The sequence below is a fragment of the Mytilus edulis genome, chromosome 14 (assembly GCF_963676685.1).
Source record: "Mytilus edulis chromosome 14, xbMytEdul2.2, whole genome shotgun sequence".
Lineage (NCBI taxonomy): Eukaryota > Metazoa > Mollusca > Bivalvia > Mytilida > Mytilidae > Mytilus > Mytilus edulis.
Window position 1 is genome coordinate 40,638,575 of NC_092357.1, and position 130,951 is coordinate 40,769,525.

At 32.0% G+C, this 130,951-nt stretch overlaps 6 protein-coding genes across 7 annotated transcripts; 3 read left to right on the forward strand and 3 right to left on the reverse strand.

Annotated features, from left to right (window-relative positions):
- Positions 1–4,331: 4,331 nt before the first annotated feature.
- LOC139503616 (uncharacterized) lies at positions 4,332–7,479 on the forward strand. The gene is made up of 3 exons (XM_071293435.1): positions 4,332–4,566; positions 6,409–6,522; positions 7,029–7,479. Exons 1-3 carry the CDS (start codon positions 4,402–4,404, stop codon positions 7,368–7,370), a joined length of 621 nt encoding a protein of 206 aa, XP_071149536.1. The 5' UTR covers positions 4,332–4,401; the 3' UTR covers positions 7,371–7,479.
- Positions 7,480–17,047: 9,568 nt separating this feature from the next.
- LOC139502699 (putative leucine-rich repeat-containing protein DDB_G0290503) lies at positions 17,048–58,902 on the reverse strand. 2 transcript variants are annotated; one of them, XM_071292247.1, is made up of 18 exons: positions 58,809–58,902; positions 52,868–52,978; positions 49,850–49,966; positions 48,424–48,552; positions 47,915–48,046; positions 46,567–46,627; positions 44,126–44,247; positions 37,185–37,304; positions 34,246–34,383; positions 31,354–31,485; positions 30,610–30,735; positions 29,231–29,306; positions 25,345–27,710; positions 23,783–23,860; positions 22,834–22,902; positions 22,156–22,385; positions 20,573–20,800; positions 17,048–18,033 (listed from the first exon to the last, which is right to left on the reverse strand). In XM_071292247.1, the coding sequence occupies exons 2-18, from the start codon at positions 52,905–52,907 to the stop codon at positions 17,824–17,826; spliced, it is 4,374 nt and encodes a 1,457-aa protein (XP_071148348.1). In that variant the 5' UTR covers positions 52,908–52,978; positions 58,809–58,902; the 3' UTR covers positions 17,048–17,823. The 2 variants fall into 2 exon arrangements, with proteins under 2 accessions (XP_071148348.1, XP_071148347.1); XM_071292246.1 differs by lacking the exons at positions 52,868–52,978; positions 58,809–58,902 and adding an exon at positions 52,213–52,270.
- A 14,749-nt stretch (positions 58,903–73,651) lies between these two features.
- On the reverse strand, positions 73,652–79,395 carry LOC139504200 (uncharacterized). Its single transcript, XM_071294265.1, has 5 exons — positions 79,326–79,395; positions 77,138–77,449; positions 76,078–76,199; positions 74,144–74,330; positions 73,652–73,671 (listed from the first exon to the last, which is right to left on the reverse strand). The coding sequence occupies exons 1-5, from the start codon at positions 79,393–79,395 to the stop codon at positions 73,652–73,654; spliced, it is 711 nt and encodes a 236-aa protein (XP_071150366.1).
- A 10,970-nt stretch (positions 79,396–90,365) lies between these two features.
- On the forward strand, positions 90,366–94,884 carry LOC139504201 (opioid-binding protein/cell adhesion molecule-like). Its single transcript, XM_071294266.1, has 5 exons — positions 90,366–90,381; positions 91,034–91,375; positions 93,183–93,470; positions 93,931–94,172; positions 94,810–94,884. The coding sequence occupies exons 1-5, from the start codon at positions 90,366–90,368 to the stop codon at positions 94,882–94,884; spliced, it is 963 nt and encodes a 320-aa protein (XP_071150367.1).
- An 89-nt stretch (positions 94,885–94,973) lies between these two features.
- Positions 94,974–108,772, forward strand: LOC139502396 (uncharacterized). The gene is made up of 5 exons (XM_071291839.1): positions 94,974–95,059; positions 103,450–103,492; positions 103,922–103,959; positions 104,698–104,756; positions 105,031–108,772. Exons 1-5 carry the CDS (start codon positions 94,975–94,977, stop codon positions 105,124–105,126), a joined length of 321 nt encoding a protein of 106 aa, XP_071147940.1. The 5' UTR covers position 94,974; the 3' UTR covers positions 105,127–108,772.
- An 8,516-nt stretch (positions 108,773–117,288) lies between these two features.
- Positions 117,289–123,307, reverse strand: LOC139502397 (uncharacterized). The gene is made up of 5 exons (XM_071291840.1): positions 122,910–123,307; positions 122,189–122,301; positions 119,387–119,573; positions 118,590–118,709; positions 117,289–117,370 (listed from the first exon to the last, which is right to left on the reverse strand). Exons 1-5 carry the CDS (start codon positions 123,241–123,243, stop codon positions 117,303–117,305), a joined length of 822 nt encoding a protein of 273 aa, XP_071147941.1. The 5' UTR covers positions 123,244–123,307; the 3' UTR covers positions 117,289–117,302.
- Between the last annotated feature and the right edge of the window lie 7,644 nt (positions 123,308–130,951).

Below are 130,951 nucleotides of genomic sequence, written 5' to 3' on the forward strand. Positions count from 1 at the left end.
AGGGCACCGTAGCCAGACCCGCATTAACAAACAATACATCGAAGTATATCATCCTCCTCCTTAAAATCTGGAAAATAAGAAACACATTTAAAAAATCAGACGAAAAAGTGATTGGAGATACCAAAGGGACGTCTAAATTCAGTAAAAACTCATAATAATAAATCGACTAAAAAGTTGTTCACTTTTGACCTTTGTTAAACTGATTGTCTTTGTTGTTTACAGTTGTTTTTGATACCATATCCTTAAACTACAATTATAGCAAAAATCCACAAATCCAAACGATTTCTAAATCTAAAATGTCAGGTCAATTAACTCTTTTCTAGAGACATTTTAGTCATGCTGATCTATTTGCCGATCTTGTTTTTGCTGATCATCATTGTTTGTCAAAGTTTCGTATTCAAGAAAACAGACCCCAAATATAGACAATTACTGTAACATGTAACCCTTTGGTCCTCACTAAACTAAACCTTTTCTGTATCTCGATCTTATGAAGAGAATCCGAGTTAAGGATCTTTACACCATTTTTACTGTGTAGTTTTATTGAGACAAAATTCAGTTTATAGACTATAAAGGACGATCGGAACGGGGGTCCTTCATTTCTCTATTCTTTAATTTTTTTTTTCATTTTTCAGTAGATTATCCATATTATTCTCTATTCTGTAAACCCCATCACAATCCTAATTACCATTATTTGCTTTCTCTACTTTTCACACATTTTTTTAGTTTTTTTTTTTTTTCGTTTTCAACTATATGTGAACACCAGGGTTTCACGCAACACGTGTATGAATTTTAGATTACATACTAGGTCGTTCTACATTTAAGGCATGTCGTTTAATATGCTTTCAGATCTGTACTTAGTATCTTTTGTTGTTGGGATGTACACGCGTCCACTCTGAAGAAGTTGTTCTGGATACAAGACTTCGTATGTTCATTTCGTTTAACATGCTTTTAGATATGTACTTAGTGTCTTTTGTTGTTGTGATGTACATGTACAAGTACCCGGCCGCGTCCACTCTGTAGAAGTTGTTCTACATACAAGACTTCGTAGGTCCATTTCGTTCAACATGCTTTCAGATCTGTACTTAGTATCTTTTGTTGTTGGGATATACAAGTACGTGACCATGTCTTCTCTGTTTTTGTTAGATATATTTCTATGTTGATCATTCTACTGAGTTCAACCCTTTTTAGCTGATTTTTATAGTTCGTTCCTATGTTGTACTGTTACACCACTGTTCAGGGTTAGGAGAGGGTAGGGATCCCGCTAACATGTTAATCCGCCACACTTAGTATGTATGTGCCTGAGGAGCCTGTAATTCAGTGGTTGTCGTTTCGTGTTGTGTTTTATATTTGTTTTTCGATTATTTTTTGTACATTAATTAGGCCGTTATTTTTCTCGTTTCAATTGTTTAATATTTTGTCACTTTGGGGCCTTTTATAGCTGACTAGTATGCGGTTTGGGCTTTGCTCATTGTAGACGGCCGTACGGTGACCTAAAGTTGTTAATTTCTTTGTCATTTGGCCTCTTGTGAAGAGTTGTTTCATTGGAAATCATGCCACATCTTCTTTTTTTTTTATATTTCAACTGGTTTATTGGATATTTAAAAAAACATGGAAAGCTTACGCTATGGACCTACGAAATATAATATCATAGGCTTTTTGGTTGTTGGTTGCTTAACGTCTAGTGGCAAATATTTCCTGCATATGCTTGACGGGAATATATTAAACATAAATACAATATGAACTTATTGTTATAGAGGCTGTCCGGGATGAAAGTCGGGTATATTTGATCTGCCACGGCCAAATGATGGTATATTGGATAGGGTTAGAAATTTACCATTGCAACAGGCAACCCACCTACGGAGCCCTCAACGAGATATTGTAAGAGATCTTCACATGCAATGAGCATGGACTTATCACAAAGGTTAAGAAAAGAATTCGGCATCATGGTCTTTGGAGTGTAAACCAAGGTAAAAAAATCTAACGTACCAATCATATTCAATTATTTGTGGATACAAGGTGAAACCTAGCCAAACCGAATCCTGCATAAACCTAAAACCTATTTAACCAAACATGTTCTTAAGAACCGTCATATCAAATTGTATGCGTTGTTGACATGATAAAACCGAACATCGGCCAAAATCGAACAAAATATTAAGCCGTCCCAAAGAGGTTCGGTTTAAACAGGTTTCACTGTAAATGTAGGTAAAATATGTAAGAATTGCATCACTATTTAAAATTATTCAAAAAGAATACTTTAACTTCAATGACAAAGTAAAATTTGTTTCCGAAAGGATGTCCGATTTTATTTATTTTCTTCCTTTATTGTTTCAAGATTTCATTTGATTAGAATGACGTCAAATTGATCTTCCGTCAACTTCAATTGTTGTAATAACTACATTTAAAAGGGAATTATTGACATTAGCATAGGCGGATCCAGGGGGGGGGGGGGGACACCTGGGCCCCCCTTAACTGGGAAAATATTTGGTTGATTATATAGGGAATCACTGAAGCATGACTAGAGCGGCCACCTCCCCCTTAATTCAATCAGCGCCCCCCCCCCCCCCTTCATGTAAAGTTCTGGATCTGCCACTGGTCAGTTTATCAGCAATCAAAGTCAGGCTTCTAATATAAGCTCTGGTGAAACTGTCTATTCTATAGGTGTTGTGAATCAGATGTGGATGCTAAAAAAATCCAAAGATCTTTTAGAATACATTCAATCTAAGACTCTTTCCTCTTGCAATAGAAATAAAACATTTGACCTTTCTACACTTTACACAAATATTCCAAATTCCAAAATAAATGACAAATCGAAAGAGTTGGTATTGCTTTGTTCTATTTCAAAAAGAATGATCAACTTAGATACAAGTATCTTGTCTAAGGGAGGGATAAATTCTACTTTGCAAAAAAATCACTCTGATTCAAACCAAAAAAATCTCTGAAACTGACATTATCAAGATGCTTGATTTCTTGATTCACAACACATTTATTACGTTTGGGGACGTATTTTTAAACAGCATAACTTTTAAAAACTATTGAAAAAGGATACTACTAAAGTTACTTCAATGACAAAGTGAAAATTTGTTTCCGAAAGGATGTCCGATTTTATTCAATTTCTTCCTTCATTGTTTTAAGATTTCATTTGATGAGAATGACGTCAAATTTATCTTCCGTCAACCTCTATTGTTGTTTATGACTACAATTAGAGATGATGATGTGGTATAGCAAGTTCCTAGTCACTTGTATCTTAGTAATTTCTTTTTTTTTATGGCATAAGCCCCTTTTTAATTTTTTTTCAGTGAAAGTTTTCAGGTATGTATATATATCGTAACTTTGTTATAAGTTTTTTAATTACAGTTTTAAGATATAAGTAAACAAAAAAAAGTAAACAAACAAACAATAATGTACCTTCAGTCGATCATTCTAACGGTTTTAGGTATGTATTTATTCATTTATTTTTGAAAAAGCTTATAAAATCGATTATCATGCACACGTGTTCTTTAGGAACCCGGCTGTTGGATCGAGACCAAACGATAAAAAGACAAAAAGGCGGTCATTAGCTGGGTATGGATGGGGTTTAAAGAGCGAAAAGAGCGCAAAAAATCAATCATTTTAGTGAATAATAGGTTTCTAGAAAAAAAAAGTTAAGAGAAAAATGGGCAAAATTATAAAATAGAAGAGTACAGAAAACGCATTGCAAAATCAGAGAATACAGAAATGATGGGACCAAGACCGTAACTTTTTCCTGAGGGTAGACGCAACATTAAATTACACCAAAGAAGTGCTCTGGCTAGTCTAAATAGTTGCGGATCTAGCGATTTTGAAAACGGGTCGTGTGTGTGGACGGGGGGGGGGGGGGGGGGGGGGGGGGAATGTTTGGACTGATGCGCAAAAAGTATATGCATTTTTCATATATGTAGATCCATAAGGTGGTACCGAGCCCCCCACCCCTAATTTCGCCTCTGCCATCATTTTTACCGTCATATTCTATCTTTTTCCAACATGGAAAGACGATTAAGGTTGTTATCCTGCAATCAGCCAACTATTGTATAAGTTACATGAACACAAATAATGTTACTCCGCTTATCAAATAACAATCAATGACAATTGTTTTGTATATATATATCAGTCATCAATGATGATATCGATATCAGTTTTCGATTATGGTATCTTGAAATATCAGTCATGCTAAATTATAACATAGACTGCGTATATCAAATCCCAGCAAACCTAATGTCGATACCATCATCGATGACTGATATATATATACAAAACAATTGTCATTATTCTAAGTATATATAATAAATCTTAATGATTATCATTTCTATCAAAATAGTTCAGCTATTGTTTTCTCGATGAATAACATCGATTGTTTCCCTTAATATTTCAGCGATTGTTTCCTCGATGAGTAACATCGACTGTTTCCCAGCAGGAAATGAAAGATGGCGACATCCGTGTGGATCTTCTACGTTACGCCCACCTCTACCCCCTCAGCCGGAAATAATCTCTGATCTGATCGTCAGACTCCGCGAAGCAGACGACATAGCAACAAACCTGAGAATTAAATACGTATGTACAAATATCTTTTTTAAATAAGATTCAAATGTTAGCTAAGCTGTGAAAAAAATACGTAGTCCGACTCATTATTTGTATATTACTGATCATTACTGTTTAGTAATTATATATTATACAAATTATCTGAAATCGTATATTTTATAACATGTGTCAACAGGGGAACTCAAACTTTAAACCTTGTTCAAAGAAAATAAAGATAAAAAAGTTGGGATTCAATTAAATAATAATTGTTGATTATTTATTTTTATTAATTTTCTTAATGTTATTAAGAATAATTATCCTTCTCGTATTGTAACTATTGTTTATTCTTCCTATTTTATATTTATTTTTAGTTAATCACGTGTTATATAATGATATCTTGATCGTCATATTAACATACTTAGTTTGTGACAAAAACAAAATATATTATAATAAAAACAAACATCTTCTTATTTTATATAATATAGCAAAGAAATAAAAAAAAAAAAAGAAATCAACACATGAAAAAAATTATAAAACTTCTGCCCTTATTTCTGACTAATGAACCGACCGTGCGAGGGCTCAACAGCCAGTCAAGGTCGTCAAACACTTCCAGTAGTATAGTGACTAATTACTATTTTATAAAGGAACCAATATTTTTAACATGTTCCATGATAGATCGGTTTAGCTTTTCTTTTTTTTTTTTTTTTATCTTTGGTAAGAGACATACAATTATCAGAAGGTAAACAATTTTCAAATAGATTATCCTCTAGCTAATTTTACATTCAAGGATGAAGTGTTTTTCATCCTCCAGCAAATGACACAATTTACATGCAAATGCTATAAGACCATCGTTATAGAAAACTTATTTAACTGTAATACAAATAGAAAGCAGTAGAAAGTGTTTGTATGAGGTGGCCATTTCTGTATTTTGTATTTATTTGTGATATTTCTCTATATATTTCATTTTACTTTCCCTTTATGCTCTCTTCTTTATATTTTTAAGCACGGTAACACTATTGATTTTTTTTCCGCCAGTCTTATTTTTTTACTTTATGGTATATTTTCTCCATTTTTCTGTACACTTGGTCGACAATTCTTAATTTAGTGAACCCCATCCAGACCCCCCCCCTCTACTGACAAACACACAAAAAACCAACACATAATTAAGTTGTAACAAAATGTCTTAAAATAAAATACTAGCCAAATAAAGCATACTTGCTTTTAAATGCGCTTGGAACATCTTTAGGAATAGTGTGAATGATTTAATATTTATTTACAATTCAAGACATGTAGATTCGAGCAAAGTGTTTGAAAATAAACCAAGCGCTCACTCTCACCAAAACCACAGAAAACAATAAAATATTAATGGTCGATGTATATATGAAAGAGCGCTATAGTAATGGTGACACTGTAATATGTGAGCAGAACCTAGTTGAAGGTGTTTTAAGGAGGTAGACCTAGGTTAAGGGAAATGACTCTTAAAATCATCAGTACGTTTGTGTCAGCCATTTTCATAAATATGTTCTAAGCTTCTTGGATACATAGATTATTTCCAATCTGTTTCAGGTAAATGCTTAAAATTCATTGACAAAACTTTACTTTTACAAACGCATAACTGATTTAAAGAGTTACCTCCCTGAACCAAGGTCTACCCCCTTAATTTCCCTTTTATTAAAGATAGCGATTGAAGAGTGGCTACTTCAATATAATGTCTTGGTAGAGTATATGCGCAGTAATTTCCCATGAATATATATTACCTCTTTTTACGATTCGTTTAAATTCTGAAAATAGCCAGCACGTGTGTGTTTTTCTTACTTTTTAATTGTTAACAACAAACATTAAAATTTTATTTTGTGTTATTCTTCTTTTTGTTAGGCAAATGAGAGAATCGTTGTTCAAGCAATTAGACGTAGGTTAGATCAATTACATTTGGATGGTTTCAAAGCGGAATACGTGCCAGAAAAGAACACTTCATTGGTGTTTAAAAATGTAAGTTTTATTTCATTGGCTATTGAAAATGCAAGTTTCGTTTCATTGGCTATTGAAAATGTAAGTTTTATTTCATTGGCTAATAAAAACATACGTTTTGTTTCATTGGCTATTGAAAATGTAAGTTTTATTTCATTGGCTATTGAAAATATACGTTTTGTTTCATTGGCTATTGAGAAATAATAAGTTTTATTTCATTGGCTATTAATAATATACGTTTTGTTTCATTGGGTATTGAGAAATAATAAGTTTTGCTTCATGTTGCATTGTCTATTGAGAATGAAGGTTGTGCTTCATTGTGTTCATTTGCAATTGAAACTGTGACTTCTATTTCAGTTACTAGTTGACAATAGGATGATATGGATAGTAACTATTTTTTTTGTCAAATCCTTACACTCAATTTAAAAATACTATTGTAAAGTTCATTATCCGAATACAGATTTGTACTTTCATTTTTCATTGAAAACGATGATGCATTATAATTCAACTTATATTTTTTTTTACAGGTTACTGTAACATACTTGGAATCATACGCACAGTTGTCGACAGCTGCAGTTTTCCTGGAACAGATTAAAAACAATGAAAACGTGCACGACCACGGTGCCTTTTCAGCGGATATAATTGACATTGAAAATAAACTGTACGATGTGTTGTGTCATGTTCAAATGGCCATCGTCCAATCAGATGCTGTCATAGAGAAATATCAGTCACGTGATATCATGTCAAACCAATCGCCGATTACCGACAGAAGATACAGATATTCATGTGATTACATCATAATCAAGGATGTTGTTTTAACATTCAAATCTTTACTTGTTTCTTACGAAGCCATGAAAGCCAATATGTAGTGAACAATGTATTACCTATAACAAACTCTCCGAGTTACGGAATATTTTAGTAGATTATATTAATCGAGAATAAAATAACTGTATAAAGTGTTAATAAAAACATGTATTGTAAATTACACCATATGTATATAATTCCATATTGTATTTTATACAAATAAATGGTAAATAGAAGTCACTGGTGTTTTAAGATCTGATTTGAGTATTTTCGTTGCTAGATCAGAGGTAAACGTATTATGTAAAATGTTCACAATTACGGTATATTAAATGAATGGTAAATAGAAGTCACTGCTAGATCAGTGGTGCATGTAGAATGTTCACAATTACGGTAATCTAAGTGGGTTTGGATGGGAATCCTTCATTTCTTTAGTTTTCAATATTTTGAATAAAATTGAGAATGGAAATGGGGAATGTGTCAAAGAGACAACAACCCGACCAAATAAAAAACAACAACAGCAGAGGGTCACCAACAGGTCTTCAATGTAGCGAGAAATTCCCGCACCCGGAGGCGTCCTTCAGCTGGCCCCTAAACAAATATATACTAGTCCAGTGATAATGAACGCCATACTAATTTCCAAATTGTACACAAGAAACTAAAATTAAAATAATACAAGACTAACAAAGGCCAGAGGCTCCTGACTTGGGACAGGCGCAAAAATGCGGTGGGGTTAAACATGTTTGTGAGATCTCAACCCTCCCCCTATACCTCTAACCAATGTAGTAAAGTAAACGCATAACAATACGCACATTAAAATTCAGTTCAAGAGAAATCCGAGTCTGATGTCAGAAGATGTAACCAAAGAAAATAAACAAAATGACAATAATACATAAATAACAACAGACTACTAGCAGTTAACTGACATGCCAGCTCCAGACTTCAATTAAACTGACTGAAAGATTATGATTTCATCAAAATTCATATGAACATCAGGCACAATCCTTCCCGTTAGGGGTTTAGTATCATACCATCATAACATATATGAGAAGAACATAACCCGTGTCATGCCAACAACTGTATTTCAGAATAAATGTGTTTAGTTCCGATGCAAAGACCTTATCAGTGACTCAATATTAACGCCAAAATATGCAATCTTTAATGACTTGACAACAGTATCGTAATTATATCCCTTCTTAATAAGTCTATTCAAAGGTTTTGTAAGTTTCTGAGGTGAATACTGACACCTTTGTGCTTTATAAAGAATATTACCATAAAAAATTGGATGTGAAATACCTGAACGTATTAGAAGTCTGCATGTTGAGCTATATTTACGAATGATGTCTTTATACCGATGATAAAATTTAGTAAATGTTTTGACTAGTTTGTGATATCGAAAACCCTGGTGTAATAATTTTTCAGTAATACATAAATTTCTCTCGTTAAAATCGAAAACATTGTTACATACACGAGCGAATCGTACAAGTTGAGATATATAAACACCGTAAGATGGTGACAAGGGAACGTCACCATCTAAAAACGGATAATTAACGATAGGAAATGAAAAATCATCCCTTTTATCATAAATTTTAGTATTCAGCTTTCCATTAGTGATATAGATATCAAGATCAAGAAAAGGGCAGTGGTCATTGTTAGTATTAGCTTTATTTAAAGTAAGTTAAACAGGATAAATTTCATTAATATACATACTGAAGTCGTCATTATTGAGAGCCAAAATATCATCCAAATATCTAAAAGTATTATTAAATTTGTTTATCAGATGTTGTTTCGATGGGTCTTTGCTTATTTTTGTCATAAATTGTAACTCATAACAATACAAAAACAGGTCCGCAATAAGTGGTGCACAGTTAGTCCCCATTGGAATTCCGATAATCTGACGATATGCGGAATCTCCAAAGCGAACAAAAATGTTATCTAGTAAAAATTCAAGGGCATATATAGTATCAAAGCATGTCCAATTAACATAGTTTTTTTGTTTATTGCTACTAAAAAATGACCTAAAAGAGTTTGAACATATATATTCACATTCTGATTTTTTGAATGCCCATTTAATTAGGTGTGTGAATCTTTTCTTAATGAGAATGTGAGGCAATGTGGTATACAGGGTAGAAAAATCAAAACTTTGAACAGATTCAAAATCACCAATATAAGCATGCAATTTATCAAGTACTTCCAACGAGTTCTTGACACTCCAAAAGTAATTTATTCCACTATTTTCGAAGGCCTTATTTGAACAATTTATTATCAGGTTTTTAATTGTACCAAGTGTGCTGGTAAGAAGAATAGATAATTTAGTAGTTGAACAATGGCTTGAAGACGAAATAAATCTATATTTGTAAGGGGTTTTGTGTAGCTTCGGAAGCCAATACATAGTTGGGACTTTCATTGTATTTGGCTCTGCTTGTAAAGCGGTGGCTAACAGTTTATGTTTGTTACAGATTTCGTTTTCTGAAAATGAAGTCAGTTGGAATGTTGGTGAACAACTTTTCAAGGCAGATATCCGCATCAGACGCACGAAACTTGAAAAAGTTTTTTTTTTCATTTTCAAGAATTACCGAAGTTCATAAAAATTGTAACGTCAATCAAATTTAAATACATGTATGTCTATCTAGAGTCATATTCTTTCATATTTGTTATTCTTAAAAAATGGGCCTAGGTCAAATCTTAAAGTTCTTTAGAAAAAATGCACAGGATCAGAATAAACATCCTTCGAAAAATATCTATGGTATAAATATATTGATTTAAAAAAGAAATCCCTTTCTTACAACACAGGCAGGTACATGTATCTCGTAAATTTGATTCATATTAGTAAAGGCCATGCATGGCAAGATAAACCCTAAGCCTGTCAGACAGACAAATAATATACATCGCACAATTTGGAAATCAAGAGATGAGATAAACACATATCGATATACAAGTTTCGGCTATGCATTACAATAATTTACAGATTGGTTTCCTCTTTTTGCCGCTGATAAACATTGATGAAGGTTAAAAATTCTTAAAATATCTTAAAAAACTAAACTTTTATTTCATTATTCTTTATTTGTGCACCGTGACTTTTAAAGGGTATATTTAGCAGTTTTGTGTCGGGTTTACATATTATGGTTCAAAAACTGGGAACAAAATATTAGTCCAAATTTTAGACTATGAATTTGTGTGATAAAGTGGACTCATTCTGGTTATTCCACATCATTAACAAACAAAAGTGCATAGGAGTTCAAGGTCAGATATACCATGCTGTCAGACTGACATGCACTCCTTACAGTCATTTCCTTCACCAAATATAGTGGTCCTTATGAAAAACAGACCACAGACCAAAACACAAAAAATCAACACTGACGAATAAATCATTAAAAAAGTCTATATAAACCCTGCCAAACAGTAAATGTACACCTTACAATCATTTATACACCAGAGTTTGTTGACATTTTTGTTATTGTATAGGATAATATGACAAAAACACGAAAACATTGACCAATGATCCGTTAAAATGAAGTCAAGGCCATATAAAAACTGTGAGACAGACATGTTCATCTTACATTCATTATCTATATAAAATGTTGTGGCACTATTTGTTCCAAGTAATTTAGAAATAGACCAAACCACAAAACTTGACTTGTTTAATAACCAGGGAGAGAGGTCAAGGTCAGATAAAACACTCAGCATGTAGGTACAAATGTATTACATAAGTAGAAAACAGGGCCCATGTAACTAATAATACTACAGTTGTGTATTATCAAATAGGACATTGACCACAATGACAAAGTTAAGTATATTTTCGAAAGGATGTCCGATTATGAATATTTTATCTTAATTGTTTAAGTTTTCTCTTGATGAAAATGACGTCAATTTTTCCGCCAAATACTATACCAGTATTGTTGTTTACGGCTACAAATAGAAATGATTCCAAGCTAGTTCCTAATGAATTTTATATTAGTAATTTCTTAATCATTACAAAAATTCCTTTTTATGAAATACATAGAAATAGACCAAACTATAAAAGTAGAAAGTGTCCAATAACCAGGAAATAAGGTCAAGGTAATGTGAACCTGTTTTTGGACATGTACACTTTGCAATCATATAATACACTATATAATATTGAGCCCCAACTGGTTCAATTATTTAAGAAATAGGCTAAAACCACAAAAACTAAACATTATCAACTGAAATATACCCAGTAATGAAATAAGGTCAAGGTCAGATGAAACCAGACAGTCAGACATGTCAGATTAGTACACCATATAAAAATTAAAAACCAATTGTTCAAAGAACAATTGAAGGTCTTTCCACAAGTAAAGATCTATTTTATCAAAATATTAAAAATCAATCTAAAATGTCAGTTCCTATGACTTTATAATGTATAAGTATGAATTTAAAGAAAAGGTCAAAATCTAGAACGTCCTATTTACCTTTGACCTTGACCTCAATTTCAAGGTCACCAACCAAGGACCTCAAATAAAAAGACACTAGGTCTGTAATATGTATGGTTAATAAGTTATATCACTTTAGGCATGATTTTAAATATAAGATGGGCGAAAACTCTCATGCATTCATTGTTTACACACCCTTCCAACCAAAATTTATAAGTTACAACATGTGACAACTCACAATTTAGTAAAAATAATTTGTCAATATCTTTCACGGTTGTTGAAAATAAGAGAAAATAAGCCAAAATCAAATTTAGAATATGACCTTGACCTTTGACCTTGACCTTATTTTCATTTTTTTGGACCAAGGAACTTAAACCCTAAGACCCTAGGCCTATATCACTGATGGTTTACCAATTAGAAACTCAAATCACTAATATCAAATGCATAAGGGGATATAACTCTCATATGGAGTCTCCGGATAGCTTCGGTCCAAATGAATATCCTAATCCTGAAGAAGTAACAAGCAATTTGGTAAAATAAATTTGTCGTAATCTTTTACGGTTGCGAAGGAGTAGTGGCCACAAGAAAAACAGTGTTAAGGGAGATAACTCTTACAACATAAAGTATTTTGTTACGCAGTTGTAAATTTTTAAAGCGTATAAACTATACGACATCATATTTCAAATATCTAAGCGACATCTTTTGAATCATCAATACTACGCTAGAAAAAATTTAGGCGGAAGAAAAAAAAACAAAACAAAAAAATAATTAAAAACCAATTGTTCATAGAACAATTGAAGGTCTTTCCACAAGTAAAGATCTATTTTATTATCAAAATATTAAAAATCAATCTAAAGAGCCTGTGTCGCTCACCTTGGTCTATGTGAATATTAAACAAAGGACGCAGATGGATTCATGACAAAATTTTGTTTTGGTGATGGTGATGTGTTTGTACATCTTACTTTACTGAACATTCTTGCTGCTTACAATTATCTCTATCTATAATGAACTTGGCCCAGTAGTTTCAGAGGAGAAGATTTTTGTAAAAGATTACTAAGATTTACGAAAAATGGTTAAAAATTGACTATAAAGGGCAATAACTCCTAAAGGGGTCAACTGACCATTTTGGTCATGTTGACTTACTTGTAAATCTTACTTTGCTGAACATTATTGCTGTTTACAGTTTATCTCTATCTATAATAATATTCAAGATAATAAACCAAAACAGTAAAATTTCCTTAAAATTACCAATTCAGGGGCAGCAACCCAACAACGGGTTGTCCGATTCATCTGAAAATTTCAGGGCAGATAGATCTTGACCTGATGAACAATTTAACCCAGTCAGATTTGCTCTAAATGCTTTGGTTTTTGAGTTATAAGCCAAAAACTGCATTTTACCCCTATGTTCTATTTTTAGCCATGGCGGCCATCTTGATTGGTTGACCGGGTCACCGGACAAATTTTTTAAACTAGATACCCCAATGATGATTGTGGCCAAGTTTGGTAAAATTTGGCATGGTAGTTGCAGAGGAGAAAATTTTTGTAAAAGATAACTAAGATTTACGAAAAATGGTTAAAAATTGACTATAATGGGCAATAACTCCTAAAGGGGTCAACTGACCATTTCAGTCATGCTGACTTATTTGTAAATTTTACTTTGCTGAACATTATTGCTGTTTACAGTTTATCTCTATCTATAATAATGATCAATAATATTCAAGATAATAACCCGAAACAGTAAAATTTCCATAAAATTACCAATTCAGGGGCAGCAACCCAACAACAGGTTGTCCGATATATCTGAAAATTTAAGGACAAATAGATCTTGACCTGATAAACAATTTTACTCCTTGTCAGATTTGCTCTAAATGCTTTGGTTTTTGAGTTATGAGCCAAAAGCTGCATTTTACCCCTATGTTCAATTTTTAGCCATAGAGGCCATCTTGGTTGGTTTGCCAGGTCACCGGACACATTTTTAAAACTAGATACCCCAATGATGATTGTGGCCAAGTTTGGATTAATTTGGCCCAGTAGTTTCTGAGGAGAAAATTTTTGTAAAAGACTACCAAGATTTACGAAAAATGGTTAAAAATTGACTTTAAAGGTCAATAACGCCTAAAGGGGTCAACTGACCATTTCGGTTATGTTGACTTATTTGTAGATCTTACTTTGCTGAACATTATTGCTGTTTACAGTTTATCTCTATCTATAATAATATTCAAGATAATAACCAAAAACAGCAAAATTGCCTTAAAATTACCAATTCAGGGACAGCAACCCAACAAAGGGTTGTCCAATTCATCTGAAAATTTCAGGGCAGTTAGATCTTGACCTGATAAACAATATTACCCCGGAGAGATTTGCTCTAAATGCTTTGTTTTTTGAGTTATAAGCCAAAAACTGCATTTTACCCCTATGTTCTATTTTTAGCCATGGCATCTTGGTTGGTTTGCCGGGTCACCGGACACATTTTTTAAACTAGATACCCCAATGATGATTGTGGCCAAGTTTGGATTAATTTGGCCCAGTAGTTTCAGAGGAGAAGATTTTTGTAAAAGTTAACGACGACAGACGACGGACGCAAAGTGATGGGAAAACTCACTTGGCCCTTTGGGCCAGGTGAGCTAATCAAAGTGCTGGATAGCACCTCTGGAAAGTTTGCAACTGTAGCTGTGTATTATTCTCAAAAGGTTATAGACGTGTATTATTTCAAAAATGTATTTCATCACAGCTTGGATGTTTTAAACTAAACCATTGTCTCGTCAGTAATTATCAAAAATCACTTTTTTATGTTTGTCATAAAAAGTTTTGATATTTTCTATTGCAACCTAAAACTGTAGATCTAAAATATTGAAATATACAGAAATCTGTTAAAGGCTTTTATCAAAAATAGGGAACGTTCCATTGGACACAAATGATGCCCCCGCTAGCATTAATGTTATAAAGGGTCACAACTCAAGAACTGTAAATGTGAGGCTACACAAATGTGTACTTGATCTGAGTTATGGGGTAATAAGCATTGTGTATACATTCTAATTACACAGTTTTGCGCAATAGATTTGTAAGATCCTGACATTTGTTTTGTGTCAGAAACCTATATATTATGTCAAAAATTTGATCGCAATCCAAATTCAGAGCTATATCAAGCTTGAATGTTGTGTCCATACTTGCCCCAACTGTTCAGGGTTTAGACCTCTGTGGTCGTATAAAGATGTGCCCAGCGGAGCATCTGGTTCCATTTGTAACGAGGCACAACCCTGGAGCAGTAAAAATTACTCCACCACAATTCAAACTTGATCTTTGTTTTATTGTTAAAAGTATTACAATGTATAAGTTTTATAACATTTGGTTGAGCGAACTAAAGTTAGATAACTGAAACGAAAATATTCAGCAATTTCTTACATATGTAAAGGGGCATAACTCTAAAATGGTATAACTATCGCCACCAAAATTCAAACTTGATCAATGTTTATGGTAATGAGCAGTGTGTATAAGATTCATAGCATTTGGTTAAGACAAACTAAAGTTAGAGTTCAGAAACTAAAATTTCCAGAAACTTTCCTATTTGTAAAGTAGCATAAAACGCTAGAATGGTAAAAGTGACGCAACTAAAATTCAAACCTGACTGGTGAATTGTGGTTATAAGCATTGCGTATAAGTTTCATACAATTTGGTTCAGGCAAACTAAAGTAAGAGAACAGAAACGAATTTTGGGATGTACGGAGGTACATGTACGTACAAGTAAGGGAAGGACGTACATACTTACAGCAGAACAAGGATAAAACTCAATACGGTGGGAGCATAACAACAGCAGTATGACCACAGGAATAAAAAAGTTATATACACTAGATTCATAGAGGTGCTTATAACCTGTAACACATTTTAGTTGCTGTTGTGAAATTAAGCATTGTCTTATGAGTAAATAACATTTGAGAATTTTGTTTGAAGCCATTTGATTTGATATATTACGGTAATCATTGCCTCTGTGTTTGGATGACAAAGCAATTGAAATCTATTTATACAGGGCATGGTATGCCTTAAAACTTTTCCAGATGCACAAGTTTGTATGTAATCTATCTAAAGTTTGAGGTGAAAATGCAGCCATTTGAGCCAAAAGGCACACATCATTAATCATTTCTACAGAACTTGTCTTGATACCCTGAGCTAAAATATTCGAAGAAGTAGATGCTGACTCGGTTGCTTTTAATACGGATGCTATATGATACGAATTTACAATAATACACCAGTGGTACGATGTAAATTATTGGAAGAAGACTGAAGAAGAACTGGCGTTTGGTCAATGTTTTTCTGCTGTCAGTTTGATCCACTTGAGCATGCTGAACGAGTAAAGTTCCTTATATCCACATTGGAATGTGAAACAATAAGTATTTAAATAACGGAATTAAGTTTTCAAATGATTTTTGGCATCAAAATCTTCCGATCGATGTTTAGATAAAAACAATGTATTTTTCAATTTATTTTTTTTTATCAAATCCGGTATTTACCTTTACTCGTCCTTGGCGTGAGACGTTAGACATATAATTTTATTTTAATTATCGAGTATTTTATATTCTTTCACCTATGTTTTGTTTATATCACTTATCACTTTTCAATTATCCGACGGCTTGGTCAAAATGTCAACTTGTTCTTGCATTTTAATCAGTCATTCCCGATTCTTTCGATACTCTCGGGATTTTACCACGTTTACGTACGTACATATAGTAAACAGGTAAAAGTAGAGCGGGAAAATGTTCATTCATGAAATATTCATGAATGAATGAAAATGCAATCTCGCGTAGATTTCTTGTGATTTTCTCTTCAGCGCATGGCAGATCCGCGAAGTAGTGTTTGTGATACTCATTTTTAAAATGAAGTTAAATTCATCTGAATCGTCGGTGAACATTCATTTCTTTTTTAGTCAAGCTGTAATCTTTTCAGTCAAAACAGTAGTAACTTAAAATTTTAAAAGAATCTTCCAAGTATCAGAACTCAGACACTAGTACTACACTATCTCGGAGCAGAATATATTGCGATAATCTGTCAACCGGAAGTTTGGGGCCGACGCCTAAGAAAAGTAGCAATAGCAAGCTATAGCAAACTTTCCAAAAATGAACTAAGCTGTTAGCTTTCTCTTTTAAATTGTTTTACATGTCATTTGTCATTTCAGGGCCTTTTAAAGCTGACTATGTGGTATGGGCATTGCTCAATATTGGAGGCCATACCGTGACCTACAGATGTTTATTTTTATGCCATTTGGTCTCCTGTGAAGACTTGCCTCATTGGCAATCACACCACATCATTTTTTTATATTAGCCAACAAACAGACGCGAGACAGCTCATAAATAACTTTAAAATTAAAATTCAAAATTTTAATATTGAAGAATAAATATAATCTATAATAGCATAACAATATCACAATGTGGCTTAACAAAACCTCTAAGAATGGATTCATAAATAATGTAGATGCTTGTTTACTGATTATTTTTTTCTTCTTCTAAGAAACATTAATCTTATAAATATAGTTTAATTTTTTACCAAATTTCATCTTTCCTTTTTTCTGTCACAATTTCTAATGGTCGCTAAATGTACGTAAAATAGTTATTTTTTTTCGTAATCTGTTATTTTGCTGATCAATTCACTGGAAATTCCAGGTACGAAATTAAATTAAGTTCATATAATAGAATAGTTGATACAGGATTATTATATGTTGTGACTTCCAGTATCAACTTGACACTTTGAAATAAAAGATTCTGGTTTTCTGGTCCTAAATTACCATAATCATGTCGAGAAAAGTCTGGACCATTGACTTGAATGTAAGTTTTAACTATTACAGTATTTTTGGTTACTTTGTGTAGTCTGATTTATTGAACTGGTAAAATAGTATCTGATTTGTGTCTAAACTATGGTCTAGTATGAATTTCCGAACTATTCTTAATATTTTTCTGAAAGTTAAAAAAATCATTTAAATTAATTTTTAAGTTTTTACAGTTTAAGACTATGCATGAAACCCCCATGCATAAAAGTAGTCGTTTATAACACCCTCTTTATAAAGATACAACCATATTCTCATTAACACAAAAATTCTCTATACAACTGTTTATATTGGCAGACACAACATGTGACAATATCTTTACAATTTCATATGTTTTCTGTGAAGTGTTCTCCATCTATTTCTCAAATCTTCACTTGTTCTCTCTTTAGAAAAAGTAGAGGATCCTAAAATAGTTTTCCAATTATATCCATGTTGCTTTACACCACGTAATAATCTACGATCTTCACACATTGAAAATGGTTTTCCTCTCCCTGGTTTTGGAGTAGATCTTATTATACCTGACTTTTTCTGTAAAGACATGAACAAAGTACTGATTTTTTAAAATAATGTTTGTTTTTAATGCATCAATAAAATTAATGTTTTTCTATCATTCTTAAGATTTATACAAGTGGGTGTAGATAGTGGGTCATTAATTTCTGTTTTTTCCCCATTAAGGTGGTACCTAACACTACAGGGAGATAACTCTGTAAAATCAGCTAAACGTTTTAATTACGTTGTGTTGTTAAAGGAATATTAAGCTTCTCAATGATCAAAATTAGTGTTTGTCAAATTGCTATATAACCAGTGTAATTTTTCTGATAAAACGGTTGGTTCAAATTTTTGGAAATTTTTATATTTTTGTCATAGGGTCAATGTAAATCATTTGTCAAAATTTTATGAAAATTAAACGAGCCAAACAAATTTCAGTGAATGTGTTGGGTACCACCTTAAGCTTTTCTTCTCTATTCTATTTTTTTTGGCCCACTATTCTCTATTGTTTATGTTTCACTACCCTACCATTATCTAGTGTGTATGTTTCTCTATTTTTTTTCTATTATTCTCTATAAAGGAATTTCCTTGCCAACTCTCTGTCTTTTTTTCATAACCCCTCAAAATTAGTTCCAAGATCAACAGATATTAATGAAATGTTAAAGAACATTATCAGAGAATGTGAGTGAAGGAATATATATAATCTTCATTCAACATGCTAAAGGGAGATAATAGAATTTGAACCTCATAAAATTTGAATGGTACCATCTTTAGTCAGAGAGCAGAAACTTAAAAATTTGCAATATTCTAAGTTATAATGAGGCTTAAAAATATGAAAAACTAAAGATAGAGTGTGGAAATGAAAAACTAGTTGGATAAAAAGACGGTCATGGCTATCACTTCATTTAAATAGATCAAACAAACTGTAGTGAGATTACAGAAATATTCATACCTGCCAACTTTTGAAAATGGCCATGGGGGTTTTTGTGCGCGGCACCATTTTTGAGGGTAGAATTTTTCGCGGCATTTTTTCGTGTGATGATTTGGCTCCTAAAAGTGTCTGACATACTTCTTTTTTGGGGGTGATAGTTGAAGATGCTATTATAACCTATCTTTTTTTAAATTGTTTGATTGTTGTATTCTTTTTGTTGAGATAAACACCAGTAAGATGACTTTATGATTGTCTGATACATTGTCAAGAAATAAAAAAAAAAGTAATAATTTTAATAATTTTAAAATAACAAAAAAAACAACAATATATGAGGGTCTGCAATGGGGGGGGGGGGGGGGGGGGGGGGGGTCTGTTGTTCTGTAAACATTTAATTTTCACCCCTTTTTTCTCTAATCGTCAAAAAATTAACCTCTTTTTTCTCTAATCTTCGAAAAATTTAACCCTCATTTCTCCAATTTTCATTTTTTTTGCCCGTTATTCCCTTATCTTAATTTTTTAAGGGCATTATATTCTTTAATCATTTAACCCCATCCAAACCCTCATATATTATATAGATCAATATCACAAGCAGTACTAGAATGTTTGGAGACATCATTAAGGCCACCGTGGTCAACTTTAAAGTCTCTGTTGCAAACTTTACAAAAGGCATGTGACAATCCTAACGTTGATTTAGACAACCAGCCCCTGTACTTGACATCATTCTCCCATTTCTCTAAGTATTTGCACGAAGCAACACGCTTTTTTTTCTTAGGCGGTGACAGAACTATTTTGCAAGTGATAACTCGCCCATCATGATTCCAATTTTTATAAATTTAACACCCAAGCAAAAAAAAAACAACTCAAAATTTCGATTCTTTGATTGTTTACTATGCCGACATTAATCAACTGGTGAATGCGTGACCACTAAATTTTGATTGGATGAAATTTGTCAGACACGATTTGTCTCCCTTGGGAAAACTTTCTAAAGTTCAAAATCGGGAACAAAAATATTTTTCGTGTAAATTTTACTAAAATCGTGTTTTTTGGCTATTTTCACGATCACGATCGTGTAATCGGGACAGAGGGTCAAAATCGTGTAGTACACGCCTAAATGGTGAAAGTTGGCAGGTATGAATATTTATTTTGATAACTTTTCAAGTTATAAAGGGGCATAACTCTAGAACAAAGTATAGGGCTCACAGACCAAATGCAAACTATGTTTCAAAATTTAGTACATAGCATTGTGTACAAGTTTCATAAAATTTTGGGAAAAAAACCTTAAGTTTGTGGAAACAAAAATGAGATGGACTAAAGGATGGTCAAGGGTAACGCTTAGTGCAGCCTAAAGCGAGCGCATTAAAACAGTAAATTAAAACTTTCTGAAGTTGGTAATATAAATCTTTAAAAAAAAATATTCAAGCAAAATTTGAACCCTATAAATAATTTTTATGAACAATAATTTATTTATTGCTTTGTTTTGAAGTATAAATTGTTTTTGAAATATAAAATTAAAAATATTTGTTGCTCAACTCTTTTTACTTGGAATATTATTGCTTCTCTGAAGTGATTTGCTCATTTTGACAAAGCAAGATGAAGATAACCCTATATTATAGTTAAGCTACCTATAGTAACCAACAGTAATCTTACCTCAATTCCTCTGTATTTGTCCTTTAAGTCAACCTGAGTTCTAGATTCATGAAATTCAAAATTCTGAAGAATCAATGCCCAACTCTTCCCAAAACTGTTAACTCCATTCACTAAATTTCGAATCTCCTCTTCAGTGAAAGAAACTCTTCTACGTCTCTTTCCATTAAAAACCTGTCTTATTTGACTTGGAATAGTCAGATCATCCCTCATTCTCTCAGGAGGGGTAAGCTGGAAGTGTTAAATTTAAACATGTTAGTAATATACCTTCTAATTTATATCATGGACTGTTATCGAAAATTGTTTGGGTTCTTTGGAGTTACATAAACTTAAATTTCTGTGTGGAAATGTATGCGACTGTCATACAAGTAAGAGGTTAAGCTACAATGTTTACCAGGTTTAAGGTACTATTTTCAACACGGCCTGTAACAAGTGAGTAATATGACAGTTGTTATCCATTTGTTTGGTATGTTTGATCTATCGATTTTGCCATTTGATGACATTATGTTTTGAATTTTCCTCAGAGTTCAGTATTTTTGTCATTTTACTTGATATTCACAAAATTAATGCTACATAATAATTTCAAGGAATTAGCTATCTATTAAACAAACAAAAAAATTTCTCATCTCAGGTATTAGGAACATTAAAGCTTTATAGAATTTAGAAGACTCTAGCCTGCCACTGGATAAGCATGTACTGTCTTGTCTGCACACTCAATTGTCCTGAACATGCATAAAATATTTGCTGCAGGGCAGTCAATCAATCTTCACACTCTGCTACATACTTTGTTGAATTTTCTGACATGTCACACAACTTTTGATATGAATTATATGAAATGTGGGGAAATGAAGCAGCCACAAAACCACAAATGTAACCAAATGTGTAATGTTCATTTCCGCGGAACCAGCACACAATTGTGTTTAGGGCAGCTAAACCTGTTTCATGGGTGTGGGATTTTCTCGCTGTATTTAAGACCTATTCATGTTTTCTGCTCTATTGTTGGATTGTTGTAGCCAATCAAACTCCAGCCTTCCATCTTTATAAAGGTGTTTATCATTGGCATAAAACCAGAGGAACCTGAAAGATCTTTGAAACAGAAAAGTAGTATGGTGCATTGTCAGATACTTGTTGAAACAAAGTATGAACACTTGATATGTATTTCAATCACCGATTCTGACTAAATTTGTAACAGGACTTTCACTAAACTTGTTACACAATCTCAGAAAATTTGGATGTGTCTGATATTGCCTTTATTTATAATACATTAAATTCCAAAATAATTGTGAGGTTTTTATTACTGTGAACAATTAATCACACATTTTTGCACATTCTTCAAAAAAATATATGTACAGCGAATTTGATGCGTTTGTCATACAAGTGAGAGGTTTAGCTAGCTATAAAACCAGGTTCAATCCACCATTTTCTACATTTGGAAATGCCTGTACCAAGTCAGGAATATGACAGTTCTTGTCCATCCGTTTTTGATGCGTTTTGTTATTTGATTTTGCCATGTGATTATGGACTTTCCAAATTGATTTTCCTCTGAGTTTAGTATTTTTGTGATTTTACTTTTTATATATACATACCTCTCCATCATTAGAATCACTACTGAAGTCATAAACTTCCAGTCCTCTCTTCTGGTTCCCTGTCATTGGTAATACTGGTTTCCTCTTCACTTTGCTAGAGGTGTTGGGAGGTAAACTTTTGATGTACTGTCTCTCAAGCTGTCTGATACCTCGATGACTTGGACAAGTAAAAGAACTGGTTTCTAAAACTATGTTGAATGTTCGACTGTTCAGTTTTACACCAATACACCCTAAAAATGATAAAATTAAACATATCAATTTAAGTCCATTAACATGCAATACTGTTCCTGGTTGTATCCCTCATTTTGTTCTTCATTCTTTTAAAGAGAGTTCAAAACCAATTTGGTCTTTTACTCTATTTTTCGACTAAATACAAATTAAAAAGTGATTGTTTGTGAAACTGCAAAAATTGAAGAACAGACAACCCTAAATATATATACTAGAAACCTAGCCACTATTATTTTTTTTTACAGAAAGCGTATGCACACACACAAATTGTTTATCATTAATCAGATTGCAATAAATATATCTTTTATTCTGTCTGGATATATAGCACATACATAGAGCGTCGTGAGAGCAATTCCATTAAAATTTATAATTTCCCTCCCCACACTGATACCATTTTTAATAGCATCTTGTGTGAAAAAAAAGAATGCATAAAACATGTATTATAACTACCCGGACAACTCCTCTCAGGTGAATTTGTAGGTGAACTGGAAGAAATACTGGTATCTGTGTATGATGATCCTGAAATAAAAAAAACAAAAGTGGAAACTTTAACATGTTTTAAACTTCATAAAGTTAAGAAAATATCAAGAATAGCTGAAGATAATTTACATTTCCAAGGGGTATGACTCCTATAAGAAAAGTTGTTTAGCACTTATTTTCAATCTTTTCACTATCAATGTTTTTTTTATTTATAAAAGTCTGGCAAAAATTCTACGAGTGAGAGTGCAAACAAATGCCAGATATTTGATTGTGTTTGGACAAGCAAATGAACTTTTAATATAAATAAATCTCATGGCTGAATGTATTGGAAATTTGCTGAACAAAAGTACAAAAAATATATACATTATTCAATTTGAAACATTCAAGCTTTGTTGTCAAGGAGACAAAAATTTATGACAAGAACCAAAGAATAAGGGGTGAAAGCAAATATCAGTAAGCTTTGGGTTAGTATAATGTGTGAGCTAGCATACTAAAGTTCTAACAATGAGTATCTTTGTCTTGTAAAAAGCAGAGTTTTTTTTAAATATTGAAGGCCATATAATTGCATATATATATATATATATATATATGATTGTTTACATCACATCATTTGAACATTGATGGAGATATTAAGCAGTCATCAACCAACCAATATAATGTTACTTATAACTTTCTCTATATACTCATTACTGTGGATTCACCAATTTTCATGGATTAAAGAAAACTTGCATTTTCTTGGGTATTTGAATTCGTGGTTTTTCAAAAGTCTGCATAAATTCCTATAGAAAGTATGTAATTTGTTAAGACATTTGAAATCGTGGTTTCCTGGTTACCACAAAATTGAAGAAATTGGTATCCAACAAATAATAATGAATCCACAATACTGTATATATACCATGTCTATAAAATATCACTTTACCTGGGGATGAACAAACAGATTGCTGATCTCTGCATGGTTTTATATTCAACACTCTTGTATTTTTGGTGGACAGACTCCCTGGAAAGTAAATATCAAATCAAATTATAATATTAGTATTCAAATTGTAAAATAATTTAAAAAAAAGAAGAATATACCCCCATGTTTCTTGTGTCTTCCCTAAATCATGTTGATGTTGCCTCCTTAAGGTGGCTCGGGACTATTCGACTGCGCATAATTTCACGCATGAATTACAAAAGTATTTGTCGTAAATTTGACATAATTTTTCTAAATATTTTGATTGATTAGAAATGTTAAATCATTGTTGTTATGTGACTTTTTGAATATTTTCGTTATTATCCGTATTTGTTAAAGGGTCAAAATGACATTTCAACCATTTTCACAATTTTCCGGCCAACATTTGGGTTTTAAGGCAAAATAATTTTTTTTCCTTATCGGTGACCTGTTTTTTATTGGCTCATTCTTTGAAGCTATATTCCAGCTTTCCATATTACAGTTTTGGACCAATTGTCATAGAACGTTTTTTTGATAGTCCGATAAAAATATGTCAACACCTCTATTTTCCCTATCATTTCATTGAAAAATGGCCCCTTGTACATACCTGTTTAAAAGTAAAATTTTGAGCTTAAAGTGTCCGTGACCCCCTATTTTTTTTCGATTAATTTGATTCATTTTGTTTAAAGAATAAAATAACCAAAAATACGGCACTTCTGATAGAAACTTCGAATAGGCCCGAGCCACCTTAAGATGTGTTCAAATGCTATGGTCTATTTCTGTTTCATCAACTTCAAAAGTATTTGTTCTGTCATTTTAGTAAATTGTTTTATATAAATTCTTAAAAAAAGGGTGTAGTCATTATTTTTTTTGATTAAATAAGCAATACAACATATATATGAAGTACATGTATATGATTTTGGTCATAAAAACCAATAGCCTGTTTCAAATTGAAAAAAAGTCAATTATCTGTTTTTATGGTTTTGAAGACTCATTCTTAAATATTAGACGTATCAATCTGCTGTTTTATTTATTTCATTACCAAATTTAAAAATAGTATTTTTTCCTGGATAGATGATTTCATGGTTTTACCAAAATCTTAATACAAGTCAAGACTTTAAATTTTTTTTTCCTTGTTGCCCATTTCAATATATGGTTTTGTCCTAAGTCAGGAATCTGATGTACAGTAGTTGTCGGTTGTTTATGTAATTTATACGTGTTTCTCGTTTTCTGTTTTTTTATTTTATATAGATTAGACCGTTGGTTTTCCCGTTTGAATGGTTTTACATAAGTAATTTTGGGGCCCTTTATAGCTTGTTGTTCGGTGTGAGCCAAGGCTCCGTGTTGAAGGCCGTATATTGACCTATAATGGTTTACTTTTTTTAAATTGTTATTTGGATGGAGAGTTGTCTCATTGGCACTCACACCACATCTTCCTATATCTATTTACCTAAAACACAAACTAAACTATCCAACAAATAATAAATAATCCACAATACTGTCAATTTCAACAAAAATTGTCATGCTACTCTCATACTTAAATTTCTTACCAGAACCTGGTGCAATTCTTCTATGAATGGGTGTCAACGGCAGAAAACTGTTCCTACTACCACATGGCTGTACGCTATGTCTTGCTGTTTGAACCAATTCTTTATCAAACACTGAGCCTTCATCCCCAGAACTTAAACAATCTGAATCGGAGTCATATCCATAAGAGGAACGTTTCCAGAACGGTTCTGCTTTCCTTACAGATGTTTTTGTCTTGGGCCTCAATGGTCTACCTACTGGTTTGATGAATTTGTCATCATCAAAAGCATTGCTGTTGTTCTGTTTTCTGACACTAAGAGACAAAGATGCATCATTTCCTAAATCTGTTACTTTTCTTTCCTCTGGGCATGCTGAAGAATCAATGTTTTCAGACCTCTTTAAAGGAGTTTGTCTAAGCCTTGGTGTGGTACCATTCGATTTACTTTTAAACTGAGTTTGACTTTGCCTTGGTGTGGTACCATTCGATTTACTTTTAAACTGAGTTTGACTTTGCCTTGGTGTGGTACCATTTGGTTCAGTATTCTGTAAGGGTAATCTTTCTTCTACTTTTTCAAGCATCTTACTCTTAGATGAATTGCTTCCTTGTTCTCTTTCCAGACTAGTATTATTTTGGTTATGTTCTTGGAAATTGTCTTGTCCTTGACCCTGAGAATTATCACTATGACAACTTTCTCGAATGTTTTTACCATTAGATTCCCTATCTAACAACATTTCGACTTCAACTGCCTTCTCTTTATCTTTTGGTTCTGATTCTATTATCCTTATTTCATATTTCTTTGGTTTTGTAATTGATCTACTTTTCTCTTGTTTTCCTTGAAGGAAAACAGACTCTTGCTCATTTAATTTGTTTTCTGAATGTGAACTTTGACCAAAACTAGCGTCTTTTGTCTTTTGTTTAAAGTCTTTCGTAATGTTTTTATCATCTGGGTTTGTCAAATTGTTATTGATATCAATTTTGATACCTGATTTTTCAATATGTCTTATTGATTCCACCAAGTATAGATGCCCGTCCATATTGGCTGACTGGAGTTCAAGGTCGTTTTCTTTTCTTTGTGTTTTATGTCGTATGTCATCCAATTTACCATCCTTGTCATTTGTAACATTCTGATATGCGATATGTGGATTTTCAAAATATTGCTTCGTTGATTTAGCTTTAGCAGTGTTGTCATGGCAACTGAACTGAGAAATAACACCACTTTTATGATCATAATCAAAAACTTCCTTTAAATTTCTCACGGCACAATTAGCTTCAATGTCGTAAGAGTCGTCTCCTTTCTCATTCATATGTTGATAGCTTTGACCTGTACCAAATGATTGAACATGAGAGTCTGTTGTCTGTTGTCCTCGTCCTATAACAGGAATTGGCAAGTTGTTATCTGAATCTTTTAAGATTAAATTTTTTCCTTGTTTTCTGCCTGAAAAACTTTTATCTGGTATCCTGACTACTGAACTGTTGTCAAGGACTCGGGCAACAAAACTATCATCTAGACTTCTAATTGCAAAATTATCATCAGGACGTTGGCACTGAACTGAATCGTTAAGGTATTGCTGATACTCTCTTTGTTCTAAATTTAAATCAGATTCAATAGTTGGCTTCAAACGTGACAACTCAACTTCGTTATAGTACGCATTTTTAATATTTTCATTTCCATTTCGGGATAACTGATTATTCTCAACAATATGATTCTGATTCTGTCTCAAATTGCTTGCATAATTAGGTGGATAATGGTTTGTCTGACCACCAATATTATCTAAATATATGGCTTTGGAATTAGGTATTGATTTGAAACGACTTAGCAATGTTGGATTATCCACATTATTTGGAGAATGAACCAAATCATGCATTCTGCTGTAACCATCCATGTAAATATTTCCACTACGAAAACTTTTTATTGGTGTAAAATTTTCATTAACAGCCTGGTGACAATTTTGTGGATTAATTTGCAAAGTCTGATACATATTTGATGAAACCATTTCATTCCCCGTACCTTGAATCATATACAGCTTGGACGGTGTTCTCTGAACGAAGCCATTTAGGTGGTTCCCCTGAAGATCTTGATTTTCAGACATAAGATGAATCTTATTCCTTTTAAATTCACTACAGGGAGTTGATGCTCTTGACAAACAATTTACAGACATGCCATATTTATTTGGGGTCTCGATGGAATTCTGAAACTGCAATACTCTCTTGCTTTCTAAATTTTGATGCATAGTTCTTGAGTTATTATTCAAATCATTTACATGATATTCTGAAGAACATGATACGGGAGATGTCACCTGCTGGAACTCGCGGGCACTTTCTTCCTCAAATGATTGGAGTCGATCAGACAATTCATTGATTTTATGGAGAAGCAATAGGCCACTGTTCCTGTTTAAATATAAATAATTACATTAGATGTATGTTTCATTATAATATTTTATTCTGATTAGCTAACAGCACATCACATGTTATTCCGTAAGCAATTGTATCACTCAATAAAACTTTTCATTCATGATAACACGTGGTCCCACAATAAAGTGCACAGGTGAATTAAATAAAAACAATATAAAATTCGTTTTTCTTGATCATAGCTAAAAAAATGTAATTATAAGTATTGAATGCTTCTTTTTGTAACTTCATAGGGTTGTAAAAGCGTTGACCGTGCGCACATTTTTAGAATGTTTCCGCGCTTCATACAAAATGTACTTCGGTCAACGCTTTTACACCCCAATGAATTTACAAAAAGAAGCATTCAATTCTTAAATATGATATAATAGACAGTGTTGTATAAAAGATAACAAATTTTAACTTTAAACATCAGGTGATTTTAAACAATATCATATTAATTAAACAAATTACACAAAGAATGCTATATAAAATAAATACAGTATTAAAATATAGAATCCAGAAAACATCAACATTGCTTATTTTAATCTGTTTAAACTTCCATTTACAATCAATTAAAAAAGTAAGATAACACAACATGCAGTTAGAGTTACTTCTCTTTGATAGTCTTTTTTTATCTTTCATTTGCCAATGTGGCTATAAATTTTATTCAGTATATATTTTGGCAAAAGAGAATGATCATCTATACCGTGTCAAAGTGATATTATACAAATATAGCCATTTTATGAGGTCCATACAAGGATATATTAATAATTTGTATATTTTAACAAATTTGATTCATTTAGGGATAGTCGCATGTTAAACTATATTTTCGAAGGAAGAGAGAAAACGGTGGATAGCAAAAAGCATACTGCACGGTTAATTTTAGAATATCTAAAAAACGATATATACTTTGTGACGTCATGTACTGAATTTCAGGGTATTGTTAAAAGATCTTACACGTTTTCAAACAAATGATATTTGTGATCGATTATTTGACGAAAAAAATCTTCAAATACATAAGATGACAAACAATAAAAAAAAGCAATAGAAATAACAACTAACATTTTTTATTGTCAAGGGGATAATTCATATTAACAAACAGTTCAAAAAGAGAAACAGACAGGGTGTTACTTTTGGAACAAGAATTGCACAGATACCTTTCTGAATCATCAAAGTTCATCCTAATTATTTTTTAATTGTGGGGGGGTGGGGGTGTATTGATCATTCTAAAGTTTTCTGTGTAGTGTTTTATGAAATGTTGTTTGTCTCATTTTCTCTCCAAGGTGAGGTTTGTCTTGATTAGATAGTACAGTGAAACATGGCTAAACCGAATCCTGCATAAACCGAAAACCTGTATAAACCAAACATGTTTTTCAGCACTGTCATATCAAGTTGTATGCGTTGTGAATCTGATATAACCAAACATCGGCCAAAACCGAACAAAATCTTAGTCTCGAAGAGGTTCAGTTTAAACAGGTTTTCCTGTATTTAATCTCCTCTTTTACAAAATTTTAAATTACTTATGCATGGTTTCTGTTTTCTTCAATATGTCCAGCATTTCTGCAGTTTCATTCTGTGGTTCTTCCTCAGTTTTTTCTGTCAATAAAAAAATGACAGCTTTACTTAAATTTGTATTAGATATCCAATGATTACTAACTGCATATCAATCTTCTGTGGTTCTTTTATTTTTCGCAAGTACCATTTTTGTAGATTGAGTAAAAATTGTATTTTTCATTGATATTTGATTTGGGGGTTTGTATACATGCCTATAGAAAACTTGTACTATGTTGAACTTTTATTTTCAGTTCACTGTTGCCCCTGTAACTTATTATTCCACTAATAGTAATAAATCCACAATATCAAAGATTTTATTCCATAATTATTGATAAAATTTGTACTATTTTAAGAAATTGATGCCATTACAGATGATTGATAAGAACATTGTTTTAGATAAATTGATTAGAATAGCCATGTCATGTTAAGTTTCAAACAATATCACTTTTGAAAAAACACACAGATGCAGTGATTAACAAGAATGTGTCCATAGTACAGGAATGCCCCACTCGCACTATCATTTTCTATGTTCAGTGGACCGTGAAATTGGGGTCAAAACTTTAATTTGGAATTAAAATTAGAAAGATCATATCATAGGGAACATGTGTACTAAGTTTCAAGTTGATGTAACTTTAACTTCATCAAAAACTACCTTGACCAAAAACTTTAACCTGAACTTCGCACTATCATTTTCTATGTTCAGTGGACCATGAAATTGGGGTCAAGACTATAATTTGGCATTAAAATTAGAAAGATCATATCATGGGGAACAAGTGTATTAAGTTTCAAGTTGATTGGCCTTCAACTTCTTCAAAAACTACCTTGACCAAAAACTTTAACCTGAAGCAGACGGACGAACAGAGGCACGGAGGGAAGGACAGACGAACGGAGGCAGTCCAGAAAACATAATGCCCCTCTACTATCGTAGGTGGGGCATTAAAAAAGTTCAAACTTAGCCTAAACAAAACAATGTATTAAATATTTTTTCCGTATATATATTTTCAGAATTAAAAAGATGCATAAAATGCTATAAATGGGAAATATCATAACCATACATTGTAAGATCTAGAACTTTATCTAATATTCAAATCAGCATGATGTGTTAACATTGTGATTCTTCTGTCCTTTTATAGCTTACTATAAAGTGCAGATTTTGCTTATTAAAGTACAGACTATAGTTGTTAATTTCTGTGTCATTTGGTCTCTTGTGAAGAGTTATCTTATTGACAAGTATACCACATCTTCATTTTTATATAGACAACTTTGTCCTGGTGTATAGTTGTCTCATACTACCCCATCTGATTTTCATACTGTACAATAATTTGTCATAAAACTAATACTTTACTTGTACACAATTGTAGAAGATACTTAATAGCTTTAAAGAGTTCTTCATCCCCAGATTCTATATCGTTCAAGCTCTTCATCAAAGCAAACAGTCCTGACTCTTCTAAGATATGTATTTTGTTTTGATCTACAAAATATACTTCCATTTAAATCATTTATGTGTGTATACATTAAAAATAAATAAATTATTTAATAGACTTGATAATTTAACTGAGTCTTCATATAAAATGCTGGAATACAAGCTCTGGTAATCCTGCACAGAGTATGCAGATTATTTGAATGCAGTGCACGAAGTATATCTCCCTGCATTAAGTATGTACAGTATTATAATGAGCCTCTGTAGATTTTCGTGCACTGAGTACTAGCAGACATGTTCAGGAAGCCCTGAGTAAACTTTGATAAAACGATGAAGTAACAAGAATGTGTCCCCAGTACACGGATGTCCCACTCGCACTATATTTTCTATGTTCAGTGGACCGTGAAATTGGGGTCAGAACTCTAATTTGACATTAAAATTAAAAAGATCATATCATAAGGAACATATATACTAAGTTTCAGGTTGATTGGACTTCAACTTCATCAAAAACTACCTCAACCAAAAACTTTAACCTGAAACTGGACAGACAGACGAACGAACGAACGGACGGACGGATGAACGGACAGACGGACCACAGACCAGAAAACATAATGCCCTTCTACTATCAAAGGTGGGGCATAAAAATTAAGATGATAGTAATAACAGTACCTGACATTTCCACAGCATGGACAAGTGTTACAACAATTTGTAACTTTTCATCTTGAGATATCTTGTCAGTATCCAGTAATTTGACCATTGTTTTCACCGTCTCTAATCGTCCAATTTCTTCCGCATTCTCCACTATAAAAAATATTAAGATAAAATTCATCCAGGTGTAACCTTACAAGCATTTCTGTCAAAAAGGTTAAAAATGCAAACTAGAGGCTCTAAAGAGCCTGTGTCGCTCACCTTGGTCTATGTGAATATTAAACAATGGACACAGATGGATTCATGACAAAATTGTGTTTTGATGATGGTGATGTGTTTGTAGATCTTACTTTACTAAACATTCTTGCTGCTTACAATTATCTCTATCTATAACAGTACTTTCTGTGGAAAATGTTATTGAAAATCTTCAAATTTTAAGAAAATTGTTAAAAATTGACTATGAAGGGCAATAACTCCTTAGGGGGTCAATTGACTATTTTGGTCATAGTGACTTATTTTTAGTTCTTACTTTGCTGTACATTATTGCTGTTAACAGTTTATCTCCATCTATAATAATATTCCAGATAACAAAAAAAAAACAGCAAAATTTCCTCAAAATTACCAATTCAGGGGCAGCAACCTAACAACCGATTATCCGATTCATCTGAAAATTCCAGGGCAGATAGATCGTGACCTGATCAACAATTTTACTTCCTGTCAGATTTGCTCTTTATGCTTTGATTTTTGAGTTATAAGCCAAAAACTGCATTTTACCCCCATGTTCTATTTTTAGCCATGGCGGCCATCTTGGTTTGTTGGCCGAGTTACCGGACACATTTTTTTAACTAGATACCCCAATTATGGCTAAGTTTGGTTAAATTTGGCCCAGTAGTTTCAGAGGAGAAGATTTTTCTAAAAGATTACTAAGATTTACGAAAAATGGTTAAAAATTGACTATAAAGGGCAATAACTCCTAAAGTGGTCAACTGACCATTTTGGTCATGTTGACTTATTTGTAGATCTTACTTTGCTGAACATTATTGCTGTTTACAGTTTATCTCTATCTATAATAATATTCAAGATAATAACCAAAAACAGCAAAATTTCCTTAAAATTACCATTTCAGGGGCAGTAACCCAACAACGGAACGTCTGATTCATCTGAAAATTTCAGGGCAGATAGATCTTGACCTGATAAACAAGTTTACCCGGTCAGATTTGCTCTAAATGCTTTGGTTTTTGAGTTATAAGCCAAAAACTGCATTTTACCCCTATGTTCTATTTTTAGCCATGGCGGCCATCTTGGTTGGTTGGCCGGGTCACGCCACACATTTTTTAAACTAGATACCCCAATGATGATTGTGGCCAAGTTTGGATTAATTTGTCCAGGTAGTTTCAGAGGAGAAGATTTTTGTAAAAGATAACTAAGATTTACGAAAAATGGTTAAAAATGGACAAAAAAGGGCAATAACTCCTAAAGGGGTCAACTGACCATTTCGATCATGTTGACTTATTTGTAAATCTTACTTTGCTGAACATTATTGCTGTTTACAGTTTATCTCTATCTATAATAATATTCAAGATAATAACCAAAAACAGCAAAATTTCCTTAAAATTATCAATTCAGGGGCAGCAACCCAACAACGGGTTGTCCGATTCATCTGAAAATTTCAGGGCAGATAGATTTTGACCTGATAAACAATTTTACCCCATGTCAGATTTGCTCTAATTGCTTTGGTTTTTGAGTTACAAGCCAAAAACTGCATTTTACCCCTATGTTCTATTTTTAGCCATGGCGGCCATCTTGGTTGGTTGGCCGGGTCACGCCACACATTTTAAACTAGATACCCCAATGATGATTGTGGCCAAGTTTGGTTTAATTTGGCCCAGTAGTTTCAGAGGAGAAGATTTTTGTAAAAGTTAACGACGACGGACGACGGACGCAAAGTGATGGGAAAAGCTCACTTGGCCCTTCGGGCCAGGTGAGCTAAAAAACAAGTGGGTGTCATAATGACATCCTATACAATTTATAAGTGTCACTGTTGAAACAATCAAGTGCAACAACTCTTGAACTGTATAAGTGAGAATTGTGAAAATCAAATTTGGCCCTCTTTTTTTGTCATGAGAAACAATATACTATTTGAAAAGGTTTTATTGAAAGGATCAGAAGTTAAATCATGTAAAAGCTCTTCTCTCTTAAATCAATAACATGATTTTCTGTTAGAAAACTTAAGTAGACTATGCAGTATGGGATATGCTCATTGTTGAAGGCAGTACAGTGACCTATAGTTGCTAATTTCGGTGTCATTTGGTCTCTTATGGAGTGTTGTCTCATTGTCAATCATACCACATCTTCTTATTTTATATCTAGTCACCAGAAGTATGTGTGTCTACTATTTAATGTTATGAGTCCATATACACCAATCCATCAGGCCTAAAAAAAAAAGATATGTGTTTCCGGTAACATCATTTTGAAAAATAGGGTCGGTAGGTCGGAATTCTTTTTTTTTTTTTTTTTTTTTTTTTTTTTTTGACATCGTTAATGAAATCCGGAAAATGATCATGTTTTTTCCAAGTCCGGATCCGTAATTAGTTTCAAAAACCTGAAGTGTGCCATTTGCAATGTTTTTGAAGCACCTGCTGTGCAAATTTCTTGGATTTTAACCTATTTGGAATACCTTTTGACATTAATAAAATGTTTTACTGGCTTTCTATGCAAGAGGAAGCAAGAGAGAAAAAATATTATGTCATCTATCAGAAGCCTGTGTCAAAAACAGGGTCGGTTGATAAATTTTTTTTTTTTTTTTTTTTTGGAAGATCCAATAAAAAAGTTAGGGTCGGGGCTAAAAAACAGGGTCGGTCGGGTTACCGGAAACACAGATCTTTTTTTTCTCGGCCTCACACAAAATCATACCATTGTCTGTGATACAAGCATCAATAGTATTGATAACCTGAATGGAGAGTCTGTCAATAGGTTTCCCTACACACTGGTTTAACTTATCTGATAACACATTTAGTCCTCCACATCTTTTTACTTGTTCCTGGTTTTTGTCTGAAAAAGAAACAAGAAATAATAAACTGGAATTGTTATGAATAAGTGTCAGCTACAATATATATATAACACACGGCCAGCGAAAGCTCTTTTTTTTGAGAGCCCAGGTGGTCATGTGGTATAGCGGGACGGCTGCAGTGCAGGTGATTTGGTGTCACGATATCACAGTAGCATGGGTTCGAATCCCCGCGAGGGAAGAACCAAAAATTTGGGAAAGCAAATATACAGATCTAACATTGTTGGGTTGATGTTTAGACGAGTTATATATATTATTAGTTATCTAGTGTGCTAGTGACCTAATACGGTATATATGGGGTCAGTAAATTCCATATGGGGTGAGAGCGAAGCTCGAATCCCCATATGGAATTTACTGACCCCATATATACCGTATTACGTCACTAGCACACTATGTAACGAATTTATCTTACCAACTATCTTAACGTGTGAAATTAAGACTAGTGGTTCTCAAAATGAGCAAGTCTGCAATACTGTAAGCCCTCAGAAAATACTTCCATTGATCCTACAAAAACAGTTGCCAACAATAACTTGTTGGAACTTTTAAGATTTTTTTTCTCAGTACCGTTTTGTTTTTTATAAAGGGACATAACACCATTACTAACCGTGTATGAAATAAGCCCTGCCCCCTTCTTACCTAATAAGGAATATAAAGGGACGTAACTCCACTACTAACCGTGTATGAGATAAGCCCCGCCTCCCTACTAACCTAATATCAAATAGACACGGTTTGCAAGCGGACGCTTTTAACCAATCATATTCCTGGAAATGTATAGGAGGTAAGATAAATATATACTAGAACACACCCGCGAAATCGCGGGCATTCAGAGCGTATTTGAAAGGATGTAAAGTGTTGTAGGAAGAATTTTTGTAAAAGATTTAATGACTTGATAATTTCAGGAAAAGTATCAAAAGTCATAGGTACTTGGGTACAGGAAAATGTTTTTTTAACTCTCCTCCTTTATTTCCAAAATTCCCAATTTTTGTTTTCTATTAATTTCATTATGAACATACATTTAGTGTACATGTATTATGAACATTCCAGTCAGGAGCCTGTAATTCAGTGGTTCAGTGATATTTGTTTTTCGTTCATATTTGTACATAAATAAGGCTGTTAGTTTTCTCATTTGAATTGTTTTACATTGTCATTTCGGAGCCTTTTATATCAGACTATGCAGTATCGGCTTTTGCTTATTGTTGAAGGCCGTAAGGTGACCTTTAAATGTTAAGTTCGGTGTCATTTTGGTCTCTTTGTGGAGAGCTGTCTCATTGGCATTCATACCACATCTTCTTTTTTTTTGTAAAACATTTAGTGACTTGAGAATTTCAGAAAAGGTATCAAAAGTCATAGGTAATTTGAGACAGGATAATTGTTTTTCTAGCCGGGCTCCTCCTTTTTCCTTTTTTTTTTTTGTTTGTTCTCTATTAATTTTAATGACACATGAATAATTTTAGCGCTTATCTGTATATTATGAACATTCATTAAAGGGGGGTCGGGGCAGAGGCGGATTTAGCCCCCCCCCCCTTTCTGGAAAATAATTGGTTGCTTATATAGGGATCGGAGCGGGCCCATCTTAGGCAGTCAACGGGCCCCTGCGTATGAAAATTTCTGGATCCGCCACTGCGGAGGGGCCCTGATCCCAATATCCCGTGCTTAAAAACATGAAATCCCGAGGTTCTGAATTTATTATACAAATTAAATATCTCGACATCCCGAAATTCGAAAAAAAAAATCCCGGATCCCGAAATGGTCAATCCTGAAATTTCGATCTTAAAAACACTTGTTCCAGACGTCCAGAAAGTGTATTTTCTTTTTACAGTCAATTCTCAGTTTAATAATTGATCCACAGCGGTCATTGGTATATTATTCAGACCCTCTCTATTAAATAAACCCTGTGACTGCCGTGGATAGTAAACTTGAAAATGATATCAGAAAGAAAATACACTTTATTCGTATTATATGTATTTGTTTCAAAGTAAAAAGAAAAACGCAACCCGGAGGTCTAATCTGACTTAAATTTCGTCCAATGACGGATATAAGACAGAAAACACGTGCTGTATTCGTAGTATTAATGTATGTTCAAAGTATACAGAAAAACGCAAACCGGAAGTCTAATCTGACTTAAAATTTCGCCCAATGACGGAAACATATCCGGACGTCTTTTTTCTCGTTTTTCACCCAAAATCACTCAATCTGAATAATCATATGAATGGATGACAAATGCGATTATGCACTGTTTCCATAGGACACAGAGGCATGATGATTAATTTATTGTGGAAAGAAGAGAAGCGACACCCAAAATGAGGTCTTCTCGTTTAATAGTATAGATATGCCTTTGTTCAATGTCAAAATCTTATCACAAAAACACTACTTACAAATTATTTTAAAATCTCTCTATTACTTCTAAACCCAATTTGCAGTTTTTGCCATTTCATTTCATACATTTAATATTATAATTCCTAAATCTTTTTCCTACTAAATTTCAATGCTGAAATGCTTGTAGCTCAAAAGAATTTTAGCAAGAAATATCTGTGACATGTGTAATGACCTTGACTTGTGGAATATCATTGACATCTGTAATGACCTTGACTTGTTGATTATCCTTGACATGTGTAATGACCTTGACTTGTATAATATCCTTGACTTGTGAAATGACCTTGACTTGTAGAATATCATTGACATCTGTAATGACCTTAACTTGTGGAATATCATTGACATTTGTTATGACCTTGACTTGTGGAATATCCTTGACATTTTATATGACCTTGACTTAAGCTATACTTACCATTATTGGCCACTGTAAACCTGATGAATGACAGTAATGGTCTGATGACGTCTGAATCATGTTGTTGTATTATGGTAAAAACATAGGGTAGTACAAATCCACATACTCTCTGGTTCTCTTCTGTAAGTATATAACATATTATTAAGCCATTTTCAAAAGATATAAAAACAAGAATATATGTCCATAGGACACTATATACACTGCTCACATTATAACATTTTAATTTTCAGTTAACAACAAAATCAGGGTTAAAATCCTAAGTTGGCATATATTGTATATTTATTTACTTTTGTGGGTACCATATTTTGAGGATTGAGGAGAAGTTATATATTCATATATATTTGACTTTATTCGCTATGCTAATGTCTACCTACAAGATCATTGAAAATGTACACTCTGAAATTTGAAATCCAGGAAAATTGGTATCCCACAAATAATTATAAATACTGTATGTTATTGTTGTTTTTTTATCTTATTTTTGTTGTTTTAATGCCACTTTTAAGAACCACATTTAGGCTATTTAGGGTGGCCAGTTTTTATTTGTGGAGGAAGCCGGGGTGACCAGATAAAACCACTGACCTTTGATAGGAAAACTGACAATCCTAGAAAATTAAGATTGGAGTCTAGTGCACCTGGCTGCACGAGGCTGTTCGAACTCACAACCTCAGTGTTGATTAACTAGTAACAACAGTAGTATCTACTTAGACCACTGGGCCACTAGTATGTTAATTGTTATTAAGTTTACTTTAATTCAAAATGAACATGTGAACAAGGTAAGTTTCAAGTTTGGTTGCGACCACAAACTTCTTTTAATCATCTTTCAACCAAATACTGGACAGACAGATCAGAAAACATGATCTCTGATCATATCATACATGTATCATAGGCAGGTCATTCAAAGGAGTAGGTCCGGTAAGGACCAATTTTGGCCTCAAATTTCAGGTTCATCTGACGAAAGATTTTGACCACTTTTTAAACACTTAAGTGTCTATTTCATTTGAATCAATTATTTTATGTGAAAGATTTTAACTGATTTAGTCATAAAAAACGATCCGATTCAAGCTCAAATACGAAAAATCTACCAAATATGCCAAAAAATGTCACTTTTCAGATAGTTTTTGTCAAAAATGACAGTGGCTGCATCAGTGTTCATCCTAAACCTATATATATGTTATGTATTATTATAAAATACAACTTACTAGGTCCAATAAATAACTGAAAGTTTACATTTTGACAATTTTGTAAAACTGCTATATTTTGGGGCCAAAATGGGGTCTTATTTACTGGACCTACTCCTTTGACTATGATTTATACAAGGATTTAAAATCCTCAATCTTCTTTCAGTTTTGAGATTGTTGTTTTTTTTTTCATTATGATACAGACCTTAAAACAAGAATATGTCCCAAGTACAATGATGCCCCACTCGCAATATCATTTTCTATGTTCAGTGGACCATGATTTGGGGGTAAAACTCTAATTTGGCATTAAAATTAGAAAGATCATACCATAGGGAACATGTGTATTAAGTTTCAAGAAGATGTGACTTTAACTTTATCAAAAACTACCTTCACCAAAAACTTTAACCTGAAGCACGACAAACAGATGGACGAATGGACGAACGAAAGGACAGACGAACAAATGGACCCACAGACCAGAAAACGTAATGCCCCTTTACTATTGTAGGTGGGGCATAAAAATCTAGAGCCTGGAATTTCATTGTTTGATAAAAAATTGAATTAATCAGAATCAATCCTATAGAAATTCTGATGTAATGTTGTCTAACGATGAAAAAAACTTAGAGATTTTTAGTACAACATGTTTTTTTGTTGATCATATAACTTGTTTTCTTCATAAAAGTAATTTCAGTTCACTTATTTTTAATAACATGATTTCTGTTTATTGTATAACTTGTTTTCCTCATGAAAGTAATTTTAGTTCACTTAATTTTTTAACAAAATGATTTCTGTTTATCAGATAACTTGTTTTTCTCATAAAAGTAATTTTAGTTCAAATATTTTTAACAGAATGATTTCTGTTTATCAAATAACTTGTTTTCATTATAAAAGTAATTTTAGTTCACTTATTTTTAACAGAATGATTTCTGTTTATCAAATAACTTGTTTTCCTTATAAAAGTAATATGTCCATAATGACCTTCATTGATATCATATTGTCAAGATATTTGCTGTCAGAATGTCATCATTTTTGTCAATGAAACTAAATTAAGGATGAATCTGTAATAATCGGAAGTTTTTTACATACAGAATTAAGCTTGTTGGCTTTAATTATAAAGGAAATTAAAAGATTTCACAATATGGAGAAAGGACGACAAATTTGTGGTTAAGCAATTCACTTTAATTCAATTGCTCTTGACAATACACTTCACGAGAATTCAATCAGACTTGCTATATATTTAAGCCTATCCTATTAACCAAATTTCAGAAAATATAACCTAATTTTTTTTTGAAAAAATTTGATTGGTTACACTAAGATTGCCTTGAATCTATTTGTTCATTCAAAAATAAAATTCTTGAATGAAAATTACATTGATCAAGTGTTTTGCAAATGAATTAATAAACTAAAATTATATCAATGGCTATTGATTTTAAATTCATTGTTTTTGAACAAAGGAGAAATATCCTTTCTTTTCAATTAAATGACGGGGCTAATTATTTTGTTCTGAAATAAAATTATCTGAAAATCATTAAAAAGTCAATTTAAAAAACACCTCATTCTACTTTAAAACAAGAGGCTGTCACAACGCCAGCAAACTGGATTTATTAACATTTATTTGTATCCTGCCAATATCACAAGAACCATAACTGATGAACGGTGAAAGTGAAAATCGTCAATATCAAATTTGACCTCCATTTTGTCATCAGTATCAACATATTAAAATTTGAATAGCTTAGGTTGAATGGTTCATGAGTAAATGCACGGACACGACTAGAAAAGCCATTTTTCAATCTTTCAAGAACCATAACTCCTGAACGGTAAAAGTCAAAATCGTCATTATTGAACTTGACCTCCATTTTGTCATCAGTAACAACATATTAAAATTTGGGAAGCTTTGGTTGAACAGTTCATGCGTAAATGCACGGACACAACTGGAAATGTCATTTTTCAATCTTTCAAGAACCATAACTCCTGAACGGTAAAAGTCAAAATAGTCATTATTAAACTTGACCTCCATTTTGTCATCAGTAACAACATATTAAAATTTGAAAAGCTTTGGTTGAAGAGTTCATGAGTAAATGCACGGACACGACTGGAAAAGCTATATTTCAATCTTTCAAGAACCATAACTCCTGAACGGTAAAAGTCAAAATCGTCATTATTGAACTTGACCTCCATTTTGTCATCAGTAACAACATATTAAAATTTGGGAAGCTTTGGTTGAAGAGTTCATGCGTAAATGCACGGACACGACTGGAACAGGGCTTCCAAAAAACATTTGAGCCTACCGGACATTTTATATCTGATCCCGATTTTAATCCCTTAAGACTAAGTCACAAAAGGCAATTATGGTAATCAGATGGCCATTCCAATGATAATGACATTAGATTAAAAAACGATTTTAAACTTTACTTTGTTTTGGATGTTTGGATGTAAACTGTTAAATTGGCAGTGCATCATTCAAAGTGTGCACATCAGCGTGCTCATATCTGCCATAGACTCTTTATTTGTGCAAAATGACATGTCAAAAACTTCATTTTCGTTTTGAAAATCACGTTTTTCTAAAACCGGATGTTGACTTGACAATGGTAAAACATGGACCGTAAACGGATACGTAAAATCCGTGTACATTTGCAAAAAATGACTGAGTGAAGAAGCTCTTTCCACGTTATTTATTCAACAAAATGCTTGAAATGAACGTTAAGATACAGGTATCAATGATAATTTTAGCATTTTGAAGAAATAAAGGATGCATAATTAAATTTCCCACCTTTGCACATGCCCACACATGTTCTAGTTCATTCGACGTAGTTCTGACATTTTTCATTTAAACCTTTTAATTTTTTTTATCAAATCATGTAGATAAACTAATTTCTTATAATTTTAATCTTTTGGATTAAATCAATGAGCCACAAACCGCTGAAATTACATTGTAAGAAAATAATTGTGAAAAGACCGATCAATTTACACGATGTCCGGTACTGAACATAGTTTACCTGTCAACTGAACAGGTAGATATCACCTGTCCAACAACTAAGTAGCCTTGATTAAAATTAGAAACTATTGAAGTAGGGGTTGTTTTGATAGTAATTAATCATCATGTCACTTTTATGACCGGAAATGTGTAGATGTTAAAGGCAAAAGGTTGGGTCAAAAAGATCGTGACTTATGTTAAAATGACCGAAAAAGCCTTGAAAACTAAAATGTATATGACCGTTTCATGCTTTGCCCAGCCAGACTTTTACCGGACATTAATCAAATGTCCGGAATATATGACCGTTTTGGAAGCCCTGGACTGGAAATGCCATTTTTCAATCTTTCAAGAACCATAACTCCTAAACGGTAAAAGTCAAAATCATCATTATTAAACTTGACCTTTATTTTGTTGTCTGTAACAACATATTAAAATTTGAAAAGCTTTGGTTGAACGGTTCATGAGTAAATGCACGGACAACATTTAGATACCGGCCGCACCAACCACCCGACCGCCCGACCGCCGTACATCCCCAAATCAATTTATCTGGATTAAATAGGCATATGAATGTTATCAAGCTAATTCAGTGGTTGTCGTTGTTTATCTTGTTTCATACTTATTTTTTGGTTATTTTTTTATATAAATAAGGCCGTTAGTTTTCTTGTTTGAAATGTTTTACATTGTCATTTCGGGGCCTTTTATAGCTGACTATGCAGTATGGGCTTTGCTCATTGTTGAAGGCCGTACAGTGACCTATAGTTGTTAATTTCTGTGTCATTTTGGTCTCTTGTGGAGAGTTGTCTCATTGGCAATCATACCACAACTTCTTTTTTATAGCCACTCAATGAAATTCTAATCTATGTATACATCGTTCACACAGTTGTTAAAACAAAGTGTATGTACAAAAGCAAGTACAGGAAGTCTTAGTTTGTTATTGACAGAACTTTTCAGAAATTAACAATCTTTTTGTTATTGACAGGACTTTTCAGAAATTAACAATCTTTTTGTTATTGACAGGACTTTTCAGAAATTAACATAATCTTTTTGTTATTGACAGGACTTTTCAGAAATTAACATAATCTTTTTGTTATTGACAGAACTTTTCAGAAATTAACATAATCTTTTTGTTATTGACAGAACTTTTCAGAAATTAACATAATCTTTTTGTTATTGACAGAACTTTTCAGAAATTAACAATCTTTTTGTTATTGACAGGACTTTTCAGAAATTAACATAATCTTTTTGTTATTGACAGGACTTTTCAGAAATTAACATAATCTTTTTGTTATTGACAGAACTTTTCAGAAATTAACAATCTTTTTGTTATTGACAGGACTTTTCAGAAATTAACATAATCTTTTTGTTATTGACAGGACTTTTCAGAAATTAACATAATCTTTTTGTTATTGACAGAACTTTTCAGAAATTAACATAATCTTTTTGTTATTGACAGAACTTTTCAGAAATTAACAATCTTTTTGTTATTGACAGGACTTTTCAGAAATTAACATAATCTTTTTGTTATTGACAGGACTTTTCAGAAATTAACATAATCTTTTTGTTATTGACAGAACTTTTCAGAAATTAACATAATCTTTTTGTTATTGACAGAACTTTTCAGAAATTAACAATCTTTTTGTTATTGACAGGACTTTTCAGAAATTAACATAATCTTTTTGTTATTGACAGGACTTTTCAGAAATTAACATAATCTTTTTGTTATTGACAGAACTTTTCAGAAATTAACATAATCTTTTTGTTATTGACAGGACTTTTCAGAAATTAACATAATCTTTTTGTTATTGACAGGACTTTTCAGAAATTAACATAATCTTTTTGTTATTGACAGAACTTTTCAGAAATTAACATAATCTTTTTGTTATTGACAGAACTTTTCAGAAATTAACATAATCTTTTTGTTATTGACAGGACTTTTTAGAAATTAACATAATCTTTTTGTTATTGACAGAACTTTTCAGAAATTAACATAATCTTTTTGTTATTGACAGAACTTTTCAGAAATTAACATAATCTTTTTGTTATTGACAGAACTTTTCAGAAATTAACACAACCTCCATACTGTCAGAGTTTTCAAATGACGTCACACACCTCTAACATAGGTCTGACAAACAAAATGCAAGAAATACTTGCACACACTAATATCTGTTGATTAATTAGTAATCAAATTATCTCCCCTTTATATTTGTAAAATTAAATTAATTTCCGTTAAATGAATAAGATGTATGATTTTTTAGCTTTGGGCATATATTCATAATATACAATGATTATATACGTGTATAGTGTAACCTTCTAGTGAAATTTCCTTGAACTCCATCATGATCAAATAAAAAGCAGCTAAATTATAGTGAATACAATAAATGCTATTGGATTATCTCCCCTTCATCATGATCAGCCAACAATTGTTTTTTATACTTTGTTGTCTGCATTCCACTGAAAGGTTCTAGTTCTTGCTATCCAGCAATTCATGTCTTGTATTGTACATCCAGCATGTGTACATAACATTTTAAAGAGTTTCTCCCAGATTTCATTGGACAAAGCAACTTGCAGCCAAAAGTCAAAGGGAATTTTATTCAGTTGTATTGAACATTGATCATTATTCTGTACTTTTATACTATTGTATATCATTCATATGTTAAAATTATCATTTTTCACAGGTTTTTTTAATACTTTTCTATGAGAGGCTCAGGGAAGATATAGTCATAATATATCTCTATTGAAATCAATTAAAGTATTGTTGTTGTTATACCTTAATACATTAAAATAAAACAAACCATTTTGAGGATTGTTGACACACATACAGAGAGCTGCTGCTACACTAGACCATAGTTCAAGACCAGTTGTCCCTGCATCATCAAACCAGCAATCTTGTCTACCAACACTTGGTAAAGAAGTCCTATAAAAATCTATTTTATATCAAAGATTTTATCTTTCTAGTTATTATAAGAAACAGCTGCGCAATGAGCTCAAGATACGCCCGTCGTCTTGTGTACAATAATCATAAATATTTTCTGAGATACAGCGTGACATGTGAAAAACTACCTTTTTTAACAAAAAACTCAATATTTTTAAAATAAAACTTTGAATCATCACCAAAAAGTATAGAGATCTAAAGATAAATATAACTAAGAGGTGTGTGAAGTTTTAAACAATAATCATAAATTGTTTCTGAAATACAGTGACATGTGAAAGCTCCCCCCCCCCCTATTTTTTTTGGCAAAAAAATCAATATTTCTAAAATAAAATTTTGAATCATAACCAATAAGTAGACAGATCTTTCGATTAAGGTGGTACCCAACACTTTCATTAAAATTAATTTGGCTCGTTTAATTTTCGTAAAATTTTGTCTAAGTATTCACTTTTACCCTTTAACAAAAATATTCAAATATAAAAAAATTTTGAACCAACCGTTTTGTCAGAAAAATTACACTGGTTATATAGCAATTTGACAAACACCAATTTTGATCATTGAAAAGCTTAATATTCCTTTTACAACACAACGTAATTAAAATGTTAAGCTTACTTTACAGAGTTATCTCCCTGTAGTGTTAGGTACCACCCTAACATAACTAATAAGTGTGTAAGGTTTTAAGCAATAATCATCAATCGTTTTTGAGATATGGCACGACATGTAAATACCCCATCCCCCTTTTTTACAAAATACTCAATAACTCAAAAATTAATTCTTGAATCATCACCAAAAATTATACAGATCTTAAGATTAATATAACTAAGAAGTGTGTAAAGTTTTAAGCAATTATCATAAATAGTTTTTGAGATACAGCGCGACATGTGAAAAAAAACCACACCCCTGTTTTAGTTACAAAGTCCCGTAACTAAAAAAGTTTTAATCTTATTTTCACAAAAAAAGTATACAGATCGTTTGACCATAATAAGGAACAACTGTATTAAGTTTCATTAGATTTGGACGAGTTGTTCTCAAGTTACGGTGCCACATGTTTACGCCGGACAGACGGCCGGACATTTGTATACCATAATACGTCCCGTCAAAGTTTTGACGGGCGTATAAAACCCCTAACAACTTCGGAATGTTGTTTTTAAAATTTTTCTGGTAAACAACTATGTAATTGTCCTTGCTAACTTTTATTTATTATTTATACTTGCTTGCGATAGCAATTTTCTTCAAGTTTTTCAAATTATTATTTATTCTATTGACCACATAACAACATTCATATCAGACATGTCATTTATGATGCAACTGTTTAGAGAGAATCCAGTCAAATTTAGAGTTCATTCACAGTCTGCACCAAAAACTTTTTCAACTACTAGTCTAAAGACCAATATTTTGACATTTTTCTTATTTGGCCAAACAAAGTTTTGCAAAAACTTACTAGTCCGAATGAAATTTTACTAGTCTGGGGCATCGGACTAGTGGCTAACTGTGACTGCTTTCACACTTTTTTTTCCCTTTCATTTATTTCTAAAACCAAATATGATCAACATCTTTACCAATAAAAACATTTCATTCACATCAGCATCTTTGAATAAGACATACAACTTTTACAAATGGACAATTAAATGTTAGGGATTGCATTTTTTTTGTTCAATCAATTCTCAATTTCTCAGTTCAAATACTACCAGTATTGGAATACTTGGATAACATCAGTAATAAAAGTTAGATGCTTCATAATTGTTTTATCTCTAATCTTATCCTCAGATCATCTCATTACTGAATCATGAGCAATACAAATAAGTTTTTAATTAAACAATTTATTACATGACCAAATCAAAGGCTTTTTATAATAGTACATGACATGCAAACAGAAACCAATTTTAGGGATCTACGAACAGGACAGACAAGGGTAACACTTAATGCCCCTTTGTTTTTCTGGTGGCATTATTAAGGAAATGTATTTCTGTAGTTATAACATACTAGTTATCTTGCCACTTTCATCCATTTTATGTCACATTTTGGTAATATAGCATTTTAAACGCATACAATTTATAATGTGTTGATTAATTCAGTCATGTTTAAAGGAAATTTCCAACCATACAAACTCAGGGGGAAATATTGACACTAATATCAAAATAATTTGAGTACACGTATGAGTATATAAATTACACTTGAGTATTGAAGTACTTGTTGCATCCATTCTTTTTTTCTGTTTTGTGGGCATGATTTGTTGTCATCATTTACAAAGAAATGCATGAAACATTTCTTCAAACACTTGATTTAAAATCTTAAGTCACTTACCTCAAAAGACCAAGAAGATCTGATAAACACAAACTCTTTTTTGCAAGTGACTGTCCTAAACCTTTAAAAGAATTACATGATTCATTAGTTTATTTCATAACTGTCTAATAAACATTTATCGCACTAATTTAATGCGCCGTATTTGGCACAACTTTGTGGAATTTTGGATCCTCAATGCTCTTCAAATTTGTACATGTTTGGCTTTATAAATATTTTGATATGAGCGTCACTGATGATACTTTTGTAAACAAAACGTGAGTCTGGAGTACTAAATTATAATCCTGGTACCTTTGATAACTATTAACACAGAATACATTTTCTTTTTTAAATTACAGAATTGCTTTGCCTTTCAACTTTACCTATACATGAGAGCATTATGAATAAAATAGTGTTTGAAGCATCTCTGTGGTAGCTATATAGCTACCTACCTAATATGAAATAATAGCACACAGCATGACTATTTTTTAGATTACCAACACAGTTTCAAAATAGATGTTAAGATGCGCATAATATACATGATTCATTAGTTTATTTCATAACTGTCTAATAAACATTTATCCCACTAATTTAATGCGCCGTATTTGGCACAACTTTGTGGAATTTTGGATCCTCAATGCTCTTCAAATTTGTACATGTTTGGCTTTATAAATATTTTGATATGAGCGTCACTGATGATACTTTTGTAGACAAAACGTGAGTCTGGAGTACTAAATTATAATCCTGGTACCTTTGATAACTATTAACACAGAATACATTTTCTTTTTTAAATTACAGAATTGCTTTGCCTTTCAACTTTACCTATACATGAGAGCATTATGAATATAATAAGTGTTTGAAGCATCTCTGTGGTAGCTATATAGCTACCTACCTAATATGAAATAATAGCACACAGCATGACTATTTTTTAGGTTACCAACACAGTTTCAAAATAGATGTTAAGATGCGCATAATATTAATATTGTGACAGTCACTTCTATTTTTTCCTTTCTATTCCTGAAAATATAAAATTATTTTAACCTTCTTTAGGAACTTTTTAAAAATCAAAACTCCATTTTGAGGTACCATATTCACTTTAAAATGCTGAGACAAAAGGCATTATACATGTTATAATTTACATTCAATGAGTAATAAATGTTCAGTTAAAAGGATTACATCTGAGACATGTCTATTAACAACTTCTTTTTTCTATTGTGGTAGATAAAATCAAAATATTGTCCTCAAAATTCATGATATTTTTTTTTTTTATCTAAATAGATTACATAATTCTTAAAGGAATAGAAAAAAACATAAAGAAGACTTCAAAATGTAATTAGCTTAATTTCTATTTGTAGAAATATACTTTACTGACTGTTGTTTGACACTAATGTGAGCAGCAAATATGATGACGCATGTTTAAGTCTAGTCGTTGATTTCTCATCTGAAAGGGTCTTGTGTAGATTTATAAACTGTGCTATTGTGGTCAACTCTTTCTGTGAATAAACTAAAAGAAAAATATTCTTCATGCATGGCATAATTATATATTCAGTATACATAAAAGTAAATACAATTTAGATAAATTATTACTGAATTGTATTTACTTGTTAGCTTTTAAAAAAAATATATTCGTATTCTTTCTAGTGAAAAGAATCAGTTTGCACTCAAGTACTGTAAATTCATTTACTTTTTGTGTGAACCAATATTTTTTGTGAATTTCAGATTCGTGAGGTATTTACTTTGAAGGCGGAAATGGTCAACCAAGATGTTTTTCCCCTCAAAACATTGATATTGGAGATGTTATGAGATGAAGAGCTGTAGTGGTTCACATTTTTTTTTAAATTTTATTCGTGATAAATCTTAAAATAAATATTTTTTACGTACTATTATTTTCTACAGCACATCCTAAACAAAATATAGCAGCTTCTTTAACTTCCACATTGGTCACAGTTTTGTTGAAGGTAGTTATAAAGTCTAATCCTCCCAAATCACGGAAATAATTTTTAATCTCATCTGAAAATAAAAGCATATAAATGTTTAACACACCAAAGAAAATATCACACCAATAAAGGATTGACAGAAAAAAATATCAGAAGTAAAAGAGTTAATTTAAATTCACAGTATAGTCCAGTATTTTATGACTCATTATTGACAGTGATCGGGAAAGTCGTGCGCCCTGCGCCTATAGCGCATATCGACCAGAAATAGCGCATAGAGTGATTTATGTAAGCGCCCACGTGGCGCACAATATTTTTCACTTCGCAGTGATCGGGAAAGTCGTGCGCCCTGCGCCTATAGCGCATATCGACCAGAAATAGCGCATAGAGTGATTTATGTAAGCGCCCACGTGGCGCACAATATTTTTCACTTCGTTTCGATACGTTTAGATATCGTCAAATGGATTTCCGATCGTGTTCCGTGCCGCCATGTGTGTGTACACAACTGTGTAATGTTCCTCCAATGATAGGAGCACCTATATATTTTTGGGACGTCTCGGGTGTTTTCCTATGGAAATAATAGAACCATGGGTGTAACTGATTACACAAAAAACGTAATTAACCATCATTCATGATATGATTTTTTACAACCTTAAATTTGTAAAATTTGGCTAGTACAGACGAGATTTGTCTCTAATTATTATCTTTTAACTTAGTTCAGCTTGCTAATTTTTCGTTGAAAAACCCCAAAGCCTTTTTATGAATATAGTTTTTGTCTCCATAAAAGGCGACTAACTGTCCTTGTCACTTTTTGGTCTTTGGCTTGTTTTGACATTTTGTAAACATGCCTTCAGCGAATTGTTGTTTTGTTTTATCAATTAATGATACTCTCTACTGTTATTGTTGTCATCGTGATGAAGTAATAATAATACAAGAAGTGCAGAGGAAATGCCAAATACGTCCTCTAATACGGAACGTCGGGAATAAGTATGGTATCGACGAAGACCCAAATTTAATGTAAAAAAACCCATACACATGAACAAGACAACAGAAGCAGTAGAAACATTGTAAATAAAGGATATCTTAAATATTATCTGGTTTGGAAGAAATTATTTTACATTCTTTGTTGAATTGAAATAACAAAATCACAGGCACAATATCTATAATATTATTTAAAATCATAAAGGTAAGTACCACCATCTCTTTGCCGAGATTTACACTTTTTACTTTTTTCACTGTAGTCAATTCAAATGGCCCATTCATTTGACAACATGGCCCATTATTTTTTAAAATGGCCCCTTGAATTTAATTTTGAGGGGCCCTGGGCCCATAGAGAAAAAATCCTTCCAGATCACTGTATTGATGCTACTCACCTGTTCCAATATTATTAAATATATTAGCCAGTGTTCTGAAGGCTTGTTTCATTGCAGATGGGTTGTCCACTTGACATTTCAAACACTCAAGCAACAGTCTGACATCAGTCTTCACTTCTACAAATTACAATCAAACAAGCACTAAATATTATTTAACTCATGATGAGTGTCATGAGGCCATATTTTCCATCGATTAGCATAATTTTTTTCAAATGGACAAATAGTTCAAACTTGTACCTCATTTAGAAATTTTGTCCACAATATTCTGCTTTTATGAAGTTAGTAGACATGGTAGAAACAACTAATAAAAGATAGACAATTAAACACTTGTTCAAATCAATGTACCAACAAGAGAAGAAAATATGACGCTTAATTATTAGTAAAAACATCTGAATGACCAAGCTTAAGGGTGCTTAGAGTTACTCTGCCTCAAATTCAACTAATTGTAAAAGTTAGTTCTATGCTGTATTTTTACTCCTGACTAAAATTAAGATAAAATAAGGGCCTTCATTACTACATCTACAATTTTAGTGTGATTCAAATGGAACATCTTCAAATTCTTTTCCATTCAAAATAATTTTCTCTGTCAATATTTGTACAAACAATTAATATAAAATTCATTTCATAAGTCACAAGTTTTTTCTCTGTCATACTCAGGTGTGGTGATTTATGTGTTTCTGTGTTTCAGGGATAAACATGAACAAAATTATCTAGATTTTTACACGAGACTGTCAAAAGATTGTCAAGTACTTGCAGTGGCTTGATAAATTGTTAATGTGGCATATTTTGTTATGAATAAATATACTTACATAAAATCATTTGTTCTTTATCCTCTTGTTGGTTGATGAAGTTAACAAACATAATTTCTAATGAATCCAAGTGTTACATAAGCAAAGAAAGATAACCATGTTTGTAAGAGGTACCGTACAGGATATTAAATGCATATTTACCATAATGATGTAACTGTTGTTTTAATGTGATTTTAAATAAAAGTTTGTAATGAAATAATAAAGATTGTTTTTCTTTCTAATATTACAAGTCTCTTAATATATATATACCATATGTATACTGTAGAAACATTAATTTATGTGGGGTTAAAATTTTGTGTTTTTGTCTAGATTTTTATGTCATATAGTCTATTACCTTTTGTAATTCAACCCTATTTTATTCAATCATATTAAGGTATGTGGTCGTTTCGGCCCCAAACCGATCCGGCCCCAAACCGATCCCGCCCCAAGTCAATCTGGCCCAAAGTCGATCCAGCCCAAGTCGATCCGGCCCCAAGTCGATAAGGCCCCATAATAAAATATGAATAAACTATATTGATTTTGGAGGAATTTGTGACAAATTTTAACTGTATAATTAGAATTTGCAAAAAGTGCCCGATAATAAATGACAACAGGTAAGTGAAGTATTGGAGTACCAGTTAAAGAACTATTTTAAATCGATACGAAAATGAGTGTTATTGTGTCTGTTTGTATAGCAGCTTCAACACATTTTAAAATAAAAGTTATTTTCCATGATAACTTTAACTTTGAATGTCATAGCGATTTTTATTTTATTAAGTTCATACACAGAATAGCTAAATAAATATAAATTTACAGTCCAATAGAACCTATAAAATTTAACTCATCATAATGACTTGTATAATCAAATCATTAGTCTATAAATAGACTCAATTATTAGTAAAAAAAATCTGTATGACCAGGCTTAAGGGTGCTTAGAGTTACTCTGCCTCAAAATCAACTTGGGCCATGTATATTTATATATACTGTAAAAGCAGAAATTTTCGTGGGGGATTTAATTTCGTTTATTTCGTGGATAAGAATTATCCACATAATTAAAACCTCCATGAAAATTTAACCTGTACACTGTTTATCACTTCCATTTACTGGAAACGACAAAATTAAATCCCAATGAAATCATACATATATAACTGTAAAAGTTAATACTTATCCACTCTAAAGATAATTGACAGGAATTTCTAAATTTATCAATTGATGCTGTACACTTTGACCAGTCACCTCAGAAGAAAAAGGACATTTTTTTGTTATCTGGTAAGGACTATTCCAGAAAAAAATGTATGAGGGGGTTGGAAGGCACATTGTATTAATAATACATGGGTGATGGGTATCAGAGCAACTTTTCACACTATAATGCACTATCATTCTCAATTACAATTGTCTGGGTGGCCGGTGCTGACAAAAACTGCCTTCCAACCCCCCATACATTTTTTTCTGGAATAGCCCTAACCATTTACAAACCACATAAAATGAAATCTCTTCTCCTTTAACAGAAATTCTATATATTTTTCGGATCGACCCGAAAGCTATATTAACAAGTTGCTATCATTATGATCATACCACTAATTTGGAGTTTCTTCTCCATGTTATTTAGTACCATTAGTTGTCTCTGTAATACAATCAATTATATATATAATTGGTTTGTTTATTCAACAATAGTCTGATGATTGTGAACTAAGGTAATGACACTCGTAATCACTTAATTCAATCAAATCCTGGTTAATTAAAGTTACGTAATCAACAAGGTCTTTATAGTTTGATCTTCTGGTTGGTTGTATATAATAATAATTAATTGTATTTTTTTTTCTGGTAACATCATAGGCTTCTATACCGGTCGTTTAGTTGGCCCCCATCTCCAGTGGCTGATAACAACGTGCTCAGTCATATTATGCAATACATCACACCAATCGATTGCCGGCTTAATGTTAGACGTATCAACAGCAAATTCAAATCACGTCCCATAATTGCATCCTTTGGAAGTACAACTTTTACATTATAATAAAAATCATTAACATTTATGAATTACAATTAATATATCTTTAGTTTTATTCCTTATATTTTTTATTGATTTTTATTGGGGCCAGACTGACTTTACAAATGGGCCGAATCGACTTGAGACCGGATCGACGTGGGACAGATTGACTTGGGCCTGATCGAAGTGGGGTCGGATCGACCCGAAAGCTATATTAACAAGTTGCTATCGTTATGATCATACCACTAATTTGGTGTTTCTTCTCCATGTTATTTAGTACCATTAGTTGTCTCTGTAATACAATCAAAATGTAGAACTACTGCAATCAAACCCACTACAATGTACATCATCTATCTGAAACAAAAAAAAAAGGTTTACAATATTGGATTATCATATTCTTATAACAACAATGTGTCCACAGTACACATATGCCTCACTTGCACTATCATTTTTTCTATGCTCAGTGCCAGTGGACTGTTAAATTGGGGTCAAAACTCGAATTTGGCTTTATAATTAGAAACATCATACTATAGGGAACATGTGTATAAATATTCAAGTTGTTTGGACTTCAATTTATCAAAAACTACTGGTGTTAAAAACTACCTCTACTTAAAATTTTAACCTGAAGCAGAACATACAGATGGACAAACAGACCCCCACATCAAAAACACATTTAATCAGCCTTCACACTTAACTTTTGAGTCCACAAGTCAGATCTATGCTTTTTGTAAATTTTAGTTGAATTTGTTGGCTTCATTGCGAGAAGTTTGAAAGTTGTTTCGTGTCTTTCTTCTTTCTGTTAGGCACTGGCTACGGTTACATGGAAATGTTTTTATTATTGTTACATTGGAGACTAATTGCCGGAATGCAAAGTTGGGTGAGGAACCGATTAATTACAAATGTAACAATAATTACTGAGGCTACGGTTACATTACGTTATTGTTACATGAAAAACAGCAATGTACGCTAGATTGATTAAACTTAAATCTTCTATAGTTGTATTGCTTCATTCTTTCATATGTACTAAAGAATACTTGTAATTTAATACTGATAAATAATAAAACATTATTATTCAACAAATGGTGTACAACTTGATAGTTTTACTACGTATTAATGGTTTTGATGTTCTTAAAGATACTACTCAAGATTAAGAGTGTGACTGTCAAAGGCGAAAAATATAGTTCAATGGTTTCATTTTTTAAAAGTATTTAACTGCACACCTACTCTTATTAAGTGTCATTATACTTTGGACCAATTTTGTTTATGGTGAAAAAAATAAAACTTGGGATGCTTTTTAAACGAAACTGAAACAATATCAAGACATACATTTCATACAGCTTTATAACTTGACGCAAATTGATAATCAAAAGCAAAGTTTGCTAACTGTAACTTAAATACCAAGGATTTGTATAGGAGCAGGCCCGTAGCCAGGAAATTTTCAAAGGGGGGTTCGTTGGACTCACAAACTCAACTTTAACAGTCACAATTCGAACAGAACATTGAAACACTTTAACAGTGCTAATTTGTTTTCTAGGGGGGGGGGGGGGGTCGTCCCAACCCCCCTGGCTATGGGTATGAGGAGCATAACAAAGAAATATGACAAATATAAATACAATTTTGGTGTCAGAACATTGAACTCGGGTGGATAGTTGTCTCATTGTCATTCATACCACTCTTATTTATATATATCCTTGTCCCTTGGATTCTTGTCTCATTGGGAATCATGTATCATTTCTTATGACGACCACAGTAAAACATGGGAACTCATGAACATGAATTGAACACTACTAAAGTATCAGGGACACATACAACTTTATGTACGTAAATTTATCCAGGATAGCTTTTAATAACAGAGATTTGTTCATACTGAAAGTTTTATTTTCACAAAACAAAATCCACAATAGCTACTTTTTCTTGATAGGAGGTATGTTCTATGTCTTCTATATGCTCTATAGGCTCAGCTATGAACAGTAAAGTCAGGGTCAATCCTTTCTCCATGCACTTCTACTTCTTCTTTTAGACATAGTAAATACAAATGTAGTTGCACTATTTCCACGTTTGGCATACTCTAAGAATGGACTTTTTTAATATTTCTCTATGAAGGAACATCCCTTCTTTTCCTTCACTTTGGCATTCTGCAAATTATTAAAAACAGAATTGTTAGTCTAATTTTCACAGCCGATTGGGTTGTCAATGCATATGACTATATAGAAATGACTCCTTTATTTATGAAGTAAACAACAAACTTCTGTTTTTTACATACAGATGAATATGCACAATGATATATATATGAGTAGCATGATAATTATGTGAGATTTTGGCTTCAGAATTAGAATTACTTCTGGTAGTCTTGTTTAAACTATATTATGATCAATACCTTGTCTTGTCATATAGTGGTAGTACAAAACTTTTAACGTTTTGACATGTTCCATGGGTAATTGAAAAATTCATGGAATGACTTACAATGCATGAATCTATGATGCAGTACTATATATACATCTATATGGGATGACAATTATTTACTGACAATTTGACAAATAGCACATTTTAAAATTGTCTCATTGTCAGACACTCAAACTTAGACCAGACTTTATTATTTCTTGGTGAACAGGGAAAAAATACTTCAGAAATTAAAGAAATGTCAAAGTACAAGTGATAAATCAAGTTTTAATAGTGACAAAACCTACTATTTTATGTTTCCAAATTATAATCGCTCGCTTTTACTTTTCAAGCTTCACCTAAAAAATTTGCAAATTAAATATTTTTTTTATTAAAATTTTCAAATCGCTTGCTCGCCCGAAATTTTATAGTCCTATAATGGTTTACTTTTATTAATTATTTTCTGGATGGAGAGTGGTTTCATTGGCACTCACACCACTTCTTCTTTATATATCTATTAATACAGGGTTCTTACTAAGGAACTTTGAAGGGACTCTTATTCAGACAACCTTTCATTTATTTGAGTGTTTTTCAGTTTGAATTCATGCAAAGTTACTACTGAGACTGCACTGTTTGGGAATAATTTTAAGCCAATTTTTTTCAAATTGGGATTCTACTCCAGGGGGAAAACCCTTTATTCTCCATTAATTTAAGGCAGACAATATCACTATTTTATAAATTAAGATAACTTATGGCATGATTGTCTATATGTAAATGAAAATAAATTTCCTGTCTTAAAAAAATATGACAAAAGTAACATGAGTTATAAGCCGTGAAAAATACAAATAAATATTTATTCTGAATTCAATGAATTAAAAAAAAAGGTAAATGTCCTCTCAAAAATATTATACATATCATTGTACCGTACGTACAAGTATTGTGCTCCTCTGACGTATAAGAAATTATCTAGGCATTGTACACCTTTAACATGTCTGAACATTTTGAATAGTGGGCCCTTATATTATTTTTTTGTAAAAGTTATATATTTTCACAGAAATCACACCATATGCAATCTTTTCAACAGTTGTACAGTTATCCTTTATAAAAAAAAATGACCAATACTCAAAGTTTGATAAATATATATATATATATTTACACTTTTGGTTATACCAAAGTAGTTTCTAAATTTATTCAGACAATTAAAGTTATAACTGTAAACTTGTAAACAGATGGATCTACTTACATACATACATGCAAACTCTTGAAATATACAAAAAACATGTACATACTGAACATTTTAATCAAAACATACATGTAACAATTGAACAGCAACTTGAGACAAAGTTAAAATTTGCAGACTGTCCTTTCTGTTTTTTACATCAGCTTCTGATTTTGTATAGTTTTTCACCATAATGAATTTCAGACTAACAAGCTATAAAAGCAGTTTTTCTTTGTCTCTTAATTTATTTGGCACGTCCCAGGATTTGTATAGCAGTATAGTGTGACAAATCCTTGGCTTATTGGATTTTTTTAAGATGAATATTTTAGACTAGGTTTAACAATGTTTAAGTCGTAGCACTAGCTTGTACTGGTAGAAAATTGTAGATTGTGATGTTCAGGTGATCGTGCATTTTCCAATTATTCAATATAGGTATAGAGACATTTTCCAATTATTCAATGAAGGAATAAAGGTGTGCAAGTTCAAATGTCAGCTGCGCTTGGGCACAAACATGTGCAACTTTCTTTTATCATTTCGACACTGGATTATACCATGTTGTAGTCTCTTTCTGATTATATACATGTTTTTGAATAATTTCATTTAGAATTAGACCAAGGATTTGGTTAAAATGTCATATAAAATGTAAATAACAAGTTAACAACAGACAAAACATGAGCCACTGGCGGATCCAGGAGAGGGTTCCTAGGGTTGGATTCCCCCATTTTTTTTTGACGGGTCAATGCATTTGGATGGGGACGTATAGTTGGAACCCTCCCTAAATGTCCTGGTTTTTCAAATGGCTGGATCTGCCACTGTGAGCCGTCTCTGATTTCAAAGTTATTTTACAGACATTCTGATTCACCCATCTCCTACTCATGGAATCTTAGTTACAGATCATTAATATATAATTCTAGTAGGGTAGAAATTCTCACTATAGTTATAGTAAACACAAAAAGAAGCCTCAAAAGAAGCAATATGAAAAAGGGTAAATATATGACTGCTTACAAGTGCTTCTCTCCGACTTCTAGGGTACATATATGCACAAAAGGTCGTTTTAAAAGGCATAATTCTGTTGAGAAATACATTACCTTTCTTGTTTACACCCAATTTGACACAGGAGCAAGAATAGATGTAAACATTTCAATCACGTTTTCTGAGAAAATTCGAGATGCAAGGAAGTTAATGTATGTTAATTTGATCCCGCCCATAATGACGACATTTGGATGCATCTGGTGACCGTAGTGGTATTTTAAAACGATGATAATAGCACACGTTATCAATTAACAAGCACTTTTTTTTTTAAAGAACACCAAACAAACTATACTCAAATGAAATAATTATGTTTCATAGCTGAAATCGACTAAATGAGATACTTTATTGATTTTATCTAAGCCCATCCTACTTTGCACTGATGCGGAGCCATTTTGGACACGTCGGCCTGAAACATTCATCAAAATAACAACAACCAAAGCACCTTTCACCATATTATTTGAAATGTTCACGTATCAAACACATTTATTTCATATTATTAAAGTTTTTTCACATAATTCCTCATTTTGAAGGAGGAGATTGAACTCAAAAATGGGGTTCGGACAGCCTTTTTGGGCGGGATTATGGCGATGACCAGGAGATAATTTGCATAGTCAATTTAGCTGCAAATAATGCGTATTGTAACGATTTTAATTGATTTCTTAATCTGAACTGACATAAGGTTACATATAAAAGTATCATTAGCATGCAAATATTTATATTATACTTACAATATGCTGACTTTAATCTTGATGCGACACGAATTTAACTGTTAATGGATGACATAAAACGACAAACGAGATGCATCCCGGTTAATCTCGCCAAAGTCTCGTATACGCAGCTTTTTATATACAGCCAATGCAAACTGCTCGCGAGATTCCAATCCTTCTCACTATACAAATCCTTGTTAAATACTAAGAAAATCTGTATGTACACTTATCCGTGGAGGACATAATTTCGATCATCAAAAATGTGTCGGACTTTAAAAACAACTTACTGGATTTGTAGAAATTGTCATTGTAAATAAAAAATTACAGTAAATAAATTGTATGTTATAAATTTTTGAATAAATGTCCTCAACTTTTATTATTTAGTACATATTACTAGTCCCATCGTACATTGCTTTTTTTCATGTACCAATAACGCAATGTAACCGTAGCCTCAATTATTGTTACATTCGTAATTAAACAGGTCCTTCCCAACCATGCATTCCGGCATTTAGTCTCCAATGTAACAATAATATTTTTATTATTGTTACATTTCCATGTAACCGTAGCCAGTGCCTTTCTTTTATGGATAGTAAACACCACATTGACAGAAAAAAGTGCCTGTGAGGAAAACTGGTCTCTAGAATTTGAAACCATAAACACTTATGTACGAGCAATATACAAACTATCCTACATTTACAAATTATTTAACACATAACTAATAAAAATTGTTGCGAACGTGTGAACGCATCGAAGGCATAAATTTGTTTATCATCCGATCAGTGGAATGGAACCTTATTGATAGTTCCTTCTCAATCCCAATGGAACAAATATTGATGATTTCACATACTTTTTATGCAATGAGTACATATACTGGCAAAGCTCAACATTTTGTAAACAAATTTTCGTCTTTGGCGCCATATGTCGGCAGACGTAAATAGTCTGTATGAAGACCCAAAAGTGATATCACTAAAAACCAAAAATAAAAATAGCAGGGACCTGTCCCTGGATAATTCTTTACCTATCAGGAGTGTAGTAATGCCCTTTACCATCAGGCGTCAAACAACCATTTTCGGCTACCATTCGCGTCAAATTGATTAAAATTTTACCGTGATTCGTCAAAATAGCCTTATCGTGATTCGTCCGAGGTCTCAATCAATTATCATTATTTTTTGGAAACAAATTAACATGATCTCGTCAAAATCATTCGAAATTTTTTATCGTCTAAAAGAAAGTGCATATTTTATCGTCAAGCACCAACAATTACCGTTAACGTTATTTGGCAAGAATTTTTACCGTTATTCGTCATGAAAGCACCCCGGCATTACCACCCTCTATATATATAGATCAGGCCGGAGCTTTCGGGTCGATCCGGCCCCACGTCGATCCGTCCCACGTCGATCCGGTCCCACGTCGATCCGGCCCATATGTAAAGTCGATCCGGCCCCAATAAAAAAATTATTTCTAAGGAATAAAAATAAATATATATTTATTGTAATTCATAATTGTTTATTATTTTTATTATAATGTTAAAGGTGTACGGTAAAAAAAGTAAAAAAGGCCTTTGAAAAATATTTTCTTTAGATGAGTATAAAACAACTAGGTTGATTATGTCTTTATTACAAGTTTTCAAGATTATTGGGTATCATTATATTAAAACGTATATAAAAGAATTCAGACATCAACATTAATCAGCAGTAATTAGCATTTTCTTTCAATTGACTGTGATCTTAACAAGTCTTCCATCTTGTGTAACATATAATAACAAATAGTTACATACATGAACGGTACAAGCCGATCCCCAAGCTGATACATATAAACTTTGTTTTTCTTTTTAAGTTCTTAAAATTTCTAAAATTGAGAAATGTTGTTTGACTTGCCGGATCCTTTCTATAAAAGAGTGCTGATATTATATTTTAGAGAGTGAAAACGTGCATTCAATGTCATTGTTTTGTTGTTTTCTTGCAATAAAGAATAATGGATACTCATACGACTTTTTTTTATCTACACCATTCAAAATATTGTCAAAATAAGAAAAATATATTGACTATATCTGAAGTTACAAAAAAAAAAGTGTTATAGAATAGAATATTTTTATATGTTATAGAAGCCTATGATGTAACCTGAAAAAAAATACAAATAATTATTGTAATGACGTCGCGCAAGATACTGGTGACAATTTGAAGGTGATTCGAGAAAAATCGGCGAAAAGGCTAACTGTCCGTTTAGGACGCAACAATTTGCAGAATCGCTAAATAATTTTCGTTACCCAATCTAATGGCAACAAAATATCTGTTTTTCATGATATTTTTTTCACGAATAGGTTTCGATTTGAAGCGCTAAATTTTATGAAATAGGCAATTTTGCCGTGTAATGCGTAACATTGAACATTGAGATCTCCAAACATTTTTGAGAATGAAATATGGATTGAGTAGCCAAAGGTAGTTCTCATTTGGAAGGAATTAAGAACCATATGTAAAGTTTTGAATTACATAATTTTACTTACATATATGACGTCATACATGTAGAAAAATGACGTCATAGCAACTTTTTGATCTTGTAATGGTGACAAATAATCTAGACTCCAACTGCAAACTTTGAAGATCAAATTCATATACTGAAGGTAATTTTAAAAGGATATCGTTTATATTTATAATTTATAAATTACAAACATTTCTGTTTAAATTGGTACCAAACTTTTTGAGTTTACTTGTTTTAAAAAAAAACTATTGAAAAAATTTAAAATCAGAAAAAATGTCCCGTATCATCTGAAATCCAAACAAATATTCCATTTTGACGATTTCGGGATCTACGATGTATCGCGATTAAATCAGAAGAAAAATACTGATACAGATTTCAAAAATTACAACAAATACTGAACATGATAATATAAATACTGGCTGTTTTTATATTTTATCCTTTTCGCAAATAAAGAAAAGAAAAATCAGAAAAAATGTCCAATGAGACAAAAAACGTCGAAAAATAATGAAACGTCATATTTCACACAGAGTCAATACGCAAAAGAAATTATAAGAAGAACTTGTAAAGAATCGATCTTCAAACATGAAACGATATGGGCATGTTTTGCCTTAGGGAGCTTCCATTTGATTTTTAAGGGGGGGGGGGGGGGGGCTAGAATGAAATTTGAAAAAGAGGGAGGACAGGGGTTTTGAGTGTAAAAAAAAGGCAGACAGGAGTTTCGAGTAAAAAAAATAATGAATAAGAATGGAAACGGGGAATATGTCAAAGAGATAACAACACGACCAAAACGTAGAAAACAGCTCAAGGCCACCAATGGGTCTTCAACATGCGAGAAATCCCGCACCCAGAGGAGGTCTTGAGTAGGCCCCGAAATCCTAATGTATACTAGATCAAGAAAATGGACGCCACTCTTCACTTCGAAACACAGAGATGAACTAAAAGTAAAAAAATATAAAAGACTAACAAAAGCTATAGGTACCTGACTTAGGACAGGCGCGAACTGCGGTGGGGTTAAAAGGGCAGGATGAGCAGTTGGCAAACAAACCCAGGATAAACTTGTAAAAAAAGGCAGGACCAAATATAGTGAAAATAAAAAGGCAGGACCGAGATAACAACTAAAAAAAATGCCGGACAAAATTTTTCATCCTAGCACCCCCCCCCCCCCCCCCCCCCCCATTAAAATCAAATGGTTGCTCCCTTAATGAAATAAAAATATTATTCTATATTAAAATTCGTAAAAAATGATTTGACTTTAGGAAGTTCTGGAACAATCTAAAAGAAGAGTTACCATATTAGATAATTTTCGTAGACAAAACAAGAGGCACCAATCCTTTCAAACAACCGAAATGATCTCTGGTGTTTCAGGAGAATGATTAGTTCCAAAAAAATAAAACACGAGACAAAAAAGACTCATATTTAATTATTGAATGTATTTATAAACCAACAATCAATTAAAATAATCGGACTTAAAAAAATCAGACCAAAATTTTGTGTACATTCAAATATAAATATGCTTTCAGAAATATGAATAACAGAAAAAAAAGTAAACTTTCGGCTAAGGAAATACTTATTAGGAACAGAGAACGAAAAAGGCTTCAGAAAAATGAAACGAGTAGAAAATCTTATGGAAAGTTGTACAAGAATAAAGAGAGCGAGACAAAAACATATAGTCAAACGATTAATGCAAGAAAAAAGAGAGAACAAAGGGAGAAATCTAAGAAAATAAATGAAAGAAAACTGAAAAATAAAATGAATGTCCGTAAACACAGAGGTAAAAAAAATGTAGAACTTTCATCAATGTCACTTGTTGTACCAGAAGGTTCAAATGTTTTCAAAAACAGAATGGAAAAGGCCAGAGCCCTAAGAAAATTTAAAGAAGGTTTACCAAAATCTCCATCTAAACGATGCGCAGTTATATCGACTTATTTGGCCCACAGATCCCCTCGATCGCCAACAATAGCTAATCTGAAACATTCAGTTTCGCCAGTTGAAATGGCCGTCGTTGCAGATATTCAAGAAATAATAAAATCTACAAAATTAAAGCGATCTTAGAATGCACGTTCGGTAATGAATTCTGTTACTGCATCAATCAGCGGGGAAAATTTAGCAAACTCGAGAGGTAAAATTAAACTGTGTAAAAATTTAGGTTTGCCAGCAAGAAGGGTTGCTGGAGGCCAGCGTATTAGGTCTAGAATTCTTAAAAGTGAATCGTTTGCATGGGCTCTTACGCAACAGAAAACAAGAAAAGATTTCATTTCAGAAGAAACAAAGAAAACAGTTTATAACTTTTGGCTCTCTGATGGCATATCACACCCGACCGGCAACAAATCCGATATCAAAAGAGAACGATTGGGACCAAACTTATATACTTCGCATATGACACACGTGCTGGAAAAAACACAAACTGATGCGTATTTAGATTTTGTCGCCAAATATCCGGAAATTAAAATTGGACAAAGAGCATTTGAGAAACTTCGACCGTTTTTCGTAAGACCTGCATCTGAAAAAGATAGAAATACATGCTGTTGTAGATATCACGTGGAAGCAAACCTTGTTTTCAAAGCATGTATGAAGTTCAGAAAATCGTGTGATAGGGAAACCGATTCGCAAGAAAGTGACTATCCCGTATTTGAGAAAATGTCAGACCTTATACATATTACGCTATGTCCAAAAGTAAATGGATTTTATAGAAAAAATTGTCTTGACCGAAAATGTAGCCTTTGCGGAGTTGGTAATTTCAAACTTTCACCCAACGAATCACAGTCGTCTTCAACTGTTGAATGGCAAAAATATGAATATATAACTGAAAAATCGAAGGGTAAAAATGTAAGGCGCCGACTGACCCTGATAAAAAAGAAAACTAGCGTAAACGAAATGTTTCTCAATTTAAAAAAGCTTCTCGAAACTTTCCCCGCTCACCAGCACCGATCAAACTGGCAAAGCAATCAACTTAAAAGTCTTGTTCAGAACTTGCCAGTCAATCATTGCATATGCATCCACGATTATTCGGAAAATTATCGCTGTGTCGAGAAAGAAGAAATCCAATCCAATTACTTCCAAAGAACTGAATGCAGCATTCATGTAACCGTCATGCACCGACACGCCATTTTAGAATACGATGGTGTAGACAGTACAGAAGAATTTCCGGAAATAATTACGGAACATTTTTTCGTAATTTCCCCGGACCTGCAACATGATAATGATTTTACAAAATATGTCCAAAAGAAAGTTAAGGAATATTTAGATTCAATATCATACACAGTTGATCATATGCATGAATTCACAGACGGTTGTTCTAGCCAATATAAATCGCGGCACTGTTTAGGAAGTTTATCTACTGCCATCCCTGATTTCGGATATAAAACATTCCATAGAAATTTCTTTGAAACAAGCCATGCAAAAGGGCCTCAAGATGCCGCGGGGGGATTTATAAAAAGACAGGCGGACATATCTGTTCTACGTGGCAATACAGTGATTCAGAATGCGAAGGATTTATTTACGTTCTGCGAAAGTAGCCTTAAAAAGCCAAGAAGTGCATTATTTAAAAGAAGGGTATTTCGATATGTGGACTCAATTGATAGACACAATTCCAAAATATTTAAGCCGATCCAGCAAAATAGACAAATACATCATGTTTTTACTAGTACATGTAATGAAATCATTGTTTCCGATCTCTCTTGTTACACGTGCGATCAATGCATTTTGGGGAATTATCTTAACTGTTTAAATGTAGAAAATACCGGGGTAAAGAAAACTATTAAGCCACGCGAAATAACACAAACTTCTAACGAAGAAGAAGTAGCACAAGACACTGACATTCTTTCAGAAGACATATCAGATTTGGTATCCATAAACTCTGTTGTGGCTGTCAAAACCGACGATGATAACTTTGACTATTATTTAATGAAAATTTCCAAAGGTTCACACGTATTGAATTCAGCAGAGAGTGACAGCTGGGGTGCTACATATCCCCCTGGATTCGAGGTTTTCCGGGGTCATTATTATGACAAAATCAGTGACAATGATCCGTTAAAATATAAACTTTTAAAGACAAAGACTGCTTTGGTACCGACGAAATCTCTGCTATACATACTTGCTGATGTACATGTAGATGCCTCTTATCGTATAACTATTTCAGAGGACACCCATCTAGACATTCTTTCTGTATTGGACAATTTGGATTGAAATAAGAATTAAATTATAAAACATCATGCACTGTTGTTTAGCCACTCATAAAATATTTTAGTAGACCTTTCCGATTCAAATGAAATGATTCAACGTGGCTCTGCTTATAATTAAAAAATAATATATAAGTACGTCTGAGTCAGTGACAACCCTACAACAGATGTATCCATCGGATCGCCATCAATGATGGTGATACATGGCTGTGTACATAATGTATATACAACTCGTCTAAACATAATGTTTAGACGAGTTGTATATATATATATATATATATATATATATATATACATTTTTCGTTAAATAAAATATACATGAATATCTTTACTGAAAAAAAATATTCCCATGAAAAAAAAACTGAATGAATCAATGCTTACACATTAGAAATCACATTAGAAAAACGTTACGTAAAAAACAAGAAAATAAGACGGCTTTTTGCTATATTTCCGACGTTACGTTATTATCACCAGTATTTTGCGCGACGTCAATATACACCAACCATGAGATCAAACTATAAAGACCTTGTTGAAAAAGTTTTTAAACAGATTACGTAACTTTAATTAATCAGCATTGGATTGAATTAAGTGATTACGAGTGGCATTACCTTAGTTCACAATCATGAGACAACTGTTGAATAAACAAACCAATTAACTAATGATTTGATTAAATAAGTCATTATGATGCGTTAAATTTTATATGTCCATTGGACTGTAAATAATTATTTAGCTATTCTGTCAGTGTGTGTGAACTGAATAAAATAAAAATCGCCATGAAATAAAAGTTATCATGGAAAATAACTTCATAATTTAAAAATGTAGAAACTGCGATACAAACAGACACAATAACACTAATTTTCGTATGGATTTAAAATAGTTCGTTAACTGGTACTCCAATACTTCACTGACCTGTTGTCATCCATCATCGATCGGACACTTTTTTCAAATTCCATTTATACTGTTAAAGTTTGTGACAAATTCCTCCAAAATCTAGTTAATTCATATTTTATTATGGGGCCGGATCGACTTGGGGACGGATCGACGTGGGCCGGATCGACTTGGGCAGGATCGACTTTGGGCCGGATTGACTTGGGGCCGGATCGGTTTGGGGCCGGAACGACCGGATACCGATCAGGATTATCTGGGATTACTAGATGATAATGTTTAGTGTCAATCAGAACCCCGAATAGATATAAAGCAGTAAAAACATGATCAAAGTTTTTTAAACATGCATCTCAAATATGTGTATATGTACGCAGGGACCTGTTTCGATCAAGGACGTATTACTAACATATATACGTCCTTGGTTCGATACAAGTTCTTCATCTCGGAATGATCTTTGAAAGTTAAAATATTTCATGGGTCCATTGTCAATCAAATAATATGAAAATACATATATACAGATTTTCATACAAGAAAAATGTGTCTTCTTAACAGTAAAATTAATGATGATCTACTAAGTTTTTAATATAATTTTTCCAACAGGCTATTTAGAATATTTATGATTTACTTGATTCAGGGACTTTCTATACTATACTTGCTTGCATCATGACGATATCTTCATTCTTCATTCTTCATTCTTCATTCTGGCAAGTTAGCCAAATAAGTGATCAAAAGTAGTTAATGACAATGTAAATTGTATATTTTTGAAACATTTAGCTATCTTGAAATTTTGAAAAAAGTTCTCACTTTCTATAGATGATGCTCGGAACACTTAATTAATGAGGGTGGTAAGGGATATTTTCGTCACTGCAACGTGTTTTGCTATTTTTATTTCACGTGCAACCGTGAAAAAAGTTCGTTATTCACCGTGTTCCGTGAAATCGGTTTAAAGATCAACTTGCAAGACATTTTTAATGTACATATGTCCTAGACTATATGAGTATTTGGACCGTATTTACGTATACTCGAACGGTCCGACTATACGCGTACGGTCGGACAGTATACCAGTATACTCATACGGTCTAGTACTACGAGCTGGACCATACATGTATTTGGACCATATGGGTTTATTTTAGACAATCATTTATGAAAAAAACTTTTATTTAAGAATTGAATGCTTCTTTTTGTAAATTTATTGGGGTGTAAAAGCGTTGACCGAAGTACATTTAAAAATGTACGCACGGTCAACGCTTTTACAACCCTATAAAGTTACAAAAAGAAGCATTCAATACTTATAATTACATTTTTTAGCTATGATTATGAAAACACGAATTTTATATATTTTATTATTTAATTCACCTGTGCACTTTATTGTTGGAGCACGTGTTAATTATCATGAATGAAAAGTTGTATTGAGCATTGCAACTGCTTACGGAATAACACGTGATGTGCAGTTAGCCAATTAGAATAAAATATTATAATGAAACATACATCTAATGTAATTATTGAGTATTACAAATTAATATTGAATAAAGTGAATAAGTTAACATTAAATCAATTGAAATTAAATAATTCTGTATTTAATTGTCTATATAAATCCTATGTTCACCCGGGTGAAACTTGCTGCTCCAGGGAGCATAAGATATCTTACATTCACAAGTTTTGTTCATGCCTGTTCCTTTGCATTTGTATCTCTTGATTGTTTTGCGGCAGCATGTAATGACATTTCTTCTGTTTTCCACTGTACAATTTTAAATTTTGCGTGTCAAAAGTTCTATATATATCACTCATATAACAGGAGTTCAATATTCCAAATTCACATGGAAGTTTGTATAATATCATCAACCCTACATCTGCCGATTTTTTTCTCATAGTAACAAAGCTACCTTTTTCAATCTTTGCATTATTTTTCGGCAGTTTTTTATTATATTAAATTTTTGACCAGATTTTTTATAATTTCTGTCCAGTATCATCCGATTTCTGTCGTGATTCACGGGAGATTAACTTTTACAAATAGTTAAACGTTAAGTTTTTATTCCATTTACAATTGAACTTTTTAAAGTAATTCGAGATTTCAATTATGTTGATCTGTAATATTCATTTGTATCTAATAAACTTGACCAACTTGCAAAATGTACGTGTACAGTCCGACCGTATGAGTATCTTAAAAAAAAAGTACGCATACGGTCCGGATATCATATTTCAATTAAGGAATCTAACTCAACTTGTGTTATTCGAACTTTCAAGCATCTGTACATGAAAAATACCACAGAAACTTGTTAAAAGTAAGGACTTTTGAGAAATTTCATTGTTAATGTAAAAATTATATGGTGTTGCCACAACAAGAGATATGCAATTTTGGTAAATATGCTAATTGAGGTCTGGAATTAGCATTTCAGTAACGGCTTTAGTAGTTCTTTGTACATTTATGTATCATAATCATTTAGCTTAGTTTCTTTTGTTGCCTGTTCTATAATCGGACTCTTTTTTACAGGGCATTTTACTGTGTGTTCTTTCTTCTACATTGGCTAGAGGTGTAGGGGAGGGTTGAGATATCACATGCATTTAACATGTTTAAGCAAGGCCGCGTTTTTTAACCTGTCCCAAGACGGACAAGTTACTCTTGTATGTTTTTGATTTTATTTCATTTATATGTATAGGAGATTAGAATGACATCAATTTTCACTGAACTAGCAAGTACACATTTTTATTTAGGGGCCCGTCTCCGAGTGCGTTGAAGTGAGACCTATATTGGTGGCCTTCTGCTGTTTTCTGCATGCTCTTTGGTCGGCTTGCTGTCCCTTTTCTATTGTATCTAGTTGAAAATATGTCTTGAAATTTCTACATGAATACTATACAAATCCTTGATGAATATATTAAAGGGAACCACGTTTTCATGATAAGCTTGTGGTGTAATATACTTTTCTTGTTCAACTTTTTCATCTATTGCGTATATAAAAACAATATGATTGAAAGATGTAGAACTTGAAGACACGGTTCTTTGTCTTAGAAACTGATTACATTCTATTTTCAAATAACGAATTTTAATTTGTTGTCTTCCTTAATACACCTTTCTAATTTGTTGCAAAGCTGCCATGATCTGTCTTAACGTTATGTTTTTGTTTAAGGTTTTTTGGTTAATCAGTCCGTTTTATTTTGTGTTGAAACATGTTTAAGGTTTTACTCTTAGCCAGAGGTCATTGCCTGAAAAAAAAAATCCCGCCTATTTGTAGAAAGAGGATCTCGTCCTCCAGAGAGATTGGACCCAAAATATTTCTCTTAAAAAGTCTATATCTTCTGCGTTTATTTCAAAATAACATATTTATTCTGTCATCACTGTGACTTTTTGGAGACTATTTTTTTTCTTCATATATAGGTACGTTAATTAATTGCCCTCTTTCATTGCATGAACGGTATACCGCATATGTATCAAACTCTAGAGTAGGATTTATAGAGGGGCTCAGGGCGCCCGGCCCGCCCCTTTTAGTCCAAATAATTATGACGTCTGGCTAAGGAAGGCGTCCCAGAAAAACATTGAAATAGCCTTGCCGTAGGAAGGCGTCCCAGATAAAAAAAAAAAAAAAACCCAAACAAAATAGCCTTGCCAGACGTCGTAGGAAGGCGTCCCAGAAAAAAAGCCTGGCCAGACGTCAAAGTTATTTGGACTAAAGGTGACAGTGTTTTGAATTTTATTCCTCTTTCTAATTTCAAAACATTTACATGTTTTAAAGCTTGCTTTGGTTAAATGTTCTTCGACAATGAATATTTGGAAAATTTTCGGTCATGTCTATAAATATATTTGTAATGTTGAATGCTCCTAATAAATGCAACTGTATTCAGTTCACGAGTTTGTTCCTCATACCGTTAAAACGTAAATACTGAATCTATTTCAGACTGAAGTTAATGCTATAGCTACATGTGTATATATCGGTTATGCATACCTATTGATGCGGTATCGGCCGGACTTTGCTTATTGTTGAAGGTCGTACGGTGATTTATTATAGTGTTTAATTTCTGTGTCATGTGGTCTTTTGTGGAGAGTTGTCTTATTGGCAATCATACCACAACTTCTTTTTTGTTGTATATTAATCCTTTTCTAATAAACATGTTGGATGACGTTTTTTTATAGAATGTAGAAACTAATCCCCTCTTATTATAAAATGAATATTCATATAAATTGGAATAAATAAACATTATTTGTGGTGCCATTAATCTAAGTACATAGTTCAGACCAACAATTGACATACTTGTACTTGCACTTCAATTTATCAAACACAATAGATACGATATATGGTACACTATAGCATGTACGAGAAACGGGATTGTTTAGTATACTAATTAAACCAGGAAATTAAACAATTGTTTGACAAGATAATTGCAAATATGTGGTATCCTGGACGCATTCTAAACGGTACATTCATGACGGAAGTTGAAATGGGTTTAATAGCCAAAATAATACATTTCTAGGAATGTGCCTAGTTATTTAAAGGACTCTCCTTTGGAGAGAAGTAATTTAATCAGGGTGCTAAAGTTATGGATACAATTTTAACCATATTAAACAAATATTTTACACTTAGATACAATTTTAACCTTTAGCACCCTGATTAAATTACTTCTCTCCAAAGGATTTAACATGTTAGGTGCACAAAAAAAGACAACAACAACACATGCAAAACAACAACAACGACAACAAGACCATATAAACATCATCTGGAAAGGAACTCATCAAGAAAACAAGACATTGCGGAATCAAGTCCTTTTAATATTCTTCGTGCCGATCAAACGAGGTAGCCCTTTTCAACTGGTCCTTTGCATTGGTTCGTATGTTGTGTTTTTACACCACTGTTTTTTTTAACTTGTTTTTTTTTAACTTGTTTTTCTTAAGATCAGTTTTGCTGTAGCTTTTTATCAGTTTCCTCTGTATATGAGAGTTGTCATGGTTTATTTTGTTGCATTCACATGCGGTTACGCTGTATGTATACGCATTATATGCAGTTAATATCAATATAGATTAATTAAAATAAGATATGACATAACAGGATTCAAGTTTATTTTTCGAATACTATGCTTTTATACATATGCCAATAAATAAACAATTTTTGTTAGACAGGTGTCATAAAACAAAATGCATGAATCTACGTCTGTTGTATATGGAGTGAAACAGCCTTCGTATCTTTATTTAAACTAACAGCGTGATCTGTAAAATAAGATAATTTATTAGCTGTAAAGCGAAACTTTTTACGACTTGCACAACTAGGATATTGCAATAAACAAGAAAGTAAAAAAAAAACCGCCATGCATGGTCTCTAGCAATTAGTTAAGTTGCATATAGCGTAATGATTTGATTTGATTGATTGATGTTTAACGTCAATTTCAGCATTTTTGTGTTATGTCGTCGCGGTCAGTGTTTATTGGTGGCGGAAGCTGGAATGCATGGAAAGAACATAGATCTTTGGTAAGAATACTGAAAATCCTAGTCAATTCTAAGATTGGAGTCGAGAGCACCTGCAACGTGAGGGATTTGAACTAACAAGCTCAACCTTTGCAGGCTAGTTATACAGTAGTTTGACTTTTGACCACTCGGCCACTGAGACCATCTTCACACAAAACATATGGTGTTGAAGGCGATTGTTTGGAATTCTCTTATAATTTTGTTAACAAACTTTCTGTATATATGCTCGGGGCGATGCATTGTGTAGACTAAGCTTCAATACTGAGGACCGTATGTCGATCTAGCTCTGAATATGTTTTGTGCCTTTGTGTCGTTTTGCTGCTACGTATAGTTGGTATACCGTTTTGCGTATTTTTTCACAATCATCTGGGTTTTTTTTACAAAAAATATATAAATTAGTGTTCAACTAGCTAAATGACTATACATTTACCATGTTTACTGCCTCACAATCAAATGTAAAACAGAATGTAATAGTTCTATGAAAATATTTATACATTTTAAGTAGTTTATATCTATTACATGGCTAAAATATACAAGAATCATAAACTTACATCTTGTATTATTCTCTTCCAATTTCTTTCTTTTACATATAGAATGTAAAACCATATAACTGACAAGTAGTAGACTGACAAGTATGACTGGTATCGCAACAGATACCGTAACTATGACCTCTGTAGTATGGCTATTATTTCCTGCTTAAAGTATAAACAGAACACTTATCATTAAAACAAACCGCAAGGATATGATTCAATTTTATTTACACAAAGAAAAGAAATTTAATGGCCACGCTGTGAATAACTGACTGCTAAATCCTTTTTAAATCATAAGCTACTGCTTAAAATATAATTTGACAGCTTGATGTCCCTTTTGCATTTAACATCGACCATTGAGCATTTGTGGTATACATGTACTTCAACAATCAGATTGATCCGACATGTTACGAAAAGGTATATTCTCGTTGCTGAGGTTGACAAATTACACTTTAAATTTGGGGACGGTGTCAAAACATTGATTATAGATAAAGATTAAATCATGTGCGTCTTGGTGAATTCAAATCACATTTACGTAACATCCTAATATTATGACATTTGCTTTTGTGATATTGTTGACTATCAAACGACTTGAAAGTTGTACGCGTGTAATAGTGGGTGGGATAGAAAAAGGGGGGCTGAGAGTTATACAAGTTCATTCGATTCTAGATTGATTATATATACATAGTAAGCCAGTTAGATAATAATTTTATTGTTGTATTACAGTTCCTGAAAAAGTTTAATGTATGGCTTTATTAATCCCCCACAACGCTCTATTGTCTGATTGTTTCCTTCTCTCGGGTGTCTCCATAAGCTTCCATTGACTCTGAAAGTTTTGAAGCGCCTTATATCGTGTTCGACATATACCCGCCACTCATCGGTGTTAATTTTCCTATTGTCATTTTCTTATGAAACGATTGGCAAATTTCAACCAAACTTTCCAGGAATTTGTAAAATACAAAATATCTGCATAAGGTGGTGTTAAGGTGTAAATGCAAAGTCATTATGTAATGCTTTTGAAACTCTGCGGGGATGTTCAACTGATGAGTAGTGAGTCATATTTTACACAAACCTCTTATCGTTCTAAACAGGCATTAAATATTTGCCACTGAACGTTATGCAACCAATAATCAATCAATCACAAACACCTCATAAAGAAAATACAAATTGAGCTGAAACTGTTTAAATTAAGACAAAGTTGGAAGAAAATAAAGGAAGAAAAGTCATGCTCTCGAAGCTATGTGACCGGGAGTATAAATTTTCTAAACTAGAATGCAACATGATTCGAGTTGAAATTATATAAAACTCATGTCTATGTGTTTTAAAACAGACCCCGTCAGATAAAAAAAATTAGGTGGCAAACAACTGGATCAAAATACATAAACTTCTTTGTGTGCTTTTCATACCTATATAAAAATGACCGTTACATATATTCACGAGCAGGTATTTGTAAAGCAGTTTACAATACTTAAGATTATTTGCAACTTCTATCAATTTTGCAAGGGCTCGCCCGAAATATTTACACACGCATGTACCCCGTGTCTCCGTTGCATTTACATGACCGCTCCCTCCCCCCTCCAATCTTTTGCATTAGAGTTTCTTAAAAATATCATGGAATTTATTAATATCTATTTCTTTTATTTCTTATGGTAAAAATGTTTCTGAATATTCGTTCCATACGGCGAAATTGCCTCCAAAAGTATCAATTCAGTTTTTAAAGAATATTCAATGTATACACAGGTAATCTCTTTTGAATTTCGACACAGTCCCCACATTTAAAGTGTAATTTGTCAACCTCAGCGTCGTGAATATACCTTTTCGTAACATGTTTATTACCTTGTAACAATTTCGAGATCTTTAAATAATTGTTGAATCGTTGGTATCAATTATCGTGGTTTGAGGAAAGCTTGCATTATCGTGGATAGTTGATTTCGTGTTTTGGGCAATCTCTGCATACAAAGCATACAGCAAACTTGTAATTACTTCAAATTTAAATTTGTGGTTCACCTGTACCCAAGAAACGGATGAAAATTGGTATACAACGAATAATAATGAATTCACAGTATATTATTTGATATAACAAAAAGTAGACTAATTAAGTTCGGTGTTTGAGATTTTTCATTTTAACTTTCAAGTGTAATGGTCCCTGATTGAATGAAAATGTATATGTTCATTGTGTCCATGCGATATCTTTGGAAAATTGAACAAATAGGGATTTAACATTTAAAATCCTTTTCTCTGAAGACAATACGGAGGTCTACTTTGAATATGACAACGTTTTATTATGGTCTTCGGGAGTAAAGACCGTTGTTTCTTTAACAATAACACTTTTACTAGCTAATATCATATACTCGAAAATATTAATTGCCTTTCCAAATTCATCTACCTGTTCTGGATTTTTTTTTATCTTAAAGAAAACTGAAATACAAAAATGTCATTCGCCCAATCTCTCCTCACCCTGTTTTGATTTTCTGTAAAACTTGTTTTGACCTCCAAATAATGTTTACCATGAGATATGACAGCCCTTAATTAAGAAGACATTCAAAATAACAACTGGTATCCATATAATATGGGGTTATAGCAACACATTACAATCATACAACAGGAAATATACAACTTAGCTGTTTAATTTTATGAACAAAAGTGGTCGGAGAGTACTTACATTTGCATGGCTTCAATTGTCCAACAGCATTGTTATATAATCTATTATGCATTGAGCTTACAATACAACTAACTGACACATATTTTCCACAATACTGAGCTTCTTCATTTAACTTGTAATGATATGTAACGTTGTACAAAAATCCCTGTTTTTGTTCTGTAATCATTGTAGAATTAAACCTGTTTTCCTACAAAAAACATAAACTATATTAATACACTTTTAGTTGAGAATATTACTTTTAAATACATTCAACAATGAAAACGACAAGTAATTCTTATGTGTTATCTAAAACAACATATAACATCTTTATTTATTATAATCCCTTATTGTTTGCTGCTGCTCTTTTACGCAACCAAAAGAATAATTAGAATGAATTTCCCCCTAAACTTGTCTGGTCATTTTCCTTGAAGCTGCAAGGAATTAAGACTTTGTAAAACATATGGTGTTGATTCAGAATACATGTCTAAACATTAACAAGGGGCAACGCCCCGTTTTGTCTATAACATCATGACCGTAGAAATAACATGGAACAAATAAATTCAAAAGGTTGTGATAACATTAAATTTTTGATTAATTTGGTGGATGTCTCTAAAACCATTATTTATCAAAATCATAGACGTTTACCTTTGACCTTATCTGTTGGGATGGTAACGTCAAACCCATTCTTGATAGAGATCTTCAGAAATATTTGAGTTATTTTCATATTCAGAAAAAGGAAATAAAATAGTAAAAATGTTTGGAAAAACAAGACGAAATGATCGAAAAAACAATTTAAAAATGCACCACCCCTGTTCTTAACATATATGTTCTATGTAGAGTACTTATTTAAAAACAAAGTACGGTTGATGTAAATTTTTCATGACAATGATTCAACATATAACAAACAATTAATAAAGTCGATGTATTTGATAAAAATGAGAACACTGACATACGCAAGTGGTGTAACAGTATAATTATGGTGAATTTAGTTATATATTAAAGCATGATATAGGGAGAGTTTGGTCCTTTAAGGAATCATCAATGTCAAAAATATGAAACTGCATTATATATATCTCTTATAATATGAACTTTCCATTGTCTGCTTAACATTTACACGAAAAGTTTTAATTTGACCCTCTAAAACATAATTTATATTATAATATTTCAACCACCAATAGATAAAAGTAAAATCACAAAGATACTGAACTCTGAGGAATATTCAAAACGGAAAGTCCTTAATCAAGTGGCAATATTAAAGGCTCAAACATATCAAACGAATGGATAACCACTGTCATATTCCTGACTTGGTACAGGAATGTTCTAATTAGAAAATAATGGCTAAACCTCTCACATGTATGGCAGTCGCATCACATTCCATTATATTGACTACGATGTGTGAACAAAACAAGCAGACAAAATAGCAGTCCACATTATGTAATAAGCTTAAAAAACAAACAAAAATGGAACAAAGAAGCACAAAAAGGCATATAATCAAAGCACATAAGATTTTATTTAAGACAAGAATACAAAAATGTATCACAGCACACTAACAAAATGACGGGATAAACAAGTATAGCGCAACGTTATATGTATCAAAGAAACACAATACGGCTTAAAGAAAAAGCACATTAGCAAAAATGAAAGGCAAGAGTACAAAATAGCACAATACCTAGGTTATGTCTTGGATAAAGATGCAAATCTATAGACTTTTATCGTTTCCCAGTAAACACAACTTAGGTGAGTAAACCCTTTGTGGGATAAGTTTATACGCTACTAGTAACATTGGATTAGTTGCTAGGACTCTGTAGATGTATGTTACATTGCAAAATAATCTACACCTATTTATCTATTAAAGGAACACCATTTATAGATTCATTAAGAAATATTTGACTTTTGAAGCGACAGCCAAACATGTTCAGTGGCTGTAATATTAACAGCGGTCATTGTATACTTACCCCGACAGTGATATGACATGTCGGCTCCGGATAAACCTTTTCGATGTTGATGTTTAGCATATAGATGCCATTATCATGATTATAGCTCTCAATTAATTTTGTTGTGCTTGCAGTTGGCATATCTTGAAAGATAATTAAACATAATTAAAAAAAAATCACAATAACATTAACAACGCTTTATTAAAGTTAAAGACAAAATGTATATGAAATATAGATGTTTCAATATGTGAGTATCGTACACATGATAGAAAAAGATAAAAAGGTAAGCATATTTATTCGAAACAAGATACAAAAAAGCGTTTAAAAAAATGATACACAGAGTCCAATAGTATTGCACATAAACCTTTTACGCATACACAATTACATTCAAGCATTCGTTTTTGTTGACTGATCTAAATTCATTTACAGGCTATTTAGTTTTATTAGTAATGCAACGAACATGATTTAGATTTACACAGCCAATTTTGCATAGGTACTATTTTTGTACTTAAATTCTGTAGTGCTGAAAATTTACTTTTGATATTTAGTACTATCTTTTTACTTTAAAACTATTGTACTATTTACGTACCTGTATTTTACAGTACTTGATTTGTACTTAATATGTTGGTACAGAAATAATACCAAAAGCGATCACAATATTTTATGAAAATCTTAATTTTAAGAGATTTAAAATAGACATACTATCAAAATGCTGAAAATGTAACATTGTAACCAAAAATATGTAGTACTTAAAATTTCAAGTATAAACCAAGTACTGTAAAATACAGGTACCTAAATATTACAATAATTTTAGAGTATCAAAATAGTACTGAATTTGAAAAGTAGATTTCCAGTACTACAGATTTTTGGTACAGACATAGTACCTATGGAAAATTGGCTGTGTATAAATGGAATACTTTTTGTAAAATTGTAAATAATTCAAATCACAAAACTGCCCAAACCGTTACACTCAAACCAATAGTATACATGGTATATGATTCTGCAATGTATTCATCTATTTATAATTTACGACATCGGAAAGTGAAAACAACAATTAGGTGTTGAAATTCCAAATACTTACATACAAAATTACTTTCATTTACTGTTAAAACCTTTTCGTCAAACACTGTTCCCACTCTACAGGAATAAGGGCAATTCAAGTTATTCATAGATGTAGAATTAAAATAAATTTTGAATGTCTTTGGAGGTTCTAGAATTTCTGTGTAATTAGAAGGACAGGTTGACACCCCATTAAAAGTGAATAGTTTATTATCAATTTCTCCTGTCCACTGTCTACTCTTGTCCTTTGGGATATAATCCATGCCTAAAATGGTACAGTTTAAGGTCAATGGTTTCCCCAGTTCAATTACTTCTTGTCCTAGTTGCCAAAATACTGAAAGAAAAATAGTTACTTAGGCATAACACAATGTAAATTTTAAACAGAAAACAAAACTAAATAGATTTTGGGCATGAGAAGGACTTTTCTCGATCAAACGTCACCATGAACGCCAAAGCTTCAACATTTGGAAGTCATATAAATTATTACGATGTAAAACAAATTTCGTTGTAGAAGGGTCTAAATTCAACCCAAACAACATTTCCCAAAAGACCCCAAAAAAGTGAAAAAAAGTATATTTTAACAAAACGCAATCGACTAACAGGTCGAATAACTGATGTTCCTTAAACCATGAGGACTGCCATTGCGAATGCCAAATATATTGATCACAAGATCTAACGAAATGGATTTTAATATTAATTTAATACTAAACAAAAAACAATAAACACGTATACATATATATATATATATATATATATACATGATATATTGATTGCTACTTGTTTACCGTGTAGTGGCAAGTGTGTCAACATTAAAAAAACAACAACATGCAAAACAAGAGAAAAATGCAAAAGCAAGTTTCTGTAGTGTGGTCGACATGTTCAAAAGACAGGAAAATTGCACTGCGACTGTAAAATGAGGGAATGATTGATAAGGACAGTCATTTCGATAATACCTTAAGAAAAAAAAAAATTTAATTGTTGCAATGTATTTAGTGTTTAACAATTCTTAACATATAGATTACAATAAAATGGGACTTTTGGTCACCTACCACAAACCCGAAAGCTAAACTACATTCCTATGTGTTCATCAAAACTATTTTATAAAAAAGAAAAAAGAGAATACCATGTTGGATTTTAGAAATTTGTTTTGGGCTGATGATAAAATGTATAAAGAAACATAGAAATATATTAATTTTTTGGCAAATTATTTTTACGCTCAATTATTTAAACTTATATAAATCAAATTTAGACTTATCGCTCGTAGACAAATATTTAGCATGAAGGACCAACTCGTAAACTAAATATAGATTGATCCTCAATTCATATATTATCATTTAGATATGAAAACAGTAAAATTACAAAAATACTGAACTCCGAGGAAAGTTCAAAAAGAAAAGTTTCTAATAAACGGTAATTTATATCAAAAGCTCAAACACATCACACGAAGGGATAACATCTGGCATATGCCTGAATTGGAACAGGCATTTTCTTATGTAGAAAATGGCGAATTGAATATAGAAATTAGGCAACATCATGCAGAAAAGAAACCAACACAGACAATGAAATGTAGGTATAATTTGTATGTAATTATCAAACAATCATTGAATATAGTCAACTTTCCATGTCTGTGTAGTAACATTCCAGGAGCACCAGCATATGGAGTATATGTGTCTCAATTGATATGTTACTATAGAGCTAGCTCAATGTACGTTGATTTTGTTGAACGAGGAATACTGCTTTCTCAAAAATTGTTAAGACAGGGCTATGAATCAATCAAGTTAAGGTCATCACTCAAGAAATTTTACGGTCGCCATCATGAGCTGATTGGCCATTATGACAAAAGTGTGTCAGAAATAATATCTGATATTCTTCCCCAGTCATAATAACCTTCCATCATTACCGAACTGAACAAAGACATAACACGACGGGTGCCGTATACAGTGCCGGAAATGCTTACCCTTCCGATATTCTGATTTCATTCCCGGTTTTTAGTGGAGTTCGTGTTGTTGTTTTGATTATTATTTATAACTGTTGTTGTACATGTCCTTTGGTTTTTTGGGTCTTTGTTTACTCCTTAGTTTTGATTGTTATTGTCTTTATCTATATAGGTATTTATAGCATGCTTCATTTTTGAAATAATGAATAAAATGAATAAAATGAATAAAATGAACACAATAAATATAATATTTGGAGCAATCATCTATACTTACCTTTTACAGTAGATACTATAGAAAAAGCTGCCAAAACAAAAACTGATTTATAGATACTACCATATCTCATAATTCTTTAAACTGCAAAATAAATTTATAATTTATAAGTGCATTAAAGTGAAGATCTCTACGAAGAAAGATAAAGTGAGAAAGTGATTAATTGGTTAAAACATTTCAAGGCATACAAAAAAATACAAGTCTAAATAAACACATTTATTCTGAAAACAGAGATATTGGCATGATACAGGTTATGTTCTTCTCATGTATTTCATGATGGTGTGATACTAAATCCCTAACGGGAGGGATCGTACTCGATTTTCATATGATAAAGACATAATGTATCAATAAGTTGAATTGAGGTCTGGAGCTGGCATGTCAGTTACTGCTAGTAGTCTTTGTATCAGTGGTATCAGTGTCACTTTACCTTTTTTTTTTTACGATTCTCACATTTGACTCGGACTTCTTTTAAACTGAGTTTTACTGTACATATTACTATGTGTTTCTTACTTCTACATTGGCTAGAGGTATAGGGTGAGGGTTGTGATCTCAAAAACATGTTTAACCCAGCTGAGGTTTTGCGCCTATCCCAAGTCAGGAGCCTCTGGCCTTTGTTAGTCTTGTATGTTGTTTTAATCTTAGTTCATTTATATGTTTTGAAGTTAAGTGTGACGTCCATTTCCATTGAACTAGTACACAATTTTATTTAGGGGCCACCTCTTGGTGTGGGTTTTTCTCGCTGCGCTGAAGACCCATTGCTTGCCGTCGGCTGTTGTCTGCTCTTTTGTCGGGTTGTTGTGTCTGACATATTCCCATTTTCCATTAAAAATTTCATACTATACGAAAGGAAAGAAATGCTCGAATAGCAGAAAAAATATTTCAAAAGAAGATACGTAAATTCACTTTTATAGACCAAATACATCAGATTCAAAATATTCATGTCAACATCGTTAAACAGACGAGTTTGGATATACAACCTGATCATTTATAAATAGAATTAATCAAATTGCGACTGATTTTTTTTTGGGGGGGGGAGGGGGGGGGGACGAAAAGAATACCGTTAACATACCTTCTCCCTGATTCTGGAATGAACACGATGAAGTTTAATGTGAAAGATGATCAACTAGGAATAGAACAATACTTTGGAATTGTCGCCTTATTTATCTTTGATGTATTTTAAAATTGTTTGTTTATTTAATAAGATACAAGTCATTAATTTTCCTATGGTCCTAAATGAGGAAAGCATATATGTTAAGTTATGATATTTGCATGTAAAATTCTGAATGACATTGTTCTAGAAAAAATAATTTGTCAAGCCTCCAAAATAAAAAACAATCTGAAGGCTTGAATTTTTTTTCTAAAACGTTGTCGTTCAGAATTAGTGTTATCAGTACTTACCGATATACATTTCATTATAATAAAATTATAGTGGTCCTATGTATTACAAAAAGCAAATACGACGAACGTTTAGCATAGTTGTAATAACAAACAATTATGATAGACAAAGGTAAATAACTACTGACCATTAATAAACAGATAAGTCTGTCCTCTTACTAATTCAGATAGTTTCTAATAATATTATTATGCAATGTCATTGACAGTTATTACATCTTGGTATCTATGATGAGTGTATATTCAATCACTAAGTCGATGCCACTGCTGGTGGAGGTCTCCCAAAGATATAAATAGCTATTGCTGTATAATTGATAATGTCATAATAATAAATTTACTGTTTTCAAACCTTTGACATATTTTTTGGAAAATGCTAAGGATATTATACCCCAGGAACATATTACTATTATATTCGCCGTATTTGGCAAAACCTTTTAGAATTTGGGTTTTTAATGCTATTCAACTTCAAACTTTATTTGACCTTTTTAACTTTATGAATCAAACTGAAGATTTTGGCATACACAATTTTATTCTGATATCTATTGTGATTTTATTGAATTCGATAATTAAAAATCATTAAATATTTATCAAATCAAATTCTTTATATGTTCATAAGATAACAGTCTGTTTCATGTCATTTTTAAATACTAATCTTTAGCTGATCGAGCCTCAAATTTCTTGCATTCATATTTGTATTTTAAAACTACAAACAATTATTTGCCGTCAATTTGTGATTTTATCAGTAATATATAAATAAAACGAAAGCCTTTATAGAGAAATATTGTATTGCATGTTGTCTTGTTCAAAGATATTATTGTGGATAACATATCGTTTTAAGTAAGGTTCATTTCTACATGTATTTATTCCAAATGCATGTGTAAAGTGACCATGCTTTATAAGCTAAGTAATGTGAGTATATTTTGATATCCAAGTGAAATAATGGATGTGAAGTTATTCGTTATTCGATATTCAAATTTATTTGAAAATTATAAAAAATATAATATTTGATAACATTAAAAGCATGATTTTTATAGTTAAAAGGAGAGAAAAGATACATAGGAAATCGTCTTACGACCCATCAAGTTGTCTTAAACTCTCGTTGTCTTCGAATATAAACCCTTATCAATGCTTTAGTAAGTTGCATATTTGTCTTTATGATATATAGGTTTTTATCAATAAAACGCCAAAAATGTTATTTTATATCTTATCTTTCTTTAAAAAAACGATCACTCTAGGAACATATAGAACTATAAATAGAAATAAATATGGAAAGCCTATAAAAAACAGAAACATGTAGTGAAAACCTACCTGAGACCGCTTAAATGACGGTAAGACCGCCCTGTTCTTTCAATGTACATAAAATTGGACGAATATAAAGACTCTGTATATATAAAGATTAGATCAAAAGGATTTCCGAGAATAATGTCATCTTCGATATCTACAGAGGGCTTTAATTGTCACTTTTCAGCTAAAAATTGTCAAAATTTCAGGACAAAGGGCACAGGGCACTGGTGAGAGCCCAGTGACTCTCAATCTTTGTAATGTTATGCAGACAATTAAATAATAGGTAGATATGAACGTGACCTAAAGGAATTTGAGTACACTTCCTGTCTTCCATGTTTACGGAGCGGCTAACGTGCCAGTTGGATTTTCGAATTATATAGTGAAAATGGGAAGTGTACCAAAATTTGTTTTAGTCACGTGTGTATCTACCTATTAACTAAATGTCTGCATAATATTAGAAAGATTGAAGAGATCAGGGGGCCCTCACCATTGCCCTGTGCCCTTTGTCCGAAAAGTTTGACAATTTTCAGCCAAAAAGTGACAATCTAGGCCCTCCGTAGATATCGAAGATGACATTATTCTGGGTAATCCTTTTGATAAAATCTTTATATATACAGAGTCTATGCTTTAGTTGAATTTTATGGACATTGAAAGACCAGGGGATCTCACCCTCATTTAAACGGTCTCAAGTAGATTTTCACTATATATTTCTTTTTCGGGCTTTCCAAAAATATTTCGATTTATATTCCAAAATGTTTCTAGCGTGATCGGTTTTACTTTTTGTTTTAAGAAATATCATATATAAAATTACACCTTCGAAGTTCTTTTATTGACAAAAATCCATATTACATACAGACAAATATGCCAGTTAGAAAAGGGTTTATATTCGAGAACAACGAGAATTTACGGCAATTAGAAAGAGGTCATGAAACGATTTCCTACGTATCTTATCAGTCCTCTTAACTATGAAAATCATGCTTTAATGTTATTAAGTTTTTGATGATTTTCAACTAAATTTTTGAGGCTAGCAGCCGGTTGGATATTGAATATCGAATATCGAATAACGAACCGGCTGCTAACTTCACATACATAGTGAAATCACAATTTAAATAACTTAACAAAGTGTTTAGATTATATCTCCCATTTCATTTGAAATTAGGAATGTCATAAAGGAGTGGCCACAGAATATAGCAGTTTTACAAAATAGTTAAAATGTAAACGTTTAGCTATTAATTGGAAAGTAGATTACTTCTGCTACATAGATAAGGGCTGTTTTTGACAACACAATGCACATATATCGGGTACTAGCATCATTAAGTCATGCTAAATTACTGAAATCATCAAAATGTTTGCATGTTTAATAGATATTTCATATTTAAGCTTTAATTTGGGCATTTTTAGTGACTAAATTAGTTAAAATCTTTCACATATACTAATTGATTCGACTAAAGTAGACACTTAAGTGTTTAAAAAGTATCCAAAATCTTTTATCAGATGAATCTGAAGTTTGAGGCCAAAATCGTCCCTTTTTGGACCTACTCCTTTGGAAAGTTGGATGTTTTTTTGCAATTTCATTGGTGAAAAAGGGTATTTTAATCCATCATTCTTGGTATCTTAAATACATATCATACCTTATATATTCTCGTTATACAATGCATATGATGAAATAGATATAATAGGAACCGAATTATTACGCAACCAGTACAGTACTAAAATGAAACTAATAACGGCTTCGGCTATATTTTTTGTTCTTTTTTATTTTATTTTATCAGCTCTATCATTTTTTTGAATATGTTTTAAATTTTCAAATATTTTGATTATAATCATCACAAAGAAGATATGTATTGTCGAAATGCACACCAGGTACAGTTAAACAAGTGTCAATTGGTACAGTTATTTTTAATTATAAATCTACCCTCTTCATAATGTAATTTATTACATATTTAAAGTAGCCTTCTAGTTTGTTGCATTCTCTGTATAATTGAACCTTTTAAACGAATTTTTGTCTAATAAACCTATGATGAACAATTATCCGTGTAATAACATTAACGGTACCAATTTTCCTGCACCAGATGCGCATTTGTAAGTGATTCAAAAAAATCTTTATAAGTATTTAGATACAAAATCGAACGTATCATATATTCCTCTCACCTTTAACTTATTTAAACAATAAGAAGATTTTTTTTGGCTAATTGAATTTTGTCAAATAGCCCTGAAAATTAACTTTACTATAAAACGTCAAAAAGGAACAAATTTGGTTCTTAAATGGATCTTTTTCAAATTCCTTAATGCTCAGCTATACACTTGACATTATATGCTCTAAAGTCAGCACAATTCGGGGATATTGTCCAAATACGATAACTTTGATCATTTCGGACATAAAACCTAAGAAAAACACCTCGACAGCAACATACGTCCCATAATGTTTGTAACCAAAATTTTTTGAGGCTTATATTGAACCTCAACTCAAATAAATTCTTGATCAGGGATAGCAACAAAGTAAATTATGTTCAAAATTGAAAAAATGGACAAAATCTGCGAGAGACTGAAACAATTGTTTAAATGTCTTATGGCCAAAATAGGCAACATTCTCTTACAGAGACAGTATCAACTTATGCATTACTACCAGTACAATGCTGATAAAAAGGGGCGAAAGATACTAGAGGGACAGTCAAACTCATATATCGAAATTGACTGACATATTCTTTCAATATTAGACATAACTCGGCTGATTTGTTGAACATGTTGAAGGGATGCATTATTTGGCTTTTCATAAAAGTCGATTAAGGGAAAATGGTTTTTACAAAATGAACATACTATTAAGCCTTGTTCACACTGTACAATTTTAAGTTCCAACATTGTTTGCGACATCTTGTACAAGTCATATTTTACAGAATAGATATTGTTTTTATAATATACAGAAAAAAAGTATTGAATATATGTAATACAAAAATTGGAATGTATATGCTGTGCATTATACTGTATAGAAATATATAGAAAAAGTACTGAATCGAAAATATCAACTACTTACATCATAAACACAATCCACTGAAAAGGATTTTTGTTTAGAAATATGCAATCAGGTTCAAAATCTTGAGTAGTTGTGGTATTTAAAACATTTTTTTCACCTCCACTGGTAAATTATCTCAGGAATTTAAAATATATTTATGTGTTAAGAAATACTTGTAACCTTTTGAATTTAAATAAAATGTCAAAATGCATTCAGCTTAAATGACAAAATGATATAATTAGCAGTAATTTTCAAAATAATTGGCATATTTTGAATGGTCACTGTCGCCAGACATGTAAATTTCTGTATTGTAGAAAACCATTTCCATGAGACATGATTAAGCGTGAGATAAAATTTAAGGATTTTAGGAATCCCATATATATGGATTCTTATGCAATTTTGAGGTAACTTTTTTTCTTCATTGGCTAAAAGTTACCATCAAATCCACAGTTGACATGTTTTGACTAAGGCGGAACCGGCCAATATGAATCGCTTTAATCAACAAATATTCGATTACTACAAAGTAATTGAAAATAAAACAGCACAAACCTCCAAATCGACGTTTTTATGGTATTTTATTCAAATTTAAATCGTAACTACAATATCCTTCCTGTTTCACGAATGTGACCTACCGAATTAGACTATTTACCGGATTTGTAATAATATAAGCAATACGACGGGTGCCACATGTTGAGCAGGATCTGCTTACCCTTCCAAGACACCTTAGATCCCCACCAGGTTTGGTGGGGTTCGTGTTGCTAAGTCTTTGGTTTTCTATGTTGTGTCTTCTGTACTACTGTTTGTCTGCTTGTCTTTTTACTTTTAGCCATGGCGTTTTCCGCTTTTTTTCTATCTTAGAGTTTGACTGGCATCTTTCGTCCCTCTATGAAATACATAATATCGAATTACTTATTACATTTTTGCGCCTGTCCCAAGTCAGGAGCCTCTGGCCTTTGTTAGTCTTGTATTATTTTAATTTTAGTTTCTTGTGTACAATTTGGAAATTAGTATGGCGTTCATTATCACTGGACTAGTATATATTTGTTTAGGGGCCAGCTGAAAGGCGCCTCCGGGTACGGGAATTTCTCGCTACATTGAAGACCTGTTGTGACCCTCTGCTGTTGTTTTTTATTTGGTCGGGTTGTTGTCTCTTTGACACATTCCCCATTTCCATTCTCAATTTTATTAATGACATATATATATATTTGTTTTTAGTAATACACATTGGGCTCAAGACTTGAGGACATGTTTCGTCTGAACTACTAAATACCCGGTTTAGTAAGGAAATCACAAGCTTTTTTTGCGATAGCGAAATTACAGCGAATGGTATTTTAAAGAAAAGAATGGCTTCTCTTGACAAAAAAATTAAGTCAATATCAAATTAAAAGACATGAGGTACAACAATTGCCAATGAGACAATTATTCACTTGAGATAAAATGACGTAGATCTTATAATTTCACGGCACGGCCTTCAACAATAAGCAGTTACTATAACAACAAGTTATATAGACTTTTCCTTAAAAGAATGTAAATGAATGTAAATGAAATTTTATCGGGAGTAATCATGGTAATGACAAGATTATTTTCTTTTTTCTTTATAGATTTGATCGCATAATATCCCTTAACAGATAGTAAGATTTTCATGTTCCAGTTATGTTTCTACAACCACGTGCCCTCAGTCAAATATAATTAAGAAGAGACGAATGATACCAAAGTAAAGTCAACGCATGATTCAAACATATTCAGAACGACAAATAAGACAAACAACTGTACACATACTACAGCAAACTAAACACCAATGAACGCAAACCCCACCATAAACCGTTTAAGTGTTAAAACAAACTTTGCTAAATTTATTAACAGAGAATATAAACATTGTTATAAACCATTGTCTATAGAATTGACATCCTGCGCTTGAGAACCTCTAATGCGCATTTTACTAATTTATCACTAGAGCCAAAAATCTAAAAAATAATACAAGCCAATTATATATATATTCAAAACATTGTTGTGACGTCATTCTATTGTTTACCTGTTCTTTATTTCAGTGATTGGACTATCATTCACGTGTAAGAAACCATTATGTTACCCTGAGCTGTCCAATATTTTTAAGAATAGCTCTCCTCTGTCTTAAAAACACAGCCATTTTTCTCATGTTTTTTGTTTGTTTCTTTTAGGACTAATACAATACGTTGATTAGATTATGTATGCTCGTTGCAAGTCTTGTTTTTGTTACTTTTTTGAATTTATTTTTTTAAAATAATCATCGTCCGTCTTTAAGGTAACAAAATTGACCTCTGGTGTTGATCTTATTCTTCCTAAAATCATGTTCAACTACAATTAAAATGAAAAAAAGCAATAAAGTAATGCTTCTAAAATTTGATAGATCATACAGCAATAAAAGGGCCATAAACAACCTAAACCTTATCCACTTTACAAAATGCGAATCTAGAATTTCCTTCATGAACTAGGGGACTATAATTATCTATAGTATGTTTTTAATTTTCAGGTCTCGGCGTTGATTGTTATTTAATTTTGATATTATTGCATAAATATGATTATAATGCATCACTTCCCTAATCACTGAAGGACGATGCATATGGAAAGCAGAATAGAGAATACATTTCCACATTTTATCTGGTCAAGCAAACCAATCGTGTGTCCTATTCGCACTTTGTTTGCACCTTGTTCGAGTGATCGTTTTCTAAAAGTTTTTTTCGAAAGAAAATCTAGACAAAATTATGTTTCGGCAACATTTAAATAACACAAGAGGCTAAGAACACAAATAAACGAAAAAAAGAGCGACACGACCTTGCAGAATGAAAAAAAAGGAAAAACGCGGGGAGGGGGTAGGGGAGGTGTTATTCAGGTGGTACCGTTTGGGGCCTGCAGAATGGACTGTTAGAGGCTTATATCCCTTACTTAAAACATTGTTTTGGTGTCATTCTATTGTTTACCAGTTCTTTATTTGCAGACTTGTTCCTTAATCATTATGAGGCTGACTTCCTACAGGATCTGAAACTTCTTAGGGAGAAAGATAAGAAGCTAGCAATAACGTTTTCTTTTTGCAATAAAGATGATGTTCTCTCACTAATAATTCAAAACTTGGTGTCAATGTATAATGCATCAATCCCATCGCACAAGAGATAAAGGACACAACAGATACGATTAATTCTGCATCATTATGTGACTTAAATATAAAAATTGTCAATCAAAGTAGGTTGAAGACAAAACTTTACGACAGAAGAGATAATTTCATAGAACACTCCATTACTAAGGAACAACATACAAGCCGCGCCTGCAAACGGAGTATATATCACACAATTGGTGAGATATTTTTCCTGGTCTGTATTTCCTATCAATAGTTCCTTGATAGAGGGTTGCTGCTTACTAGGAACCTTCAAACTAAGAGTTCCCAATAGTGAAGTTGACAGAATAATCCCTTTGTTTATTTTACGTGCGCCATCATGAGTAAGTTGACCGTTATAGAATATCCTTTTCACAGATGATATCGAATATTCTTTACTACCTCCGTACCTTTTTACGAATGTGACCAACCCAAATAAGACTATTTACTAGATGTGTAATAAAAGAGGGACAAAAGATACCAGAGGGGCAGTCAAACTCATAAATCGAAAACAAAATGACAACGCCATGGCTAAAAATGAAAAAGACAAACAGACAAACAATAGTACACATGACACAACATAGAAAACTAAAGAAAAAAGCAACACGAACCCCACCAAAAACAGGGGTGATCGCTGTTGCTCCGGAAGGGTAAGCAGATGCTGCTCCAGATGTGGCACACGTCGTGTTGCTTATTTGATAAAAAATCTGGTAAATAGTCTAATGCGGTAGGTCACATTCATGAAAGGGTATGGAAGTGAAGACGTACGGAACATATCCGATATCATCTGTGAAACGGTAATTCCATAACGATCAACCAGCTCGTGATGGCGTCGGTAAAATTGACGAAGGGATGGTTTAAACTTCCCCATTTGGAACTTTTGGTTTAATAGCTTCCTTTTGAGCAGCAACCCTCTATCAAGAAAATCATGATAAAAAATGCAAGCACGGGAATAATTATATGAGCAACATACTTAGTGCCAGATGTGGAGTAGGATCTGCTTATCCTTTTCAAAGCACTAGATATAACCTCCTGTTTTTGCTGGGGTTAGTCTTCAGTTTTTTGTGTTGTGTTTTATGTACCATTATTTGTCTGTTTGTCTTTTTATATTTTAGCCATGCCATTGTCAGTGTTTTTTTTATCTATGAGTTTTACTGTTCCTTCTTTTCCTAATAAACCCGTGCATGCTTTTATGCATTTTGGATTTTTTTATACTGTGTGGAAAAAATAAATTATCTACTGTCCTATTATCGTTTCACCCGGACACATGCATGTGTGAAAATTTCAATGTAAATGAAACATTTGGATTTTTAAAAAATGATAAATTATTATTTCCTCATATACAATTCGACAAATGAACTTCAACATATTTCCTGTTCAGACATGTCATAGAACCGGAAAGTAGTTAATGAAAATAAATAGAGTATGAGAATATAAGTTCAAAATATCCTTTTACAATTAAAGTAGTATTGAAAATAAAGTGCAAATATATATTGGAACTAATAAACTTTTGATATCGAAAATGAAGATCTTGAAACCATCAACTGCATACTCATATATTTGGGATTAAACGTTTATTTGAGCTGACCTAACGGCATAAATAGCAATCGTACAAAAAGATATTATGTGATTCTCAATCATTTAAACAAGGTAAGAAAGTTAAAATTAACAACAAAATTCCCAAGTAAACATTGACGTGTACTAAGAATAACAAAAGAAATTTAAAACTCGACACAGATACATAGTTAATGTTGGACGGCAGACGCTGGTTTTGTCTTCATCCGACTTATCAGTTGTGCTAAATAAAGTATTAAGATAAAAAGCTTTTAAAAAAAGAAAGGTTATTCTAATCACCGTTCTTACGGGTTAACACATTGTGCAAAAAGTAAAATCACAAAAGTACTGAACTCCAAGATAAATCCAAGACGGACATTTCCTTATCAAATGGCACTCTACATCGTCTTTTATACGCTTTCTGACTAAAAATATTAATGACCAGATTTGAATAATGTTTGCATGAAACGATTTGTTTCAATATATGTTTATACTGTTTCACCCGTTTAATTGTAAATTTCATCATGATCATAAACATATTTAATTCTAAAAAAAAACTTTGAAAAATGTATTCAGAAAATTCCGATATTTCATTATAGATAAAATAGATATGTAGACAAGTTATAAAGAAAGAATGGACACGATTTATTTGAGATTTCTTTGGATTATAATTGCAATGCGGACTACACAAGGTATGCCTATAATATGATACTTGAACTATCATGCTCTTGTAAAAGATATCGATGTATTTGACTTTTTTTAAAGCATAACACATCAATATTTCTAGCATTATCATCATACACTTAGCAACCAAAAGTATTTATATGCTTTAAAGCAGCAGCAAGTCTAAACTCAAGGTTGACAGAGAGGTTGACCAAAAGTATATAGTAACTAGAAATAATAGTACTTTTTTTTTATTTCACAAAATAATATTATAAAGCAAAAATCTTGGGGTCTTAAAACCATACGGTGTTACATCAATATGATCTATACTGTTCCCGTGAGTACTCATAGTTTTGAAAACCAGATCAATATTCAAGACCAACGAACATGAGTTTTTATACAGTCATTACAGTTTCCGGAATTTTAAATAAAAGAAAATATACAGGCCGAGAAAAATGTGATTAAGACATAAAGTTCATTGATAAACAGACTGCAGCATTTAACTGTTTGCATTTACATCCTTTTTATCTATACACGAGGATGGTATCAAAATGAAATAAAATAAAACGGTATTAAACTCTTGTTCAATTCAACCAGAAAATAATGTTTTACAATTTGTTATCTGTTCTGAATGACATGTCCAACCCAAATGTATTTATAAATTCATGATTTTTTTTGTAGGAGGTAGCAAATACGATCCAAGACAGATAAAACAATTGTCTGCCAAATACGGTGATCCAGTTGTTCTGAAGTGTTTGAGAAATACTAACGCAACTGCCTGGGATGGGCCATCATCAAAGTCAACTAATGGTTTTGGTTATAATGATACTCCATATGCAGAAAATGCACAAATTGTAAATAGCTTGCCAAATGCAGATAACTTAGTGGTGGTAGGAGATGTTAGTGTTGGTGAATATAACTTAAAAATAATCAACCTGACACAAAGAGAAGAAGGACATTACAAATGTAATGCTTTCATATGGAATACTGCTTTTGAGATGAGATTTTTGTTGAAAATCAAAGGTATGCTTTTTTTATTTTTTCAATGTATTTAAACATTTGAATGTTTGATGCGATATATCAGATACCAGTCATTACTTATATGGGACCAGTGTACATGTAACTTGTAAATAGGTCTCTCTGACTTTTTTTCCGAGATTAGATTTAGAAAAAAAAATCCGTTTTTGTTACTCTTAGATTATATTACTTTTATAAATGACATTACCAACAGTTATGTACAATAAAAAATATGTGGAAATTCCATATGTCAAGTATTCAAGGTTGAGGCATGAGCAATAGAAAAATCGATTTAACGAAGGTTTGCGTAATTTCGATTGAAAAGTAAAGTCAGTAATAAGGAATCCAGGGATCATGACCAATACATTGGTTATAATGTTTTGCAATTTATGCTGTCATAATGTATTTAAAGAAAGTAAATGTAATGCGATTTCAAACTACGTTTATATCTATGAAAAAAATAAAAGAGCGAAGAGTAAGAATTCAGATTCATCATATTACAAAAAAAATAATTCGAGATTGACAAAAAGGCTGAAAAGGCAATATCTATCATAAATTAAATTGGAAATATATGCATGATCAACCATAATCAACATAAGGCATACGTGTCAATGCAGTATTTCAAGTTATAAACATGATAAAAAAAATAATACACAGTTGACAATTTCTATTATGGAAAATTAAAAAAAAGTAATCAAAACAATTTAATAAAGAAAAAATCCTCACTTATTAATAGTGGTACTGGTATTTATAGCATATAAAATTAAAAATACCCACGAACGGTCTTCCCGACTTCTGTAAGTCACCTGTACCTTTCATTCATTTGAAACACTAAGGATTTTCTATTCCAAGAATAAATAACCTTAGCTGTATTTGCTCAATTTTTACACGGTTAGGGTCCTCCATGCTTCCACTCACATATATTTTGAAGACAACATGCGCGTCTGGCGTTTAGAATTAGAAAAAACGGTATCTTTAATTAGTTTATTAATAGTATTGAACTCTTTTTTGAACACAGCAGTGACAGTTTGACTGTCCCTCTGGCATCTTTAGTCCCTCTTTTGGATCTCGCGCCTTTGAGTATATTTGATACAGCATGCTCATGATATTTATTACTGTTAGCACAAGCATCCTTTATATTTTGAATGTCATAGGAAACTTAAGATTAACTATCATGAGATATGTACATTCTTTAATTCAAAGGAAAAGTGGAACACTGCAAGTTGAGGGAAAGAATATCTATTAAAATGGTCCCGTGTCCTATAAAAGCAGGGGTTTACATTCGCGAAATAATGTATATTCTTATGGTATATCATGAGTAGCGTTACTTTAAGAGTTTAATATATATTTTAGTTTCAAATGACTTTAAAAATTTATGCTGACATTATTCAACAATAACGTCAGGGATGAATATGTCATAACTTCAATTGAAATGAAAGGTTATAAAGTTCTTTTGTTTCCATCACGAATTGGTTGACCGATTTGACGTGTTGGTGTTTCAAAACACGATTGACCTGTTTTGTCTTTTTTCTTTAAATGCACATTAAGTCGTATGATCTGTAATTTTACCGCATGTTTCACTTCCTGATTGTAACATTTTAACTGAGTGCGAATAAGCATTAAGGCCGAAACACGCATACGAAGTCGACACATGCAATCAACCGTTTGTGCTATACATGCTATATACAATTCCCTAAATTTCAAGATGAGTAATAATTTTTCAAATAAAACATAATCATTTTAAATTAAAGCTTCATGAATAGTCTTAACATTTTTTATCATGATTTTATAAATATCTGTTTTACTTCAATAGCACTACCGATAATGTTGTCAACTAACGCAGAGAATAGTACTTTGGTTGGAATAGCAGGTGGCCAGATGAATATAACATGTCGTGTCAAGACAGAGTTACTTAAAAAGGAAACAAAAATTTACTTGAATATGTATCAGAATGAACATATTGTTAAAGGCAGCGAAAATGAAGTGATTAGTCATTCATTTGTTCCAAAAAATTCTAACAACAGAGATATTTTCAAATGTGTTGTTAAAAGTCTGATGTTAGACGTTCCATTAACGCAAAAAATTGTTCTTGACATCAAATGTAAGTCGTTGTAGAATTGAAAGATTTAATACATTTTAGTAGACAATAATATCTTGAAGTTTGACATTTTTATTTTGATAACGAGTTAAAAGTTAATTGTTGTTAATCGACAAAAGGTAGTATATAAACTGCACAATAAATTCATGAGTAATACTTAAGTATTAGGTGTTGCGACAATTGCTATACACCTGTCGTAATCTGTGACAGATGTTTGCATTATATACTCATCCAAACCGATAATTCAGAACAAGATTGTTGCAAATATCTTTCAATTTACCATTTAGCACTAACTTTGCAATGTTTCAGCTTCATCAATGCTATTTGACCGATATAAGAGTGTAGGACGGCATGACTTTATTTCAGTAGGTGATTGACGTAAATAAGTATACACAATCTTACTACAAGTTAAGCATGTTCAGAAACCATTTGAAAGTTATTACACAAATGTATTTTTATGTAGATCGCCCTGCATTAAGATTTGACAGGAATGAACAATACCTAACAGTGTATGAAGGAACCGACTTCAGTTTAACGTGCTTAGCAGAGAGCAATCCAGTAACAACTGAAATCTTCTGGAAAACAAATGGTCAACAGATTAAACAAGAATTTGACCTTGTTAAACAACACAATAGTGTACTTTTGAATATTGAGAATATCAAACGAAAGCATGAAGGGAACTACACTTGTGTAGCTAAAAATGAGGTCGGAAACGTTAATCAGTCTATTTACATCAAAGTCTTGTGTATGTATATTAGTCTTTTACTCTCGTGGAATATTTCGTTATTATGTTTAAAATATTTCTTTTATTCAAATTATGAACTCAACCATTTTATAAAAATATAAGATAATCAAAAAATATTATTTTATAACTCGTACTTAGTTGCATTCATTACCTACTATTTGGCAAGTGGTTATTACTATATGTAAGGCTAACTTTTATTCTATTTAACAAATGGTAAAATACATAATATTTCAATCAGTTTTATTGAGCTCTGTAACCGGCATGCCAGTATCTGCTAGTAGTTCTTTGTTAATCTATGTATCGCTCTCATTTGTTTAAGTTTATTTTGTTACACATTCTAGCATCGGAATTGGACCTCGTTTAAAACTGAGTTTTATTATGCGTATTTTTGAGTGTTGTTCATCTACATTAAATGAAAGTATAGGGGAGGGTTGAGATCTCACAAGACATGGTTAACCCCACCGCATCTGTGTGCCCGTTCCAAATAGAGAGCCTTCGTTAGGCTTGTATGTTTTTGTTTTGTTTTAGTTAATTTATATGTTTTGGGTTTAAGCGTGAAGTTCATTTTCACTGAACAGGTACACAATTATTTTTAAGGACAAGCTGATGTATGCCTCTGTTGTGGGATTTTCTTTCTCTGTTGAAGACAAATTAGCTGCTTCCTGTCCTTGATCGGGTTGTTAGTTTTTCTTTGACACATAACCTATTTACATTATCAATATATCATTTATCTTACCTACAGGTTGTCAGGTGAACACAGATATGACAAACACTTTAGTCATTGTCAGCATTAGTGTTATTACAGTTGTTTGCATTTTACTTGGGATAATTATGGTTCTCACAAAAGGTACAGCTTATCATTTTGTTAAGTGAATTTTAAATGGAACGATACAAACATTTTACTAAGTCTACATTTATCTGTTTGTATATTGATGAGTCAGTAATATTTTATGCGTCCTGGAATATTTAATAAAATTGAGAATGGAAATGGGGAATGTGCCAAAGAGACAACAACCCGACCATAGAAAAAACAACAGCAGAAGGTCACCAACAGGTCTTCAATAGCGAGAAATTTCCGCACCCGGAGGCGTCCTTCAGCTGGCTCCTAAACAAAAATATACTAGTTCAGTGATAATGAACGCCATACTAAACTCCAAATTGTACTCAAGAAACTGAAATTAAAATAAAACAAGACTAACAAAGGCCAGAGGCTCCTGACTTGGGACAGGCGCAAGAATGTGGCGGGGTTAAACATGTTTATGAGATCTCAACCCTCCCCGTATACCTCTAGCCAATGTAGAAAAGCATACGCATAACAATACGCACATTAAAATTCCGTTCAAGAGAAGTCCTACTCTGATGTCAGAAGATGTAACGAAAGAAAATAAACAAAATGACAATAATACATAAATAACAACAGACTACTAGCAGTTAACTGACATGCCAGCTCCAGACTTCAATTAAACTGATTGAAAGATTATGATTTCAGCATATGAATATCAGACACAATCCTTCCCATTATGGGTTTAGTATCATACCATCATTACATATATGAGAAGAACATAACCCGTGTCATGCCAACAACTGTTTTTTTTTAATAAATGTGTTTAGTTCCGATGCAAAGACCCAATAAGTGATTAAATATTAACGCCAAAATATGCAATCTTTAATGACCTGACAACAGTATCGTAACTATATCCCTTCTTAATAAGTCTATTTAAAGTTTTTGTTAGTTTCTGAGGTGAATACTGACATTTTGTGCTTTATATTTGTCATAAAAAATTGGATGTGAAATACCGTATAAGAAGTATGCATGTTAAGCTATATTTACGAATGATGTCCTTATACCTATGAAAAAAAAACATTAGTAAATGTTTTGACTAGTTTGTGATATCGAAAACCCTGGTGTAATATTTTTTCAGTAATACATAAATTTCTCTCGTTAAAATCTAAAACATACACGAGCGAATCGTACAAGTTGAGATATATAAACACCGTAAGATGGTGACACGGGAACGTCACCATCTAAAAATGGATAATTAACGATAGGAAATGGAAAATCATCTCTGTTATCATGTATTTTAGTATTAAGCTTTCCGTTATTGATATAGATATCAAGATCGAGGACAGGGCAGTGGTCATTGTTAGTATTAGATTTATTTAAAGTAAGTTCAACAGGATAAATTTCTTTGGTATACATACTGAAGTCGTCATTATTGAGAACCAAAATATCATCCAAATATCTAAAAGTATTATTAAATTTGTTTATCAGATGTTGTTTCGATGGGTCTTTGCTGATTTTTGTCATAATTTGTAACTCATAGATATACAAAAACAGGTCCGCAATAAGTGGTGCACAGTTAGTCCCCATTGGATTTCTGATAACCTGACGATATACGGAATCTCCAAAGCGAACAAAAATGTTATGTCGTTGAAATTCAAGGGCAGATATAGTATCAAAACATGTTTTTTTGTTTATTGCTACTAAAAAATTACCTAAAAGAGTTTGAACATATATATTCACATTCTGACTTTTTAAATGACATTTAAAAAAATCTCAAATATCTGGAAATTTTATCGCTCCTTAATTTAACAATATTTCAAACTTGTTTCGTTTAATAACTAATGCTCTTCCGACTGTAAGTATCAATTTTTATACTTTTTCGTTGGTTTAATAAGAAATACATTGAATAATAGTATTTGCTTATTTTCACATTTCTACATGCTAGAACTCATTCACAGTTCTTGCCTTACCTTCTTTTTTGTCGCTGACAATCTTTTTACATGTTATGTTTGTCTCATATACAAAAGGTAGGTTCCTATATTACAAGTAAGCTGAGTAAACCCGGGCAATTTCCTGGTGTCAGTAAGTATGTTACGGTTATCATTGCAAAAAAGAAAAGTCCTTTCAAGATTGTTGTTGTTGTCATGTACGATGAAATATCTTTGTCCTAAAGCAAATAAGATAACTATAACAAAAACATGAAAAACATAAAAATAGAAATTAAAAAAATAATGTGATTCAACAAACACATTTCACAGTTTTCTTTTGTTACTTTGAAATGTTTTTTTGAAATGTTTTTTATTTGATAACACCATGAACACAGACACTTGTTTCTGTCAATGTGGGTTTTACTATTCACACCCATACGAACAATTACAAGGTAGCTAACGAAAATTCTCAATGTGTTCGCTTCAACCAATATGTATTTTTTATTTCCCTTGCCTTTATCGCGAAAAAAACCCAGTCTGTCGGTAATTGATTTATCTTTACACTAAAACAACTTTCATGTACCTTGAGAATACTCTTCGAACAGAAAAACACACTTGAGATGAGTATTATTGACCTTTTTCCAGACCATTGAATTTTTAATAAGGCGTCTTAAAATATGAATATGATATGCATAACAAGTTGCTTTTTGTCGAACCTGCAACTTTTGTTGCAGAAAGCTTGACATAGGGATAGTGATCCGGCGGCGGCGGCGTTAGCTAACTTCTTAAAAGGTTTATATTTTAGAAGGTGAAAGACCTGGATGCTTCATACTTTGTATATAGATGCCTCATGTTACGAAGTTTCCGTCAGTTACATGTCCAATGTCCTTGACCTCATTTTCATGGTTCAGTGACCACTTGAAAAAAAGTTCAGAATTTTTGTAATGTTGAATTCTCTCTTGTTATACGTAATAGGATAACTATATTTGGTATGTGCGTACCTTACAAGGTCCTCATGCCCGTCAGACAGTTTTCACTTGACCTCGACCTCATTTCATGGATCAGTGAACAAGGTTAAGTTTTGGTGGTCAAGTCCATATCTCAGATACTATAAGCAATAGGGCTAGTATATTTGGTGTATGGAAGGACTGGAAGGTGTACATGTCCAACTGGCAGGTGTCATCTGACCTTGACCTCATTTTCATGGTTCAGTGGTTATAGTTAAGTTTTTGTGTTTTGTTCTGTTTTTCTCATACTTTATGCAATAGGTCTGCTATATTTGTTGTATGGAATGATTGTAAGGTGTACATGTCTAGCGGGCAGATGTCATCTGACCTTGACCTCATTTTCATGGTTCAGTGGTCAAAGTTAAGTTTTTAAGTTTTGGTCTTTTTATCTAATATTATATGCCAAAGGTCAACTATATTTGGTGTATGGAAATATATTATGATCTATATGTCAGTCCCGCAGGTTTTATTTGACCATGACCTCAATTGCACGGTTCATTGCACAGTGTTAAGTTTTTGTGTTTTGGTCTATTTTTCTTAAACTATAAGTAATATAGTAATAGATCAACTATATTTGTTGTATGGAAACTTTGTTAGCTGTACATGTCTGCCTGGCATGGTTCATATGACCTTGACCTCATTTTCATGGTTCATTGGTCTTTGTTTAGCTATCTTGGTTAAAGTTAAGTTTATGTGACAGTTGTAATAAAGCTTTATACTTAGGACTATCAACATAATATCAATGATTAGTAAAGAAGTCGAGACATTTCAGTGTGTGCACTCTTGTTTAACATACGTACATGCATTGCAGAAGTACAGTTTGCTCGTGGATACACTTTTTCATAAACTATTTCAACAGACAACATATTGGTTTCGGTTATAGTAATATTCCAATATATGGCACAGATGTGTGATCTGCAAAAAAAACCCAATATAACACACTAACATTGTATCATCACTCACTACACGTAAAATAATAAGACAAATCTAACATAAATTTGAAATATCCTCGATTATTGTTCAAGGAATTATTTTTTTCTCACAATATTTTCAAAATAAAAAAAAGGAAATAATTAATTGAATTTTTGTACACTTTATACAAGGTACCTGGATCAATGATATAGACTCAATGAAAAAAACTGATTGGCCTACCTTATTCCTAAAAAATAACCAAAACAGAACAGCTGTATACTACTGTTACCTTCGTTTACCTTCTTATATTTGTGTCAAAAAAATGTGACTTTACCCTAAGATATTAAATGTTTGTTAAGATTTAATTTTCGAATATCTATGAATAAGTATTTCAATGTATATATAATATAATTTGCCGTGCTAGTTCTATTTTTATAAATGTTTATGTAATTGCCAATTATGAGTTTTGTCGTGTTTTAAATTTCTAAAAGACAAGTATCAGGGCTAAGTTATTGTAACTTAGTGTTAGCGTAAACCCAGCTTTTAGAATGTCTACTTACATTCAAATGTATCTTCCGTTAAATTAAGAATTTTCACAAAGATGGACGATCCATAAATACATTCATACGGCACATTAATGTCTATAATACCAAAATCATGTATGATTAAGATAGAAGTTTAATGTTCTTTATTGAAGCCTTCAGAATATTTTTCAATATCAATAGAGAAACCATTCATTGACAGTAAATGTAAATCATTCCCACCAAGCGATCTTCCAGACTGCATCTTTATGCAATAGTTTTGTGGGAAAGTGCACTTTAAAATTACATCTTTGCCAAAAACAGCTGGTATTGTTTCCAGTTCCCAAATCATTGTAGCTGAAAGAAGTCCAATCATTTGTTACATATATAAGTAGCAATGCATGTGGTTGTTAGATTTTATATTTCCTTCTTTGTGTATCTTTGTTATATATATATTTGTTTGTTTTTGTTCTTATTGAGATTGTGACACGGTGATGATGGCAGTATCCCTATTTTGACAATTTTACCCATTATGTCTGTTTTGTTCACACAAATACAATGGAATTTGATATAAAACACAATATAATATTAACAGATCAATTTATAAAAGAGCCACTTTAAAAAGAGTTATGAGAGACTGTAAAAATACAGATTAATATACATCGATCGCAATGATCGATGAAATGTCACTTTGACAGCGTATCAAAATTAAGAAAAGAATCGGAGGAAGTTAGAACACAGGCTTCTTTTAAACAAGTTTCTACCTTCAAAGAAACAATTAAGATAAAAAATATCCATTCATTTTTTTTTCAATTTGTCAATTTAAGTGAACTTGTTCAGTTACTTAAAATTATTATTTTAGAATCAAATGTTTAAATGATCTTATTTGCTAAACAATTCTTACAAGTATCGGTTATTTAAGGGAAAATCAGAGAAAGACACATTATAGCACTAAGATTGAAGCATTGTTATAACTAAAGTTAATGGTAAATATTATTGCGATTAATAAATCATAAAACGCTTTGTTTATGCATGTGTTATGGAAGAACACCAGATTCTGTCTATTTAGTTCAAAGAAAATTTCACTTTATATTCTTGTGAACTTTGTTATCAGACATGGCATTATTAAAAAAAAGTACTTCATCCATGTTTCTCATTTCTCATTTATAAGTACAAGTAACTTGACAAATAAGTTATTTTGAAATAAATCTTTAAGATAATGTTTGAGTTTGTAGAATAATGAGTTTTATATACATGGCTGACTTTCTGTGTTAAATCATAACTAAACATCTATTTGTTATACTTTCTATTAATATAATGAGACGTATGACTTTAATCTGACAAATTGAGTGGGATCTTTTTACATTACAATAACTGTAAAATGGTTTATAACCGCGAATTCAAGGCTCGTTACGTTTTCTTCTTTATGTGATGTGCTAGATTTGTTTAGGTTTTTCTTTCAACTTTAGTTATCTATACTTTTTCTTTACATGCACTATTAAAAATTGTAAAATTTGTTTTTGAAAGGACCGCCTGTTTTTGTGACGAAATTTGATAAAATACATTATAATCATCCTGGGGAAATATTCAATCTGGAATTCATTGTTTACACTAAATCTTATATACAATGTCATAACTTGAAATATGTCGACGAAGACATACCGGCCTAAATGCTGATGACAGGAGTAAATAATATAATGAACTTTCATGGAACTTTAGTATATGTAGAAGCCATTGAAATCGTTTTGAGCTTTAAAACAGCAACTTTCAGTACATGTCATAACTACACTGTAACACTGTGTAATGGTTATAGTAATAACAGTTTGGGAATTGTTAAAATCAGTACCGATGGTAAGTTTATATTTGACATATACTTGTCTCAGTATATTCAATCTGAAATGGTCAATACAAAGTAGTGGTAAAATGGCCTGGTTAGGGTCGAAGAATATAAGATATTTGACAAATGTTTCAAATTTGCACATATTATTTGCAAATGCATAGAGCCAGGAATAATGGATGAAAACATCAGATTTTTTATATGATGACGTCATAATATGTACCGTTTTCATGAAATTTATGAAATTTACAGAATTTATGCAGTTTTTCATCTTTATTTCCATTGTGAAAAGAAAATCGTGCACAGCTAAGAAACAAAAAATGAATGAGCTTTATTATAACTATTGGCATAATCCATCAACTATAAAGTTGTTTATTGTGCGGGCACATACTTTGTCAATCTAGAATATGGTTTGAATTTGATGACAAGAATTTTATAAGGATGTGAATTTAAACATTGATGCCATTCTGGGTACTCCTCATTGCAGAATCATGAACGTTTTGGAGGTTCGTTAAAACCAATTTTTCTATGATTCAATTTGGATTCAGTATCAAATTGTTGTATGTATATAGTAAATGAGGATACGTCTACACAATAAAAACAAAATGGAAACTTTTGCCTAGATCATAAAGAAAATTAGGTGTAAAACTATCGAAATAGCAGCAATTTGGGTACCCTCACCTTATTTATTGTAAAAGAATTTGACTTGTAGGATGCATTTTCTATATTTTTATAGAATTTGATATGTGCGCTCAGATTTAATATGAACACTCTCTTGACCAAATACAGACATCACATACATGTATTTATTTGAGCGATCACATTGCTTTCAATCATTAAAATGTTTTAAACACTATCTGAATAAAAAAAACCCGACAATAATTTAAATGTTGTTATTTTGATTTTTTAACAGCAATAAAACGTTGCTAGTTTTTCAAAATTCATATAATAGTTGAACCTGAAGTCGTTTTTTTTCCTCTAATAATTAAAACGGAAAACAAAGTAACTGAAGTAAAAACATCATATACGGTATATTGTTTCCCCATTGTTTAAGGCATTACAGTTGCCTATAATTGTGTACACAAACTTTATTCTAATTTTATTGGATACTTGTCTAATGGGCAATGAACCTTGTTTTTTTTTTTAGATGTAAGGAAGATCATTATTACCAGGAATGCTGTTATAACCATCTCCGTAATTCTTCTCTCATGTGTAGTCATTTCAGGGGTTGCAATTAAGTAATTGTTTGTTTAGCTGCTAAATATTTTATTCAAATCGTCCATGTTCATGATTTATTGAACATGTCTTAGGAAGACAATATGATATTAAGATATTTTTTTTTATCAAATATATGAAAACCTATGAAAACCTATAATCATATCGCTTATATGCTATTGTCGACGTAGAGATTCAACGGTGTGTTTGGAGCTTGTTTCAATGATTCTTAAAAATATCAATTTTGTGTTTGTTTTTTTATTTATAGCACCTGTTATTGTACGGTTTTCTCACTTTATTAGCATGTATTTTATAACATGTCAAAATGGATGAATAGTTTTTTGTGAAAGGTGTTATACATGTAGCTGTCAAGTTCATGTTCACAGATTTGACTCAAAATATAAACAGAAATAAAGATATCAACGGAAACGGGACTCGCGCATTTAGATTGTTCTAGGTCTGTTTAATTTTATAGTATAGACTAAAAATGTACGTTAATCATCGCTATTACATGTATAAGAGTGTTTTTTGTGGATCTTATCAATCAATCAATTAATTTCCCTTTGTTTCACTTTAAATTTTGACGTTCTTTTCCTTTAAATATCTCAGCCTGCACGATTAATGTGTTATCCATCTCCCTCTATTGGGTTAAATTAAAGTTCCCATGCAAACTGATTCAATGAGGTCGAATTATTCACTTGCAAGTGAATAACTCATCATCAATGTTTCTTATCTTATTTTGACAAAATTGAACCATTCTTGCTGCTCAAAGCGAATGTTTATTTAACTATTTCACTTTCATTAATAATTAAACAAACACATTATATTTTATATTCTATATACATCTCGTAGCTAGTGTCCCTTTAACCGTACGCAGATTATTTCGTAATATTTATATCCTAGCATATGTATCGAGTAACTAAAATTTTGTAATACTGCAATCGTCTATGTTTGCACATCGAAAACTTATGACAAATGTTCGATAGCTAACATTTATGTCCATAATATTTGAATATAATCTTTCTTATTTTAGTTTGTCTTAAAAGAACAAGAAAAATCAGACACAAAGATAACAGGTATGTCATATATCGGAAATAATTTTCAAAACATTGTATGATAAAAAGAATGATAACACGGTTTGATTTGATAGTCCATACATTTATTCTGTATCAATAGTTTCCAAAGTTTTGGAATTTTGGATCCTCAATGCTCTTCAACTTTGTAGTTGTTTTGTTTTATAAATATTTTGATATGAGCGTCACTGATGAGTCTAATGTAGACGAAACGCGCGTCTGACGTACTTAATTATAATCCTGGTACCTTTGATAACTATTTCACTCTGAATATCTATGTGCATTGTTATTCATTTTCTTTTTTATTATATAGAATTTACAGAAGTTATAATTTTCAATAATGTTCTTTACTGCTCAAAATACAGTTGCTGCTTTATCCGGATATCTTTTTTATGAGTTGATTGTTTTGATATTAGTTTTCATATTTTTCAGCGCAACTGAAGGTACATGTATGACAGACTCGCCAGAAGGTAAACATTTTGTTATATTGAAAAGTCAACATAGTCATGTGGTAAGAAAACTGAAATCAATATGGCTTAAAAAGTTAATTCTAAAACAAAAAGTGTGGGTAAATATACTATATCTGTTCATTAGCATCCTTTTATTTCCATAATTCTTTTTGTTAGCATTTATTCAAAACAAAATCGTTAAGATGGAAATAGAGAGACAGTTGTGATCAATGTATATATACGTATGCCATTATACCTTTGAAATAGTTAATAGCAGGTAATTCAACCCAAAACTAAACTTATACAAATAGTAAAACGTTTCAGATATCAAAACTAAAAGGACTGATACAAAATTCTGATCTTTAGTATAATTTGATGTTAAGGTCCTTGTAGTTTTTACATCAGATATGTATTGATACACAGATGAATTTAAAAAAAAAATGACAGGGTCACTATGTTTCAACAAAAAATGTAAAATCCGAGGTTAAATTCAGTTCTCACTTTTTGCAGTTTACGCATAGTTTTTGTTGTCAGCTACTATATTAATTTATGCAAAATTTCAGAAAAAAAACCTGTTTTAATTCACACACATTTCTACGAATAATTATAGTTCTGTCAATTTGTCATCTGAGTGAGGAGGAAACGTTATAGTAATAAATCAAAACGTACTCTCAATGTGTCCCTTTCTAATTGTCAGGTCAGTACCGTAACTGATGTATGCTTAATTACTCTTAATATATATCATCATGATTATTGCAGGTTTTCCTGTACCCATGAACCATAGACAAAATAATCTCGAAGAGAGGAAAGATCCTTTGGTATGTTGAACTAAGTGTATAATGATGATAAAAATTAAAACTGCAAGTAATTGACTTTAAAATAATATTAGAAAATTTTCAACCTCTTCTTATTCTTTTATTCTAACATATCAGATATTTTTCCAAAAAACTATTGAAAAAAAAATGTCCAAAATCTGACATAGGTAAGGTTTATTCTTCAGATATATTTCAATATATTTCTAAGAACGATGCCATTATTTTTGTGCAAAAGTGTACTTACTTTTAAAAAAAATATATGTAATTTACGTTTCAGAACGATCATGGCGATGTTAAAACCAGAACAGTTCAAGCAGATTTGCGGCATGTACTGAGTAGTAATGAAACAGGATACGCGGATGTCTGGTGTTAATTTATGGAGGATTTTGTATATAACCCGCATTATGCTTTGAGTTGTTCTCTCAAGAAAAAAACAGGGCTCTTTGAAGTTATATCGAAAAGCTATAAGTAATAAACAGTAGGTAAACGGCCTGACAAATGTGGAGTTTTTTTTAAAACATCAATTATAATAGTAAATTTAATGTGTATGTAATGCTTAAAGAATCATACTTGAAAGTATTTTGAAAAATGTGTGCTTCATATTCATAAATATTAGGCATGAATACGGAATAGATTTCATTTTCGTTCATTTTTTTCAATAATATTGTTAACGTTGTCCATTATTTTGTACGTATTGCTGTCCTTCACCCATACACACGTTAGTTGACAAGCATAAGCTATGATACATGTATATTTAGAATATATCAGCAGAAATATGTGTGAAAAAAGTGGACACTGCTGTTGATTTTTCAGGTAATAAATTATGCAAAATTCTCCCGAAAATCAGCTTTACGAAATTAACCTACATTAAGCCGCATTGGTAGAAACCTATATTATCGCATTCAAATTATTAAATATGTTAAGGGCCAAAGTTATGAGTTATTGAACCGAACCCAAAGGGTTTAATGGTATATATGACCGTCTTTTTTGTAAGGATTTTGCCAATTTCTTTTTAATAAATAGGTATATTGTGAAGAAACTTATTTTTTGTTTTTAAAACAATGTTTATTAACCTCTGTATGGCTTTTTTTAATTTGTCTACATTGTAGCTCATAGACATTCACTGTACATCTCATTGATCTCATCCCATTTGGAATCTACTTACCCCATTTATATCGTATTAGGTCACTTACACACTTCAATATCTAACTTATAATATTCATGTCAATACTTTAGTATTAAAGATACAATAAATAGGAAGATGAATAAAGAAATGAACGTGATAAAGTACAAAAGTACATTATAATAAAACATAGCTACACAAACCATACATAATTTAGTATCAGCAATCACGATATCAGAACATGACGAACTCAACATATGTTGAGGAAATAATCAACACACATGAAAATGCAAGATACAGCAGAAATACATAAAATCAATATGTTTACATGTTAAAAAAGTGAAGTGCATATTAAATTGAAGACCTTAATATATTCGGAGGAGGAGGGGTGTAGTTATCCACCTCATTGCTTATAACTCTATTAAAATTGCGCAAACTTCTAAGCTGAGATAATATTGTTTAGGTGTATTCATCATATCCTTGAACTTAAGACCATTACAATGTTTTGTGATTTTATTTATAAAATTGAGAAAAGAAATGGGGAATGTGTCAAAACGACAACAACCCGACCGTAAAGCAAACAACAGCCGAAGGCCACCAATGGGTCTTCGATGTAGCAAGAATTCCCGCATCCGTAGGTGTCCTTCAGCTGGCCCCCATAAATTGTAACTCATAACAATACAAATACAGGTCCGCAGTAAGTGGTGCACAGTTAAACGCCATTGGAATTCCAATAACTTGACGATATACGGAATTTCCAAAGCGAACAAAAATGTTATCAAGTAAAAATTCAAGCGCATATATAGTATCAAAGCATGTCCAATTGACATAGTTCTTTTGTTTGTTGCTACTAAAAATGACCTAAAAGAGTTTGAACATATGTACTCGCATTCTGACTTTTTAAATGCCCAGTTAATTAGGGATGTGAATTTTTTCGTAATAAGAATATGAGGCAAAGTGGTATATAGGGTAGAAAAATCAAAACTTTGAACAGATTCAAAATCACCAATATATTCATGCAGTTTATCAAGTACTTCCAGCGAGTTTTTGACACTCCAAAAGTAATTAATTTCACTATTTGCAAAGGCCTTATTTGAACAATTTATTATCAGGTTTGTTATTGTACCAAGTGTACTAGTAAGTGAAACAGACAATTTAGTAGTGGAACAATGAAGATGAAATAAATCTATATTTGTAAGGTTTTTTTGTGTAGCTTCGGAAGCCAGTACATAGTTGGGACTTTCATTGTATTTGGTTCTGCTTGTAAAGAAGTAGCTAGAAGTTTTTGTTTGTTACAGATGTCGTTTTCTGAAAATGAAGTCAGTTGGAATGGTGGTGAATTCTTGATTTCCTTTGGCAGAACCCCAATAAAAAATTTACGTCAAACCATAATGATATTATTAGCATCTTTATCAGCCGGGACAAAAACAAATTCCTTGGTTGGTTTTTTTAGTTTAAGTTTGATACGCGAAATATTGTTTTATGGTTGTTGTTAAGAGTAAAATGTTCTTTAAAATGTTGTATTCGAATATCAACTATCATTACTGAATTAAAAAAAGAGTCGAAAGATTTTTTGTCAGCTTTTTCCCGTTTTACCCATTTCAAACAGTAGGTATGGAGTGATTCGTGGATTATATTACGACACTCATTCCAATTAATAATTGACGGGGACGATATTTAGGTCCTTTACTGAGGAATGGTTTTAACTCTCGGTCGCGAACGATGTTAAGGTCAACCTGTTATGACATAGGAAATGGGGCCATAGGTGTATTCGGAATTTCTGCAATTACACGACATAGGCATGATAGATGTATTTGCAATGATATTTGTATCTCTACTCAATTGGTTTTAAATAAACACATATTTCCGGGTAGATTTCTTGTAAATATAACAAATAAGAGGGAGTTCAGTATTGTCAAAATATCCAGGAAAATGGTCTTTAACAGAATGGTGGTTAAAAATAGCGGCAATATTTACAAAATCAAAACCTTTATTGACCTACTTATTTTAATAAAATGTTTTTTTTATGCATTCATTTCTTTTTGTTGTAAAAATGTTGAATTTGAAGAGAAATCGGTATTTATCTTCTTTTTTTTTTTTTTTATATATTTTCAAAATTTGTCGAAAGTTTCTTTGTATCAGTATTTACGCAATGGCCACATTATGCAATTTGATCTCACAGACATTAAAAAGTTTGTATACATCTTATATTACTAGATATATGATAAATGATCATGCAATATGTATAGAAGCATGCAGATACTAAAAATTGTATTGTATAACCATCAATGAACGTTTTTGTAGTATGTGTAGTATGTGTATTAAAAATGCTATTGAAGATGATTATCATTATTTTGTAAATGTGATAAATAAAACGACATCAGATGTTAATATATAAAGAGTTATTACTTTCACAGACCATCTACTTTACATTAGTGCAACTGTTATTTGTGAGAAATGTCAAACACCTAAATAATCTTGGAAAATATTTATGTTTTGCAAAAAAAGCATGTAATGGTTAATTATTCAAATGCTTATCTTTACTTTAATATGTCTATATGTCATACTCCGCTAAATTCTTTCATTGATTTGTATAAGTTTGCGTATCAAAGTTATATTATGCTGATTATTGCCTATAAGATGTTTATATTGTGTAAATCCAATCAGCTGAATTTGTTTACGGAAATAAAATATTATAGTATATAGTAATGTAAAGCTTTTGAAGATCTGTAGTTGTAAATATGTCCGGGTGTGTATATACTTATGAGCCTGAATTAGTAGTGTATGTCCAAGTAAAGTGCATTGAACTTTTTATATGAATAAATAAAGGCAACAGTAGTATATCGGTGTTCAATATATATGTATAAGTATATTGTAATTATAGTTGTAAAGTATATCGAAGTGTACTTCAGTTATCATAATGGTTTGGTTTATTTATTAGATAACATTATTTATATATCAATGGATTAGTTTCTTGCCAATCGTTTCTTTATAAAAAGATAGTTATACTAAAAAAATTTTTTTTACTTAATATAAGTGATTGTTTTACATTCAAATATTTTGTGTGAGGTGATTGCTTTCTTCCTAAAAGGTTTTACAACAGAATAAATTAATGTGTCCTTATTTTAAACACAACAGGAAACAAAACTTTCAAACTATATGAAAATAGAATTAAAAATTATAAATAGGCAAATGTAAACCTTACAGGGAAACAAATGAAATCGTTCCAATATGAAATCGTTCCATTGCAAACTCGGATCATTATTAACAATTACCATCCATAGTAATTATGCTTGATTTACTGGGCAAAATACAATGTTGTAACAGTTTTAGATTATCAGAAACAAATGAAAACACATAAAACAAAACAAATTGTTAGTAAGATATTCACTTCGTTACCACTTTAGAGTAAAGTTTTATGTTCGATATATTGATTAAATGTATATGTTCACGAAAGAACACGTACATGCATCCGATAAACTGGTAAAAACCTTATGATTTTTTTCAATAAATAAACTGCAGGTGCACGGAACTAAGTACCATCAATGTAATATATTCTGTCGATTTTTTTTCAATTTAAGATTCTCGATTATATAAAAAAGAAGATGTGATAAGATTGCCAATGAGACAACTATCCACAAAAGACAAAAATGACACAGACATTAACAACTATAGGTCACCGTACGGCCTTCAACAATGAGCAAAGTCCATACCGCATAGTCAGCTATAATAGACCCCGATAAGACAATGTAAAATAATTCAAACGAGAAAACTAACGGCCTTATTTATGTTAAAAAAAAAAATGAACAAAAAAAAAAACAAATATGTAACACATAAACAAACGACAACCACTGAATTACAGGCTCCTGACTTGGGACAGGCACATACATAAATAATGTGGCGGGGTTTTGTCGTCCTGAACATTAAACGAGAGTCAAAAAATAAAAAAGAGACATTCAAACTCAATAGCCAAACAAACTGACGATGCAATGGCAAATAAAAAGAGAAAGACTAAAAGACAGACAACAAAAACGTAATAATAAAGACTGAGCTACATGTTATAATTAAAAATGAAAATGGGGAATGTGTCAAAGAGACAACAACCCGACCAAAGAACAGAAATTTTCCCTTTTATAAATAGGGGTTAACGCAGGTGCTCATCGGCAGTTGATATATACATTTTCGTAAGTAATTGAAATATCCAAACTGACTGTTGTAAAGATAGATAGCAATTACACAAAATAACGTGTGTATCGAAAGCATACTGTTCAGACATGCATATGCAGAAACTAACAAATGAAAAAAGTAAAATCACAAAAATACTGAACTAAGAGGAAAATCGATTCGGAAAGTCCGTAATCAAATGGCAAAATTAAATAACAAAACGCATCAAAAACAAATGGACAAGAACTGTCATATTCCTGACTTGGAATATATTAGATAACAAAATTGAAAAGAATCTTTAAAATAGAAAATTTGTATGATTTATATTAAAAAAAATGTGTTGTAACAGTACTGTCAAAAATTCGGAAAGCGTTAATCGCACATAAATAAGTGAAATCCGTCATATTAGTATTAAATTGTAATTCATTTTTATAATTTGTTACTGTCCGACATGAAAAAAAATGTTGTTTTATCTAGTTTTTGAGTAAAAAGACATGCATGTTTGTTTTCGTTGTTGAAGTAGTTCACATTTGCTATGCTGAAGCTTTGTGTTGGTTACCCAGCGGTGTGGAGTTTTATTCCTTATAGCTCTGGTGAATGGTTGTCGTTTTCGCAAAGAAACCTCATTTTGTCATTTCTTTAAAAATAATCTGATTCAACAGATGCGCTCATTCAGTATTGTTCTTTTTCGAAATGAATGTCAAGATAACTATTTATCTGGTCTTCGACCTGAGTGAATGTACGTGTTAGTTCACTGTTATTACAAAGTTGCATTGTGTAAAACAAAATACTGTTTTAGAAACTGTTTTGATGTTTACATTATGTGCAGCTATTTGAATTATATCAAGCTTCATATGAAACAACATTGTATTCAAAATGAAATAAATACCTAAAGGTGGAATGTTTTCATCCTCACAGAGCTGTGTTAATTGCCTGATGATTGTTGCAGGGGCAATACTTCTGATTACATTTGGTGTTTGAATGAGTTCACCAGTTGAAAGCTGTATTGTTTATTCTCCAATTGGTTAATCTTTGATCAAGTGGTTTGAAGTAATGAAGTCTAAAAAATGGTCAAGCTGTCCATCATTTATTTTTGAACGAGGAATCTTTGATGTTTGTGCAGGAACACCTAAACCAATATTTTGTGCATGCTTCTTAGCAGAATAAAACTTGTAGTGTGATCCTGGTATACTGGCACTGACTTCTGTAAAACTGTAATCATTTGTTGCTATTGATAATACTGTCTCCTCAATGTTGAGGTGCTTGTAACCATATATGAGCTGACAATAGCACCCACAAAAGACCTTGTGGTTTTATTTTTTCATTTTCTTGCACTCCAAATAGAGACTTTTTGATGAACTCAGAATCATCAGGACAAATAGTGTTCAGTAGAGCAGTTATACAAGTATTTGCTGTTAATAAATGTCTTCTTTTTGTTCTCTCACTTGACTTGTCTAAAGATTCAGTTAGACACTTTACGTCACATGTTTCCAAGAATTCATTGAATTTTCCAAGTCTATCAATTCTAACAGATGCTTCTGTACCCTGACTATCAGTATTGCAGCAACTTTCAGTTTCAAAATAAATGGTTGTTTCCTAACTTGATGATGTGGAAGCATGTACAGAAAACTGAAAATAAATGTTATTTTAAAAATATAAATAAAAAATCACAAATTTTATTAAATGTGTGCCTTTGATTACTGACAAAATAATTTTAATGCTATATTTATTTAATGGGATTTGAAAAACCACTGCTGAAATAACAAATGCATACTTTTCTCACTATGAAGCTTGTATATAAATTTGAGTCAATTAATTTACAAATAAAAAAGCTAAAATGTTTAGAAATGAAATTCATTAAAAAAAAACAATCAAGGGGCAATAACTCCTATAAAATATTTTATATAACCCTGTTTTAATAGATAACGATAACGAAATATATTCATGTTTTGCGGGAAATGAATATAGGACATGTCGAACAAGAAATCAACACCAATGTGCTATGTAAGAAACACGTTAACAAGGCATTGCTCCTTAATTTTGTTTATAGAAGGGGACGATATATTGCTTTTTTTTGTAATGTTTGATTTTCAGAAGTGAAGTAATAAATATTAATATATATCCACTGGCAATCATGGAGAAAAGAAACCCTGAAAGGCCTAATTAAATCAAAAAGTGTGTCTTTGAATAAGATACAATATAAACACACCAATAAAAAATAATATTTTATTCACAACATATGGTATCTAATCATTAATTGAAGTGGGGAACAATTTGCAAAATATACTTCGACCTCAATTCTCAGTGTTGTAGGGCTGCATGTGTGTTGCTGTTGCAGTGAAATTTATTCAGAACATAGACCATATGAAATCAAAGCTAGGGATATCTCGGTTTCTTTCAGGTCTATGAGAACGTATGTTTTTAACATTTATTCTATACATAGAATAAGCTATACATGCATGAGGTAGTTAATAAAATTGAGAATGGAAATGGGGAATGTGTCAAAGAGACAACAACCCGACCAAATAAAAAACAACAGCAGAGGGTCACCAACAGGTCTTCAATGTAGCGAGAAATTCCCGCACCCGGAGGCGTCCTTCAGCTGGCCCCTAAACAAATATATACTAGTCCAGTGATTATGAACGCCATACTAATTTCCAAATTGTACACAAGAAACTAAAATTAAAATAATACAAGACTGACAAAGGCCAGAGGCTCCTGACTTGGGACAGGCGCAAAAATGCGGCGGGGTTAAACATGTTTGTGAGATCTCAACCCTCCCCCTATACCTCTAACCAATGTAGTAAAGTAAACGCATAACAATACGCACATTAAAATTCAGTTCAAGAGAAATCAGTGTCTGATGTCAGAAGATGTAACCAAAAAAAATAAACAAAATGACAATAATACATAAAAAGCAACAGACTACTAGCAGTTAACTGACATGCCAGCTCCAGACTTCAATTAAACTGACTGAAAGATTATGATCTCATCATATGAAAATCAGGCACAATCCTTCCTGTTAGGGGTTTAGTATCATATCATCATAACATATATGTGAACATAACCCGTGTCATGCCAACAACTGTTTTTAGAATAAATGTGTTTAGTTCCGATGCAAAGACCTTATCAGTGACTCAATATTAACGCCAAAATATGCAATCTTTAATGACTTGACAACAGTAACGTAATTATATCCATTCTTAATAAGTCTATTCAAAGGTTTTGTAAGTTTCTGAGGTGAATACTGACACTTTTGTGCTTTATAAAGAATATTACCATAAAAAATTGGATGTGAAATACCTGAACGTATTAGAAGTCTGCATGTTGAGCTATATTAACGAATGATGTCTTTATACCGATGATAAAATTTAGTAAATGTTTTGACTAGTTTGTGATATCTAAAACCCTGGTGTAATAATTTTTCAGTAATACATAAATTTCTCTCATTAAAATCTAAAACATTGTTACATATACGAGCGAATCGTACAAGTTGAGATATATAAACACCGTAAGATGGTGACAAGGGAACGTCACCATCTAAAAACGGATAATTAACGATAGGAAATGAAAAATCATCCCTTTTATCATAAATTTTAGTATTCAGCTTTCCATTAGTGATATAGATATCAAGATCGAGAAAAGGGCAGTGGTCATTGTTAGTATTAGCTTTATTTAAAGTAAGTTCAACAGGATAAATTTCATTAATATACATACTGAAGTCGTCATTATTGAGAGCCAAAATATCATCCAAATATCTAAAAGTATTATTAAATTTGTTTATCAGATGTGCATTATCCAGATTTTAGCACAGTTACATGTAGAACAAAGAGATTTTACCCATGTCATGTGCTAATGATTTTTAATGCACATTTACTTTCATATTTGAAAAATCCTCTAGGGCCAAAATATAGGATCTACTTCCCTTCCAAAACATCTGAGATCATCCAAGGTTTTGTTGAGTTTCGTGTTGCTAAGTTTTTTGTTTTATATGTTGTTTTTCGCTATGGCTGTGTGGGTTTGTTTTCGACCTTTGAGTTTGATTGTTCCTTTGGTATTTTTGTTCCTCCTTGCAAAAGTACTTACACGTGCTGTACATGGAGGAATTTGTTTACAGTATAAAATAAATAATGACAATATCTTTTTGCAGAAGCAAAGTTATGAGAGTTAATCAGAGCTGCACACATTTTTAGAGAATCGTTAAGCAGTCATGTATACTCGTGTCTGGCCGAGCAGAGATCGGAGAGTGATCGAATGTGGTCACGTAGAGATTGGGCATTGATCGAGTGGGTCTGGGATGAAACACACAAAGCAGTCGCAGTGATCATGAAGCGATCGGGCATTGGTTTTTCGAAAAAATCAAAGTTTTGTAAACAGGAAATTTAAGAAAATGACCACATAATTGATTTTCATGTCATCACCGAAATGCTGACTACCGGGCTGGTGATACCCTCGGGGACGAAACGTCCACCAGCAGTGGCATCGACCCAGTGGTGTAAATGGTTATCAAAGGTACCAGGATTATAATTTAGTACGCCAGACGCGCGTTTCGTCTACATAAGACTCATCAGTGACGCTCATTTCGAAATAGTTATAATGCCAAACAAGTACAAAATTGAAGAGCAATGAGGATCCAAAATTCAAAAAGTTGTGCCAAATACGGCTAAGGTAATCTATGCTTGGGATAAGAAAATCCTTAGTTTTTCGAAAAATTTAAAGTTTTGTAAACAGAAAATTTATAAAAATGACCACATAATTGATTTTCATGTCAACACCGAAGTGCTGACTACCGGGCTGGTGATACCCTCGGGGATTTTTATTTCAAAATGTACGTTTCTGTTGAAAAAATTAGTGTTCCATGCAGCTTTGTTAGTGATCTATGTAACATTTGTAACTCAAATTCTGAATCGAGATGAATTTGTGTTACTAATTTTTATAGTTTGTCCATATGTTGTACTGTTGTACCACTGTCCATGGTTAGAGGAGGATTGAGCGCTCACAAAAATTTTCAACCCCGCCACATGCTTTATCATGTGCCTGTCCAAAGTCAGGTGCCGTTCAGTGGTTGTCGTTGGTTCATGTTTGTCATTTTTGCTTTTCGTAAATTGTTTTGTTAATAATTATGCAGTAAGTATTCTCAATTGAATTGTTTCATATGTTCATGTCGAGGCCTTTTGATGGCCTAACATACGGCATGGGTTTTCACTTTATTGAAGGCGACGTAGGGTTGTCTAGTATTGCTTACATTCAATTCATTTGAACTTTGGTGGATACATGTATGTGTCTCATTGGCAATCATACCACACCTCCTTACAAATGTTTTAATGTTACAGCGGGGTCACCACATTAAACTTGTCTAATCCTTCTCGAATGACTGATTTCAAATCTATTGTTATATATCACAGTGTGACCACAGCACCTATACACCTTACACTTGCAGATCAGTGTGCATTTTTCACTAATGTTTTCTGAATTATTTGCACATGCAACTGTATTGGTCTCCGATGATTCTGCGTTTTGATTCTCAACAGTCGCCAACCAATATATGCATTAGACACGAAGAACTGAAGGTGATACTGTTTTGAATTTTATTTCCCCTTTCTAATTCCTAAGGATGTAAGTTTTGTTTGGTAAAAGGTTCATCGGCAATGAATTTCAGGAAATATTTCGGAATTTTTTTTCAATGACTTTGAGACATGTTTGTAATGCAACTCTATTTTTTTAGTTCATGAGTCCGTTGGTTATATCTCTAAAGCTGGCCAATATAACATGTATAATATAACTATTGTTTGATTTCCCGTTATATCAGACTGAGGTTTATGCAATTTTGGGGTAATGCATACTTTATCGTATAAACAAAGTGGATGAAGAGTTTTGACATATAAGTTAGAACTGAACTAATTCCCTGTTATTATAACATAAATATGCATATAAATTCGAAGAATAAACATTATATATATGTGGTGCTTCTAATCTAAGTACAGGGTTCAGGTCAACAATCAAAATACCTGTACTTTCACAACATTTAGTAAACACGATAGTTACGATATGGTACACTATGGTACGCACGAAAACGTGATTGTTTAGCACTAACCAAACCAGGAAATAATATACAATTGTTTGAACAGTTGCATGAGAGTATGTCGTCATTCAATATATATACCTAGAATCATTCGAAAATGTATGACGAAAGTTTATATGGGTTTAATAGCAAAAATGGTATATTTCCAGGAGTGTTTCTAGTTATTGAAAAGAATATTTAACAATATGTGTATATATGGATGAGATGAATCCATGCCTTTCACTTTCTATAATTAGTCACTACAAACTAATGGATTTGATGTACACAAAAAAACTAAATTTAAAATAACAACAACAATAAAAACAAAAACAACAACATAAACATAAACATAAACATAAACAATATATATAGAAACAAGAAAACAAGACCTTATGAATTCAAGACTTTCCACACGAACATCTGTGTTTCTTAGTAATTGTGTTAAAGATCTAGCGTTTGAAAATCCAAATATGCAGTATGTTATTGAAATCAATATCGCAAAATACATAAGATTTTGTAAAATTTTGAATCGAGGGACATGACATAATTTGTGTCTGAAAGAGAGACTGCAAAACTGTTTATCTATAATGTAACGTGATAGGTTTCAAAGTTGTGTAGCAATACCCCAAACTAGACGGGCAATAACTACTATAAACAGTCAAATTCTCAGGAGGATTTAAGCCATATAAACCTATTTGTAGATATTGTATTGCTGATTATTTGAGCAATATTTTTAAAGTATTACTAAATAAATGTTATTTCAACTGATCGGACGGAGCTTATGTTTTAATTTGCATAAGGACAGTCCATTGAAGATGTGTGTGATAAGGATGTTTGCCGTTATAATTATTATTGAATTCTAATCATTCATCAGTGTCACCATACGCATATACAAAAGAACTGAGTCTATTATATGGGACGAATAACTGGACACTTCATTGATGAGTGTATCTTCAACCCCCTGTCTATAGATAGACTGATCTTAAAAACGCGAACTTATTAAACCCCTCCCAGTCAAGTTAAAAAAATCTAGTAATAACTCCTTATTAACTTAAGTTTTCGCAAATGCGTTTAAAATTAGTTGAAAAAAAAAACGAATCTCAAAGTAATGAACTGAACAATGTTTCTATCAAGATCAACTTTTGTTTAATGAAATGGTATGATACATGTATAAGGTAGTTCAGATTAAAAAAAAATGCATCTAGGTCAGACTAGAATGTATATGGAATGCAACATCATTAGTTTCTGTATCTAAACTAACAGTGCGATCTGCAAAATAAGATAAATTATTATAATTATAGTAATATAAAAGTGACTTCAAATTGGTAACGTATTCCTTAATAATTATTTGTACTCATTCCTCATTTCTTGGTCAATATTAATCGTTATTTTTTGTTTACTTTCAATAATATTCTTTTCTTCGATCGTTCTTTTCTTAAATTTCAGCGACATTTTGTTTATATGTTTTGAAAGAGTCGGTTGTGCCAATCACAAATGAACCTATTTCAGAGCAAATCTATGTTTTCCGTCTCAATGTTAGACTATCGGAATTAAAATGTACTCTTTTGTGTTTTTATACATTTTTTGTTCCTCTATCTTTTGTAAGTTTTTTTTAAGTATTTCGAGGCGAGTTAACAAATACCCTTTAGCACATATGTTTACCAACGATCTCCATTCTGCACTGATAGCCTGTTACTTATCCAATACCGATTCGTTTTTAATATGATGTTCCTTTTTGAAACTTGTAAATTCTTACAGTTAAAATATTAAAGCATGCAATCCAAGAGTTTAAATGGCTTACTTGCCAACTTTGTTTGGTTGTTTGCTCATGCATTGTATATGAAGATTGACACCCTAATTCAATGGCTAGGTGGATTATAAAAGTTTGTTTACTATATACGAAGGTTTGATTAGTCAATGCATATTAAATTTGTTTCCAATATAATATCCATTGTCCAATCAACTCTTTTTTATATAGTAAACAAACTGTTGCTCCGCCTCTCCGTTGAATTTAGGTGTCAATCTTAATTACAATGCATGAACAAACAACCAAACAAAGTTGGAACGTAAGGCATTTAAACTCTTCGATTGCATGTTTTAATATTTTAACTGTAAGCTTTTTCTTTTCTTGACGCTGTTATATGTAGAATGTGGTGCAAATACCCTGATGGTGTGAAATTATTCCCGGTCTCCATTTTAACTTTATACTCTGCTATTAATCCGACGCTAATTATTTGATTTGATATGCTGCTCTTTCTTAAACGTTTCATATTCTAGATGCTTTCTATTCCTTTTTTGTCTCTGTTTTCATTTATTGGTTAATAAAATTATCAAATTGGCGCGTATATAACAGTTTCCGCACACAAATTAACCCCTGTTACTTATTCGTATCTTATTCGCTATTAACATGTTAGAATAGAGAACTTCTACAAAAGTAAATAATTTCTATTACATACAGCAAACATGTGTTAAAGAATCATAAACTTACAGTCATATAATTTCTTCCTTTTACATATAACATATATAGTACAGACAAGTAGTACTAAAACGAAAAGGAAAGCTGATATTGCAACAAATCCCATATCTGAGACCTGTGAGCCATTTTCTGCTGAAAGTAGAAACAATACATATTTTTACCAAACAACCAAGAATTCACAGTAACACTCAGAATAGACGATATACCACAACGAAAGAAAGATGATACGAAGGGGCTGTCGAAAACCATTAGTCCAACAAAAACAGACAACAATATGACCCAAGAAAAAAAACCCAGTGTACTCGAACCCAAACAAAAACCAGTGGGCATCCATCGTTTAAACTGTACTGTTTAAGTTAACGGAAGCTTTTGCGTTGAACATGAAAATTAAATGCTTATTGTCTGGAATAATTTTGATAATGAGGTCTATTTTAATTATGACACTGCTTGGGAGTTCTAACAATTGTCAATTAAGACATCACTGTACTTAGGGGTAGGGGATAAATAAAGGAACCAAAAGAGTAAATAAAATATGTAGGTCAATGTGCTTGGTTTCGAGATATTAGCCATTAAAAGTTTGGTGGGAAATGTTCTCTCTTGAATTTTCATACCTTTATCATTGACAAGTTTAGGTTCTCAAAAACTACTAAAAAACAAAGATTGTATAAGATTGTTACAGATGGCTTATAATTATACCTGTAAAAGATTTATAAAAAGAAAAATGGGGGTCATGGGCATTTGTTAAAGGTATTCAAATGAAAAAAAAACCCAGATAATTCCGAAAATCTGACACGTAGGAGAGTACTTACATTGACATGGTTTCAATTTTCGAACTGGATAGTTAAATGATCTATTATGCTTTGAGCTGACAATACAATCAACTGACAAATTGTCTCCACAGTACTTGACTTCTTTACTACTCTCATAATAAAATGTAACGTTGTACAAAAATCCAAGTTTTTGTTCTGTAATCACTGAAAAATTAAACCAGATTTTCTAAAAAAAAAAAAGAAAAATTGAAAAATAACATTAATACATTTTTTTTTACTGTTAATACTTTTACATCTTAACAAGTATTACTAATATCTAAATTGCCTTCTTTAATTTTTTTTTATCCCTTATTGTTTTTCACTATTACGTCTTCGAAAAGACTTCGTCTATTTCTTGATTCAGGAACAGTCCGACTATTTTCTTTGAAGCTAAAATGGTACAATTGTTATTGCACAAGATCTCCATTTCGACAACAAGCATTGAGAAAAAATTAAACACAAATGCCGAAGAGAAGAACGAACAAAAAGGTAATAAAAGTATAGCTTAATACGGACAAGTAGTTAGAGCATGGAATCAAAGCATAGTTTTTTTTAAATACTTTTCAAAATTTCAAAACATAAAATTCTTATCAAACAATTCAATGAATCAAATGTGGTATCGAATCAGTTCTGTTGATATATTTGACTTGTTTCATCATTCATATTATGCATACGTTATACAGGTGCTTATAACAAAGGAACAACAGCTAGCATGATTATGATCCTTAATTAAAATGTTCGCTATATAAATGATACACTCTTACCAAACAGGCAAAGTTTTTGTGACTATATTAATAAAAAACATGTGGTATCATATGAGTGCCAATCAGACAACTCTCCATGCAAGTCAGAATGTATATGAAAACATATGAAAGCTCTGACACTGCTGTTAAAAACACATTTGTACGACAACAGAGATGATTTAACTTTTCCAAATCATCGAGCAAACTCCTAAGTAAAGCAGACAAAATGTTCGCACTAAGTCAGGAATCTGATGTACAGTAGTTGTCGTTTGTTTATGTAATTTATACGTGTTTCTCGTTTCTCGTTTTTTTATATAGATTAGACCGTTGGTTTTCCCGTTTGAATGGTTTTACACTAGTAATTTTCTGGCCCTTTATAGTTTGTTGTTCGGTGTAAGCCAAGGCTCCGTGTTGAAGGCCGTACATTGACGTATAATGGTTTACTTTTTTGAATTGTTATTTGGATGGAGAGTTGTCTCATTGGCACTAACACCACATCTTCCTATATACACCGTGGCAAAAACAAAAATAACCATGTTTAAAAACAAGGATAAACAAAACAAAAATACATTAAACTAAATAATTAAAGCTGCAAAATCATTTAAAGCGCTTTATAGATGATATACTCTTACTAGCCTGCATATGAAATAAATGTATGTCAGTTTGTAAGATTTTCCAAAACTTGAGTAACTATATTGAATAGCTTTGTAGGGAAAGGGGTGTTGTTTACAGTGTTTTGTACAATGTAGACCCCGTAATCTTTTCGTCATTTTTGTATTGTAGAGACTAAATCTAAAACTTTAGGCAATTGAAGATTGACCGATAACCTGTTGTGTGGGTTATTGCCAGTTGTGTTCATGTTTTGTTCAAGATATATTATTTTGAACTATTTTAAGCGACATCGGTAAGGGATTCTTTTCGGACATCATCATACAACAATATATATATATTCTTATTTGCATATCTTGTTCACCTTTGGCATTTCTCATAATATAGATGTCTTCGCATCTATTTTACCTTTTGCTTGTGATTAATGGTTCAAATTTCAAGATAGTGGAAGACGTAACGGAAGATTTTGGGATGCAAAGTTTTGTGGTTTATTGGTACTATAGGGACATTTGTTATAATTTGTCTATAGGGACCAATAGGAACAATTGAAAGACTGTTCAACCTTTTAAATATGTTGATTCTTATCTTTGAACAACAGTTTTCAAATCTCATTGGATTATACTTTGCTCAAAGATTTGACCTCAGACAAATTATAACAAATATACAGATGACTCGCAAACTTGTTGTTTGAAAAATTTGATCAAAACTGAATATATCGAAAATCAACGCAAACTAGATTTTATATGGACTAATTCAAAATCCGAATTATAATTTCCAAATTCTGAGTAATCTACTGAACTCAGAAACATTTTAACTGAGGAAAACACCCCTTTCCTTTGCTGGTGCATAATGACCATAGTCGTAAAATGATGAATGATTTAGTTGTAAAGGAAGAACAAAACTTCATATTCAGTTCTATAAAATCGAAGCGATTTTCTTGATTTACTTTCATTAGTAACACTCAAAGTAGAATATTCTAAGGCTGTTATGTACAAGAATCGAAAACAACCGCAAAGCAATATGGCGAAAAAAGACCTACAGGGTATTAGTCTCTGAGGATATCACCAGCTTAGTACTAAGTACTTCCATAATGACGAGATTGATATTATACTATGGATTTATTATTATTCGTTGGATACCAATTTTCATGGATGTCGTGGGAACAGGTGAACCACGAAATTAAATGTTCAACGAATACCAAATATTCCATAGGCGTGTATGCATACTTCGGCAAGACCACGAAATTAAATATGCACGAACTTGTAAGTTTTCCTCAATCCACGAAAATTGGCACCCACGAAAATAAATGAATCCACAATACATATATGTATGTTTATGATTCAGAAATTATTAAGGAGCTAACGTTTGAACTCCATCAGTCAAGATTGGACTTTTTTTTTATAGTAGAGAAAGAAACAATACACAAAAGAAACCCACAAATAATTATTACCCCGGTAGTGATACGACATGTTGGCTTTGGATAAACACGTTCAATATTGAAATGCATTCTGTAGCTACCATTGGTACTTTCTAAAAACTTTGTTGTTCTTCTTGTAGGCATATCTTCAAGTACATGTAGAATAGAATAAAATAAGATATCAAAACAATGATTACGCAGAACATTAATATAATAAATGCCGATTACTACATGTACAAGTATATAAATAATAATAATAAAAAAGAAAGAATATGCACTACATATATTTGAATCTTCCATGATCATGCATATCGTAAAAATGCAAAGCAAGACAAATAAAAATGCGCATCTTTCATAAGAATCTATATATGCTTCTATTACGCGTATACCATCCGTTTACATAATTAAACCAAACGTTTGTTTATGACTACACATAATGAGTAGTTATTTGATTATAACTTAGAACAATAATTTGTAAAATTGAAAAAAAGTCGAAACTCATATGATTAAAGTGATATACATGCCTATCAACACTATTGTAACCAAATATAACAACTGCCGTATTCATGGAAATTGCAAATTTAATGGTTATCAGAGTTCCATAAATCTTAATTATTTATTTTGATCACATCTTTATATACCTATTGCACCAACAATCTCTGTATCTCCGTCATATCAAAAGACTTACAATACTTTTTTGAAAACTTTTGAAAGTAATAATTAACAGTAAGGTTAAAAAATCACACAAACTTACACACAAAGTTGCTTTCATTCACTTTTAAGATTTTTTCGTCAAACATTGTCCCAACTCTACATGTATATGGAGAATTCAGATTAATCATAGATGTATAATTAAAATAAATTTTAAATGAATTTGGAGGTTCTAAAATTTCTGTGTAATTTGAAGGGCAGGTTGACACACCATTGAAAGTGAATAATCTATTATTGATTTCTCCTGTCCATTGTCTACTCTTGTCCGCTGGTATATGATCCATACCCACGATAGAACATTGTAATATCAAAGGTTTTCCCAGTTCAATGACCTCTTGTCCAAGCTGCCAAAATACTGAAAACGTAATATTGTCCATGAAAAAATTGCACTATAAGGGAGAAGCATAATTATAATGTTAAGGTTTCTATCGCTGTCTAACAAAAGCAACGAATACATGTTATATCGACAGTCATGAATTCGTATCGTTCTTTGAGCATTAAACAAGAACGATGTGAAATTTTGTTTTCAACCTTTTCTTTTTTTGAATACAAAGCCAGAACAAACAAGTGGAAGTCGATATTCTCGATCCCGTCTAATAATGATGATATATATAAAGAATGAAATAGCGAACACTTATAAGTTCCCTTTTTTCCCTTTATGTCTGACATATTTAGACAAGATTTCTATTTTAAGACCTTTTTCGCTGAATCGAAAGTAGATTGCTATATTCAATTAAAATACCAACAGAATAAAGTTAATGTAACAAAGAAAATGTAGTCGAAGAAGACAAACTCATGTCAACATAATTGTAATTTTTCAGTAAAATGATGATGTGTTTTTGTCCTCTTCACAATCACATTGTGTTAAGTAAACACGAATCAATCAATCATTATTTGGAATATTCGCTAGGTACAGTTGCTCTGAATTGATAAGTTATGCTCGTGGATATTCTCACTATACAGACTTCTTAAACAGGAGTGCTCCTTACGCAGAAACTGCTCCAATATACTTATTAGGAGGAAAAATTAAAAATGACCATTCGTAAATTTATGGACACTTTTATGAATTTGTTGACCTATACGATGTGTCTGTATATACACTGACTCACAACAATTTAACCACGTCTTAGATTGTGGTTTGACATCTATGTCGTCGTTCTGCTAAGTGCCGAACGTGACCTATACCAGAACAGTTTTGGTAAAGTGTGAATTTGCATTGCTATACGATGTGTTTTTGGAATTTTATACATTCAAGATATATTTAGTTATGTTTCTTTAGCAGGTTCAGTTGGATATTGTGTCATGTCTAATCGTTTCTTGTTTGAATTCTCTTTTTTTTTCAGTACATTTCCATATGTCTAATGTGTCAGTGTAGTTGATTTTTCCCCATTTTCCGTGGATAAAGTTCTGTGTTAGTCCAAATTATTATGACCTCGTCACAACATAAATTTCACGTTTCAAGACCGTCAAAATCATAATATTTTTTTGGACTGGTATAAAGAACATAATTATAAATTTTTGGATTTCGTTCCATATAATTAAGTGATTTGCATGTTGTTGTTTAAGAAAGAAGTCTATTGTTATTTTGCGGTTTACATGCTGAAATCTACTATATTATAATTTTTTATAAGCTATTATGAGTTTCACTGTGCTGAATTTTGGGGTTTGTATATACTATATTTCTGTCACATAGTGTTCTCATTTTAGCGATATATTTTAATTATGACATATAAGCGGGAGGTTTGGCTATCCTTAAAACCAGACCAACCCACACATTGTTCTTAAATTGGCATATACCAAGTCAGGAATATGATAGGTGTTTTCAAATCGTCTGTTTCTATATTTATAGACGTTTGTTTTTGTTGCACTTCAGTGTTTATGTTGTTCCCTTGTTTTCATCTTATAGTTGGCGTGTTTCCCTCTGTTTAAGCTTGTAATCCGGATTTGCTTGTTTATGACTTTTGTACCACTGTTGCCCTTATTTATCTTCACGTTTCTTTAGAAATCATTTGTGAATGCAGTCTATATGATGTAGTGAATCAAATGTATATGATTTTAAAGCATATCATGTTAACAAACCCATTGAAGGAGAGAATGAAGGGAAAGCTGCCATACAAAAAATGAAAACTGCTTGTATATTGATTCTACCATAATCCATAGTTCTTTAAACTGCAAATATTTAAATTGATATAACATGTTATTTTGCGAAAGAAAAAGTATGATATACGAAATAGAAAAAAAGCGATAATGTATACAAGTTCCTGCAATAATACTGTTTTTTAAATGAAACACCAACCCCTTTCCACTTTCAAACATGCTCGAGGACACTAAATTCTTAAGTTTCAATTTTTTTCTTTTACCTATTTACTTTTTTATTTCATTTGTATCAAATATTGATATGTTTCCCCGCACACGCATTTTTTTTTGTACTCTGAAATCTGTTTTACTTTCGTATTTATTTGTGGAATGGTGAGCAAGTCCTGTTTTACTTGTTGAAATCGTCGTTTTAAGAAGTATAGATGCTAAAAAAAACCCCACTTCAACCAATCAAATATGTGTCCTCCGTTATCCAAAGAAACTTAAGGACAATATTTCTTGTAATTTAAAAAAATTCAACCAATACTTAAAAAGTACGTCTATTTAATGTAAAATAGAAATGCAAATCTGAATTTAATAATTTCAGCAAATTGAAATCACCAATCAATTTTCTCAAATAGATTTCAAATATATAAACTTTGATGACTGAAAGACCAAGGGGTTATATATCTTCTTGCAATCATTTATTAAAACACTTATCATTATTTTGTTTAGCAAGGTCAAATAATGTTGTTCGTGCATCCAGTTTGATCGTGAATTTATAGTCGATTTTATCTTGCCTCATTGGTTATTTATAAAAAAAATGTTTCTTCATTGCCACACGACGACCAGATAAGAGTGTCAGTGTAACAAAAGATCAAATCTAACACGGATTACGGTGATCAATTGGTATTTCACATTCGATAATGTTACAATAAAGCAGAGAAAACGTCTAAAGGCGATTTGACAAATGAGCATGCAGAAAATTTCCAAGCTGTAGACCCATTCTCCGACGAATTTGCCTTAATCTAAAATCGTTACATCTTTCTTTAGACAAATGTGACCCATTAGATATATTTTGCTTTTTTAAGGTTCTTTTTGGCAATAGACATTTTCAATTGTTTCGGTTCATATATATACTAGGCTTTCAAATATTCAGCTAAGATCGGTCTCTGTGTTGGTAAATACAGAAAAGCTCTTCAGATGTATGCCCTCACGTAATGTTTTAATTTTTTGTTAGAAATTCCACTCACTAAATGTTATCGTTTTTTGGGAAAAGTACATGCCTTGGGTAGGATTAAGGTTTCTGTTACTGTAATTTCTTGGAGTTTTCTTTTGAAGAATATTTGTTATTAAATATTTTCAATTTTTCACTTCTATTATTTATTATTTTTTTCTATTCAATTTTCTATGCTTTTATGCCTTGGTTCAATTTTGTTTAACACTGATTGGTAATCAAAGATCTTCATTTTGTTTCGTTTCGCTTTGTTTGGTTTGGTTTGAGTTAAATTTCTTTTGTTTCTTCCTGCCTTTTCGTAAGTATTAAGGTTTTATGTATGACTAACCATATTTAAGCCAAAACAATTTTTTTTCAAGAAAAACATTCAAAACGTTTTTTTTTCTTAAATTGGCCTTTGTTGTAAAGAAAAAGGGAAACGAAAGAAAGCATTATTGGCATTACAATAATTTTTTCTAGATTGTAACTGTAATCAATATTATATATTCCCATGAAGTCACAAACTTATTAAATATTGATCAAACTGGACCTTTTTCGATTTAGCGTCAATTTTCTGTACGGACAATGTTTTACAATTACCTTGTAGTATTATGATAAATGAGAATTATCTGGGTACTTTTCAAAAACGGTCTTTGGAACCGAGAATAGTTGGATCATCTTATGCTGCCTTGATTATATGTTTGTTGTATATGTTTTATGATTTATGTTTGTTGTATATGTTTTATGTTTTATGTTTTATGTTTGTTGTATATGTTTTATGATTGCTGTATATGACAGTGGCACACTCATGAGTTTAGTCAATGTTGTTTGTGCATCCACAGTTTGTCCCCCCCCCCCCGAAAATAAAAATGAAATAAAAAGTATAGTAAAAAACACCATACGCCGCTTATATGCTATTTCCCATTGGCAATACCATTTGAAGTGAATGGAATATCCAATACAAACAACACCTGACTCCATGCGTGCGAAGCGCTCTTCTGTATTTTCCTAAATCTGGAACACTCAAAGATGAATATTTGAAAGCCAAGTATATATAAAAACCCAAACCATTGAAAAGGTGTATGGTCAAAATTAACATAAAGATAGCAAAATCCATCTAAGCGCACGGTCAACTTTGCCTGAAGTTTCTCTATAATGACATTAACGGTACCAATCTTCCTGCACCAAATGCGCATTTCGACTATAATTTATATATAAACAGACTTTTACAAATGATTGATTATTAGTTGCTCTAACATCCAGCTGCAAATATTCCATGCATGTTTAGGATGATAACAAATTAACAATAAATACAATAGCAAGGTCATATAATAGAGTCTGTTCATGATGAATATCGGCAAAATTAAGATCGACACTGGAAAATGAGGATACATTTCATAGTATTTTTTGTGTGTATAGAAACAGGCAAGCAACGAGTTGTTGCAGGGGATTTTTAACGTAGATAGAGCGTGTCACTCTCTCTACAAGTACAACGAATCTACATAGTTTATATGAAACATACAGTTAGTTTTTACAAGCATCAGCCCAAACGTTAGCTTACTATGCCCCCACCTTTTAAAATTCCTGGATCCACACCTGAAAAATTATACTTTTATGAAGCTCCTCGTGGTGGAACCAAAGTCAAATATACATATACTATAATGATTATTTTGAATATCAAAAATAAGACAACGCGTGACCGAACGACTCATGGATTAAACGAGTGCGCAGCACGAGTTTAATCCATAGCGGCGTTCGGTTACAACACGGCCGACACTCGGCTAACCGAGAGATTGGTCGGTTAATCTATATTGAGTATGCCGCTATATCGGCGGTTGGTCTGTTAATCGGGTTGGCTAAAGTCTGTTAATCAGGTGTTATCGAGAAAATCATTGAAAGTTCAGCATGTTTCATTGTATAACTTTTTAAATATATTTTCATCATAAAAAGTATTCATGTCTAACAAAACAATTCGATGTACTGAATTCAGTGGTGTAATTATCATTTTTCTAGCTTCGATGTACGATCTATAAAATGAAAAGGCGGGTTACTCATCAATAAATTTATACACATTTTACACACATAAAATGTACACAAAATGATACATTTGTTAAATTTACTTGCATTCAATATTTTTAACATCGAAAAAAGAAAGGCATTATGTTTGTTAACCATATTGATATCATTGTGTGAAAAATTTACACGAAAATTTGTATTTTGGTGACATAAATCAATCTTTATTTAAAACCTGGTCTGTTAATGGGTCGGATGTATGAAACCCGGTCTGTTAATTGGTCTGTTAAGAGTTATATGAGGTGTTATCGGATCAAATGAGTAGGCTCAAGACGAGCGGCTAAAATATACGAAAACAACACATGAGCAATGAAACATAACATATACGGAAACAACACATGAAATTGAAAATTGATAAAAATGGTTTCAAAAAGTGTAATATTAAAGTAATATTAATTTCATCCAAGAATGATCGCATATATCATGTTGATTCTGTTAAATTGTCATGAATGACACAAATTTGTCATCTACATTGGTAACCAGTATATAAATCAGAGATAAAGGTCGTAATGTAACTAAACATCCGTAAGTAAAATATATTGGGATGACAAAATATGAAAAATAAAGAAAGAATAATGAGTAAAATAAATAAAATGTAGAAAAAAATGACATAACAATTTAAAGAATACAGAAATAAAAAACACCGCCAATCCGGACCCTCATGGTATACACGAGAATCTGGATGGAAACGCAGAATATAGAATAATATATAAGGACAGTAGAGAGTGATACATTGCTAAAAACGAGTGAAAAATAATACTTGTTTAAGAATACACACATGAAACACCGATGGCTGTTGAAACAGTAACGGATTGCAATGCACTTATATTGGTGACAAATTCTAGAAGTTTACATGCGGACAACTATGGTGGCAGGTTAATGTCATTTTGCGTTTTAGCGCTTTAGCGTTTTCGCCTTACATATTCTATATGGAAAGAACGCGAAATTGCGAAGTCGAAAACGCGAAACCGATTTCTCGTTTTCGACTTCTTGTTTTCGAGTTTTCGACTTCGCGTTTTCGACTTCGCGATTTCGCCTTTTCGCAATTTCGCGTTTTCGCCCTATAGAATATGAAAGGCAAAATCGCGAAAACGCGAAATGGACTTCACCAGCCACCATAGACAACTATAGTTCTCCTCTGCACTTATGTAGAAAGGAACTAAACGGAATAAAATGAATTGAAACTTAAAATAACCAAATGTAGCTGCATTCGCTCCTTTCCGTTTACTTCTTTGGAGTGATTTGTAAACAACATATGATTAAGTAATAGAAGAAAAGAACCAATTGGATGATGCTGACGAATTAGGGTTTAACGTCCAGTGACAAATATCATTTTCATATGTAAACGAGAACACGTTATATGTACCCTGTGTTGTATTAGTAAGACACTTTCAGTCGGAATTGAGAACGTGCTACTTCAAACAGACACAAAAATTAAGGCTGATTGAAAACGTCAATAAAAAATTCATGCATATTCCAGGGGCCAATCCATATCACGCTATATTGAAGTGACACACCCTTCAATAAAATGCAAAGAAAGTCAAAATAAAAATGCTCTTTCTAGGATACTGTGGCACCCGGCGTATTGTCATTTTTGTTTACTCAGGAACATCTCATTCTTTAATTTTCAAGGGGAAAAAATATAGGTAGCAAAATTATTGTCGTGGCTAAATAACTCTTATCTGACACAATTTCAATTGTCCAACCCATTAACAGACTTCATTCCCATAATTTTCACTAAAACGTGGTATTATTCACGTTATTTTACAATTATGAAATATTTACTAATGTCAATTTATTTTTTTAGAACCACAGTACTATTTTTTGTCTTTTAAATGATATCTAAATTTGTTTGTTATGCCTTTTATTAAAAAAATTGCTATGCGTATAAGCATAAATACTACATACTTGCGCGGCGCCTTTTAGTTTTACTGAAAACTGCGCAGACTAAGAAATGTTTTTATAAGTGCAAAATTTTCTATGATAGATATCATTTTGTCAGACACTTTTCTTTTTTTGATTTGGTTTTTATAACATGCCAAAAATCTGCATATTTATTAGAGTTTAACATTAAATTAAGCGTTTTACTCTTAACAGACGTATAACCAACCCGATTAACAGACCAATCGCCCATATAGCCGCATACTCAATATAGATTAACCGACCAATCTCTCGGTTAGCCGAGTGTCGGCCGTGTACAAGTTGTCTTAGTTTTGATATTCAAATACGGCGATTAGTTATTCTTTTTATTACATTGGCAAATGGCTTTTTTTTTATGAAATTAATGTAGAAAATGTAAGGAAATATATCTTTTTCCTACGCATTGACAATTTGTTTTGATCCGACGTTATCGACGTCTTGACAACGCCTATTGTTGTATGACGTCAGAGAGTGAAATAACCACGTTTATTTCACATGTGAAATTATCGGTTTTTATCTAACTGGGAAATCAATGTAATTCATTGCAACCAATGTAATAATGATTAATAGCCGCATTTAGAGCAGTCATTACAAACTTGACAAGTAATTCTTGCATATTATTCATTTATTTAGAGAATCAAAGTATGACAAAATCAATTCTTACGAATTAGTTTTTCGACTTAAAAAAACATATTTTTCAGGTTCACCAAGTAGATAACACAACTATTTTATCCTATATTTAGTTTTTCAGAACATATTATTTTTGTTTTGATTTGTTTATGCAATTTTATTTTTTTACG

What these genes read in the sequence shown, in the direction of transcription:
- LOC139503616 (XM_071293435.1), top strand. Translation starts at nt 4,402, where the DNA reads ATGAGTAACATCGACTGTTTCCCAGCAGGAAATGAAAGATGGCGACAT. An exon ending in CAAACCTGAGAATTAAATAC is followed by an intron (nt 4,567 to 6,408) that starts GTATGTACAAAT and finishes TCTTTTTGTTAG; the next exon opens with GCAAATGAGAGAATCGTTGT. An exon ending in CTTCATTGGTGTTTAAAAAT is followed by an intron (nt 6,523 to 7,028) that starts GTAAGTTTTATT and finishes TTTTTTTTACAG; the next exon opens with GTTACTGTAACATACTTGGA.
- LOC139502699 (XM_071292247.1), bottom strand. Translation starts at nt 52,907, where the DNA reads ATGGTACTAAATAACATGGAGAAGAAACACCAAATTAGTG. An exon ending in TGCTTGTATCACAGACAATG is followed by an intron (nt 31,486 to 34,245) that starts GTATGATTTTGT and finishes TATTTTTTATAG; the next exon opens with TGGAGAATGCGGAAGAAATT. An exon ending in AAAACAGAAACCATGCATAA is followed by an intron (nt 27,711 to 29,230) that starts GTAATTTAAAAT and finishes ATATTTAAACAG; the next exon opens with GAACAGTGGCCTATTGCTTC.
- LOC139504200 (XM_071294265.1), bottom strand. Translation starts at nt 79,395, where the DNA reads ATGAGATATGGTAGTATCTATAAATCAGTTTTTGTTTTGGCAGCTTTT. An exon ending in AAATGAAAGTAATTTTGTAT is followed by an intron (nt 76,200 to 77,137) that starts GTAAGTATTTGG and finishes TTATCTTTCAAG; the next exon opens with ATATGCCAACTGCAAGCACA. An exon ending in ACAATTGAAGCCATGCAAAT is followed by an intron (nt 73,672 to 74,143) that starts GTAAGTACTCTC and finishes AATTTTCCAAAG; the next exon opens with ATATCGCATGGACACAATGA.
- LOC139504201 (XM_071294266.1), top strand. An exon ending in AATTGTTCTTGACATCAAAT is followed by an intron (nt 93,471 to 93,930) that starts GTAAGTCGTTGT and finishes ATTTTTATGTAG; the next exon opens with ATCGCCCTGCATTAAGATTT. An exon ending in CTTGTGTAGCTAAAAATGAG is followed by an intron (nt 94,173 to 94,809) that starts GTCGGAAACGTT and finishes ATTATTTTTAAG; the next exon opens with GACAAGCTGATGTATGCCTC.
- LOC139502396 (XM_071291839.1), top strand. Translation starts at nt 94,975, where the DNA reads ATGACAAACACTTTAGTCATTGTCAGCATTAGTGTTATTACAGTTGTT. An exon ending in AATTATGGTTCTCACAAAAG is followed by an intron (nt 95,060 to 103,449) that starts GTACAGCTTATC and finishes TTCTTATTTTAG; the next exon opens with TTTGTCTTAAAAGAACAAGA. An exon ending in ATCAGACACAAAGATAACAG is followed by an intron (nt 103,493 to 103,921) that starts GTATGTCATATA and finishes CATATTTTTCAG; the next exon opens with CGCAACTGAAGGTACATGTA.
- LOC139502397 (XM_071291840.1), bottom strand. Translation starts at nt 123,243, where the DNA reads ATGGACAATATTACGTTTTCAGTATTTTGGCAGCTTGGACAAGAGGTC. An exon ending in GAATGAAAGCAACTTTGTGT is followed by an intron (nt 122,302 to 122,909) that starts GTAAGTTTGTGT and finishes ATGTACTTGAAG; the next exon opens with ATATGCCTACAAGAAGAACA. An exon ending in AAGGAAGAAATTATATGACT is followed by an intron (nt 117,371 to 118,589) that starts GTAAGTTTATGA and finishes CTTATTTTGCAG; the next exon opens with ATCGCACTGTTAGTTTAGAT.